This window comes from Sphaerodactylus townsendi, linkage group LG15, assembly GCF_021028975.2.
Source record: "Sphaerodactylus townsendi isolate TG3544 linkage group LG15, MPM_Stown_v2.3, whole genome shotgun sequence".
In the NCBI taxonomy this organism is placed as follows: domain Eukaryota; kingdom Metazoa; phylum Chordata; class Lepidosauria; order Squamata; family Sphaerodactylidae; genus Sphaerodactylus; species Sphaerodactylus townsendi.
The window spans coordinates 30,446,697-30,566,222 of NC_059439.1; the positions used below are offsets into that span (position 1 = coordinate 30,446,697).

General features: G+C 47.8%; 8 protein-coding genes across 12 annotated transcripts; 4 read left to right on the forward strand and 4 right to left on the reverse strand.

The window, feature by feature from the left end:
* Positions 1–8,745: 8,745 nt before the first annotated feature.
* Positions 8,746–29,385, forward strand: LOC125444676 (lysophospholipase D GDPD3-like). The gene is made up of 9 exons (XM_048517242.1): positions 8,746–10,822; positions 11,962–12,004; positions 12,103–12,238; positions 13,096–13,141; positions 13,673–13,767; positions 19,214–19,237; positions 22,154–22,287; positions 26,267–26,318; positions 29,096–29,385. The coding sequence occupies exons 1-9, from the start codon at positions 10,687–10,689 to the stop codon at positions 29,228–29,230; spliced, it is 801 nt and encodes a 266-aa protein (XP_048373199.1). The 5' UTR covers positions 8,746–10,686; the 3' UTR covers positions 29,231–29,385.
* Positions 29,386–34,348: 4,963 nt separating this feature from the next.
* YPEL3 (yippee like 3) lies at positions 34,349–42,996 on the forward strand. The gene is made up of 5 exons (XM_048517254.1): positions 34,349–34,565; positions 39,502–39,703; positions 41,341–41,384; positions 42,238–42,346; positions 42,464–42,996. The coding sequence occupies exons 2-5, from the start codon at positions 39,587–39,589 to the stop codon at positions 42,551–42,553; spliced, it is 360 nt and encodes a 119-aa protein (XP_048373211.1). The 5' UTR covers positions 34,349–34,565; positions 39,502–39,586; the 3' UTR covers positions 42,554–42,996.
* A 6,607-nt stretch (positions 42,997–49,603) lies between these two features.
* On the forward strand, positions 49,604–63,137 carry TBX6 (T-box transcription factor 6). Its single transcript, XM_048517232.1, has 8 exons — positions 49,604–50,023; positions 50,945–51,173; positions 53,349–53,616; positions 56,241–56,384; positions 60,006–60,076; positions 60,548–60,615; positions 61,576–61,774; positions 62,738–63,137. The coding sequence occupies exons 1-8, from the start codon at positions 49,900–49,902 to the stop codon at positions 62,985–62,987; spliced, it is 1,353 nt and encodes a 450-aa protein (XP_048373189.1). The 5' UTR covers positions 49,604–49,899; the 3' UTR covers positions 62,988–63,137.
* A 2,355-nt stretch (positions 63,138–65,492) lies between these two features.
* On the reverse strand, positions 65,493–71,895 carry PPP4C (protein phosphatase 4 catalytic subunit). The gene is made up of 9 exons (XM_048517241.1): positions 71,740–71,895; positions 69,593–69,698; positions 69,429–69,480; positions 69,219–69,269; positions 69,026–69,127; positions 68,201–68,374; positions 67,453–67,579; positions 65,899–66,088; positions 65,493–65,690 (listed from the first exon to the last, which is right to left on the reverse strand). Exons 2-9 carry the CDS (start codon positions 69,688–69,690, stop codon positions 65,561–65,563), a joined length of 924 nt encoding a protein of 307 aa, XP_048373198.1. The 5' UTR covers positions 69,691–69,698; positions 71,740–71,895; the 3' UTR covers positions 65,493–65,560.
* A 3,687-nt stretch (positions 71,896–75,582) lies between these two features.
* ALDOA (aldolase, fructose-bisphosphate A) lies at positions 75,583–92,552 on the reverse strand. The gene is given in 10 exon segments (XM_048517235.1): positions 75,583–76,062; positions 77,199–77,398; positions 79,627–79,801; positions 80,088–80,171; positions 82,521–82,616; positions 82,618–82,703; positions 82,846–82,900; positions 84,074–84,285; positions 84,564–84,689; positions 92,423–92,552. Coding segments are annotated over 9 exon segments (1,116 nt in total). The 5' UTR covers positions 84,676–84,689; positions 92,423–92,552; the 3' UTR covers positions 75,583–75,966.
* A 2,747-nt stretch (positions 92,553–95,299) lies between these two features.
* LOC125444678 (crk-like protein) lies at positions 95,300–99,220 on the reverse strand. Its single transcript, XM_048517244.1, has 3 exons — positions 97,578–99,220; positions 96,737–97,192; positions 95,300–96,007 (listed from the first exon to the last, which is right to left on the reverse strand). The coding sequence occupies exons 1-3, from the start codon at positions 97,749–97,751 to the stop codon at positions 95,882–95,884; spliced, it is 756 nt and encodes a 251-aa protein (XP_048373201.1). The 5' UTR covers positions 97,752–99,220; the 3' UTR covers positions 95,300–95,881.
* A 1,513-nt stretch (positions 99,221–100,733) lies between these two features.
* LOC125444680 (guanine nucleotide-binding protein subunit gamma 4) lies at positions 100,734–105,942 on the reverse strand. 5 transcript variants are annotated; one of them, XM_048517252.1, is made up of 5 exons: positions 105,913–105,942; positions 104,817–104,893; positions 104,250–104,387; positions 102,621–102,767; positions 100,734–101,068 (listed from the first exon to the last, which is right to left on the reverse strand). In XM_048517252.1, the coding sequence occupies exons 2-5, from the start codon at positions 104,820–104,822 to the stop codon at positions 100,943–100,945; spliced, it is 417 nt and encodes a 138-aa protein (XP_048373209.1). In that variant the 5' UTR covers positions 104,823–104,893; positions 105,913–105,942; the 3' UTR covers positions 100,734–100,942. The 5 variants fall into 5 exon arrangements, with proteins under 5 accessions (XP_048373209.1, XP_048373207.1, XP_048373206.1 ...); XM_048517250.1 differs by lacking the exon at positions 105,913–105,942 and adding an exon at positions 105,860–105,912; XM_048517249.1 differs by lacking the exon at positions 105,913–105,942 and adding an exon at positions 105,335–105,825.
* A 3,475-nt stretch (positions 105,943–109,417) lies between these two features.
* TLCD3B (TLC domain containing 3B) lies at positions 109,418–117,046 on the forward strand. Its single transcript, XM_048517243.1, has 5 exons — positions 109,418–110,347; positions 111,426–111,509; positions 114,620–114,851; positions 114,968–115,063; positions 115,652–117,046. Exons 1-5 carry the CDS (start codon positions 110,223–110,225, stop codon positions 115,967–115,969), a joined length of 855 nt encoding a protein of 284 aa, XP_048373200.1. The 5' UTR covers positions 109,418–110,222; the 3' UTR covers positions 115,970–117,046.
* Positions 117,047–119,526: the final 2,480 nt, after the last annotated feature.

Genomic DNA, 119,526 nt, shown 5'->3' on the forward strand with positions numbered 1-119,526 from the left:
TTCTTTACACAACACGTGATTGGTGTTTGGAATATGCTATCACAGAAAGTAGTGATGGCCACTAACCTGGATGGCTTTAAAAGGGGCTTGGACAGATTTGTGGAGGAGAAGTCGATCTGTGGCTACCAATCTTGATCCTCCTTGATCTCAGATTGCAAATGCCTTAGCAGACCAGGTGCTGGGGAGAAGCAGCAGCAGAAGGCCATTCTTTTCACATCCTGCGTGTGAGCTCCCAAAGGCATCTGGTGGGCCACTGCAAGTAGCAGAGTGCTGGACTAGATGGACTCTGGTCTGATCTAGCAGGCTCTTTCTTATGTTCCTATGTTCTGTCCCTGCTGAGGCAGGAAAAATACTAAGGCACAAGATGGATGCCCAAGCCTTCGACAGGAAGTTGAAAGCTTTAGTTCCTGCCTCCCTGATAAAGGGTTGGGAAATCACCCATCCAGGATGCCCTCGGTCAGCTCCAGGAGAAGACTGCATCCTCTGGGTTTCCTTGCCAACTATCCTCGCATTCTCCCTCCCTCAGACTTTGCAATAGATCCACGACAGGCTGCTGAGAAGCATCATCAGAGAAATACAAGGAGGCAGAAAGAGTATGAGGAAGTGGTCCTAGCTGGGAGAGGAGATCGAAGGCGCACATGTAAGATGGAGGGGGTAAGGAGCACAGAGGGGCATGTCAGCAGATGGAGGGATAGGAAAGAACTGCTGAAGATCTGTTCAGAATGCTCCGCAGGAAAAGGTGGCCCGGGAAAAGGAATTGTTCTTTCTGAACAGGCAGAGCCTGGAACATGAGCTGCTGAAGGTGTGATGGTTTCTAATTGACGTTGCCAGCTTAGGACAGGTATGAAAATTGCCTCTGTTAACATCAATGGATTAAACACTGACTCAAAGAGATGCAAACTTGCCAGGTTTATTAAGAAGGAAAAGATTGATGTTTTATGTATTCAAGAAACGCACACAAAAATCTCGGATGGTAAAGTATTAATTAAGGTGCCAGGGTGGAAAATTATTGGAGAATCTAGCTCAAAAGTGGAGGAAGGAAAATGGAGTGGCTATACTAGTGAGAGAGGGCTTGGATTTTCTAGCAGAAGAAGTTTTGCAAGACCAGGAGGGAAGATGGACAATAATGAATCTATACGCTCCTAGTAAAAAGCAGAAAAGCTTTGCAGAAAAACAGTTTAGGAGACTTCAAGGAATATTTTCAAGCGAGACTTTAATTATGGGGGATTGTAATATGGATTTAAGAGAGAATGATCTGTTGAAGAAATGGAATATTACTAATATGTATAATAACTTGAATATGCCTCAATAGCCAACTTATTTTTCTAATAATTAAAAAATTAACATTTATTGATTATATCGTGATAAAAAATCTTCATAGCCTTTCTATAGAAACTTATAAAGAATGGATTTCCAATCATACTCCACTAGTGGCCAAGTTCAGGGTAGCAGGTAAAAAAAACCCGTATAAATGGAGGTTTAATAATATGATTGGGAGGAAGGAGAAAGAAAGAAAAGATTTACAAAATAAGATAAAACTTTATTTGTCAGAAAACAAGGGAACGATATCAGAAGAAATTCTTTGGGATGCATCTAAAGCGGTAGTAGTGAAAATAGGAAGGGGTATAAAGCAAGGTTGCCCATTTTCACCACCTCTATTTGTAATGGCAATGGAATTTTTAGCAGATAGGATTAGAAATAATGGCAGGATACAAGGATATAAAGTGAATCAGGAAGAGATATTTGCTGATGACATTTTAGTAATAACGGTTAACCCTATTGAAACAATGAAAGAGTTAAAAATAATTTTGGAAGGTTTTCAGAAATATTCAGGGTTGAAAGTCAATATAGAAAAAACAGAAATAATGGGTGTGAATATAGAAAGAAAGGAGTTAGAACCGAACTTACTTAAAAAGAAAAAATATTTGGGTATCACATTAACACAGAGAATGGAGAAGATGTTCAAATATAATTATGAGGAGAGGTGGAAAAGCATAATAAAACAAATAAAAACTTGGGAAAAGAAGACCTTATCAATAACAGGGAAAATCTAAGAATTAAAAATCTGTATAATGCCAAAAATGTTTTATTTATTTAGAACACTTCCTCTGGAAATTAAAAAGAAACAATTTGAGGAATGGGATAGAAAGTTAAAAGCATGGGTCTTTAATCAAAAAAATTCAAGAGTGATGAATAAAGTTTTACATATGACCAAGAAATACCTAGGCTGGGGAATTCCAAAAACACAAGAATATTATGAGGTTACGTTCAGCAAAGGATAAGAGGGATCCTCTAGCTGCTGCAGGAGTCTACCGCATACCATGCAGCTGTGGACAAGTCTACATAGGAACCACCAAACACAGCGCACAGACACGTATCAAAGAACACGAAAGGCACTGCAGACTATTTCAGCCAGAAAAATCAGCAATAGCAGAACACATGATAAACCAACCTGGACATAGAATATTATTTGAAAAAAACAGAAATTCTGGACCACTCTGAAAGCCACTACGTCAGACTACACAGAGAAGCCATTGAAATCCATAAGCACATGGACAATTTTAACAGGAAGGAAGAAACTATGAAAATGAACAGAACTTGGCTGCCAGTGTTGAAAAATACTAGAGTCAAGACAGTGTCTAACCAGCTCCACACAAACACAGGATGACCATAGACAAAGGAAACAAAGGCCAGGATACTTCTATTCAGATGCTCCCACCAGTGACCTTGCTATCTCCATTGTTACTCCCATGCTATAGACTTCATTGTTACTCATACTTCTATTCAGATGCCCTCAACTATTGACCTGGTTGCCTTCTTTGTTACTCACAGACAATGTTTCTTCACCCACCCTAGACACTCCAACAGATATATATACTCCACTTGCTTTCCCAACATCAGATCCTCTGAAGATGCCAGCCACAGATGCAGGCGAAACGTCAGGAGAGAATGCTGCTAAAACACGGCCATACAGCCCGGAAACCACACAGCACCCAAATATTATGAGGCATTCCAAATAAAGAGTCTTATGGCAATAAAAGAGGATAACTATGAGAAATGGGTAAGAATGGAAAACGAAATTAATGGAGGCATTGGTAGATATGGGATATTTACTAACAAAACGAAGAAAGATATTAACTTATTGAGAGGTCCAAGAAAGGTGGTAATGGATATATAGGGAAAGTGGAAGGGAAAATGGATGCCGGGCATTCTGGATGCGGCGCCAGTGGCAAGAGTGGTCGGTAAAGAAGGGACACAAGTAATACAAATATTGAAAAGAAAAGGAATTCAAAATGTGGCAAATGATTACAGAAAGAGGGGAAATGATATCATTACGGTTCCGGTTCCGGCAGGCGAAGTGGATGCACGCTTCCAGCTCCTCCACAAGTTTTTCTTTAACATCTTATCTATATTAGCCCTCCCACTACGCCATTAAGAAAATTTTAAGCTGTTGTAACTGTTGTAACTACCCTGCAAAAGCTCTGAATTCCTGAAAGGTAAGGGGCTTTGAATACGCGGTGTTAACGGCTAATGAGCTGCTCTCAGTTGTAAATCGCCGTTGTAAATCTCCGCTGTAACGGTAGAGCTTGAAAACGGCATGGGGAATAGGAAACGTCGGCTTTCTTCTCCCAACGCAATTGGGCAGAGTAAGAAAAAACAAAGCAAAATAGCCAACTATTTGCAAGAAAGACCTATAATCGAAACGGATCATGGAAATAGGTTTGCTGTTTTAGAGGAATTGCAACAGCATAGAGAAGACAATGGTTTAAATGAGTCATTCACTTCCCTGTTCCATGGAGCAGAGTCAAACACTACCAAGCCAGACGCTTTACTGTCTGATCTTATCTCCAGCCAAGCTATTTTAATTTCCAAAACCCTGGAACTCCTTTTAGATAACTCTAACAAGATAGGAGCTAAATTGGAGTTCTTGGACAAGCTCAATCAAACAATGGAGCAATTTAGTATGCAACTTCTGTCAATAGGAGGTAAACTCAACACCTATTTTAAGGACCAGAAATCAAGCTGCCCTTTTTGGCACAACTCACAGTCCTTAGTACTGCAAAGGGAGCAAATAGCCTTGTATATTGGAGACTCCAGTCTGAATGCAAACCGTTGGGGCAGTCATTATTCAATCAGACAGTCACTAAGCTCTCTGTTGCAATGTAAACCTGGAGGCTTACATCTTTCTAAATCTGAGTCACTCCCAAAAATGGGTCATTACAGAAGGCTGGCTCTCCCGCGTTCATAAAGCAAGACTCCTAATAGACTGCTCCAAATTAAAGAGCACTTGCAGAAAAAATATAGTAATATCCTTGTGGTAAGAATGTTTAAAGACTCAGTGACGAACAAGCTGATTGGAAGGGAATCTAAGAATATAGTACCAAAGCTTAGTCTCCCAATTCAAGGTTTAGTGAAAGACTGGAATCAATTAGTATCACAACTTTCTCTGATTAACAGCTCACTATCCCAAACAGGAACAGAGGAGCGAATGGGAGATAACCAACTTATCACCACAGGGATATTAAATAGACAACAAAGAAAAGAAAGTCCAAAGAAGACACTACAGGACAGGGGTGGCCTGATTCTAGGTGAGAGCGAATTGACCATTGACACCCCAGTTCTAGCGACATTAACTCCAGTGAGCATTAGCCCATTGAAGCTCCCTTGAGTGAAACTCTAAATCAAAAGCAACAACAACTTTCAAAGCCCCTCTCAAAAAATGTGGCGTATGAGTGGGATGTGGACCCAAAACCCATGGAGGCTTTATATCCTTCATGGACTCAAAGTAACAGCCGCAAATCATGGGCACACGAACTACTTGAACTCAGTTGGACCGACTCCCTACAAACTGCACAGCAGGTGAGAGTGCCACCACCATCATCTACAAGTACAACCAAGTGCCCCAGGAAACCCCGGCCTATAACTGAAGCAATCATCGAATTTGGAAGTTCTGAGGCATCCAAGATGGACAAGGAGCTACCTGAGGTTCACGAGGCATTCAACAAAGACAAAGATTTACCTTTAACTCAAAAGCAGCATCCAATATTCCACCACACAATGACGTTGCTATGGACTCAAACACAGAGGACACTTGCGGTCTGTATGGGGCTAGCATGGGAAATATAACTCCCCAGACCCTCTCTCTTCCAGCGAGAACATCTTTAAACAACAGCAACAGAAACGGATGTGTGGTACACCATCTCGATGAAGAAATTGGGAAGCTGAACTCTACAGACTGACTACTACCCCCAAATGCCCCGCCAACAGGCCTTGAGACCATCTCCTGGAACATTGCTGGGTGGGCAAATAAGACACTGAACTCCGAATTTACCCACTACCTCACCCAATTCCATATCATTCTGTTACAGGAGACATGGATAACCTCCCCAATTAACATTCATGGTTACAAATCATTTACACTTCATGCTTCAACCTTAAAGAAGAGAGGCAGACCATCAGGAGGCTTAGCAACATTTATATCTCAAGGAATTGCCTCAACTGAACTTGATGTGTGTGAACCAATTGCACAGGCGATCAAAATACTGTACAATAACAAAAGCTTTATCCTAGTGAATGTCTACCTCCCCCCAAGAAATGGGTCAGTAGCTAATGACAGTGATTGGAGAAGACTGTCAAATTTTATAGGTGACTTAGAAGCCAAGCATCCCCAGTCAGAGTTAGTAGTGGCGAGGATTTTTTAGCATCCAGGGTGGAAAGCTTGATCCCATCCAATTATGTTTTAAGAAGATATAGATCAAGAACTCCTTCAGCTACACTTTACACCATATGCAAGGAGATCTAAGGATCTAAATTCCAACTCGAAATGGGCTCCATTTAGCCAAATTGGCCTCCTACACAGCACTAAAATTCTGGCTGAATGGACTGATTAAAGTTTCCAAATGCAAAGTGAATTTAACTTTCATCTCTTCCCATGGGTGCAGCGTAATAGATTATATACTTGAAATTATACACTTGTCAGCCAATCTCAAGCCTTTTGGGATAGGGGGGATTCTATGATTACCGATCACCTTCCACTCATCCTCTCCCTCATGAGACCTCTACTACCACAGTTTCAAACCATAAGGCAATTAACACAACCCCTTAATAAGATGGTCAACCCAAACATGTAATAAAACCAAGGCACTAAGCAGCACCACCTGCAGAGTTTCTAGGCTCCTCAGTAGTTATTGCAGATAATGTTAGCAGTAGTATAGGAAACTTCTGAAAAACTTGTTTCATATTTGGTGTCCCTTTTGGGAACAAAGAGGGAAGGAAATCTCAAAGAGCAGAGACTGGTTGGGCTGAGTGCAAATATTTGAATCAACAGATCGGATCATATACAATAGATTTAGGGCCTCCAAGGCCAAATTCCGCCTCCTGAATTGTTTAGTCTCAAACAGACTCATAGCCACATCAAAATAAAAGCGTAAAGAGTCAATAAAGCAGCTGGGAACGCTACTACATGCCACCCTATCCAATAATACAAAACAATTCTGGCAATTAACAAATAGGGGCATGTGTCAAAATCTCCCAATAGCTGCCGACATCCTCCCTTCATTATGGCAGAAACACTACTCTGGAATTTTTTATTCCGACCAAAGAGATTGGCAGCTCTAGCATGAGCCCAGCCGAGGATTTGCCTGAATGGGCCCCAGTTAACAGGCAAGAGGTTATTGAACTAATTCACCAACTAAAGTCTGGGAAAGCAACTGGCCCTGATATCATTGTAGCAGAGATGTTAAAAGCTGATCCAGACTGGTGGGCTCCAGTGCTTGCCTCATTATTTACATGTATCAACAAATCTTTAATGATTCCCAAGGACTGGTTAAAGGCGATCATTGTACCTCTATAAAAAAAGGAGACCCCAAGTGTCCCTCTAATTATAGGCGATCAGCCTTTTATCTACTCATTAGGCAAATTGTATGCTAACTATCTACTGAAAAAAAATTAAAGAGCTGTGACAGACAAACATCAGCTACTTTCAGAGCAAATCGGGTTTAGGGCAGGTAATTCTATTCCTAGATCACTGTCTAATTCTCCAACATCTTTTGCAAGCAAATACATAGGCACAAAAAAAGCAAGCTTTATGCTGCTTTTCTGGATTTGAAGGAGTGCCTTTGACTCGGTAGATAGGGAACTTTTATGGCATAAATTAAAAACCCTAAATATGGAACAGAGACTTTTAGCTCTAATTAAAGAGTTCCACGAATACAACTTGCCAAATAAGAACTTCAAGAGATGGCACGTTAACAGAATCAATTATGGTTAACAAGGGGTTAAACAAGGTTGCCCCCTGGCACCCAGTCTGTTTTGCCTATTTCTCCATGACTTCCCTGCAACCTTAACTAAAATTGATGGCCATCCATGCCCGTTTAGGTTAAGCTACATATATCTACCCTGCTTTTATGCAGGCGGCTGTTCTCTTGTCATGTATGCTCCCAAGTGACCCAAAGCCTGCCTAAACTGCAGTGCAGAATACTGTCATGAAAATAAGCTGGCCCGGCAACTACGACAAGTCCAAAGTCATGATCTTTGCAAAATCTAGGTGTAAATGTAGCTGGAAAGTGAACAACCATGTCCTAGAGCAAGTAAGTCAGTTTAGATATCTAGGGCTCCTATTCAGTTACAACCTATCTTGGGTCCCTCACAGCAAACAAGCAGAGAACAAAGCTAAGGTGAATGCTGCAGCGATTCTCTGATTTTTCTACTCTAAAGGACACCAATTTGTCCCCGCTGCACTGAAAATCTTCAATGCAAAGATAATCCCTCAGCTATTATATGGATCCCCAAATTAAATCACCTTCTGAGTCAGTACAGGATACTTTTGAAGAAATTTAGGGTCACCAAGGTGTGTCCCCATGACACCCTCATGAAACTGGACAAAATAGTATGGAACTGATGGCATGGACAAAGAGTATTTAAGTACTGGACCCAAATTCATTTTGAGCCCAGACCCAATAGTTTTATACATCAACTCTTATCCAGAATCTACATCATGTGAAATGGTTGGCTGACATAGATAAGAAACTTAACAACATGGGCTTAACAGCTGACCAGTTCCAAACTGTATCTGCCATCAGAATTCATAATGAAATTAAATCTGTTTTGGTTGAGCGAGAGAAAACTGAGAATGTTGCAGGAGGGAAAAGCTGCTCCCCACAGGCCTTGGGAATTGTCCGATCAGATTACTGTGCCAACTATCTGTACATTCTGTGCAATCCCAAACAGCATGAAAATTAATACACTTTGGCTACGTTTTAATGCTCTACCTAGCGCTATGACTCTTGGCAGGTATAATAACCTCCCACAGGAACAGGTTATGTCAATGTAACATGGCTGTTGCTGAGACGGTTCAAACGTGTACTATTGGAATGTCCAATATCACAGTCGTTGCAGCTCCATGTACATCTGTCCATTGGTAGAGAGGCTCGCTGTCAGGTTACCATCTGTGATGAACTTTCTACTCAGCAGCGGGTCCTGTGATCTTGTATGTGAGAATGTTGCAAAGCTTTTTTGAGGCACTATTTGGTCAGGCAATCATTGCCTACATAGTAGTAATGGTTAAATTAATTTATATGTGCGGTTTACAAGGCGTGGTTGTGAATGTTCAACATTGTTTTAATGTATTTAATGTTTTAATGTATTTTAATGTTTTAATATCTCAGTTAGTAGATAAATGCCCCTTTTCTACTAACTCTGTAATTTATAATGCCAATAAAGGCTTTGGAATTGGAATTGGATATCATTACAAAAATTTATAGAGATAGGAGGACAAGAAAATTGGTTGGTATTGAGAGATATATGGGAAAAGATAAAGGATTCAAGGAGAAAAGGAGAATGCATGATGAAGAATTGCTTGGAAATAAATGTAAAAAGCAAAGAGAAAACTTTGGGATTTTTATATAAAATATGATAGAAGACAAGGAATTCATGAAGAGAATGTTGAAACAAAAATGGGAGAAGGAGGGCCCTCTGGATAGTGAAAAAACTGAAAAATTACTGGAAAGCATGCATACCATAAAAATGGAAAAATATAAGGAGTTGGAAAGAAAAGTGATATTAAAATGGTGTAGAACTCCAAAACAATTAGCATACATGATACGGGGACTAGGTCCAAAATGTTGGCACTGTGGGGGAAAGGATGCATACAATAGCCATATGTGGATTGAATGTAAAGAGGTAAAAAGATTTTGGGAAAGGATATTGACATAGAGAGAGAAAATGGTAAAGGTTAAAATAGATATAAACAATGAATTACTGTTTACCGGAGTAATAGAGGATGGAAGGGTGGATAAAAAATATAAACAAATGTATAAAAAATGGTTAGAGCGGTACACGCAGTAATAGCATATGGGTGGAAAGATAAGGAAAAAATGGCCAATCCAGAAATAGCTAGATTACATTTGGGAGCAAGAAATATTCGACATACTATCATGGAACAATCTGTGGCAAGAAAAACAAAGAGAAAATATGAAGATATGGACATTATATGTAGAATGGATGAGAGAAGCCGGAGTCAAAGAAGAAAGATGGGATAAGAGGCAACAAAGAGTGAACTTACTGCTGTTTGGTTGAAAAGCTGTTAAGTTATATATTTCAGGGGGAGGGAGAAAAGGGGGAAATGTATGGCTTGGAAAAATGTAAAAGTATAATAAAATGTATTGTGGTTCCAAATTATACAATTAAAAAATTATTTCAAAAAAAAGAATCACACTCCACAAATCTCCAGTTCACAGATGCAGAAATTCTCCCCATTTTTTTTGGTTTTTAGACAATGTAAGAAGCAAACTGGGGAGAAGTCACGAGGGAGGTATGTCGCCTTGCTAGAATCAGCATTGGAAGGCACCACAGAGGCCATCTACTCCATCTGTGTAGAAATACACAGTTGCAAGCACTGTATAAGACAAGATATTGGACTCGCAATGCTGATCCTATCTTCCACAGGTTGTAGTAATTCCAACCATAAGTTCTCCAAATCATGACTCTTTCCCAGTCAGATGGTTGCCGATGAAAATGATCTTATTGTATAATTTCTGATCCCAGTCATCTAATATTGTTTACTTCCCATTTAGAAAGGTTTGTAAAAGAAGGTGAGCCAAGACACTGGAAACATACCTGAGTTAGCAATTGGAGAAAGAGTGAAATCTGGTGGTTTAGGGCAAGGACAGCCCAGAATTGGATTGTGGCCGCCAAGAAAGCTGCTCTTTACCCTCTGAAAGTCAACACAGTAAAGTGCAAATTTGCATTTTAAAAAAGAAGGGAAGGGACTTCAAGGGAGTATGACATTCAGGAGAATGAACAGGTGGATGAAGGAAGGTCCTGCCAGTCAAGGAGGTGGGGCAAGTGTCTGTCCTCCCTACCACACCCACCCCGTATTTCTTTCTACCCACTGTGTCTCAAATTCGTATGATCTTGCTTGGCCAGTCACACCTGCAGAGGATGTCTTGTCAGCTTTCCCCGGCCATCGCTCGTTGCAACTAAGAACTAGGAGCGTAAGACTTCCAGATTATCAGATTCAACCAGTCAGGTTCCACGCTTCTCCCACAGAACCTCATCTTTTTCCACCACTTTTTTTCTCATAACCAGCTAGCAAAGCTCACCGTCCAAAAACCCCTGGTATCCTGTCGCCTGCCTTCTCTATCTTGCTTTAACCCCATTCCAAGCCCAGGAGTCCTGTCTTCCACTATGTGTTATCACTTGCTCCTCTTTGGCCTGCCTGTCTTGGGGATCTATGCCCTGGCCTCCAACTACCTCACGAAAGAGGCGCTGCAAACGCTTCATAAGTTTCCTGTTCGATGCCGGCACGTATCCCACCGGGGAGGTAAGTTCAGCTGGGGTGTGAGAGTGGGCCGTTGACTGGGGGGGGGTGGGCCCATCTCTCCATCTTAGGCTCCTTCCGCACATGCAGAATAATGCACTTTCAAACTGCTTTCAGTGCTCTTTCAAGCTGCGCGGAATAGCAAAATCCACTTGCCACCAGTTGTGAAAGTGGTTTGAAAACTCATTATTTTGCGAGTGCAGAAGGGGCCTTGGCGAGACCGGTGAGGGTGCTCCAATCATAAAATACAGCCTGTGATCAGAGCGACCACCGAAGAAAAAAGCAGGCCTAGATTCCAAAAGCCACTCTGCCCTCAATTCCTTGTGCCAAGCACATTTCATATATTTTTACGCCCCACTTTCCTAGACTTGTATTACTACATTCCTAGATCCAAAAGCTGGGGCCCTCAAGGAGCAGCAGTGGCGTAGTGGCTAAGAGCAGTGGCTAAGAGCAGGTGTACTCTGATCTGGAGGAACCGGGTTTGATTCCCAGCTCTGCCGCTTGAGTTGTGGAGGCTTATCTGAGGAATTCAGATTAGCCTATACACTCCCACACACGCCAGCTGGGTGACTGGCCAGACTGTACAGCTTCTCGGGAGAACTCTCTCCAGCCCACCCTCACAGGGGTGTTTGTTGTTTGTGAGGGCAAGGAGATTGTCAGCCCCTTTGAGTCTCCTGCAGGAGAGAAAGGGGGGATATAAATCCAAACTCTTCTTCTTCTCTTCTTCTTCCTCATGTCCTGCGCCCGAGGTGGGGGTCCCTGCCGGGACCCCAGTGGCCAACCCACCTTCCCCTGCCCGGCTGTTGGAATCACCGGCCTCACTCCCGTTCTCGGGGGAGTGGACTAGCTGAGACAGCCGTCTCAGCCACAGGATGCCCCTGCCACCCAAGGTGAGCCCAGGGTCCATGAGAACGTCAGGCCAGACAAGCAGGGAAGCCTCCCTGCCAGCCCCTCTCCTGGCTGCCTCTCCCTTGCCGCTGGGGAGTCGTCCACCGCCCGCGGATCCGGGCACAAGGCCGGGGAGGGGGTCACGGCTCCCCCCGCTCCCGGACACCTCAGAAGTCTTAAAGAGGGGGAATGGGTGTGTTTAATAAGAGCAGAGAGATGCAATGCTGTTTCCCACATTCTGATTTCCTTCCCAGGCAGTGGAGAGCGGATTGAGCACACTTTGGAAGCCTTCAGCCAGTGAGTGACGACCGCCCCCCGCGCGCCCAGCTCAGCACCAGGTTCCCTTTCATGACTGTGATTATCCCTTTGCCTGACCCTTTTCTTCACCTTCCTAGTGCTCAGAGCCAAGGAACGGATATGTTCGAACTGGACTGCTTCCTGACAAGAGACAGGGTTGTGGTTTTGTCCCATGACGACGATCTCGAACTCCTGACAGGACACAGAGTCAAGATCAGCGAGACAGACTACAAGGTGAGCACCCAACAGTGCTGGCTGTCCCCTTTGCCCCCCCACAAAGCCAGTCAGAGGACTCAAACATCCTCCTATCGGAACACGTCGCCCTATTCCAGTGGTGGCGAACCTTTGGCACTCCAGGCAACTGATCAAGCTTGCGCAGCGTTAAGACAGCCCTGAAGCAAAAGGGGATAGAATAGGGCCGTGGTGGCGAACCTTTGGCACTCCAGATGTTATAGACTACAATTCCCATCAGCTCCTGCCAGCATGGCCAATTGGCCATGCTGGCGGGCTAATGAGATGTGTCTAACGTTATGGAGTCCGCCCTGCATTATTCTATCCCCTTCAAGGGCTATCTCTTTGCTTCATAACTATTTCAGTACCCTGAGGCTCTATCTTGACCCCATGCTAATCTATGTATGTTGTGACCACTGGTGGGATTCAGCAGTTTTGCATCACTTCAGTAGAACCCGGTTGTTAAAATGCCTCTTGTAAACAACTGCTTGTTAAATATATTTAAATCCCACCGCCGGAACCGGTGGTTAAATTATTTGAATCCCACCACTGGTTGTGACTTGCTGTCAGTCAATCAATAATACTACGCTATGTTAAACTATAAACATGTTATTGGAAAATGCACATTTAGCCTGTGTTTTACTAAGATAATGAACAGTATTAATGTTGATTTTATAAGTGGACATTAGCGTTCGCCTCTGATTTAGTATCGTGGGTCGCTTCTGCAACCACACGTGCACGTATGGGTATATATTTCATGCACTGCGCAGGGACCTATAATACTGTTAAGACAGCCCTGTTCTACCCTGACATCCAAGAGTCCTGGCTCCATAATCTTCATTCTAATTGTATTCCCATAGGATCTGCCTCCCTACAAGGATCGTCTGGAGGTGACCTTCTCACCAGGTGAGCAAGGCTTAGAGATTATTTGGAGGGGGACACTGCAGAGGAAAGTGTGGTCTTTTGGCAGTTATTGGCCAAGCATTCTTTTGTTAGATTGATCGTGGGTTAGGTTGCTGCTGGAACAGGCAATGGTCTCCTAAAAGCTGGGAATTGGTCTCCAGAGCAACTGGTAATTTGGAAGACACTGAAACACAGAGGAAAAGGGAACAGTCTAATAGCAGGGGCTGCTGGGAATTGTAGTCCAGGAACATCTCGAGGGCCAAAGCTGGACACCCCTAGTTTAATGGTACTTAATTTTATTATATGTCTACCCTGCTCCTCCCAGCCAAAGGCAAAGCTCAGGGCAGCAGAGACATTAGAGAGGCTAAATCTCCAGTGCTCTCTTTTATGCAAAGAAACACATCTGATGTTGCCCCTAGAATTTCTCAACAGTTCAGGAAAGACAGAAACAACAAATACACACTTTTGGTGGGATTTCAGTCCAGCAAAGGAAGCACCACTCCTCCTGCAACTACCCTGTTCTCCCCCACCCAGGCCGTTTTTCCCACGGCTCAGATCACCGTATTGCACGCTTGGAGGAGGTTTTTCAGAAATTCCCCGCGATGCCTGTCAACATCGAAATTAAGGATGTAGTCGACCCACGTGGTCAGCGTAAGAACGAGACGAGACGCGGAGATAACATCTGGTGGAAGTGCCAGCGGGCGGGAGACGGAGGAGTCCGTGTTCCCTAGCGAGTCTCCAGCGTGCTGGTTCCTGGCACTACTTATTGTTATTCTATGGTGTAGGAGGGAGGACGGGGAGTTCGGGCGGGGGCGGAGGTGAGGAGATCATCATGTGATGCATGATCTCACCTGGCTACGTGCGGAGATCCGATAACGAGGCACACAATTAAACCAATGCAGAGCTGTACAATAGCACTCAACCATCCTCCCGGCAGCCAGCTCCAGAGGGCTGACCGCAATAAGAGGCAAAACATCGTACTGCAGATTAGATACAACTTCTTTCAGCGCACGTACTTTCATATGAAGCAATTGGGAATTATCAGAAAGGTGAAACAACACATATTATGGCATTCTCTGGCGCCGGGTGATGTAATAACGGCAGGAGACGGCGGCAGGGTTTACCTGCTGCTTTCGAGGCCAGGGCATCCAGGCCGGTGGAGTAAGTTGATGGACTTACGCAAGGGCACAGGCCAGCCGTAGTCTTAGCATTGTAAAATTTGAGTCGAGGACTCCCACTACCGAAGTTCTTGAGGCGGGCGCTCGGCGGAGAAGGCGACAGCGTCATCCGACAGGAAGAGTCGAAAACCAAGCGGAAGCGGCAGCGTCAGACTCGAGGGTAGAGCCTGGGGTAGAAACGATGGTGAGAGGCGACTGAGGCAACAAGAGTTCCGGCAGCGGGAATTCGGGCTGAGAATGTAATTAAGCGTTCTCTCCGCCCAGGTCAGAACCAGCCCCTGGGAGCAGGATGTTTCGAACACGGGGAATGTCCTCCATGTGTGCTGCAGTTCAATTGGCCGAGCCCGGCGAATGGGCCGAATTACGGTTCCCCACGTTTAACTTTCGCCCGGTGATCGCGAGCGCAGGTGTTAGATGATAGTTAGCGACAGTCTTGGTGACAAAGGGAAATGGCGAAGGTTTGGACGGCGGGTCCCCAGTCGGTGCTCATAGAGTACCTGATGTTGATGAGAGCATTCATGAAGGGGCTTAGCCCGAAGACTCCGCTAGGAAGTCTCGAGGCTTTGCAGGCGGGGAGCAGGCAGGGCTTAGCAGGCTTCCGACTCCTAGGTACTGGCCCAGAGCAGAAAGGCGAAGTTGGCAGCGGCAGCAAAACTGCTCCCAGATGTTGGTCTGGTGAAAGCTCATCAGGGGTGGCCGGTCGCCATCGGCAGGAGGCAGCAGAGCAGGCAAAGGATGGTATGGCCGCCCGAGTTGGCGGTGATATTGATGTAAAGAAGCGGCACAGAGGTTCGGGTGTCACCGGGGGGTGGTCTTGCGCACAGCGCCAGCGACTCTAGAGGCAGCTGAGTGATGAGTACCGTAGCAAGCGTCTCCCAAGGTCATTCGGTCTTTTGAAGGCGTTAAGCGGCGAAGCGTTCCCTGTTGAGACCGCTGGGCGGGATCCTTTGAAGATGTATTTCCAGGCATCTCCGGGATGGGGTTGGTTTCCTCCTGGCGCCATTCCATGGGTTGGCCTGTCATGGCGGAATCAGTCAAGAGGGACCTGTAGGAAGAAGGGACTGAAACACATCCCTTTCCCAGGTTGAGGCGGAGTCCCGCCAGGCTCAGTTAAGCCCGGATGGCGGGAGAATCAGGATCGAGTTTTGTTTGAGTTAAGGTCTAGAGTTTAGGCTTAATATAAGAAGGCTTGTTTTGCAGCCTGTGAAGGTTGCTTTTAATGCAATCCTCCTGGGGGGCCGCCTACTCCTCTTTCTGTAATTGTTTGATTGAGGGCGAGGTAGAAAAGGCCTGGTGAGAATAAACTTCAAAATCATCAAGAATTAAAATCAAAGTCGAACCGAGGAACAAAGGCGGGTCCTGGGGGTTGTGGGTATGCATGCTTAATCAACACAAAGGGCTTTAGGCGCCCAGCACAGGGGGATGGAGTGCATCGAGGAGAATGATGCAATCAAGGCGATTAGAAGGCAGATCCCTCGCACACACAAAGGAAAAGTTCTTTGCAAGGGTTGCACTTACGTGACCTTGGTGGCTAATGCAGGAAGGCTGGAGTGTGAATTTGGCGTCCGAATTATCTTTGGGAGATGCGCCCGCGAAACCACTCGACCAACATCTTAGAAGTGATGATAGTGCTATAATGCCGCGCATCACCACTGGAAGCAAACTGGTTTTGTAGGTGAATTTGGATGCGGCAACCTCCTTTTAAACTGGGGCCTGTCACCAGCGTTAACAGGCACCAGGGCGGGGCCCAGATTACAATCCAGGGGCCAGTCAGCCGAATTGGCCCTCCCGCCTCTACTGGTCGAAAAACAGAAGGAGAAGAGAAAGGGAGGGAAACAGTTTCCTTCACCCGGAATAGAGGGTAATTTCTGAAGTCACAGTTGGGATCAATGATCTGGTGATGGCTCTACCCATCCCAGACCAAAAGTCGTTTGACCTACGACTCATGAGGTCCCTTCCCCAGAGATTGACATGGATGTCTAAAGCGATGGGCCGGACTGTGAGCTGCGCTCAAGTCCTGGGCTGTTGACCGTGTGGCGGATGCTCCGTCTACGCGGTCTGTCACCACCCCAGATGTGCGGGCAAGCCTCGATGCGGCCACTGGTGAGGGCCACTCGGCTGCTCTGATGGCCAACATCAGCGCCCGGTGTACAGGCCTTGAACTACATCCTTCTATGGCGGCAGCTCCAGAGTATGGCGGGGAGCTCCGAGTAAGCGTCTCCACGCGCGGCAGCGACGGGTGAGTAGAGAATACGCCATGCTTATGCTGGGGCTTGTAGCCTTTATTGGAGTCGGCAGCGGGCAGCGCATGGGGCAAGAAGAATCCAACTGGCGCAGCTGGCTCGACGAGCAACTCCTGTGGGATGTTTGTCCAGACTTGGAGATGGATGGGTCCTTTGCGTGCGTGGAGTCGATCACTCGGGGCGAAGCGAACAGTCCCTGTTCAGCGGCAGGAGCCTTTGGCAGCACTCCAGCCCAATAGTCGGTAGGGATAGACCTGGGTCATACTGGGTTAGAGGCTGACAAGAACCTGCGTGGGGAACTTAAACCTGCCGAGATGGGCTGCACAGGTGCATGCGGCCCGAGATGCCCGCGAGGGAGGTGGTTTTGGCAGGGGGGCCTTGGTGTTTTGGGTCTGCTCTAGTATTCTCCTCCTTGGTCCTGGGCTGGGAGACGCTCGGTAGGAGTTTCCGGCGGGCAGTCTGTTTCTCCAGTGGAAACCTTTCTGGCATCGTGGGCACGGGTTTTAGGTGGCCTTCCTCCTGGGGAGGTAGACCTCCTCCTCCATCGGGGTTGTAGAGGAAGCCCCACGGGCTGCCTACACTCCCTTGAGAAGTGTCCGGGTCTGCACTTGATTAAGCAGTCAGTCCTGAGGCTGCCTCCCGCCGCGGTGGAAGTGCTTTCGCGGCCGGGAGGCTAACTTGGTAGGCCGGAGGGATCCGGATGTCACCGGGAAGCCTATAAGCATGTCGGTAGTTCGATTTTTTACTTAGGCCCTCGATTGCCCTGCGGCACTGCCGTGGGCGTTCTCTTTGAAGCAGGTATGATGAGGAGCTTCGTTTGGGCCTCTTCGCTAGCTACCTGCCTCTTGAGCGCTTCCTGGAGCCTGGTTCACAAGCCGGCATAGGGCTCTTAGAGGTTTTGCCGGATGGAGGGAGAAACTCTGGGTTGGCTGGCCGGCATTGGGGGACTTTGATAAATGCCTTTATAAGCGACTCCAGAAGGCGCACCGTAGGAATTGGCCTCAGGCAGGATTTAATCTGATGATCGTTAGGGTTGGCGAAAAGCATTGTCAATCGTAATGAGCTGGCTGTATAAGAAACCTTGACGCTCCACCTATGATGCATTGCTGGCGGAACGCTAAAGCTTTCCCAGATCTAGAGTGTGCAATGGGCTCAGGAGCATCACGAAGGTGGTTTTCCAGTCGTCCGAGACCATTAGGGTGATTCCTCGCGATTGCCTCCAGCATGCCTCTCAAGTAGGGGCTAGTGATTCCTAAATCTCGCATCGCCCATGACTCAGTGAGGATGTTATAGTTTAAAGAGGCGGCATTTTCGACAAAGCCAGCCCGAATGACTATACCCTCCCTTCGAGTATCTGTAGAAGTAGATGAATTTCAATGCAAGAACTCTTCGGCATCGCGTCTTCTCGTCAAGGGTTTCTTTCTTCTGCAGGTGGAAGTGGCTATCGTTCTCGAGAGTTTTGAAAACCAGCGCCATTAAATGCGGCTGGTCTGAGGTGAAGCGCGAGGAAAATGAAAGCGACGTGGAGGGGCTGACTGGTATGAGGAGAGTTTGAAAATGGAGTGAAGAGGAGCAAGGGGCAGAAGGAGGACGAAGCGTCCAATTTAGTGGATAGAGAAAAATTCGGAGGTTGAAATCTGAAGGTGAAAGATGTTCGAAGCGAGGGCTGACTCTACAGCAAGGGAGCCATGGGTCTGCAGGCTGATGGCGACAAAACATTATCTCCGCGTCAATAGCTTGGCGGACATCGTCGGCGCTACGAGGGCTCTGTGCTTAAGAAGTCGCTCGATGTTTTCCCAGTCCTTAAGATTCAATGTCCCCCTCTGGGTACCATGGACGCTGAGGCTTCAATCTCCTTCGAACCAATTCTGCGCCGAGCTCCTTCTCTTCACAGGGGACCTCTGCGCGATTTATTGCTTTCCAGTTCGTCAGCGTGCTTGTCATAAGCCCTGCTTTTGGTAAAGTCTCCCATACTCACCGGTGTTCCGTTGGGCCGAGAAAGTGTCCTAGGGCCGTGTCTCTGGATGCGCCCGATCAGAGGACGAAGCGATACCGAAACTTGATGGTCCCTGGATCGCCGATCCAGCCGGACTTCGGGTATCGCGGCCCTTCCCCGAAGCGTGATGAGCAGGTGGAGGAGGTTCGAGATTCAGGTTTTGGCACCAGCTTGTAGCCAAATGACCCATTAGTCAGCGTAGCAGAATCCAGAAGGCGAAGGCGAGATAAACATCTGAGTGGAGATCGCCATGTAGCGGAGACCGGAGAGTCCGTGTTCTAACAAGTCTCTCCACGCGTGCTGGTTTTCCTGGCACCTTTATTGTTGTTCTATCGAGCGTGTAGGAGGGAGGACCGGGGAGTTCGGGAAAGCTGGAGGCTGGAGAGTCGGGAGATAATCATGTGATGCGCATGATCTCACCTGGCTCACGCATCTTGAGAGGCGGCGTAAGCTGTCTGAGCCTAATCCCCTCACCTGGGGCCAAGACCATTGTCCCTGCGCCCGGTGATTGAGCCAGATATGGATTCATGACCCATTGACTCATAGGGGCATGAGGTAGAATTAGCAGTGCGCACTCAGAAGGTCGTGAGGGGTCCGTTAAGGCCCCAACGTTTCTACTCGGTGCTGCTGGAGTCCTTGATGCATTACTACAAAGGAGGTGAATGACGAACTCATACAAAAGGTAAGGCACACCTGCGGTCCAGCATCTCCCCTCCAGCTTCTCCACCCTAGTCACGCGCTAGAACAAGCAGCCTCCTCAGCATCCTTTTTTTGTCAGACTCCTCTCAAAGCAGAAGCATATTTGCATAATCTCTTAAAGATTATGATGGATTTTTAGTGAATTTTTTTTTTCTTACCTGTTGGGATAACAAGTTGGCTCAGAAGTTTTAATGTAATAATATTGTAATATTGTAATGGCCTATGGCTTTCAATAAAATTGATTGATTGATTAAAGTGGATTCTGTTCACCCAGTTCAAGATCAGCTTCAAGGACATCCACACCATTCCTGCCTCTCCCACTCTGTAATCCAGTAGCATTGGTGAGACAGCAAAGGCCTAGACACATTCAGGCTGCACCCCACCCCTGCCCAATTTCAATTCTGAAGCCCCCCCAGTCTTCTCATACTTGATTCACTTGGCAAAAATCAGGCTCATCACTTTGGAAAACACTATACTTGAGAGCAGCAGTGGCATAGTGGTTAAGAGCAGGTGCGCTCTAATCTGGAGAACCGGGTTTGATTCCCCGCTCTGCCGTCTGAGCTGTGGAGGCTTATCTGGGGAACCAGATTAGTTTGTGCATTCCAATACAGGCCAGCTGGGTGACCTTGGGCTAGTCACAGTTCTTCGGAGCTCTCTCAGCCCCACCCAACTCACAGGTGTTCGTTGTGGGGAGGGGGGGAAAGGAGATTGAAAGCCCCTTTGAGTCTCCTTACAGGAGAGAAAGGGGGAGGGGTATAAATCCAAACTCCTCTTCTTCTTCAATAGCAAGCAGCCACATAAGCTTCTTTAAGGATCTACTAAGATGAGAGCAGAACTAGCAAACTTCAGGGAAGGGAACAATATGGTTGCCAGCTCTGGATTGGAAAATTCCTGGAGATTTTGGGGGTGGAGCTTGAGGAGGGCGGGGTTTGCAGAGGGTGGGGAGGGACTCCAGTGGATTTTGATGCCATTTTTAAACATTCCAAAGCAGCCGTCTTCTCTAGGGGAACTGATCTTGGCCATCTGGTCAATTGTCAATTGTCAATTGTAATAGCAGCAGGTCTCCAGGCGCCGCCTGGAGATTGGCAGCCGTAGGGAACAGTGATCCAGAACCTGTGACCTGTCAGGACAAATACCAGATCTTCTGCCAAGATACATTCATCTGCTGTAATCAGGAGTCAAATGGCAAGATTCGGTTGTCTGAAGGGTTCCCCAATGTGAGATAGTTTGCATTGGAACAAACCGCACAAATTCAATGGGGGGTTGTGCGGCTTCCAGGCTCTCTGACTGTGTTCCGGTAGCATTTTCTCCTAACGTTTCACCTGCATCTGTGGCTGGTATCTTCAGAGGATCCTCACAGAGATGCAGCCACAATCTGGCTAACACAGGAGGAAATGCTACCTAGAGCTATGATCAAGAGACTAAGAGAAATCACGCCTATCTTTCCTGATGATTTTAAAATAATACACTGCACAAATTCCGAAGCAGTCACAGTGAGTGGCAGCTGCAAATATCCTTCAGCAATGCAATCCTTCAGGCAATGAAAAATGTCCCCTTTGTTCCCACCAGTTAAGCAACTTGGGTAAGTCTGCACTCCTTCTGCGAAACAGTTGTCTGTATCCTTCCACTCATGCATACCTCCTTTCCACGAATTATGAATCTCGTCCATGTCTGACCCGGCTCTCCACATCACCATCTGGGCATCCTTTGATGAAGAAGTGTTGAAGAAATGCCGCAGAGCCATATGTTATAATGGCCCTTCAGCTCTTTCATTGAGGTTGTCTCTAACCAGGAACATCTTTTAATTGGAGTAATAGAAGAGCACACAGTGTTCCAAATGTTTTACGGCACTCTCCATGCACCAGGAAATTATAGATAAAAGTACTTAACTATAATAAACTAACCAGAACTTGCCCAATGGATGCTTTTCTACTCTTTCGGCTGACTGCTTTGTCCATATTATATACTGGAACAATGGTTCTGGTCCCCCGCTTTTTTGAGTAGGATGTCCCCTTTATAACTTCAAAACATCTAATTGACTCTCTCCCCCAACAATAGTAGTTATACCATTAGTGTCTGTTGATCAAGACAATACATAAAGACAAAAAGATAAAAATGGAAAGTTTAGTGTGCGTATGGATTTGCAGATCCCATGCAATATTTCTGTGGCCCCTGGGCAGGGAACCACTTACCCAAACAAGTTTAAAACTTGTTAAAAGTTGTCCAAGAACTTGGGAAATTGCAGTCCTGTGAAAGAGCCTGGGATCCCCAACAGAGTTGTGTATCTGCATAGAACTACAATTTCTACTTTTTCGAAGGAAGATTTAATGGTAACAGGTTCACATTTGCACAGTGTATGTTACGTTTTACTGAAGAGCCTCAAGGAAAAAGGATCTGCATTGTCGAAGGCTTTTACAGCCAAAATCGTTAGGATGTTTTGGGTTTTCCGGCTTGTATGGCCGTGTTCCAGTAGCATTCTCTCCTGACTATCCCGCACCTGAGGCTGGCGTCATTCTCCAGATCCTCTGAAGATGCCAGCCACAGATACAAGTGAAACGTCAGGAGAAAATACTACTGGAACATAGCTATTCAATCTGGAAAGCCCAAAACATCCTAGAAAAAGGATCTCTTATTCTGGAAAACAGCAGGAAGTTACCTCTATAAACCATTTAGGTTGACTCTGAGAACCTGGTGGGCAACTGCGAGTAGCAGAGAGCTGGACTAGATGGACTCTGGTCTGATCCAGCTGGCTTGTTCTTATGTTCTTAACCTGTGAGCTACAGGGACTGGCATCGGTAATCAAGTCCAGGTACTTCTTCCCAATTAAGCAATCTAGAAATGGCACGCCCTTGTAGGATATTGGGAAAAACTTATTTTCTCCTCTTTTTCGAGCCTCTAGAACGAAGAGATGCCTTATGCCTTCTCCGTCCGACGTGGTGTCACCATCATACTCCTCTACTATGTGGGGCTACTGCCTTTCCTACCACTGAAAGAATCGTTCTTTTCATTCATGCTACCCACCCTCTTGAACAGGTAAAGACAGATGGTTTGGGCTGGCCTTGGCTTGGCAGAGGGGGAGGAGAAATACAATAGCTCTTGAGGACAAGCATCAGGAACTATTAGAAACCCTATGACAAAATCTGATCCTAAGGCAAGAAGGAAAATGTATGCCAGGTATTAATGATTATATTATAGCAACAGGATTTGCAGGCGGTTCACTCTGGGGGAGTAGTGGGGGACTGGCCCACCACCCTAACCTACCCTCTCCTCAAAAGCAGTCCTCCTATGAAATGAGGAGTTTATCTGAGCAGCTCTTCCGCTGGGCTTTCCCAGGAGGCCAGCTGGGTTAACAGCGGATAATATCGGCCTCCTGTGAGGGTGGGGTAGGGAGTGCTAAAGTCGCCATCGTATATCAGTTTGGGTGTTATTGTATTTTAAAGTTTTATTTATTCCTATCCGATTGATTTAATGTTGTAAGCCGCCCTGAGCCCTTCGGGAAAGAGCAGGATATAAATATAAAAATAAAATAAAAAATAAAATATTCCTAAGTATAAAAGAAAAATGTTTCTTCTTTGAAAAGTTGCCTGCCACAAAGAGGTTCTCTCCACCACATTGGTTTCTATGCAGAGCGCATTTCTTTGGTATGGTGAAAAATTCAAGCATGCACACCCATCATCCAAAGTTTGAAGTGGTACAGTCCTGACATAAATTTAACACCTTAGGTGTTAGGGAGAGTGACAGGCTTCTTTCTTTAGTGTCGCTGGGTTGTTCCGCCAACGTTTCCTCCAACTTCTCCCCACCCAAAGTGTTTATGAAGGTTTATAAAGTTGAACCTCAAAGGAAAAGAGCATACATAATTAAAAAGTGGTGATTACACAGGAAAAGGAGAAAAGCAGGTGCCGAACTCTAGAGCTGGCGGTAGTGGCGAACCTTATTTTTTCAAAACCGAGTGCTGAAACTGCAACCCAAGGCAAACTTATTTATGCATCGCGAGTGCTTATACGGCAATTTAACCCTGAATACTGAGGTTTGGATTTAGAAAAGCGGTTAAGCTCTAGGGCATGCATTCCGGGGCCAAAGCTTGGTAGTAGTCGGTGGCTTTGCTTTGAAGCAGCGGTACGACTCGCCCAGCGGGTGAGTCATGACCCAAGGAGGGTTTACTCAGAAAGGCGGCCCCATTGCCGTAGCAGAGAGCTTCCTCCCGGGTAAAGGATCGGCGCTTTAGTTCTTCACATGAAAATCAGTGGAGTTTGGCGCAGCTTAGCAGGAGTTTACCACCTACACTGCCTTCCACAGAAACTAGGTCTTGGGTTTAATGCTAATGAATTTGAGCCCAGCTGGCCCAAGGTCAGCCCTAGATGTGGGGGGGGGGGGGGGACTTGCAGCCGTGCCCACAGAAGAGGGCTCGATTAGTGCCTCTGGCACCCGTGCCATGGAGTTATACACCACTGCTTTCCTGGAAACCACGCTGAGGAAGGGGTCCAGTCATGAACAAAGTGGAAGGCAGGAACCAGCATTTTCTTATCAGTGACCCTCCCTTTTATTTTTTTTTAAACCCACAGGACAATGTTTCCAGTGAAAAGGGATACCGGCTGGGAGCACTGCTGGCTAAATTTGTTCCGCAGTAGTGATGGCATTAAATGATTGACCTGCTTTCGGATTCACAGAAACAATTCTGCCCTTTTCAAATCATAGAACTTTCCTCTCATTTCTCTGTCTCCAGAGAGCTACGCTGTTCTTAAGAACATAAGAACATAAGAACATAAGAACAAGCCAGCTGGATCAGACCAAAGTCCATCTGAATTGGCTCTACGCCTCGCCAGTGGCCACCAAGGTGCCTTTTAAGACTCACGTGGCAGGATGTGAAGACGCGAAAGTGGCCTTCTGCGGCTGTTGCTCCTGATCACCTGGTCTGTTGGAGGCATTTGCAATCTCAGATCAAGAGGGATCGAGATTGGTAGCCATCGTCGACTTCTCCTCCATAAAATCTGTCAAAGCCCCTTTTAAAGCCCCTGTCCAGGTTGAAGTGGCCATCTTACCACCTCCTGTGGCAGCATATTCCCAAACACCAATCACCGCGTTGTGTGAAGAAGTGCTGCACTTTTTATTGGTCCTATTCCTTTTAAGCATTTTCAAGTGAATGCCCCCCTGGGCCTAGTATTGTGCGAAAGAGGAAAAATTCCATGTCAATGGCATTTTCACACCCCGTACATAATTTTATGGGCTTCGATCCCCATATCCCCCTTAGCGCCCCTCCTCTCCAAGCTAAAAAAAAAGAAGTCCCAAGCAGCTGCAGCCTCTCTCGCTAGGGAGGGTGCTCCAGTCCCTCAATCATCCCTTGTTTGCCCTTCTCCTGCACTTTTTCTATCTCCACTCAATATCCTTTTTTGAGATGCGTGACCAGAACTGGACACAGTACTCCAAGTGCTGAATTGCTGCTGCTTTCTCCATGGGGCATGACCGTCTTTGCACGCGGTTTTATTATCAATTTCCTTTCCTAATGATCCCCAGCATAGAGTTTGCCTTTTTTCACAGCTGCCATGCATTGAGTTGACATTCCCATGGGACTATCAACTAAGGCGCCCTGAAATCCAGCACCGGTCTGTGACTGATAGCTTTTGCGAAAGCCCATGTAAGCGATGTATGTGAGAGTTTGGATTTTTTGCCCCTGTGTGTATGCTTTACATTTTGCTACGTTGAACTGCGATTTTGCCATTTCCTGAAGCCCACTCACCCTGAATTTATCAAAGGTCCGGCAGGTCTCGCCATGATCACTTTGTGGTTCTCCACCACTTCCTACATAATTGGTATCATCTGCAAACTTGGCCACTGCACGCTACCCGCCCTACTTCCAGGTCATTTGTGAAGATAGTTAAAGGCACGTTTAGATTACAGCGGATCCGTAGGGGACACCACTCCCGACATCTCTCCATTGTGAGAACTTCCCATTTACACCCTCTTTCTTCCCTGTTTCTCAGCCAGTTTGTTAATCCATAGGAGGACTTCCACACTCTTATTTCCTTCATTGCTGGGGTTTCTCGGCAGTCTCTGGTAGAGGGCTTTGTCAAAAGAAACCTTTTTAGAATCCAAGTAGACAGTATGTCACGGTTCACCCTGTCCACGTAACACCTGTTTACACCCTCAAAAGAACTCTAGTAAGTTTGTAGGGCAGGATTGCCTCTCTACAAAAGCCATGCTGACTCTTTCTCCAGCAGGTCTTGCTTTTTCTACATGTTTTTATAATTTTATCTTTAATGGTAGATTATACTAATTTACCAGGAACAGATGTCAAACTGACTGGCCTGCTGTTTCCCCGGTCCCCCTAGATCCTTTCTTAAAGATTGGTGTGACATTGGCCATCTTCCAGTCTTCAGGGATGGAGCCTGATTCAGGGATAAGTTGCATATTAAAGTGAGAAGATCAGCAATTTCATGCTTGAGCTCTTTAAGAACTCTTGGGTGAATGCAATCTGGGCCAGGGGATTTGGTAACATTTAGTTTATCAATGGCTGCCAGAACTTCTTCCTTGTCTACCACTATCTTCACTAGTTCCTCGGATTTGCCTCCTAAGAAGCTTGGTTCAGGTGCAGGAATGTTCCTCACCTCCTCTTGGGTGAAGACAGATGCAAAGAATTCATTCAGCTTCTCTGCAATCTCCCTGCCATCTTCTTCCTCGTTCCTGCACATTTTTTATCTTTTCAAACATTTCCATTCCATGCTTTCTCCTGGAAATTCAGGGCAGCTTACAGCATCCTTCCTACCATCCTTTTAAACTTCGGACACAGGCTAAACTGAGACAGTGAATAGAACAAAATCACCCACAGAAAGCCTTTTGGTGGGGCATGGGGTGTGTGTGTGTGTGTGAACGCAAGCCTCACCCTTCTGGGTCCAGAACCAACTATTGTGCCTCCTTGGTTCTTTCACCGGCTGGACTCCAAGGCAAAAGGTAGGGCCCGGTTTGAATCCCTCCTCTCATTAAACTCTTGTCATTCTTTCTGTTCCCCTTCACACAGGGTGAACATGAGGAAGAAGCTTCTAAAGCATCTTGAAGACAGAGGGATACAGGTAAGCGGGGACAGAGTTGGAAACTGGAGTCAGGCTGGCAGGACTCTGTAGGCTCTACCTTTGGGGAGATAAACCAAAGAAGTCTAAGGCAGCTTTATAATCCCTACGATTCCCTCAGCTGGCAATGGCTAGAGACTGTGGCAAGACACCTGTACACTGATTCTTTCCCCTGCCACACAGACTTTATCTGTATAGAACAGTGATGGCGAACCTTTTTAAGACCGAGTGCCCAAACTGCTACCCAAAATTGCGGTATTTATCGCCGAGGGTGATGCCAATCACGGCGAGGGACAACCTGAATACTGAAGTTTTAGTTTTAAGAAAAAATGGTTGGCTCAAATGCGCGTTACTCAGGAGCAAGCGAGGTGGTAGTTGGTGGCTTTGCTTTGAAGCAACCATGCAACTCTTCCAGCGAATCGCGACCTAGAAGGGTTTTACTCAGAAGCAAGCCCCGTGCCAGCAACCGGAGCTTACTCCCAGGTAAAGGATCAGCTTTAGTTCTTTGCATGAAAATCAGTGGGGTTTAATGGCGCTTAACAGGGTTACCTATACTGCTTCCCCAAACTAGTTATTAAGGTTTAATGCTAATAATCAAGCCCTCTTGACCCAGGCCAGCCCTAGATGTGTGTGTGTGGGAGGTGATTCCCACTTACATGATGAACTCTGTTTCTTGGCGTGTCACAGAGAGGGCTCTGAGTGCCACCTCTGGCACCCGTGCCATAGGTTCGCCATCACTGGTATAGAACATGTCTGCCCAGTGTTCAAAGAACGCTCTTTTAGCAACACTGCAAAAAGAGGTCAGTGTTATTATACCCACATTTATTCAGTTACAACCTATCTTGGGTCCCTCACAGCAAACAAGCAGAGAACAAAGGCTGGTGAATGCTGCTGATTCTCCGATTTTTCTACTCTAAGGACACCAATTTGTCCCGGCTGCGCACAAAATCTTCAATGCAAAGATAATCCCTCAACTATTATATGGAGCCCCAATATGGTTCCCGAAATTAAATCACCTTATGAGTCAGTACAGGGATACTTTGCGAAGAATTTGGAGGTCGCAAGAGTGTGTCTATATATGACACCTATGCAGAGAAACTGGACAAAATAGTATGGAACTGATAATGGACAAGAGTAGCAAGTACTGGACCCAAATTCATTTTGAGCCCAGACAATAGTTTTATACATCAGCTCTTATCCAGAATCTACATCTGTGAAATGGTTGGCTGACCTTAGATAAAGAAACTTAACAGCATGGGCTTAACAGCTGACCAGTTCCAAACTATGTCTGCCATCAAATTCATAATGAAATTAAATCTGTTTAGTTGAGCGAGAGAAACTGAGAATGTTGCAGGAGAAAAGCTGCCAGGCCTTGGGAATTGTCCGATCAGATTACTGTACCAACTATCACCGTGACCCAAACAGCGCCCAGAGTGTACACTTTGGCTCGTTTAATGCTCTACCTACTTTTGCTTCTATGACTCTTGGCAGGTATAATAACCTCCATATGAAGACAGGTTATGTCAATGTAACATGGCGTTGTTGAGGCAGTTCAGCGTGGCACTATTGGAGTGTCCAGCGCCCTGGGAATCTGCTCGGCTCCATGTACATCTGTCCATTGTTGCCAGAGAGCTCAGCGGCTGTCAGGTTACCATCACGGTGAACTTTCTACTTAATGGGTCCTGTGATCTTGGCATGGCGAATGGTACGTTTTTTTGAGGCACTATTTGGTCAAGCATAATCATTGTCTACATGGTAGTAACGGTTAATTATTTTATATGTGCGGTTTACGAAATTGGTTGTGAACGTTTAACATTGTTTTAATGTATTTAATGTATTTAATGTTTTAATGCATTTTAATGTTTTAATGTCTCAGTTAGTAAATAAATGCCTCTTTTCTACTTTTCTACTAACTCTGTAGTTTATAATGCCAATAAAGGCTTTGGAATTGGCTATACCCACATTGTTGATTGAGAACCGAGACAGAGATGGTGTTCCAAAGGCTTTGTGCTATCTGATCCTGCATGTGCTTACTCAAAGTCTTCGCGACGGAGTTTAAAGATGTTTCCATTAAGCATCCAAGGCACGGAAGCCTTAAGCAATTTGTGGTTCAGGTTAGATTTGAACCGGAGATTTCCAGGCTGAAAATTCAGTTTGCATACAAATAGCCACACTTCCTCTAGGAACGGGTACAAGTCTCTTCTGCTTGGAGGCAGGCTCGGCTTCTCCCTGCCCTCTCGCGCCTCTGCCGCCATATGCCTGACTTAAATCCCTGTGTGATTTCTGCCCTCCCTTTGCTTTGAGTTTAAAACTGAAACTTTTCTGAAACCAAGTGCCTTGTTTTACATAGCTCAGGCTCAGCTCATAGCTCATTTTCATTAGATCTCAGAAGTTAGGCAGGGTCAGCCCTGGTTAGTACAACCAAGAAGGTCCCACTACATACAGGCAGGCGGTGGCAAACAACCTCTGAATCTCTCTTGCTCTGAAAACGCTCCCAGGTTTCTGTAAGTCAGCTCTTAACTTGATTGTTCCTGGCCTGGTTCCCGATTTTAATATTTTGTCCAGCATTTTTGGTTTGATGTTTAAACCACTCCCATGTTATGCTTTTGTACCTTGAAGTCCTACTCTGGGCAAGAGTGAGGAAACTGGATTAACAATTTCCACAAGGGGCCAGCCAGCCAATACTATTTACTAGGATCCACTGGAAATCCAAAAGGGATATTTAGCCTGGAAAGAATTACAAGAATTGAATTTTGAGATGTATTCTCTTTTCCGTGCAGGTTATTATTTGGGTTCTGAACGAAGAAAAAGATTTTGACGAAGCCTTTAGCTACGGGATTTCCGGTGTGATGACCGATTACCCCACCTGCCTCCGAAAGTACCTGGACAGCCACCCGCCTCTTCTCAATGAATGATTTAGGTGGGAAACCGGCCTGAAGGGTGGGAGTGGAATCAAACATGTTCCTTGCTAGATAAAGTATAGGCCCTAGGGAAGAGAAGAGAAAATGTGTATTAAACCCAGAAAGATAGGGGGGAAAGTGAAAACCAGAACGCAAATAAACTTATTCTAACTAGCTATTTCTGGGCTGTGTGGCTGCACTCTGGTAGTTTTTGTTCCTAACGTTTCGCCACATCTATGGCTGGCATCTTCGGAGGCATGTCATAGTCAGGTGTCTTTCTCTCTTTTTGTAATTAACAATGTATCATGTTTCCATTGACCAAGCCACATGAAAGCAGAGGGTAGAAACTGCCTTGTCAGTCATACTGTGAAGCTTAAAACAGAATCCTTGGGAATCTTAGCTTGGACTTCACACTGCTAGTGCTCATGTTTACAAGACAACAGCAGCTCCTACAAACCACTAGGGAAAAGTCATCGGGCAGAAGTCCTCTCCGGTCAGGGAAATCATGGACCTTCATTCAGCCCAAGGAGTAACCATGGTTGAGCATTTCCCCAAACATCACTCTAGGCAACTCAGGGGCGGAGCGCTCACGGGGACATGTGGGGACACATGTCCCCGGGTGCATGCCAGCTGGTCACGGGGGGTGGGTGGGTGGAGAATCGCTCCCTAACGTGTGTGGGGGATGGCACTTGGAGCAGGTGTTGCCCTGGGTGCCACCCCCCCACACACACACCCCTCTGGCAAGCATACCAACATTTCACTCCTTGTCCTGCTTTCTTGCTTATCCAATAGGAAAACACAGATTGAAACAGAAATTCCTCAATAGCATGGGGACAGAGCCTTTCAGTACAAATTGTGCAATCAAAATAATAAAATAAACAAAGCAAGGAAAAACATATACACAAGTCCTCAGCACAGTGGCGATATTCTCATGCAGAAATTAAAGTTCATGGAGGAGAGTGAGATTTTGTCCTGTTCTTAGTGCAGGAGAGACGAGGCAGGACCTGTGGGCTTCAAGGAATAAGAACTTAGCCCTAGTAGAATCTGGCAAGCTTAGAAAGCTGCTATCTCTTGTAGGACCTCCTTTCCTGGGTTTGGTTTGCCTCTTTCTCTACGGAGGTGAGAAGGTCAACATGCTCCCCAGGGTGGGTGTGTCCCTACTGACCTCCACCCTCCACGAACACATTCCTGGCAACATCCATAAATAGCAAGTCACAAGAAAGGTTTCCAAATATGACTTTCGTTATTTTTAATGTATTTATTGGGCTTATAGACCGCCCTCCCCCGAGGGGCTCAGGGCAGTGAACAACCATAATATAAAAAACAGCTTTAAAACACAGTATAAAAACTAAATCACTCAATAAAACCAGGAACCATATAGCATTAGATGGTGTCATGTCCCTCCCCCCTCCCCACGGGAGGCCAAATGGAACGGGCGCGATGTTCTTAACCAGGCTGGTCAAATGCCTGGCGGAACAGGTCTGTCTTACAGGCCCTGCAGGAACTCTGAAAGTCCCCTGATCTCCTTACTTATACACACATATAAAACAAAGCTGGGTTGATTTCTGGTTCGCAGACTCACATTCATCAGGCTCATGTTTGTTTCAGGCCATTCTACCTGATCTATACCTACCCCATAATATTTCTGCCATAAATGCCTGGCTTTGTTGAGGGCAAAGCTTCATTTCTGGTGAAGCAGTCTACACAGGATGCCCCCATGCCCACTGCTGACACACCTACACATAAAGAACGGGGGACTTTGCACCCTGAAATAAGCCTTGGCCAATTTAATATATCCCTGGCACCTGCAGATCATCTCTATGACATGCCCTAACAACCTGTCAATTGCCAAGCTTCATTTTGACACAAGAGACTCACAGACATAATACACCAATGAAGAGGAAGAGGAGGAGGAGGAGGAGGAGAAGAAGAAGAGTTGGATTGGTATCCCCCCTTTCTCTCCTATAGGAGACTCAAAGGGGTTTACAATCTCCTTGCCCTTCCCCCCTCACAACAAACACCCTGTGAGGTAGGTGGGGCTGAGAGAGCTCAGAAGAACTGTGACCACCCCAAGGTCACCCAGTTGGCGTGTGTTGGAGTGCACAGGCTAATCTGAATTCCCCAGATGAGCCTCCACAGCTCAGGCAGCACAGCGGGGAATCAAACCTGGTTCCTCCAGATTAGAGTACACCTGCTCTTAACCACTACGCCGCTGCTGCTCCTGAGCTGAAAGTTATTCAGATATTTCAATTAGAAATTATACAAGATTGGATTAAGGCTATGACTTCATAGAGGTCAACAGGCAACCAGGAGATAAGAGGCAAAGACTGTGGGTTGCCCTGTTGGCTATAGAAAAAAAACACAGTAATGTGAAACCTGTTTATTAAGAAGAAGAAGAAGAGTTTGGATTTATATCCCCCTTTTCTCTCCTGCAGGAGACACAAAGGGGCTTGCCCTTCCCCCTCACAACAAACACCCTGTGAGGTAGGTGGGGCTGAGAGAGCTCCGAGAAGCTGTGACTAGCCCAAGGTCACCCAGCTGGCGTGTGTGGGAGTGTACAGGCTAATTTGAATTCCCCAAATAAGCCTCCACAGCTCAGGCGGCAGAGCTGGGAATCAAACCCGGTTCCTCCAGATCAGAGCGCACCTGCTCTGAGCCACTACGCCACTGCTGCTCTTATACCCTGTTTCTCTCCTGTAGGAGACTCACAGGGGCTTACAATCTCCTTTCCCTTCCCCCCCCCCCCCCCCCCAACAAACACCCTATGACAGTGATGGCGAACCTTTTTGAGACCGGGTGCCCAAATTGCAACCCAAACCCCACTTATTTATCGCAAAGTGCCAACCCAGCAATTTAACCTGAATGCTGAGGTTTTAGTTTAGAAAAAAACGGTTGGCTCCCTCTTCCTCCGCCCCACCCGGTCGAACAGGAGCCAGCCTGCTCTAGCCTCCAGCAAGTCCCGCGCACACTGCTCTCTGCCTCTCTAGCATCTCTGCCTCTTCTGCGCTCCCCCACCCCTCGGGCAGCAGCCACCTGGAGGACAGGCACCAGTCCTCCCTGCTCACCGCGGTGCACACATGTCGTGCTCAGTGGCCCAGGCCAGCCTAGATGTGTGTGTGTGTGTGAGGAGGTGATTTTCCGCCCCCCACATTACGAACTGTGTGCGCGTGCCCACAGAGAGGGCTCCAAGTGCCACCTCTGGCACCCGTGCCAGAGGTTCGCCATCACTGCCCTATGAGGCGGGTGGGGCTGAGAGAGCTCCGAAGAACTGTGACTAGCCCAAGGTCACCCAGCTGGCGTGTGTGGGAGTGCACAGGCTAATCTGAATTCCCCAAATAAGCCTCCACAGCTCAGGCGGCAGAGCTGGGAATCAAACCCGGTTCCTCCAGATTAGATGCACGAGCTCTTAACCTCCTACGCCACTGCTGCTCCAGACCAACCAAAATATCATGAAACCTTGTGCAGCCTTTTCAGTTCCTCGGAACTCTTCGTCACGCTAGATGTTCAATGCAAAAAAAGGGAGGGGATAGAATGATGTCTCGGGGCATGACGGAGAAGCCGTCAATCCTGAAGACTTAAAATGGAATACGGGATATGTAGCTGAGTTAATTGGATTACATTACGCTACTGTGCTCTCACTTCCCACTCTCTCGTGACATCTCGAGTTTCATAAATAGATGGGTAACAAAGGACTCATCACAGGTGCAGTATGAAATTAGTCATGCAAAAAAAATTGATGAGATAAATTACTATGTTAACAACGCTTGAGATTGTCAATTGAATTATCCCAGATTATTTCAACAAAATCTGTAAGGCCAGGGGTGGGAAGAACTGATGAAAATGTTTGGCCCTCGACTGAGTAACTTTGCCCAAATATAATATTGCAGTATTGCTATATTATTTTAGTTATTTATTTACCCCACTTATACCCCACCTTTCTGTCCAATAGGAGCCCAAGGCAGCTTACGTAATTCTTCTCCCCTCTATTTTATCTACTCAAGTACCCTGTGAGGCAGGTTAGGCTGGCTGTGTGTGTGTGTGGTCCAAAGTTACACAGTAAACATCCAAGGCAAAACAGAGGCACTTCCGCACATGCAGAATAATGCACTTCCAATCCACTTCCAATGCACTTTGCAGCTGGATTTTACTGTGCAAAATAGCAAAATCCACTTGCACACAATGGTGAGAGTGGATTGGATTATTCCACATGTGCGGAAGTGCCCCAGGAATCTGAACCTTGTCCTCCTGGATCTTAGTCCGATACTCTAACCACTATACCCCCTGGGCTCTCATGTATTATTGCCTCATTACTGTGTTATTATCTCTGTCTTGAGTAAAGATTCTAAACCTCTTTTGGGGGAATCAAGACACTGCTTGAAGAGAGGTCAAAGCCTCAGTGCTCAGATTCTAGTAGTCCTACCCTCCGCTGCCAACAGGAACAGCTTCCTCTAAGTTACAGCCTTTCAAATACTTAAAGAGCACAATCATGTCCCCCTCGGCCTCCTCTTTCCCAGACTAAACTACCTCTGTGCCTTCGTGGGTATCCTATCTGTATATTTGTTAATAAAAACACAAGTCTCTAGGGCTCTAATGGGAATCAACCAGGAGAAGTGCAGAACTTCTCGCCACTTAGAAAAGGGGGGCACACACAACACTTGATGGATTCTAATTCAGCCATTTCACAACCGGAGTTTTCCTTTGAAGTTCCTGGCTGGAAAACATTGGGGACAGCCTACCTCTCTGGAATTCGTAAGAGCCAGGTTGGAACTCTCTGGTTTTGGTATTGTGGGTAGAGAAATCCTCACTGAATCAGGAATAGGGACACATTGGCTTCAGAGATGCCTGAAAAGTTAAGGGTTTCCGATATGGAAGCTTGCTTCAGGAGAGAGAACTCGGCTTATGCTCAGAGGCATTCAATGTCCTGAGCTCCACCTATTCCCACGGCAGGCTGACGCACACCCCAGCACAAGCCTTTGCATCCCCATTTCTCCGCCCACCAACACTTGCACCAGCTGACGGGTTTCCCCTCCCCTTTTAAAGTTCTGCAGTCTATTTGCATACTCTCCTCTCATTGGCTGGCTGGAAAGAGGAAGGCGCAAAGGGGGAAGCCCGCAGAAAGGAGGGGGGGGAAGGGGAGGAGACACCTTTGTTTCCCAGCTTTGGTTTGTAAACAAGAGGAAGTCTAGACTTCCAGCTGGCGCTTTTCGGGGGGCCTGCTGGTCTCTCCGCAGGGTGCCTCCCCTCTGACAAAGCTGCCCCGACACTCTCTCGACCCTACGCAGGCGTGCATCGGGAGGGCGAAGAGGATTCATCCAAAGAAGGGGGTCCTTCTGCATTTCTCTCCTGCCAGGTAAGATTATGGTGGGTCGCTTGTTCTTGCTAGGCATTCAGGCAGGTGACCGCAGGGGCCGATGGCAGGCATCTCATTGTGGCGCAAAACTGTCTTCTATCTTGCTATTAAGACAAAGAAAAGATCTGGTAAACAATAAAGGACAAAATGTACATCAGGCCGGTTCGTTTTACCGCTCCAAACAAGGCTCGTTGGTTGTTACCTTTCGCCTCTCTTGTTTTCAAAATACTTGCATGTACTTTGACCCACCGTGTGAATTATTTTAAAATCAGGATCCAAGAAGGCCAATGTGCCCCCTCCATATAATATGCCACGTAAAATGCTAGGTTAAAAAAACCTTCTGTCAACTGTTTATATACATTATGTGTATTTCAGCGGCTCATATACCATCGTCGGGGTGGGAAAGCTACAGATATCTTTTTAGAGATCCTATAATTCAAGGTAATATGGCACCCGTCTTGGCTCGAGCCGCCTGCACTGTTGTTGTTCCCTAGAATACATGGCCAGCTCTGTATTGATTGGAGGCGCTGAGCCAAATCAAATGGAGTCGCCGCTACTGGACTGTTTATGAAGGGTGGGTTACCTCACCCATATCTTTATGGCCTGAAACAGCAAATACACTACCGTATTTCCCAGAATCTCACGACTGCAAGCTTCAAACTGCAGAGGGACATTTGGTTTTCCTAGCCCTAAATTTCAACAGCTGACAGGTGAGGATTTTACAGGCTTGAAACCAAACAAATTAGAATTCTGATTTTTTTTCAGTGCTAGGTAAAAAAAATAATCTTCTGCCGGTCTTTTCTATATTATATAGATTCTGAAATGTGCCTTTATAACCGATTAAACCAGTAGAAAACATTTTGTCTAAGTAGGTCCATCGGGGAAATTACAACTCTGGCATGTTCCTGTTTTGTTAGAAGGCAGTCATTTCCTTGCAACATAGAATCCAAACTAAAATTTCAACTGACAGGACCCAATTTTTGCAACTGTTTCACCTCCTGAGTCTTCATTCCCTTCTCCTGCATATTTATTATAGTTTTCTTATTTAACAGATTAGGATCAGATATTATTAAATACGTAACCGATCACTCTGATAATAATTAGCTTGGCTTACCGTCTAATGTTTGAGAGGACTTGCTTTCATGAGCTCCTCCCCTATAGTCTATTAACCCATATTTCTTAGAAGGTAGGCTATTGTATAACACGGACCATGTTTTCCCAAGTACTGGATAGCCTCAAAATCACGTGTCACCTATACTCATCCCCAGCTTCCCACAGGAAAAGGTTGATTACCGCAGAAAGCACCAACAATAGTTTACTACCAAGCCTGTATTTTGTATTCTGGCACTTAAAATGTCCTTATTTAATCACAAGCAGACATATTGGACCCAGAAATCAGAAAAGCAGGATCAAGAATGGACCCTGTGCCCTCATAGAAGATTGAATATCTATTTATAGATCTCCTGTATTAAACCACCTTAAGAAAATCCCTTGTCACACAGAACCAGTGGCATGCAATTGTCTGTATTTCCTATCATATTAAAGCAAGTCCCTAATTAGCCTGTGCACTCCAACACATGCCAGCTGGGTGACCTTAGGCTAGTCACAGTTCTTCTGAGCAATCTCAGCCCCACCTACCTCACAGGGTGTTTGGGGGAGAGGGGGGAAGGGAAAGGAGTTTGTAAGCTCCTTTGAATCTCCTATAGGAGAGAAAGGGGGGATATAAATCCAACTCTTCTTCTTTTCTTCTTCTTTGTTGATCTTAACATATCAAACAACTTATTATGGAAGTTAAGCTCAAACTCATTTCTGTCAGGCATTCCATATCCTTCTATCCTTCCACCAGGCTACAACAGACTTCGCCTTATCATTATCATGTTTGGTGCACTGTATTTCTTACAATTAATCAAATGGATATTTACTGTCTCGCTAACTAGTAAGGTTCTTCCATATTGGGTTACGATAACGGTTAATTCTATTATCCTATAATGAGGATCCAGGCTGAGTCCTAATCACCAATAAGATTGCCTGTACTTAGCATATGTCATCTAGTAATGGGACAAAATTTGTTTAGCATTCCTGTGCAGACACCTAGTATACTCCAGGACATTGTTTTATGCAAATAATTTTATTCCACTCTTCCTCTGAGGAGTTCAGGGATGCTCTCCTACATTTTATCTTCAGAAGACCCTTGTGAGATAGGTTAGGCTGGGGAAAAAAATGACTGCCAACTTAGAAAAAATGGCTAGTGGCAACGTGAATCCAGGTTTTGGTCTGACAGCCCAGCCACTAGACCACACTGATCTCTATGCCTGTGTTGCCCTTTGTTTCTTCCTTATCAACACATATCTTATCAACAGCTAGGAAAAACAGGAGACCCACACAAACATCTAAGGCAGTGATGGCGAACCTTTTCGAGGCCGAGCGCCCAAATTGCAACCCAAAACCCACTTATTTATCGCAAAGTGCCCACACGGCAATTTAACCTGAATACTGAGGATTTCGTTTAGAAAAAACGGTTAGCTCCAAGGCGCGCGTTACTCAGGAGTACGCTTGGTGGCTTTGCTTTGTAGTCAGTGGCTTTGTTTTGAAGCAACCATGCAACTCTTCCAACGGGGTGTATCACGACCCTAGGAAGGTTTACTCAGAAGCAAGCCCTATTGCCGAGCTTCCTCCCAGGTAAAGGAGTGCACTTTAGTTCTTTGCATGAAAATCAGTGGGGTTTAACAGCGCTTAACAGGGTTGCCTACACTGCTTCCCCAAAACTAGGTCTTAGGTTTAATGCTAATAATCCAGCCCAGTGGCCCAGGCCAGCCTAGATGTGTGTGGGGGGGGGGGGCTCTGTTTGCGCGTGCCCACAGAGAGGGCTCTGAGTGCCACCTCTGGCACCCGTGCCATAGATTCGCCATCACTGATCTAAGGAAATGACCAGCCCCTTCCCCCAGGTGGTGCTTTTGCTAGGGGAGGGGACCTCAGATCTAGCATCAGCAATGGCACGGAAGACAGCATTTTAAAGCGGAAGTAGAAAACCGGGGTGGGGTGGGGTGTGTGAGTGCAGGATCATCTGAAGACTGCGCCGCAGAGATCTCCCAAATCTCCCCTAGTGCCAGAGAATACAGAATCTTCTTTTTGTTTTCAGAGGCAAAAACACAGCCTGGTTCTTTCCAAGTCAGCGTTCCCTTGCCCGCAGGCTCGGTTGGTTGACTCGCTTGGCTTTCAAGGAGCCGCCTCTCTTTTCCTCCCCCTCATCGTGTTCCAGACTTTTCCCCCTCCGCCCCAGCCGACCGCCTCCCTTTGTAAAGGAAGCTTCCAGTCTCCTTGCAGAAGGTTCTTCCTTTGCCTTCTCCCCTGGCACCCCCCCCCCTCCCTCCTGTGCAGAATACACTAAAGCCACTGCATTTTCATAAGCTCTCTTTCCCCTGCACTAGTGATTGTTCCCTGACTCTCTCCTGGACTACTCCAAAGGTTTCTGCATGAGTCTGTCTTCCGCATTCATTTGGCTGTTCCAGTTTCTCTGACCATTAATTCTATAGTTGTCTGCCTCTTCCTTTACACTATTCCCTCTGCTCATCAGTTCGATCTCTTCTTTGCATTATCTTCCTGACAGTCCTTCCCTCTTGGCCTCTCCCTGTCTTTTCAAACTGCCCTTCTGCACTCATTCACGGCTTACGTTATAGGCTCTCCTTCATTCCTGCCATCTTTTTATACATACATAGTTTATTTACGGTCATTGACCAGCAAGATCCAAAAGAATTAAAATCATAAAATTTACAGATATTACAAATATACAGATTAAAACAGTTAACAAAATGCAGATAATAGACCTCAGGAACTCAGAACATCAGCTCAAGATAATGAGTGGAAGGTCAATCTAATAATAATTAATAATAAGGATTAGCTGGCAGAGCCAGTAGTGCTCTGTCGGGCCTTCCTGATTTTACTCGATATCCAGGCAAACTTGGCAACAGAATACGTTAGATTTTTATTGGTATCTGATAACAGTATTTTAACCTTTTCCTTCTTAGCCAAAGGAGTGTCTGTCTGGTCAAAGGACAGAAGCATCCAACGTATCTCATCATAGTATGAGCATTCAAATAATATATGTTCCGAGTTTTCCATCTTTTTATAACTACATGTTTTTAGCCCTATTCACCAGCTCTTTTCCTCCTCCTCCTCCTTGATACCCTTCTGCAAACTGTTTGCTTCTTCCTGTATTTATCCTTCAACAATCCCACCCTAACTGGGCACTGCATTTTACCGACACCACCCCGTCCATCCATAATTTCCCCCCTCTAAAGTGTTCCTGAACACAAAAGAGCTTTTCTTTGGAAACCTGCCTTCTTGGGAGTGGGTGGCAGGTCTCAAAATAGGGGAAGTTTGTCGTATGTTGATACAATGAAAAGTTTGTTCTACATATTTTTTTTCCTTGTCAAAGTGCCAGAACTACTGCCTCTAATGGCCGAGGGGAGAGAAATGAAGGGATTTGGAAGCCGAGGATTCCTAGGTGGTTCAAAAATAGAAAGGTGGCGCATCTAGTGGGCGTCAGAGTGCCAGCATTATAGGAAAGAGGACGGGAGGTTCTTTGCAGCGAGGCAGCATGGGTGAGCTAGGGCGCTTGTATTCTATTCTGGGTAATACTTCTCCATCACGAGATTATCTGCATTGACCTACATCTCTGGGTTTATTACAGGCTGAACCTCCTAGAAGCTGCCTTGGGAGGCAGAGCACATGGTACTGTTTTGGTTTAGATACCAGACTGGTTTGACAGTATTTCGCCAACAATGAGACCTAGGAAACCGAATCCAGTCCTCTCAACTCCTAACCTTCCTGGCTCTAACTTATTCCCCTGAGAATCCAAAAATCCTGTCCCTTCAAGCTACTCCACCTGTGTCAAGCATTCTCATGCTCTGCTGATCGCATCCCTCCTCTCTCTTAGGGCATTTCCAGCTTCCCCGCCCGGGGACTGTGCATTCTTCGCAACTCTCCAGCGGCTTCTCTCTTCATTTTGTGACCCCACCACAATGGTGAGGCTGTCCAAACCCAAAACCTTTCAAGCCTATCTGGACAACTGCCACCGACGCTACAGCTGTGTGCACTGCCGGGCACACCTGGCCAACCACGACGATCTTATCTCCAAGGTAAAAACAACAACAAAACAGAAGAGTACCAGGTTATCCCTGACAGACATCACATCTTCTCTGTCAGTTGGGTCTACAAACAAACAAACAAACCAGAAGTGGTATAGCAAAGCTAATAAAAAATTAAAAAAACCTTTATCATTAAGGAAATCTTATGCACAGCATCTTAACCCTAATGAAGGTTATTATGTGTCGTGCACTTTCAAAGAGACATTTATAATCTTGTCATCATAACAACCCTGATAGGTAGGTCATTGTTGTTCACAGTTTACAGCTAGGGAGCAAAGGCAGGGAGATAATGGATGTGGGGCTCTGGGTAGTCTGTGACAGAGGCAGGATTTGTGCTGTGATTTCTCAGCATGATTTCTTTTATCCACTGCACCCCTTCCTTATGAGGAGAGGCTGCAGCGTTTGGGACTCTTTAGTTTGGAGAGGAGACGGCTGAGGGGGGATATGATTGAAGTCTATATAATTATGCATGGGGTAGAAAATGTTGACAGAGAGAAATTTTTCTCTCTTTCTCACAATACTAGAACCAGGGGGCATTCATTGAAAATGCTGGGGGGAAGAATTAGGACTAATAAAAGAAAACACTTCTTCACGCAACGTGTGACTGGTGTTTGGAATATGCTGCCACCGGAGGTGGTGATGGCCACTAACCTGGATAGCTTTAAAAGGGGCTTGGACAGATTTATGGAGGAGAAGTCGATCTATGGCTACCAATCTTGATCCTCCTTGATCTCAGATTGCAAATGCCTTAACAGACCAGGTGATTGGGAACAACAGCCGCAGAAGGCCATTGCTTTCACATCCTGCATGTGAGCTCCCAAAGGCACCTGGTGGGCCACTGCGAGTAGCAGAGTGCTGGACTAAATGGACTCTGATCTGATCCAGCAGGCTAGTTCTTATGTTCTTATGTTCCAGTGATGCAGTTCAAACCTGCAGCACCAGGCTGCTTTGCCTGGATCTCTAGTAAGGAGTGGAGGATCTTGGAGAAGTCTCCAAGACACATTTATTTCCCCAGTAGGGGAGAACATAGACCTAGAAGTCCCTCGATGTCACGGTGAGCTATTTAGCTTCTAACAGATGAGCAAGATCAAGGAAGGACTGGAGCAATCCCCAACTGCTGGATCATACACCAGGGAAGCACAATTAAAAACAAAACTATTGTAATGTTTTTCTAGTACGTAAAGGATGGGGGAGGTCGTCGGAACTGAAGAATAAAGGCAGGCAACGGAGGGGTGGAATCTGGTACACAGTAAGGAAGCAGGATACTTGTTTTCCTGGGTTTGACAGTCCTCTCAAGGGGGCTTGTTGATTCTTGCCCATGGCATCCACACCCTCGTGGCTGAGAGTGTGCAAGGCCAACAGGTTTCAGCTGCTGGTTGATTAATGATTAAACTGAATTCAGCCCGCAGAGATGGGGTGTGCCTGAAAGTAACACAGAGAACAAACAAGGAAGTGCAGCAGAGGAGCTGGGACTTGAGCTCTGAGCACTGAATAGACAAAAGTCTGTGGGGGGGTGTCACAGGTCATGACTGTGGTGAGAATGAAGAATCTTGCGAGGGGGAGGGGGAAGCAAAGAGCCATGGAGGTATTTGCTTAAAGCTGTTCCCCCTGTCTTCTTGTCATTACAGTCTTTTCAAGGAAGCCAAGGCCGGGCATATTTATTCAACTCTGTGTGAGTATCGCAGGAAACTCTGGTCAGAGGGCAGCTACAAGCAGTCTGTGAGAAAGCATCTATGCTCGATCCCAGCCTAGCTGGGGGCTCCAGTTGTTCTGCCAACAGCCTGGTTCTCAGTGTGGAAGGCATGGTCCCCTCTGCAAGTAGGCTGGCACATCGAAGAGATAGATGCCAAACTTTACCAATCTAGTTTGAACCCCAATTTTGTCCACTGGGATATTTGTTGACATTGGAATAAGGGAGGACCTATCCCAGTAGAAGGAAAGATTTTTGCATCAGACTTGGGGGGCGGGGGGGGGGGCGCAAAAGAGGTGGTAGGCTGGATTCTCCCCCTTCTCCCAAAATGTGCAAAGCAGCAGGCTTAGGAACAGGGAGGAGTTCCTAAACAGGGAGGGAACCACTAGAGGTGAGCTTTCATGAAAGCAACCACAGCATTTAAACTGCTCTGCCATCAACCCAGCCTTGAACCCCATCTTTCATGCTCCCTGGCAAGAAGATGTCAAGTTTGAACCTGTGAGGCTACCCAAGCGAAGCTTGAGGCCTTCACTGATTTAAGGGCAAGGAAGAACTCAGACTAGGAAAGCAACAGGGATTATGGGTAAGGGATGACAGACATTGCCAGAGACACTGTGTCCCTCAACTCCATTTCTTTCTCTGTCTATCTCTCTTCTGCCCTTCTTCCAAGGGGTTCAGGGCAGTGACATCCCTGCGTGGCAGGTTAAGCTGAGAGAGAGTGACAGGTCCATTGTTACCCAGGTAGCTTCATGGCTGAGCAGAGATCGGAACCCATTTCCCAGTCCTAGTCCCACCCTTTCCTCACCAGCTGTCTCTTTTTTTCTTGGCTCTACAGAGTAAATGTTGGATGTGGCCCAGCTGAAGAACGGGTTCTTCTGACAGGTCTACACGCTGTGGCTGACATCTACTGTGAGAACTGCAAAACCACACTTGGATGGAAATATGTGAGTTTCTACCTGCCACCTTACACCTAATTTCTACCTTCCAGTCTTACATCTAGTGCACAGCTTTAAGAGAGCCTACATATCCTTCAGCGCCCTTTCCATTCTTGTGTCCTGCAGGAACAAGCCTTCGAGACCAGCCAGAAATACAAAGAAGGGAAATACATCATTGAACTCAACCACATGATCAAGGATAATGGTTGGGATTGAAACAAGAGGGGCAATGGGAACGAAGCAAGATCTTGCCCCCTTTGGCTAATGACATGTAGAAGGCGGAGCCTAAGAAATGACTATTTCCACAACACTTGCCTCTGCCTTCCCAACCAATGGGCTGCCACCCAAATCACCTCTGAATGCATCTGAGTTGTGAAGGAGGAGGCGGAGCTTCTGCTGGGTGGGAGGCCACACCCACGGCTCAGCTATGATGCCCTTGCGTGGCGAACGGAGGCAGCGCACAGAGACACCTAGGCCGGGGCAGTGTGCAAGCAGGGTTGGGGAGGGGGAGGAGTGTGGGGTTTGTTGTACAGAGTGTGTATTCAAAAATAATGACAGTCATTGTATAGTGGAAGGGGGAAGGCAAGGGCTGTACAGTATTTGTGGCTTTGTGAGTGTGTATTATATATATATAAATATAAATAAAAGAACTGAAGTGATGCTTTTTCTCCTACAGCGGGGGTGCTGTCACCAGTACAAGAGTCTGTCGGTAAGGGGATTTACTGGCTATCCCAGTCTTAGGTCTGTGTGTAAAGTGCTGTCAAGTCACAGCCAATTGATGGTGAACTAGTAGGTTTTCAAGGCAAGTTGCTAGAGCAAGAGCCATTACTGATTATTCCACTGGCCAAACGTTTGTGCAGGTTGTCTCTCTGCTCAAGAACCGAGTAGGAATGGAGCCCAAGCCAAAGCAAGTCTGAAAAATAGCTAGCCATACCTCAACCCTGAAGTCTTGTATCAGACAGCAGATTTCAGCATTGTCTAAGGTCCCCTTCTCATCAGAAGGGAGCCTTGTGGATCCTATTTGGGTGGAAAGGCAGCATATAAATGTTTTACGTAACGTAAACAAAGAGCAAATGATACATTTAGGTTTCCCCACCTTGAGGCTAGCAATTTTTCAATAGACTGAGGGACAGCAACTCCCAGGCTGGCAGGCAGGCACAGTACCACTTAGAACAGGGGTGTCCAACCTATGGCACTCCAGATGTTCATGGACCACAATTCCCACCAGGCCCTGCCAGCATGGAGCGCCATAGGCTGGACACCCCTAACTTAGAAGTTCAAGCATAATCTTTGCCCCATTGAAACATTAAAGCCTTTAAGGCAGGGGTCTTCAAACTATGGCCCTCCAGATGTTCATGAACTACAATTCCCATCAGCCCCTGCCAGCATGGCCAAGTGATAGGGCTGATGGGAATTGTAGTCTATGAACATCTGGAGGGCCATAGTTTGAAGACCCCTGCTTTAAGGCAAAGTACTTTCTACCCAACTTCACCTACCCAACTTCACTTCCTCTTTTACCAGAGAGTTCACCCCATGTACAATTTCCTCTCCTGCCATTTTGAGCTCTTCCCCATCACTAACGCCATCCAAAACTGTGGCATTCCAAATCCCAGAGGATTAAAGAGGTGCAGAGTGTATTACAGTAAGGAGTGGGAACAAGGGCTCAGCCGGCTTATGCAGTCAAAGTTTCCCTTCCTACCTCTTAAATGCTTAGCTAGAGATCCTGGTGACAGCGCCGGCCCCAGAATGCTCCCAAGTCAGAACCATCATATTTACAAGAATACACATCCTCAGAGAAGGCCTGATTTCCCTCCGCAAGAGTTATTTTGTCTGAAGCTGCAATGCTCAAGAGCCCCACCTACTGTCTGGTTGTGGGAAGTGCTTCAAGTCACAGCCAGCACATGGAGACCCAAGGAAAGAGACGTTCAGAATTGATTTGCCATTTCCTGTCTTTGTGCAGAAGCTCCAGACTTCCTTGGTGGTCTCCCATTCAAGAGCCAGCGTGGTGTAGTGGATAAGAACAAGTGCATTCTAATCTGGAGAACTGGGTTTGATTCTCCACTCTGCCACTTGAGTTGTGGAGGCTTATCTGGTGAACTAGATTAGCCTGTGTACTCCAACACGTGCCAGCCGGGCAACCTTGGGCTAGTTACAGTTCTTCACTCAATCCCACTCACCTCACAGGGTGTTGTGATGGAGGAAGGGAAAGGAGATTGTAAGCCCCTACATGAGAGAAAGAGGGGATATAAATCCAAACCTCCTTCTCCTTCCTCTTCCTTCTCTTCTTCCTCACCAGGGCCAATCGAGCTTAGCTTTCAAGATCTGATAAAACTGGCCCAGCCTGGGCCATCCTAGCCAGGGCAAATTGTGGATTAACAGCCCGTAATCAGCTATACGTTATGTCCCTACCAAGAAATCACTAGCAAAGATTATTATCACTAGCCAACATTATTGTTTGCAAAGGAACTTGAAAACACACTTTCTAATTCAGCAAACAAAAGGTTCCATTTCTTTGTCTTATGTCAATGACTGAGCGTTTGCAGAATAAGAACTGTCTTGCTGGAGTAGATCAAAAACCCACCCAGTCCACTTTTTCTATTTTCCAGCAGTGGCCAACAAGGTGTCATGCACTGTTTGTTTCCATAAAGTAGAACTTCCATATTCAGGGGTAGCGTAGCTTGGATGACTAGACTCTAGAGCAGTGGTTCTCAACCTTCCTAATGCCAGGACCCTTTAATACAGTTCCTCATGTTGTGGTGACCCTCAACCCTAATATTTATCCATTTTACAGATGGAGAACACTGATGCAGAGAGCCTTAGGCGACCCCGTGAAAGGGTCATTTGACCCCCAAAGGGGTTGCGACCCACAGGTTGAGAACCATTGCTCTAGAGACTGTTCACGTTTCTTGCAAAACTTGTGTGTCCACAAAGAAGTCCACTCACTATCCTAGTAGATGTTGCTAGGCAAGGAGATATGATACTCAGTTCACATGGTCATAGGGTACTCCGATATGATACTCAGTTCACATGGTCAGACATCCGCACTTGTTAGATTAAGATAGGATGAGCATGTGAAAGAAAGGAAGGAACATCGTGGAAGGTAATCAAATGGGAACCGGCTTTTCATCCCATCAAGAGGGAAGATATCAAGGAATCTGCCTGATTTCACTGCACTCCTGAAATCCACAAATACCATGGAAAATATATGGTACTAGCGGGGCCCGGCCACACATTGCTGTGGCAATTGTCCTTCTCATCACAGTCCGCAACCCACACAGATGTCCATCCAAGTCCAATGATCCGCAGCATAGCCTTTTGAGGTGGTCAAATGGAATCCCTCTTTCCCTTTTCAATTCACATCGTTATATGGTGGTGTCTTGTTTTTTTAGTATAAGGTAACCCTTTCCATTCCACAACGGAACTGTCCAGAGTGCGAATCCCACTGTCCATGCGGCTGGTTGACATGCACAGTCCTGGCTTGGGTAAGGCAGAGCTGGGGCAAGGAAGCTGTCCCAGTCAGGCAGCAGAGGCAGGGTGGTGAGATGCTCAGATTGAGGCCAGCTCCCTGGGTCCTTAAAGGGCCATGTGCAAAAGAAGCAGAGCCAGTAGTGTTGGTTTGCCCCCACCTTGCGGATGTTCTTAGAAGAAAAAGGCAAACCCCAGCTCGCTTTTAGTAAAAGAGAGCTGTGCCGAATATGGGTGAGGAAGTGGGTAAGTGGTGGTTGGATGTGAGGGAGAGCAGAGTGAGGGGTGTGAGGGTGAGCTGGATATGTATGAGAGTATGTGTGTTGTGTGGTAGCAGTGGGTGAGGCACAGAGAGTGAAAGTTACCTGAGTGTGAGGGGGGGAACCCCACCTGACGTCTCACACGGCAAAGTGTGTATGTGTTTCACTTCCACTCGTATTACCTAACAGTATTACCTATTAACTGTTTTCAATGCTCATCTCTGGCCATCTGAGCAAACATTCTAAGGGCATACCAACCCCTCAGGCCACACGGACATGCTGCACGAACATTCTAAGGGTGACAGTTAAGCACAACCAGCTTCATGGCCTGGTGCGCCAGGAAAAAGACGTTTTACCTAGCTCAGGTATGGACTTTTGGTGATTTGAAGGTCCGATTACCTGCCCGCAGCAGGGAGGGACGGCATGTGAAATTTGGGGGCGATCCGTCCAGCCGTTTTGCCGTTAGGGCATGACTAGCAAAGTCACTGTTAGCTTTTTACATATATAGATTTCATCAGCAGGTAGATCCAGCTGTACACCTAACAGTACAAGAGGAGCATTACAGAAATCAGAGGGGGCCGATTTCCAACATTATCATGCCACACAGTAACCAGACCAATCCTGCACTGAAGACTTCACTAAAGAAATACACCTTCCACACACAGTGCACTCTGCATTTAAGATCTCAGGGAAGAAAGCCATCCGCCACCTCCTTCCTTCCTAACTGAAATGCCCACCCCAAGGATATCTATGCCAGGGGACAGCAAGGGCAGGGAGCACTGGATGGGGCTGTATAACTTTCCTTCTTCACAAGGCTTTTCCTTAGCACAGCTCATGAGGGCGCTCAAATATCACACCCTGAGGACTTTGCAACAGGAGTCAAAGTATAGAGCCTTTGCTTGTATAGAGTATGGAGCTTTTGCTCTAGGCTGCCCTGAAGGAGGAGAGAGACGGCACACTCAAAAAACTCACACGGGTGCTACAAACACAATTTTTCCTAAAGAAACAACATTCAAGGAAAAAGCAATCTAAGGCAGATTTGTCAACGGTGTCTCTTTTAGCTGCATGGCGTTCTCCCCAACAGAACGGTGGAGTCACCAAAACAAGGAAACTCCTTTTATGAGCCTGGCTATAAGAGAAAAAAAAATACAGAATCTTCCTCCAGAATTCAGGAGCTCTAGCAAGCATTTCAAGAGCATGCTTCCCAAGAGTTCTGAATTCCAAAAAAAAAAAGGGGGGGGGGGGCTGTGGTAGCTCTCCATAGTCCTAAAAATACTACTCCTTCCTCCTATAACCTCCAACGAGCATCCATCTGCCTGCCTTCTAGCATTCAAGACACTTTAGGGCAGTGATGGCGAACCTTTTCGAGACCGAGTGCCCAAACTGCAACCCCAAACCACTTATTTATTGCAAAGTGCCAACACGGCAATTTAACCTGAATACTGAGGTTTTAGTTTTGGAAAAATGCTTGGCTCCGAGGCGTGCGTTACTCGGGAGTAAGCTTGGTGGTAGTTGTTGGCTTTGCTTTGAAGCAACCGTGCAACTCTTCCAACAGGTGAATCACGACCCTAGGAGGGTTTGCTCAGAAGAAAGCCACATTGCCAGCAACTGAGCTTACTCCCAGGTAAAGGATCGTGTTTAATTTCTTTGTATGAAAATCAGTGGGGTTTAGCAGCGCTTAACAAGGTTACCTATGCTGCGTCCCCAAAACTAGGTCTTAGGTTTAATGCTAATAATCGAGCCCAGCGGCCCAGGCCAACCTAGATTTGGGGGGCGATTCCCCCCCCCACACGATGAACTCTGTTTGTGCATGCCCACAGAGAGGGCTCTGAGTGCCACCTCTGGCACCCGTGCCATAGGTTCGCCATCACTGCTTTACGGTGTAGTGGTTAAGAGCAGGTCGATTCTAATCTGGAGAACCAGGTTTGATTCCCCACTCCTCCACCTGAGTGGCGGAGGCTTATCTGGTGAACCAGATGTGTTCCCGCACTCCTGCGTTCCTGCTGGGTGACCTTGGGCTATTCACAGTTCTCTCAAAACTCTCTCAGCCCCACCTGCCTCACAAGGTGTCTGTTGTGCGGAGAGGAAGGGAAAGGGGCGTGTAAGCCACTTTGAGTCTCCTTACAGGAGAGAAAGGTGGGGTATAAATCAAAACTCTTCTTCTCCTTGGAAGATATAACCAAAAGCAACTTCTGCGCTCAATCCAAAGTTAGAAGCAGGAGTTAAATGGAATTAATCAGAGATAAACTAACCAGGAAGGCAAACTGAAATGCAACCAATTGCAAAAGTGCACAGAAGGCTTGCCAAAAAAGAAATGGTCTGACCTCCCTATATATGATGGAGCATGATCAGGGAGGGGGAACAACATTGGTGGTATTTTTCCTTGTGGACACATGGTTGGAGGGGACCTACAGAGCACCTGATGTACCCCATCTGATGTGCAACTATTGCTGGCGTATTCTTTGTGATAACACTAGTTGTCCGGGCTGCACATTGTGTGGAGTGGTTAACAAAGCGGAGAAATTGACCAGAGAGCAGGATTTAAAACCAAAATCAAAGTTTTCGGGAGGGAGTCAGGGGTTTTTTTTTTTTTTTGTACTCCTTTGTGAAGTTACAAAAAGACTTGGAAGCATGGGCAGTCTCTCAAGAGACAAAAGGTTCTCTGATACTAAGGCTGCGAAATTCAGCTCATCACAAAACATAATCTGAGGTTACAGATTGCAGAATAAACACAACCCTGCTGGCTGTGGATATTTCTACAAGTGTTAATTCCTCAAGTGGCATACAGTGCATTCAATTTAGGCAAGTATATGGTCTAGGTGTAAAGGGCATTATATATATAATACATAGCTGTATTACGAAGCTACAAAGAACCCATCTATTAGCCATAATTCGGGTACCAGAGCAATTCATCAGACTCCTCTACTCTGAGGATCTCACAGCTGTCCAGCCCAGCTGCAAAAACATCTGGATGACAAATGACCATGGCGCCTCCCCCCTCACTCACTTGTAAACCAAGAACCCTATAGGTCAGGATCAATCAGGAAACTTTGGAGCGAGAGTGTTAATTAGGCAATTAGGAGGATTCAAGTGGTGGGCACAGAGAGAGACTGGGCCAAGATCCTTAATGAAGTCTGAGATGGAGTGGGAGAGCCGAATGGGGGGGACCACAGGAGGGGCCTTGGGCTTCAAAATTTGGGAGGGGGATTGAACAGGAATCTTTGGAGGACCACAGGCTGAAGTCAACGTCGTTCGTAGGAAGGAAATACAGGCAGGCTGAGGTGCCAGGGAAGGTGGAAGAGGGGTAAAATAGAGGGACGTTGGCAGAAATAGCTGGAGGGTGTGTAAGGAGAGGACATCCTGAGACTGAGAATACATGTCCTTGCGACTTCTGTGCTCCAGTTTCCCTGCTTCCAGCCCCAAACCCCTCCCTCCCGGAGGTGTGAATGTGCCATTTGGGGTCTCACTTCAAAGAGTCTTGGCCGGAATCATAAATACAGCCCCAGCCAGGGGCTCCTGAGGGAGAGAGAAGGATCTGGAGGTGGAGGCATCCCAGTCGTGCCGCAGGAGACAGAACCGAGGAGACCTGCCTCCCGGCCCTCAACCCCGCTGCACCCCACCAACCTCCCCTCCCCTCCCTCCTGGCTTCGGCCCCCACACCCTGCACCCCACTACCTTCCAAAGGCCTAACGCTCCCACCAGGACCCCAGAACTCACTACTAACCCACCCAAGGCAGGAGCCCTGGCTTCCAACCCCAACTGTTCTGCTTCACAAGATCCCCACTCCCTTCCCACAAAACTCTGGAGTCCTGGCACCCAGGCTTCCTTCAGCAACCCATGTATCACCCTTCAGAGATGTTCTCACAGTACGGGGGCTCCTATCCTCTGCGGCCTCCCCCGCCTCCAGGAGCTGGGTATCCCCAGAGTCAGGCACCCCAATACGAAGCCTTCAGATATCCAGGTGAGAAAGTGGGATTTGGTGGAGGAATGGGAGAGTGGGGGTGGGGTGGGGTTGGGAAGCAGAAGAGAGAAGTGCTTGAAGGAACGAGAGGGAACTAGACTTGTCGGGTACTCTCTTAGATGAATGGGATTGAGTACGTGGAAGTAGTAGTCTGGGAAATATGTTCTTCATGGAGAAAGCAGCCTGCAGCTGTTTCAGATGAGCCAAGAATATTGCAAGATTTCTCAACAGAAGGAATGACAGGAAGACAAACACTCTAGAGTAGGAACGGTTCAAAGTGTTTGAGAACAGAGAAGGAAGGAGCTACAAGTCCAGACTTTTGGTTTTCTTTCAGAGGGCAGTGACAGCTAGCAGAGGAGCAGGCTCACACCTTGGATTCACCAAGCAGGGGGGTGGGGGAGTGGATGGGAGCAAAATAAATCCAGGAAGCACAACTCCTGGAATGGCAGGAAAAGCTGGAGAGGGGATGGAAGCCCGGGCTGCTTGGTGCTGGGGTGGGGGTGGGGGGGATTTCACTGAACAAGCAAGACGATTGCTGGCAGCCAGGCAGAGGCTGGGACAAACCAAAAGGATGGACCACAGTGGTACCCGAAACAGGGAAAGCAGCTGTTGGTTTTGGACAGATCAGTGGGAGGCCAGGACTGGGATAACAGCGATGTTGAATTCACAAGAAATGCAGTGGCTTATTCTCCAGCACCCCCGCCCCAAGTCCCCAGTCAGCTGGACTTTTAGCACCTGACAAAGACCAACTGGCCAGGAGAAGAGGTTGGGGGGTGAGATGGGAGCGGAAACCAGCAGAAGGGTGACAAATTCCTGGATGCCGCTGCTCGACCCAGACTGTGCCCCCTCACTCACTTCAAGAAATGCCCCTATATCATATTAACCTTCTCCCTTGCCTTCTCTTCTCTTCTCTGTCCTTAGACATCGATGCTGCCCCCAAGCTGGATAGCTTCTTTCCCAGCTTGGAACCTTCCGGACGCCTCCTGCCCCCAGCTCCCGGCCTCCCTTACGGGTCGAGTCAGGCTCTGCCACCAGGTCCCCCGCCAAGCGCGCGTCTCCCCTCTGGAGTACGAATGAGCCTGGAGAATGGGGAGCTTTGGAAAAAGTTCAGTAGCGTCGGCACAGAGATGATCATCACCAAGGCAGGCAGGTGAGCTGTGGTGCAGGGAGAGAACTTAACCTCGAGCCAGAGCTAAACCTCAAAACCTTCCCCTTGTGCCAGACATCAGCCATGGAACATGTAAAGAGAATGGTCCTCAATGGATTCAGTCTACATTACTTGCATCATTGAGTAACCAGCAGCCAGGAACAGCCCTATTTCTCCCCCACCCCCAAGGATTCAGTTTTTAAAATTAAAGCATTACCCAGAAACTTTTAACAAAACCCAGGATGATTAGAAGAAGAAGAGTTTGGATTTATATCCCCCCTTTCTCTCCTGCAGGAGACTCAAAGGGGCTGACAATCTCCTTGCCCTTCCCCCCTCACAACAAACACCCTGTGAGGTAGGTGGGGCTGAGAGAGCTCCAAGAAGCTGTGACTAGCCCAAGGTCACCCAGCTGGCGTGTGTGGGAGCGCACAGGCTAATCTGAATTCCCCAGAGAAGCCTCCACAGCTCAGGCAGCAGAGCTGGGAATCAAACCCGGTTCCTCCAGATTCGATACATGAGCTCTTAACCTCCTACGCCACTACTGCTCCTAGGGATTACCTAGGGATCTTATAAAGAGGTCTTTCATGTTTAGGCTCAGACCTCATATTTATTTTATTTTTATTTATTTATTTATTTATTTATTTATTTATATTTTCGACTTATTGGCCACCCTCCCCCGAAGAGCTCGGGGCGGCTTACAACATAATAAAACAATAGTCCATTCCCTAGAATCATTATTATTAAAATCAGACAAAAATAATCTAAAACCAGAGTAAGATCCACAACAGCTTGGATGGCGATAAAATCCTACCCCCGCCCCAAGCTCTCCAGGGAGCCTGTTCCACCAGATGGGGGCCAGGACCGTAAAGGCCCTGGCCCTAGTGGAGGCCAGCGGACGTGTTTTGGGCCAGGGACCACTAATAGGCACTCCTCCGAAGATCGGAGGGTCCTAACGGGGCGATATTGGGAGATGCGGTCCCTCAAGTATACAGGGCCGTTTATAGCCAAGGCCGTTTATAGCCTTAAAGACTAAGACAAGCACCTTGAACATTACCCGGAACTCGATATACATTATCATCTATATATTTGTGCATCAGGGTGAGTCTGGTGCAAGGATTATGGAGCAGGGTGTGAGTCCGGAGCAAGGATTATTCCAAATGCTCCTTAACAATAAAAGTGAATGAATGACAGGGACTTACTCCTAAGAAATTAAGAAAGGGGTACCTGCTCTGTCCAGCTAGCTAGCCTAATGTTGACATTCTGCTTGTTTCCATCTTCATGCACAGCAGCTTACCCATACTTGCTGCATAGGCGAATCTTACTTTTCTTCGATGCTTTAAAAGAGATGCGAGGGCCAAACATAGTATATGTATCATGGGTATCTTTTTTTCTTCTTAAACAAGATGGATGCCAAAGTATGGAAGTGGCAGGTGCAATTTGCCCAACTGACAGTTTCATTCAACTGAAATTGTAAGCCTCAAATGGGAAGGTAGGAATTGCAGAAGGGCACAGAAAGAGAACTTGACCATGATGCTGTACCCCCTCAATCTCAACCAGTGGTGGGATCCAAAATTTTTTGTAACAGGTTCCCAGGGTGGTGGGATTCAAACAGTGGGGTAGCGCCAATGGGGCTGGGCGGGGCATGACGGGGGCGGGCATTCCAGGGGCGGGGCATTAATAATTTCTCTGTTACTGTAAAAAAAAAAGTTCCTAATTTCCAGCTGGTATCTTTCTGTCCATAATTTAAACTCATTATAGCAATTCCTATCGTCTACTGCCAACAGAAACAACGACTTCTCCTCTAATTGACTGCCTGTCAAATACTTAATACTTTCAAATACTTAATTTTGTTTCTAGAAATCAAAAGAAGGATACTTTCCTTAAACAAGGAACTTTACCCTATTTCTAAAACATGTTTTTAAAACAGCCCAACAGGGAGAATTATCCCGTTTTCTACCTTCGCTAACCAGCCGCATAGGAAACAACAGGACTTTATGGTTTTTGGACCGAATGGAATTTCTAACGGAAAAGCAGACCCAATTAGTAACCCCCTCTCGGCACACACAAATAATCAGTAACCCACTCTCGGGAACTGGTGAGAACCTGCTGGATCCCACCTCTGATCTCAACCCCTCCTTAATTAGAATTTCCTGACCCTGTTTTTAATCAACTTCTCAGGCGGATGTTTCCACAGCTCAAAGTTTCTGTCACTGGACTGGACCCCGAGGCCAAGTATTTGCTGCTGGTGGATGTCCTCCCCGTTGGCGGCTCCCGATACAAGTGGCACAGCAAGCGGTGGGAAGCCAGCGGCAAGGCGGAACTGCCTCCCCCGGACCGGGTCTACATCCACCCCGACTCGCCTGCATCCGGGGCCCACTGGATGCGCCAACCGGTATCCTTCCACCGGCTCAAGCTCACCAACAACACACTGGACCCCCATGGACACGTATGGAAAGAGGGAAAGAAGGGTTGTTGGGGAATGGCAGCCAGGAGACAAGGGGTGGGGAGAAAATGCTGGGGGGAAGAATTAGGACTAATAAAAGGAAACATTTCTTCATGCAACGAGTGATTGGTGTTTGGAATATGCTGCCACAGGAGGTGGGGATGGCCACTAACCTGGACAGCTTTAAAAGGGGCTTGGACAGATTTATGGAAGAGAAGTCGATCTATGGCTACCAATCTTGATTCTCCTTGATCTCAGATTGCAAATGCCTTAGCAGACCAGGTGCTCGGGAGCAGGAGCAGCAGCAGAAGGCCATTGCTTTCACATCCTGCATGAGAGCTCCCAAAGGCTCCTGGTGGGCCACTGCGAGTAGCAGAGTGCTGGACTAGATGGACTCTGGTCTGATCCAGCAAGGCTCTTTCTTATGTTCTTATGTTCTTAAGAAAGATGCATGCAGGGAAGGCCCCAATAGACTCTATGAGTCTATTGAGTCTATTCATATGAGAGAAACATGGTAGGAGCAGCAGTGGCATAGGAGGTTAAGAGCTCGCGTATCTAATCTGGAGGAACCGGGTTTGATTCCCTGCTCTGCCGCCTGAGCTGTGGAGGCTTATCTGGGGAATTCAGATTAGCCTGGCACTCCCACACACGCCAGCTGGGTGACCTTGGGCTAGTCACAGCTTCTCGGAGCTCTCTCAGCCCCACCTACCTCACAGGGTGTTTGTTGTCAGGGGGGAAGGGCAAGGAGATTGTCAGCCCCTTTGAGTCTCCTGCAGGAGAGAAAGGGGGGATATAAATCCAAACTCTTCTTCTTCTTCTTCTCTTTCTCCCCAATGGGGAGCTGACGGGGCTTGCATCATTCTCCTCTCCCACAACAACCTTGCGAGGTCGGTTGAGTGAAAAGTGCGTGACTAGCCCAAGGTCACACAGCACGTTTCTGGGGCAGAGTTGGGATCCTCCCAGATCCCAGCCTTGTACCCTAAGCACTACAGCATGCTGGCTTTCTGGCTGCTACTGCCCTCCCAGGCTGAGCAAAGAGGGTTGGTGAAGAGGAGGAGTAGTAGTTTGGATTTATAGCCCGCAAGTCTTTCACATCACCGACCACTTGATCCTTTCAGTTGGAGATACCCAGGATTAAATCGGGGACCTCTTAGGCTTTGCCCTGAGCCCAAGCCTTTCCAAGCCTCCCAAGCAGGAGCAGCAGTGGCGTAGAAGGTTAAGAGCTCGTGTATCTAATCTGGAGGAAGCGGGTTTGATTCCCAGCTCTGCCGCCTGAGCTGTGGAGGCTTATCTGGGGAATTCAGATTAGCCTGTACACTCCCACACACGCCAGCTGGGTGACCTTGGGCTAGTCACAGCTTCTCGGAGCTCTCTCAGCCCCACCTACCTCACAGGATGTTTGTTGTGAGGGGGGAAGGGAAAGGAGATTGTCAGCCCCTTTGAGTCTCCTGCGGGAGAGAAAGGGGGGATATAAATCCAAACTCTTCTTCTTCTTCTAGGATTGTTTAGGCTGATTACTAAGGGATTATGGGAATGGTTGCAAAATGAGTTACGGGCCATAGAGATGAACCATAGTCAGGACTGTGAGGGTTTATTATTATTATTATTATTATTATTATTATTATTATTATTATTATTATTATTATTATTATTATTATTATTATTATTATTATTATTATTTACTTACATGCCTTTCTCATCAATGGGGCCCAAAGCAGCTTACATCATTTTTCCCTCCTCCACTTTAACCTCACAACAACCCAGTAAGGTAGATTAGGCTAAGTGTGTATGACTGGTCCACCATCACCCAGCAAGTTTCCATGATAGGCTGGTCCAGTTCTGAAACTGTAACCACTACACCAAACTGGACCGGTGCTTAAAATAAATAAAATGTCAAATTCTTCCTCCAAGATACTATAACCGTTGCATGAAGAAAAGATGAATTCAACAATTATGCAAACTAAGCACACTTAGCATGGTGTAATGGTTAAGAGCAGGTGGAGTCTAATCTGGAGAACCGGGTTTGATTCTCCACTCCTCCACCTGAGTGGCAGAAGCTTATCTGGTGAACCAGATGTGTTTCTGCACTCCTGCATTCCTGCTCGGTGACCTTGGGCTAGTCACAGTTCTTGGGAACTCTCTCAGCCCCACCTACCTCACAAGGTGTCTGTTGTAGGGAGAGGAAGGGAAAGGAGCTTGTAAGACACCTTGAGTCTCCTTACAGGAGAAAAAGGTGGGGTATAAATCCAAACTCTTCTTTTTCTTCTTGTATATTGTCTTTTTATACATTTTTCACCCATTCATGAGAAAGGACAAAAAGCTTTGCAGTCACTGAAGCCCCCAAATCCTCATCAGGTCCTGAAATTTCACAAGGCATTCACCTCTGTTTTGCATCACCAAAAAGGACTAGAAACTTGTGCTCTCCACATTCCCTTCTTTGTAAAAACCCAAGTCTGGTTTTCTCAGGATGCCGAATCCTGAATTGGCCCTTGTGCAGAATCACGTTCACCCTATCTGAAAACTAAAGGATCAGTTGGGAAGGTGAATACACTTGAATTATGCCAGCCAGAACATTCTGGGCAGCTAAATGGTTATGACGACTCACCTCTGGTTCTTGTATTTCTCAGCTGATCGTCCATTCCATGCACCGTTACCAGCCACGGGTACACGTGATTGGAGCTGGAGGGCGCCGTGGGGCAGGCGGTGGCTGCGCCTCCTTCACTTTTCCCGAGACCCAGTTTCTGACAGTCACAGCCTACCAGAATCCACAGGTGAGACCAGAGTCATCTCTATCATTTAAGTCGGCCTAGAGACTCTACAAAAAAGAAGGGAGGTTAACAAACGTTGTAAATAAATGCATACAAATAAAAACAAATTCCTCTTTAAAATCCCTCCACTCCTGCTTTACTAGACACTCAGGAGCAGTGGTGGGATCCAAAAATTTTAGTAACAGGTTCCCATAGTGGTGGGATTCAAACTGTGGCGTAGCGACAATGGGGCTGGGCGGGGCACAACGGGGGCGTGGTGGGGCATTCCGGGGGTGGGGCATTGCTGGGCGGGGCTCTGGCAAGGACGCAGCCGCTGCGCCGGTCCTTGGGCGGGAAACGAACGCACGCAGGCGCAGTCTGCCACGCACGCCAGTGCACCTCCTGCTAGACTGCTTCAAGTTCTGCACGCTACTGCTGAGAGAAGGGGCATAACTAAGGCAAAAATCACTTGGCAAAATAGCCAATTAGTAACTCCCTCTTGGCACGCACAAATAATTAGTAACCTACTCTCGGGAACCTGTGAGAACCTGCTGGATCCCACCTCTGCTCTGGAGCCAGCAACCCTCATTGCCAGTTGCCACCCTCCAGGCGAGACCTGGAGATACCCCAGAATTGTAATCAATCCCTTGAGGACAGAGCTGAGACCATCTGGAGGAAATGGCTGCTTTGGAGGCTGGACATGACAGCATTTTACCCTGTTGAGCTCCTTCCCCAGGCTCCAACATCTCCTGGAATTTCCCAAACCAGAGTTGGCAACCCTAAATCCCTGATCTTCTATTATGCAGCCACTCCTCTCCTGCCCTCTACAAAGCTACAAACAATATGCCACACAGATATAGTTTACCCCAGCAAAGAATGAAGCTTTCCTTCATTATTCTACCCCCCCCCCCTCCATTTTTTCTCAGCTCCTTTACTGAGGAATGGCTCTGCAGGGCCTCTTCACCTTAAACAATATCCTTCCACCTCCACACCGGCTTTGTAACCCTGAAAACTCTTTTATGTACATCTCCTTTCTATTTATGTTCATCTGTTTCGCTATCTTCTCTCACACCAAGTATCCATGGACTATTTTTTAAAAAATCAATTGTGAATTTTTCCTCACCTTTTTACACCCTCACCTCAAATATTCTTACACCCGTAGCCTTTTGCCAGTAAACTTGAAATGGAAGCTTTTTCAACCCTACTATATCCCTTTGTCTCTGCTTAACCACCTGCTGACCCATTATATTTGCACTTTCCACAACTATTTTGAACAGATATTTTATTATAACAACCTGCAGCGTCCGCTAGATGACTGACTACTGTTAAATAGTCCCTCGTATCCTTCCACCTCTGTATAGTCCCTCAGTGGGGTAGAATTATGCATGGGGTAGAAAATGTTGACAGAGAGAAATTTTTCTCTCTTTCTCACAATACTAGAATTAGGGGGCCTACATTGAAAATGCTGGGGGGAAGAATTAGGACTAATAAAAGGAAACACTTCTTCACGCAGCGTGTGATAGGTGTTTGGAATATGCTGCCACAGGAGGTGGTGATGGCCACTCACCTGGATAGCTTTAAAAAGGGCTTGGACAGATTTATGGAGGAGAAGTCGATCTATGGCTACCAATCTTGATCCTCCTTGATCTCAGATTGCAAATGCCTTAGCAGACCAGGTGCTCGGGAGCAGCAGCAGCCGCAGAAGGCCATTGCTTTCACATCCTGCATGTGAGCTCCCAAAGGCACCTGGTGGGCCACTGCGAGTAGCAGAGAGCTGGACTAGATGGACTCTGGTCTGATCCAGCAGGCTAGTTCTTATGTTCTTATGTAGTGCCTCATCAATCGATTCCTGTTTTGTCATTTCAAGCTATCCCATACAGAAACTGTTTTAAGAGAGCTACGATAAGTTACAAAAAGGAATTATTTTGTTCTCCCCTGGGTGCACCTCAGTGGAGTTGTTGTTTGAGGAACAACTCGTTACAAGTGGTACTAAAGCTTATTGGAAGATGGCCACGGCCTATTTTTTTGTAGTCAGCTAAGGCCCGGTTCATACACACACTGAAGACTGAGGTTTTAGAAGGAACTGCAATTCTTAGAGTCCAGCTTTAAATTATTCCATTGCATTAAAAAAAAACCTTTGCAAATAGAAAACCATCTCTGCACGAAAAGTGAGAGAATGTTTATTTATTTATTCTCTCGCCAATCCCCCAAAAGGGCTCGAGGCAGCTTACAAAATAATTAAAACACAAATACAATAGTTTTTTAAAAATACAAAAATATAGAAACATTAGAACCACTTCAAACAAGATGGCTCTAGCACAGTGGTGGTGAACCTATGGCACGGGTGGCAGAGGTGGCACTCAGAGCCCTCTCTGTGGGCACGTGCAAACAGAATGCCCCCCCCCCACACATCTAGGCTGGCCTGGGCCGCTGGGCTCGATTATTAGCATTAAACCTAAGACCTAGTTTTGGGAAGCAGTGTAGGTAACCCTGTTAAGCACTGTTAAACCCCACTGATTTTCATGCGAAGAACTAAAGCGTGATCCTTTATTTGGGAATAAGTTCGGTTGCTGGCAATGGGACTTGCTTCTGAGTAAACCCTCCTAGGGTTGTGATTCACCCGTTGGAAGAGTTGCACAGTTGCTTCAAAGCAAAGCCACCGACTACCACCAAGCTTACTCCTGAGTAACGCATGCCTCGGAGCCAACTGTTTTTTCTAAACTAAAACCTCAGTATTCAAGTTAAATTGCCATGTTGGCACTTTGTGATAAATAAGTGGGTTTTGGGTTGCAGTTTGGGCACTCGTTCTCGAAAAGGTTAGCTGTCACTGCTCTAGCAGGTTTATTTGCAAGGCTATATATTCGCAAGGATACACCACCTACGGTCTGGAGTGCTGCATTATTCCATTCTACCAAAAGATATGCTCTGTGGTATATGGTAGAGACTAGGAAAAACTGAAGTTGTTGCTCCCCTAGTAGTGTCCCCAAACCTCCAGGAATTTACCAAGCCAAAATTGGCAACCACGGAGGTCTCTGTCAGGAGAACTGAGAAAGATGTGACACCACACAGGAAGTATCTCACATTTAGGAGTGGAATCTTAATACTTGTGACTGCAGTAGCTGCTATGCAGGGCAACGCTAGCATTGCCACCCCACCGATTTGTCCGAAGAAGTAGAGCACTTCCTCATTTCTGCCAGCTTCCAGCTGTCACAACATTTCAATCAATTCCTCCCTCTCTCTGCCCTTCTTTCCCTACTAGATCACTGCCTTGTATACGTACACAAGCCATTCTTTTTGCTGTCCTTAAAAACAAAAGCAAAGCATTGCTCAAAGGTAAGTTAAATAATGCAGCCAAAAACAAACAAAAAAAAAAAACTAGACAAACTGAACACATTTCAGTATATTTTCTTTCTGCAAACTATTCCCTTTCTTTTAGTTACAAAGAGAATGACTAAGGACACTTCTGGGTATCAGAACTCTGCTTTTCCAAGCTTTCTAATATTTCAGCTTTTCAAGCCTGTTGTCACAGCAATGGGAACTAGACCTTTTTCACTTCTGGGGACATTGAACGACGTCTGCATGTATGCATTTTATTTTAGATGCAGATTCCTTTCATCATCAATACTTGCCTGCTTCCTTCCTCAGATCACCCAGCTGAAGATTGAGAGCAACCCTTTTGCCAAAGGCTTCCGAGAAAATGGGATGAACAGCAAAAGGTGAGCAGGGGAAAAGGAGACAGATGCTAATTCTGGGAGGGGCCATTGTAGTCTCCGTACTTGCTAGCATCAAATACATCCCACTGCTACTCTGGCCCTGCAAACGCTCAGGCTGGCTTGAATTAGGGTCTTTAAACCCTAATTTGCACCAATCAACAGGTTAGAACAGGGGTCTGCAACCTGTGGCTCTCCAGATGTTCATGGACTACAACTCCCATCAGCCCCTGCCAGCATAGCCAATTGGCCATGTTGGCAGGGGCTGATGGGAATTGTAGTTCATGAACAGCTGGAGAGCCACAGGTTGCAGACCCCTGGGTTAGAATAACCACCAGCAGAGAAGAGGCAACGGGCTTTCTTCTTTAGACCAATTGTTCTGTAGGCCTAAAAAACCACCCAAAGCTTGAAGATAGTCTAAGTCTCTTCATAGCGCTTTTCCTCACCTTATGGTGCTTCTTCCATTCCAAAATACAGGGAGCGCGAGGCCAGAATCAAGAGGAAAATAAAGGCAAATGAATGCGAGACCGATGTGGGGGAAAGCGGTAAGAGAAACATGCCCCTTTTTCTGTCGCTTCCGTTTGTATCCTGAACTTTTCCATCGCCGCAAAGATCTCTCCAGAATTTAATTTGAGGATTTCTCCTGCAAACAACTCTGTGGACGTGGTTAACAATCCTCTGTGAAGCAACCCGACTTCCTTTATGGCATCCTATCCAAATGCTAACTGGGACCGACCCTGCTTAGCGTACGAGATCCAAAAAGAACAGGCTAAGCGGGCCGTCCCAGACCATCCTTCCACATGTCCCCTTAAGTTTTGAACCCACTGAGTTATGAGCACCTTCCTTATGAGGAGAGGCTGCAGCGTTTGGGACTCTAGTTTGGAGAGGAGACGTCTGAGGGGGGATATGATTGAAGTCTATAAAATTATGCATGGGGTAGAAAATGTTGACAGAGAAATTTTTCTCTCTTTCTCACAATACTAGAACCAGGGGGCATACATTGAAAATGCTGGGGGGAAGAATTAGAACTAATAAAAGGAAACATTTCTTCACGCAACGTGTGATTGGTGTTTGGAATATGCTGCCACAGGAGGTAGTGATGGCCACTAACCTGGATAGCTTTAAAAGGGGCTTCGACAGATTTATGGAGGAGAAGTCGATTTATGGCTACCAATCTTGATCCTCTTTGATCTGAGATTGCAAAGGCCTTAACAGTCCAGGTGCTCGGGAGCAACAGCCGCAGAAGGCCCTTGCTTTCACATCCTGCGTGTGAGCTCCCAAAGGCACCTGGTGGGCCACTGCGAGTAGCAGAGAGCTGGACTAGATGGACTCTGGTCTGATCCAGCTGGCTTGTTCTTATGTTCTTATGAGCTCTCCCTTAAGTATCATTTATGCTATGATTTTCACAATGGTCTTTTGCTTACTGTATCTCTGTGCAGCTCCCTCGTATTGTTTGTTTGGCTTCCTAAACTGCCCCTTTCCAATTATAACCTTTTTCCATATAGAGAGCAAGAAAGGCCCATGCGATTCCACCCTTACAGAGGAGATGCCTTTGGACCACCAGCAGCCACCGCCACCGCTACTTCCGCATCCTTCCTGCTCCTTCTATCCCACTGCAGGGACTAATCCCAGTGGGGCTGAGGCGTATGTGCAACACCCGGCCGCTTTCCATGGTTTGCAAGGAGCCCCATCACCCTACAGCAGGTGAGCTGTTACATCAGATTCCTCATCATTCATCAGTCCAATTATTATGGCAACCTCCCGTCTTCGTAAAATGAAGATTTTTGCAGCACTCTTGAGATTCAGATCATGTGTGATGAGATTTCATTAAGCCCTTCCCCCCTTCCCCCGCCCCATCTCTTGCCATTGGCTATTACCAGCAGTGTTGTATGGAACATTGGCGCAAGCTAAGAGCAATGTGTAAGTGTGACATGGAGGCAGAGGCGTAGCAAGGGGGGAAAGCGCCTGGTGCACGGGTGCGTCCTCTGCTCCTGCCCTGCCCCAGAATGCCCCTGTCCCACCGAGGAACACCCTCGCCACAGCCCCACAGGGGCGCACCTGGGGTGTCACGCCCCCCCCCATCCCCTTGGAGCTACGCCACTGAATAGAGATCAACAGAGAGGACTATCTGGCAATGCATGAAACACACAGGGTTGTTAGCAGATAGGGGAAAACCAGTGGTTGTTAGCAGATAGGGGAAAACCAGAGAAATAATAAAGACCATCTTCAATAAAGCGCTTTCCTTTGCACGCCTCCAGACTAATGTTATTTCAGAGTGTAGCCAAGTTGGTCTGCAAGAGAACTGCTAGATTTGAGTCCAGTAGCACCTTAGAGACCAACACGATGTTTGGAATATAGAAGAAGAAGAGTTTGGATTTATATCCCCCCTTTCTCTCCTGCAGGAGACTCAAAGGGGCTGACAATCTCTTTGCCCTTCCCCCCTCACAACAAACACCCTATGAGGTGGGTGGGGCTGAGAGAGCTCCAAAAAGCTGTGAGTGGGAGTGCGTGTGTGGGAGCGCACAAGCTAATCTGAATTCCCCAGACAAGCCTCCACAGCTCAAGCGGCAGAGCGGGGAATCAAACCTGGTTCCTCCAGATCAGAATGCACCTGCTCTTAACCACTACGCCACTGCTGCTCCTTGACTGTTTTTTTTTCCCCCACAGCCCAGGTCAAGAAATGACAGCTCCTCCACCTTCACCCACTGCCAAGTCACCTCTTGAGCCGTCAGACTTCAGGGCGATGCTCCCGACAAGTTGGAACAGCTTGGATATAATTCCATTCCTGGGGGGGCCTGAACCACCAGATGCTTCTCCCTTCCCACCTTTCAAATTCAGCTTCACGCCTTATCCCCCCACTGCTCGTGTGTATGGGCCTCCTACGAGTTACCCTGGCTCCCAGCCACCCATGCTCTAACCCCTATTTCTCCCACAATACCCAAAATCCTGGCTCCTAGCTCTTCTATGTATGTTTGGGGGTGGTTGTTTTGCTTCCCGTCTTGTTATTTCTTTGGGAAGAGGCAGTGGTAAACTTGTGTGTATCCTTCATTTTAAAATGAAATCCTAAGACTGCAACATACAGTTCACGCGTCTTCTTCCGAGGGCTTTTGTAAAGCAAAATACCCAAGTTTCATCAAGGGGTTACTCTCTCATTTGTTTTTCTATAGGGGGGAGAACTATGAGGATATAGGGGCTATAGGGGGGAGAACTATGGGGATATAGGGGCTATTCCAAGTAGTTTCTCTCTTCATTTAGCATGCCTCCTCAAGATAGAAATAGGAACTATAGGCTATAGCCATGGTGGTGAACCTTTGGCACTCCAGCTGTTATGAACTACAATTCCCATCAGCCCCTGCTAGCATGGCCAATTGGCCATGCTGGCAGGGGCTGTAGTCCATAACAGCTGGAGTGCCAAAGGTTCGCCATCACTGGGCTATAGGAACTATAGGGGGGAGAACTATGGGGATATAGGGGCTATTCCAAGTAGTTTCTCTCTTCATTTAGCATGCCTCCTCAAGATAGAAATACATCAGGGCGGGACTTCTTAGTTACAACAGCATTTGTACAGCACAACATTTTGAAACCAGCAGAATTAACAGTGATGAGACAGAAACATGCCTTTAAGCAGCAGTAGCACCAATATCTAGGAGCTTTTTTTAAAAAAACAGAGATTACACGTAAGATTCTCACATATTAGGTTATGTTCCACAGCAGACAGATTCCATCTGCTATGAAGATTTCCATGCCTCTCGCCTTTTGCTGGTTAGGAGATTACCCTGGGCAGAAACTCTTGCTTTATTATACATTATAGAGAATCCTCTCTTTGCTGTAGAACCCAAGCTGGTTAGGAGAATAACGGAAGGGTGATGCTTATTAGATATTTTTGCTCACCATCTTGCGGCTTTCAACATACTTCAAAAACTATTTGGAAAAACAAAACATGCAGAGTACACGAGGTCAATTTTTTTCTTAGTTTTATTAGAATTTTTTATCTAAAAAGTTGTAAATAGGAAAAAAACTCAAATGAAAATAAAATAAAATTAGAGCAAGAGAGATCATGGGAGATGGAAGGGAGGCCCCTCCTGGATTTAGGGAAAGGGGCAGGAATCCCCCCCCCCCCTCTTCTAACTCTAAACAGATATCTGGACAGAGAATACTCTTTCAAAGGAACAAAGGGAAGGGTGGGGAATTTTGACCCTGGGGGTAGATAGGATTTGGATACACCATCCCCACGGGGGCAGAAGATCTGGTGTATGTGTGTGGGGGGGAGAATAAAACTACACCCCATTGGTCAATTTGTTCAGCATGATGTGGTCCCAGTCTCCCCACCCAGGGAGAAGGGGGAGGCAGGAAAGGAGGGGAGACAGGATATAGATCAGTTGTTAAAAGTTTAATAAATCCATTACTAGACCTGAATGGATCCCAATAGACACTTGGAACCTCCAATGACCAGAAAGTCTACCACTGTGTGCAACTTCTAGCATAATAAACTGGGGCCAGTTTAATTTGACACTGCCCAGATAAAAGGTGTTTTTTAAGAGGTTGTAGCACCTTTAAAAAGAAGAACGAAGCCTGGCCAATCTATTCCACGTAGCTTAAACAGACACGTGCACTGAAGTGCTGAGAAACCAGTGTTCTGGGTCTTCCAGTAGTCAGACTGAGCTAGGTTTGAAGCACTTTCGGTTTGCTGCTTTAAAGATATTAGAATGGCACCCAATCCACAGAGTTCCATGGTCAACTGATCAGAAAGGCTGCTTCCTGCTTTCTCTCAAAGAGACAGGACTAGCCTAGAGACTTTCCCCTCCCAGGGGATTTTTGTGTGTTTTTTGGCCACTGGATTGGGGTCGGGGGTGCTATTTAAATTCTGCTCTTTCTTTCCCCACAAATAGTTTCCAATACTTTTAGAGCACAGGTGTCAAACTCGCGGCCCTCCAGATGTTGTGGACTACAGTTCCCATCATCCCCTGCCAGCATGATGCTGGCAGGGGATGATGGGAACTGTAGTCCACAGCATCTGGAGGGCCGTGAGTTTGATACCTATGTTTTAGAGAGTAGAGAAGCACTACATCTAGGTCAGACAGCTTGAGAAGGAAGCCAATCCACTGCTCCTCTGGAACCAGAGAACGCTGGATCTCCTGTTTTTTTTGCATTTCTAGGTTCATCCTTTTGCACAGAGTGATCTGGGTTTCTCCAGTAATCAGACATCCCAAGCAGCATTTCAGGTGGGGAATAAACATTACGGCAGCCTTGAAAAGACCACAAAAGGTAGGAGAGACTGGCGGGGATACAATAATGTGGAAAAATATACCCAATTCAGACTAAGGAGTCCAGAACTGAGGATTTATTGGGCATGGGGGGGGGGGGTTGGGGGGGGGAGAGACCAGAAAGAGGGAGACCTGAACCCTGCCAGATTTTGGGGGGGGGGGGGGGGGCTGCCCACCCCAACCACAATAGAAAACAGAAACCGCACAACAGAGACAGGTGGAGCAATCACAGGAAGTAGTCCGCAACAGGCTTCTTAGATGGGATGCCTCGAGTTTCTTGAGGGGCTGCTTCAAAGATGATAAATTCCTTCTGAAGGTGTTCGTCTAGTTCCAGTATGGCTGCCACATTCCCACAGCTATGTGTGGAAGAAATGATACGGGTCAAAATGGGGTGACTCTGAACACTAACCCCCCCCCCCCCTATGTATCTGCTAACACATCTTACGGGGCACTATTTTGCCCGGGCCCCAAGATTCCTTCTAAGCAACTCAAAGCAATATGCAGACCTAGACCTGCCCTCAACATCTCTCCAGCATTTCTACATACATCCTTCCATGCCCTCACCGGTAGCAGTAGTTGGGCGCTGACCAAACTGTGAGAACTGTCTCATTGAAGTGCCACTTATATCCCTCCATGACCAGCTGGTGCGCCCGGCAAATCATGTCAATGTCATTTGCTGCGTTGAACTGCGCAACCACATCGCTGCCAAACAAGTAGCCAGCCCCTCGAGGGCTCACCCCCCATCCTGTGGTGTCTGCAAAAGAAATAAGGCAGAATTTATGGTAGATAAAAGGCGAAGGTTATTGTATAAAATAATGATAAGAGCTGCACATGCAGTTATTGCGTTGGGACGGAAAGACAAGAAAATATGGACAACACAGAAATGGTTAGAATACGTTTGGGAACAAGTACAGCTAGAAATTTTTGAAATAATGTCTAGAAACCAACTATGGCAAGACAGACAGACTGAGATGATGAAGATATGGACTGGCTTTGCGGACTGGATGAAAGAAATCAGAGTCACAGAAGAAATCGGAGTCACAGAAAGGATGAACCTGTTGCTGCTTACTTAAGAAATGAAGAAGAAACAATGCGGGAGGGAGGGGGAAATGTATAGGTTGGATAAAATATAAAGTTTTGTATATGTATGCATGTACCCGGTCAGAATATACCAATAAAAAATAAAATAAAAAAATAATTTTAAAAGGCAGAATTTATTACCGTGAAGGAATAAAGCATCAGACAAAATCAAGAGGAAAAACCACCAAGCGTGAAAAAAAATTACAGTGGCAAAATAAACCAGGGGTTGGCAAGGATTGTCAAGGTGGTATGAGCTAGACAGGTAGCATTCTATAGAACGCCGCTCTCCCAACCCAGCCAAACCCAAAACAAAAGGACTACGCTGCACGTGTCTATTCTGCAAAGTTATCACCAGCGCAAACGGAAAAGGGGCTGAGGTCAGCAAAGAACACTGATTTTCTTCAGAAGCGTCCAGATGAACTAAAAAAAATGCTCTTTTATCAAAGTAGCAGGCTTAAGAGTGCACAGAATAAAGGTTTTTACATAAGCGGCACTTAAAATAGCTTTTCAAATGCCAACGGAGAATCTGGACTGGTGGGGAGGAGGGAATAAACAGGGCAGGCACTAGGACACAGCAGACCATTCGACTGCCCAGAAGGTCCAGGAAGTGGCTATGGATTCATTACATATTGAGGTTCTTTCTTTCTGTGAGGCCAGGTATAGCCTGACACTCTTGACACTCTCATTATCTATTAAGACACCATAACCTAGAATTCAACATCGCCTCATTAAATATAACCACCATAATTATTACCTCCTTGGCTCAGTATAGAGAACAAGTGATTCACAGGGTGAGGCCAAAATAGTTAGAAGCCTCAAACCAACAGCCATTCTTCCTTAGGGCCCCAGTACGCTTTTACACCAGCAGAAAAAAGAGATTTCGTTCTATTAACGTTTTAAAGACCCCTGAACTCCGTTCCTCTCCCTACCAGAACCTCCCTTGCTAATCGCTTTTACAAAACAAAAACCTTCCGTGTGGCTAATGCTCTTGAGAAATAAACAGAGACCCACCCACCCCCACCTCACCCACAGTTATACCTTCAGGGTCAGACCAGAGAAGGTCACACATGGGGCCATCGTGAGGAACTTCCTGTTTGCGGTCTATCGTCCTGATCTGGTCCAGCGTCTGGATGGAGGGCGAGAGACCACCGTGGACACAGAAAATCTGGAGAGTGGGAAAGAAACGTTATCCATGGCAAATAGTCAGTGCACTAGCCAGGTCGAAACATAAGGTAGTGACACTCAGTTCACAGCTTGCAGAGTCAAATTCACAGGCTCATTCCGCACATGCAGAATAATGCACTTTCAAACTGCTTTCAGTGCTCTTTGAAGCTGTGCGGAATGGCAAAAGCCACTTGCAAACAGTTGTGAAAGTGGTTATTTTGCATGTGCGGAAGGGGCCACAGTTGCATGTGCGGAAGGGGCCACAGTTACTTCCATCCCTGGTCTGAGGTCTACACCTCAGGGAGGCACAGAGCTTCCCCATTCCTCTGGCAGTGTCTGTTTCAAGGCAGAAATCATCCGCCAATCACAAGCCCCACCAGGCCAGAGCCACGCCCAGTCTCATGAAACATGGGGCATGTACCACATTAGGGAACAGTGCTCAGAAGAGTCACGTGTGGTACAGTGAAGATCCACTAACAATGGATGCCACGAGGCCCCAATTTCTCCTTCCCACCACCACACTTAACGACACTGATAAATTAGATACCGTTCCTTTTTATTCTAAAAGCTGAGCTCAGATTTGGTTCCAGGAAATCGAATGGCCCGGATTCACATCCCTCACCTTGCCATCAATGATTGCAGAGAGGCTGAGGTAGTCAAAGATCTCAGTGCAGTACCGCCATACAGTAACAGAGCCATATTTCCTCAGGCATTCGTCATAAAACCCATACACCTGGGTGATCTGTCTGCTCTCGTGGTTGCCGCGGATCAGGGTGATCCGATCAGGGTAGCGGACCTGTAGAAAGCATGGGATCGAGCCAGGTTAGAGCAGAGAAATGGGGAACAGAATAATAGAATCATAGAGTTGGAAGAGACCCCAAAGGCCAACTACACTACGCTTGCAAACACATCTGGAATTCCAAGACAGCATGGTGGGTGCAGGAATGAAATAGATGCTGCAGGAGGTTCAACCAGCCACAAAATGATTGCCACACATTAACTTCAGTAACACAGCGTAGATCCTTGTTCTGTGGTGGCAGCTGTGACTAACAAACATTTTTTTTACATCATAGAGTTGGAAGAGACCCCAAAGGCCATAGGTGTCAAACTCGCGGCCCTCCAGATGCTGTGGACTACAATTCCCATCATCCCCTGCCAGCATCATGCTGGCAGAGGGTGATGGGAACTGTAGTCCATAACATCTGGTGGGCCGTGAGTTTGACACCTGTGCCAAGGGCCATCAAGTCCACCCCCCTGCAATGCAGGAACACACAATCAAAGCACTCCCGCCAGATGGCCATCCAGCCTCTCTTTAAAAACCTCCAAAGAAGGAGACCCCGAGGCGGTGCAGTGTTAAGCTTCCAGCAGGATCCAGGACTTTATACAGGTTAAAGCAAACAAAATAGGAAGTCAGGATTTGGGGGGTTTCTTGGGGAGGTTCTCCAACCTTGAGGGCCAGCAGCAGCAAGAATGTTTCAACACTGTAGAAGCCACGGTCGACAAAGTCTCCCATGAAGAGATAGTTGGTCTCAGGCACATCACCACCCACCTGTGGAAGGAAGAGAAGCATCAGGTAAAGAGTTTGCCAACAAGGGCCTTAAAACTGCAGAAGGGTGCCCTAAAACGGAGCAGGAACTCACCCTGAAAAGTTCTTTAAGGTCATAGAATTGGCCATGGATATCTCCACAGACCTAAAAAGGAAGAAGAATCGGATATTGGGAAGGATACACCTCCTATCTCAGAATCATAGAAGTTGGAAGAGACCCCAAGGGCCACCAGGTCCAACCCCCTGCCACGCAGACCTAAACCCTCCATAAACATTGCCAAACTATTTCACAAAACTCACTCACCGTTACTGGAGAGTCTACTCTCTGGACGTTGCTTTCCTCCACCAAGATCTCTCTGTTAAGAAAGGGACAGAGACGTGTTACCTCCAGACACTCCATATCACCATCGGCTACATCTTGCACCCCTGAAATCACCATTCCCCCTGGACATACTTGCCAGCTCTCACCTGGCCTTGGCACAGAGGGCTTTGACCTCGCTCTCTTTGATGAGCTCACAGCGCCGTAGTTGTTCAATCTGGCGGTCAAGGTCGCTGATTTCGGCCATCTTGTTCCCTGCAGAAGGAGAAGTGCAGTTAATTCAGCTGGAAAAACCCCTGCTGTGTGAGTATATCACGGCATACCGTTTGAGCAGAGGGGAGCTAAAGTCACCTCAAGCAAATCTTCTCATTGTAAGCCGACAAAGTGCATGCTATTATTGCTAGACCCCTGAACCCCTGCTCACTGCTGTCATTGTTTATTAGATTCAATTCCCTGCTCTCCCCTGACAAAGTGGAGTCAAAGCAGCTCACAACATGTACGTATAATAAAGTTTCATATAAATATATACAGAAGAAGAAGAGTTTGGATATATACCCCACCTTTCTCTCCTGTAAGGAGACTCAAGGTGGTTTACAAGCTCTTTTCCCTTCCTCTCCCCACAACAGACACCTTGTGAGGTAGGTGGGGCTGAGAGAATTCCGAAGAACTGTGACTAGCCTAAGGTCACCCAGCAGTGGGAGTGTGGAAACATATCTGGTTCACCAAATAAGCCTCTGCCACTCAGGTGGAGGAGTGGAGAATCGAGCCCAGCTCTCCAGATTAGAATCCACCTACTCTTAACCACTACACCATGCTGGCTGTCTATAATCTAAAATATAAATTAAAATATATAATCTGTACAAACTGTATAAGATATGGCACTAGAGCATAACCAAGGGTGGATCAACATGCCGCTCCCCCAAATTAGTAAAGAAAGAAAAAAGGGAGGAGGAAGGTCAGCCAAGATGGTATCACCCCCATTGCTGCTCATAATTATAGGCCTGGCCGAATGGCTCTGTCTTTCAGGCCCTGTGGAACTATTTGACCTTTGACCTATGGGGAAGGAGTAAGAGGAATAGAGGCACAGTCTAGCAATCCACACAAGGAAACTTCCATGACCATCTTCGTGACTGGGAAATACTTCAAACATCCCCCACGGCAGCCAAATCAATGGCTTTCAGGTCATCAAGGTATCAAAGTTAAAGAAAACCAACCCAAGGACATTTCAACATCATTTCCACTGGACTAGCGAAAGCCTCCATGTATCTCAAAGAGGATCGGGAAGACGTCATGCCTTCTCTAGAGTCTAGATGGGTGGCATTTATTAGGATGGCACTAGAAGAGCGCTCCTGTTAAAAGATTCCAGATTATTCACCAGATTCTGCAAACTGTGCATGTTAAGGTGCCGGTGAGTGAGCAGTTCAAGATCACCCACTCTGTGAATGTCATGGTTGAGTGGGGATCTAAATTTGTATCTCCCACCGCCCTATTCCAAATTATTACATCATTCTGGCTCTCAAAATGCACCTGGTGGGGGACAATACAGTATTAGAAGCAGAAGGAGCACAGCCAAAGAACAGAATATGGCCAACTCCCTTCTCAACAGCCTGAGAATCCATCTCCTCTGCAGAAAGGCTTCCCAAGTGGTGCCCATTCTCACCGCTGAAAAATCTCACCACCCCATTTGGGGGAGGGGGCATCAAGTCACACCAAGAGACCTTCAGAAGTTGTTTGACGCTGACCACCTCTGCTTGGGTTTCCTTGGTGGCCTCCCATCCAAATACTAACCAGTGTGGATCCTGCTTATCTTCCAAGATCTGACTAGCCAGGCGAATCCAGATCAGGACCACTTGACTGTACCCCCATATAAATCAACCTGCGGAAGCTGAGCCAAATATAAGGGCCGTGGCTTGTAGGTCACCTCCATCATCAATGACAAGGGTGGCTCCCTCCCTCTGGCCCCCTCCCACCCCACCATGCTCTAGGCTGGATGTCCCTGGGGCAGAAGGAGACACCTGGAGAAGAACCCCCACCTCCTCTGAGGAGGCCCCCCCACCGCATGAGACCAGCTGGGGCCCCTTCGCCCCAAAGCGCCCCCACGGGCTCGCAACCCACCAATGGTCCTTCTTTCGTCGGATCCCAATCCCTTTCGTCGGAACCCCCCCTCTCCTCTACCTGCCCGCACTTCACTCCTGTCTCTATAGCAACCAACTTCACCGGCGCCCCCACCCGAAGGCCCGTGCGGACAAGCAGGGAAGGGGGCCCGCGCATGCGTACGGGGTCCCACGGAGTATACCTGGGGTCCCGGTGGCAGCGGCGGCGACGGTGGCGGCTGCTCCGCGGCTCCCTCCGGCTCCCGGCCCGGGCCCCTCCCCCTCTTTCTTTCCGGCTCTCCCCAAGTGTTCGGGGTTGTACGTCACTTCCGCTTCCTCCTCGAAAGACGAAAGTAGGGGTGAGGCGAGGGGAAAGGACCTATGCCTTTAAGAGGAGGGACGTTTGGATGACGCGAGTGACGTATGACTTTTTCCCCCCAAAAGGCTGTTTCAAGAAGTCAGTCAGATGCCGGAAGTAGTGGCAAAGTAAGGGCGGAAATGGAGTCAGAGAGCGTTTACTGTAAAATCTTTGAAATATGTATGTAATAGTACATTTCGTTTGGTTGGCTCATAGAGCAAATGCAATCTGATCATTCGAATGGGGAGATTATTATTTATTGCATTAAATTATTTTGTTGAATTACTATTTATTTTTATTAAATTTGAAAATGCAGTCTGATAATTCGACAGGGAAATTATTATTTATTTTTATTTTATTACATTTGGTAGTAGCCAGCTCTTCCCAGCCAAAGGCCGGGCTTAGAGCGGCTTACACACGTTATTCAAATATACAATTCAACATAACATATTGAAGCAGGGAACTCTGATGTGGATATGATGTTATACAGTGGTTGAAACAGCTACTCTTCTCGGGGTAGCCAAACAGAAACAAGCTCTAAGACGAGCATTTTCTCCTGTGCGGAATCTGCTGTGTGGAATCCACCTCTTGTGTTGCCTTCTGTTTAAATGCGGGGCCAAATTGATGGTGGTTGATTCAGCCTATTCATCTCTGGCCTCAGAGCACCCATGCAAGTCAGATTCCAGAAATGTATTCTATCATGAAACCTTGGCTGCCCTGGCGACCAAGCCACACATAGCCTTTGGTCAAGTTTCATGTACCGTGTCGCACAGAATCAGGAACTGAATTCACACATATCTGTTCACAGTCATAATTCACAGTTCACACTCTGTCCTTCATGGACAGAGTCGAAAAGGGTTGAAGTGGTGAAAAAACTGGTAATAAGACCACAGGAGAGCCAACGCAGCATGGTGGTTAAGAGGCCCAAACGCATCTGTTCTCTTGCGGTTATTGTGAATTCACGAACCATTCTGTCCTGAGGATGCAAAAAAAGATGCCTTGGGGAGAAAGTATGTTACGGCTTTTTCTCCAAGATGACCTCAGGACACCTTATTTCAGTTGGCCTTTTTTAAAAAAATGCTAAAATGAGGACCTTTTTTCCAGGAGTTGCTTTTAAGTTGTCCCCTGCTTGGCTGTGCAAGCACCAAACAGGCAGGAGCTGTCTTATTTTTCCTGCCTTTCACCCTCCATTAGAGCTCTTACTTTCATTTTCACATAAGCTTGTGCCCACCATTTTCTTCAGGCTGAGACCCCCCAGCTGCTGCCATTTGTTTCACACAGAGGTTTGCCCTGTTTGCAGCTCATCTGATTGCTATTTCCTTGTAAAATGTATACAAATAAAGTTTGTTTTCCAACACACATGGTGTTGGTTTGTGGGTGTTTTTTTTTAGATTTAGAGGGAGCCGAATTCATAGCTATGATGCCACTTTTATTTTATAGGTGGAACCAACTGTCAACCACCTGGCAAAACCTTTGCCCTCTCTCCTGAAATTCAGAGCAGTTGCTACATTGGGGAAGTGTGCTCAGAAGAGCCACGGTTGGCTCCTGAGCCGCTCAGTATCACCGCACTGTAGAGTTAATCAATTAGGGCCTAGTCATCATCCAATCTGTATTGCCCAACACACCTTTCAGAGCTTAAGAGGATTTGCATGCATTTACGTCTGATCCGCTCAAATGGCATCTTGATGGTTGCCTGCGGCATCCCTAGCTTAACAGGGCTGTAACTGATCCTAGGAAACACTTTCATAATATTGAGGCTCCTGGTGGACCTGGTTTGTCATGTTAATAACACAATACTGGCTCAAACCAGTTGTCCTCTGCACCTCCTGCTACATGGTAACACGGACCTGGTACTGGTTAAAGTAGCCATGAAGCCTTTAAATAATCCTCTTCCATCCCAGTCAAGGGGGCCCAGTGGTGGGATCCAAAAATTTTAGTAGCAGGTTCCCATAGCGGTGGGATTCAAACTGTGGTGTAGCGCCAGTGGGGCTGGGCACGACGGGGGCGTGACTGGGTATTCCTGGGCGGGGCTGTGGCAAGGACGCAGACGCTGCGCCGGTCCTTGGGCGGGAAACGAATGCACGCAGGCGCAGGGTGCCATGCATGCCGGTGCACCTCCTGCTAGACTGCTTCAAGTTCTGTGCCCTACTGCTGAGAGGAGGGGCATAACTAAGGCAAAAATCACGTGGCAAAATCACCAATTAGTAACCCCCTCTCGGCACACACAAATAATTAGTAACCTACTCTCGGGAACCTGTGAGAACCTGCTGGATCCCACCTCTGCAAGGGGCCCAAGCATGAACTGTACTATCAGATATAAACTGTACTATCAAAACTGTACTATCAAATATTAACTGTACTATCGGATACATTCCTGCAGGTAACAAGTATGTACAGCATTTGCTCTGCAAGAAAAAGGAAGAAGTCAGGTTCTCCAGGTTACTGCTGCTGTTGAACAAAACAGGCTTATACAGGCTGAACCAATATTCCTATCATGGGTGAAGAAGTCTTAAGGCCCGATGCCGGCACTAAGGGCTTGACAGTGGAGTACCCCCTCCTCCCAGCTGCCAGTTAGCTTTGCCAGCTCTGGATTAGGAAATATCTGAAGGTTTTGGGAATGGAACCTAGGGAGGGCAGAGTTGGGAGAACAGGAAGGATAACAGTGGGGAATAATGCCACAGGGTGCACTATTCAAAGCAGTCATTTTCTCCAGAGGAACTGATTTCCATCTTCTGGAGATCGACAGTCATAGCAGATCTCCAGGCCCAACCCGACCAGTGTTGGGAACCCTATCATTTTTACTTCCATTCACACTGGGCACAGGTGTCAAACTCGCGGCCCTCCAGAGGTTCAGGAACTACAATTCCCATCAGCCCTTGCCAGTATGGCCAATGCTCATGTTGGGAGGGACTGATGGGAATTGCAGTTCGTGAACATCTGGAGGGCCGTGAGTTTGAGGCCCCTGATTCACAGGATCTTTTAAAAACATTTATCATAGCACCTACCATGAGGAAGAGTCCTGGGGAGCTTGAAAACTCACCTGTGTGTCATTTGGTTGGTCCTAATAAAAACTCTTGTGTGGATTGTGTTTTAATATGACAAGGCAGAGCCTTCAGTCAATTACTCCTAGAGCTGTACTGTTGGAAGGCTTTCACGGCCGGAATTAACTGGCTGTTGCGGGTTTTCTAGGCTGTGTGGCTGTAGTATTGACGTTTCAGGAGCAGCAGTGGCGTAGGAGGTTAAGAGCTCATGTATCTAATCTGGAGGAACCGGGTTTGATTCCCAGCTCGGCCGCCTGAGCTGTGGAGGCTTATCTGGTGAATTCAGATTAGCCTGTACACTCCCACACACGCCAGCTGGGTGACCTTGGGCTAGTCACAGCTTCTCGGAGCTCTCTCAGCCCCACCTACCTCACAGGGTGTTTGTTGTGAGGGGGGAAGGGAAAGGAGATTGTAAGCCCCTTTGAGTCTCCTACAGGAGAGAAAGGGGGGATATAAATCCAAACTCTTTTTCTTAGGAGCTAGAACTACACCACCACAAAACGTTAGAAGCTAGAACTACCACACTACAGCCACACCGCCCAGAAAACCTACCACAGCAGGACTCCTAGAGGACCCCGGAAAGCATAACGAAACAGACATGATACCCAATACACTTCTTTGGCAGAACAAACCACAGTAGCTCTTGCAACGTTTAAATAGATTCTCTTTTATTTCTAGCGGTCCGGGAGTCAGGTTTCCCAGCTCCGGAGACAATCAGATTTTATTTTGGCCACGGACCAGGAGTGTCGTCGGTCACCAGAGGGAAAAGCTAGAAGTCACAAACAGATGTACAGAGATGGGGAGCGGGGAAGAGAAGGGGAATGAGCCGAGACTTTGCGTGCTCTTCCAAGACCAAGGGTCAGAAGATTTCCAGCGTTCTCACATAGAAAATCCGGCAGGAAAGGAACGGGGTGGGGGTGGGGGAGAGGTGAAGAACCAAGAGGGACACACACACACACACACACCACGGTAGCTCAGGCACGATGCAGCAAACAGAAGTGAGAGTAGACAAAGCAATCAGGCCTCAGATTTTAATAAGCGTGGTTGGAAACAAAGAGGGACTCGCTGGCTGCAGCCCCAGCTTGGCCAGATGAAACATATTTGCCCTGGGCAGCAAGGCTGTTGGCCTGTGAGGAGAGGGGAAGAGGGGGAAAAAGGAGAGAACGTGGGTCAGAATAGCCCAGAAAGAACAGGAACATATCCCATTTGCTACCCCTCCCAAGTTTACCAGTTATGGATGAGGATCCTAGACCAGTCACAATAGGAACTTGTACTTCCATTGCCCCACTCCCCTTCCCCAACCCTCTAAAACCCCCACACTCTCTACCAGGTGTCTTTGAGCTAGTGTGGTATAATGGTCAAGAGCAGGGGGATTCTAATCTGGAGAACCAGGTTTGATTCCCCACTCCTCCACCTGAGCGGCAGAGGCTTATCTGGTGAACCTGATGTGTTTCCGCACTCCTACATTCCTGCTGCGTGACCTCGGGCTAGTCACAGTTCTCTCCGAACTCTCTCAGTCCCATCTACCTCACACGGTGTGAGTTGTGGGGAGGGGAAGGAGCTTGTCAGCCACCTTGAGTCGCTTTACAGGAGAGAAAGGTGGGGTATAAATCCAAACTCTTCTTTTTCTCTTTGCTCCCATGAGAGAGTGCTGATCGCTAAGTTTGTTGTTCCTAGAGTGGCACACAGAACTCCTAGCTGCCAATGCCTAATCCTGTTCTTTCTCAAAGGGCACTGGGGAAAGAATTCCAGACATCTCTGGTTTCCCATCCTGGCTTCAAATAAGCAATCATGGCAGCAGTCAAGGGAGGGGCAGGATGCCTCTCCCTCCAGTTTTTAAAATCACTGCAGTCACTGCTGAAAGACCTTTGACGGTAGCCAAGGAAAAGACAAACATTCCCGTTTTCCTCTTCACATTAACAGACGTCCGTCTGGTGGAAGACTCAAGTCCAGAAGCACGTTAAAGTCCAGTAAGATTTGCCAGGGATGAAGGCAGCGCTTTGACTCTCAAAAGCTTATATCCTGGAAATCTTGTTGGTCTTTACCTTCAGGTGCCTCTGGATTCGAATCTTGCTCTTCTACTAAAGGCCAACATGGCTACCCACGTGAAATAAAAATCCTACTAAAGTAGAGAGCTTCCTTAAGAGAACGCAATATTTTGAGGAGCTAAACCAACATTATCAACAACCCATAAGACACCCAGCCCCCTGGCTATAGTCTACTTTTCTTCCCCCAAAGGTTTGGGAGTCTGGACAAGGCCTACCAAAGCACGCTTGATGTACTCCTCTTGGGCATTTTTGGTGTTCTCTTTCTTTCCACTCCAGGCCTTGAGGGCAGAAGCCTGCAGGGCACGGCCGTAAGAGAAGGTCAAGGCCCATGGCTTGTGTAGGGGGCACTTGTTGATGGCGTTCAGGTTGATGGAGGCCTCCTCCTCGCTCTGGCCACCAGACAGGAAAGTGATGCCTGCAAGCACAGAACAGAACATTAGCCACCTGCAGGGAAAGGAGGGACCCTTCTTGCAAATTGCAAATGTCTTAACAGTCCAGGTGCTCGGGAGCAACAGCCGCAGAAGGCCATTGCTCTCACATCCTGCAGGTGAGCTCCCAAAGGCACCTGGTGGGCCACTGCGAGTAGCAGAGAGCTGGACTAGATGGACTCTGGTCTGATCCAGCAGGCTTGTTCTTATGTTCTTATGACCACCTTGGGTTTTAAGTCTACTGCAAGGCCAGTTTCAAGAGAAAGAAGCGTTTCTACTAAGAAGCTTAACAGTGGAGAACTTTAGGATCCAGGGAAAGGATATCTTTGTTCTCTCTCTGTTTCCTGAGCTCCTCCTGAGTTCATTTTCAGAATAATGGAACTCAGTGTATAAAGCAGAAGATATGTTGATGTCCCAAACGTGGGAAGTTCTCCCCAAAGCAGAGTGGAATTAAAAAGAAACGGGATTGGGCAACACATCCTTGGACCCAGTGGTGGGATCCAAAAATTTTAGTAACAGGTTCCCATGGTGGAGGGATTCAAACAGTGGCGTAGCTCCAATGGGGCTGGGCGGGGCACGACAGGGGTGTGGCCGGGCATTCCGGGGGCGGGGAATTAATAATTTCTCTGTTACTGTAAAAAACTCTTACTGTAAATAAAAAAGTTCCTAATTTCCAGCTGGTATCTTTCGGTCCATAATTTAAACTCATTATAGCAAGTCCTATCGTCTACTGCCAACAGAAACAACTACTTCTCTAATTGACTGCCTGTCAAATACTTAATACTTTCAGATACTTAATGTTGTTTCTAGAAATTAAAAGAAGGATACTGTCCTTAAACAAGGAACTTTACCATATTACTAAAACATGTTTTTAAAGCAGCCCAACAGGGAGAATTATCCCGTTTTCTACCTTCACTAACCAGCCACATAGGAAACAACAGGACTTCATGATTTTTGGACCTAATGGAATTTCTAACGGAAAAGCAGACCCAATTAGTAACCCCCTCTCGGCACACCCAAATAATTAGTAACCCACTCTCGGGAACTGGTGAGAACCTGCTGGATCCCACCTCTGCTTGGACCTTATTCATACATTAGCATGGTGTAGTGGTTTGAGAATCATACACTAGGGAGAACCAAGTTTCCGTGGCAGCTTGCAGGGTAACCTTGAGCTAGTCCAGGGGTAGGGAACCTGCGGCTCTCCAGATGTTCAGGAACTACAATTCCCATCAGCCTCTGTCAGCATGGTCAATTGGCCATGCTGGTAGGGGCTGATGGGAATTGTAGTTCCTGAACATCTGGAGAGCCGCAGGTTCCCTACCCCTGAGCTAGTCAAACTCTCTAACCTCAGTGTTGTTATGAGAATAAAACAGAGGAAGGGAAAAAGGCATCAATCTGGGATCCCACTGGGAAGAAAAGGAGGGTACTGTATTGCTACTTAAATAGGGAGCGTCCAAAAAAACCCACTTCTTAGTAAAATACAAAAGCAGAAAAATAGGTCAGCCAGATGGCTAGGATAGTTTCTATGTACTGTGGTGGATGTGGACACAACTTTCTTTCCAAGGAATGACATGGCCACCATGGAATAGTTTTGTCCTAATACAGTGATGGCGAACCTTTTCGAGACCGAGTGCCCAAATTGCAACCCAAAACCCACTTATTTATCGCAAAGTGCCAACAAGGCAATTTAACCTGAATAGTGAGGCTTTAGTTTAGAAAAAATGGTTGGCTCCGAGGCATGCATTACTCAGGAGTAAGCTTGGTGGTAGTCAGTGGCTTTGCTTTGAAGCAACTGTGGAAGGAACTCTTTCTTGAATTGAATCGCACCCTAGGAGGGTTTACTCAGAAGCAAGCCCCATTGCCAGCAACCGAGCTTACTCCCAGGTAAAGGATCGCGCTTTAGTTCTTCGCATGAAAATCAGTGGGGTTTACCAGCATTTAAGAGGGTTACTTCCCCAAAACTAGGTCTTAGGTTTAATGCTAATAATCGAGCCCAGCGGCCCAGGCCAGCCTAGATGTGTGTGTGTGGGGTACTCTGTTTGCATGTGCCCACAGAGAGGGCTCTGAGTGCCACCTCTGGCACCCGTGCCATAGGTTCGCCACCACTGTCCTAATAGTTTTGTCCTGGAAGCTACCACACTGACACAATATGTGAACCTTGGAGACTTCAGTATTGATCACGTGTGGGGAATGCTCTCAGGTCCTTCTTTCTTACCAGTCACAGCTGGTGGGACAGTGCGGCGCAGAGCAGTCACAGTTGCCATGGCGATCTCCTCAGCGGAGTATTTCTTGGTGCAAGCATGACCCGCTGTCACCATGTTTGGCTTGAGCAGAGTTCCCTCCAGGTAAACATGGTGGTCACTCAGGGCCTTGTACACAGCAGCCAGAACCTGTGCAGGGCAGAAGGAACAGAAAGTTGCCATTTGGACGTGTTTGTACATAAGCCACCTAGTTTTAAAAATCTGTGCAGTCAATCAATCAAATCTCTGATAAATTAGAAGCTTTGCTGGGCAAAACCCGTGCCTGGCACCAACCACTTCTTAAAAATGCCTGACAGATGCCAGAAAAGGCGTCGGCAGCCGCCATGATGCCCACGGGCACCCTTTTGAGGACCTCCGATTTAAACGATTAAGCTCCTCCCCCTTGCCAGTAGACTCCACCCACTTCATTCCTCACCTTCTCTGTCACATACTGGCAGCGTTTGAGATCATGGTCACCGTCAGGTAGGATTTCCGGCTCCACAATAGGAACAATCCCGTTCTGGAGGGTAAAAGAAAGATTTAAATTTAATAAATAACATTTAAATTTAATAAATTAAATTTAAAAAAACAGACAGCAAGGAGGAGGGATTAAATAATGTAGCAAATAAAGACATGTGCAAAGTTTCCAGATTGTAAGGAGAGGAATCCATTCCAACTGTACACCAAAAACATTAACTCAGCTCAAGAAAGGACATGTTTTAGCCTGCTGTGAGGGATTCCTACCATTGTCAAGATTAAGAACGAAAAAACAGTTGTAACTATTTTAAGAACTACAGTAATAAGAGAAAAAGCAGAATTTGTTATATGTGATGGATTTATGTAACAGACTTTATGGTATCAGGAGCTTTTTTAATCCTCGTTATTTCTTCTCTTTTCCCCTCTTAGCTCTTTCCTTCAAATTTGCTTTTTTTTTATTTCTTTCTTTCTTTCTTTCTTTCTTTCTTTCTTTATTTTCTTAAACTTTTATACCGCCCCATCCCCGGGGGGCTCTGGGCGGTGTACAACATAGGGGAAACAATATAAAATAAACATCTAAAAACAGCGATAACCATCAAAACTATTTCTAAACAATATATAGTAAATTTCAATAAACTAAATAGCGTACAACAGTCTGTATATAAGTTTCCATCCCCTCCCCTAAAAGGGAGGAGTGGCGTCCAGTATTCTAGCTTTAAAATTCCCTCCCCTTTTGGAAGGGGAGGGGAAAACGTTGTGAAAAACGTTGTAAGAAGGGATGATATTGTATACATTTTAATCTTTCAATAAACTTTAATTAAAAAAAAAACAGTTGTGACCCGCTGTGGCTCTCTGGTGGCTGGTAGAAAAAAAATATTGTGGCTTTTAGTCCACCGCTCAAATTCCCTACTGCCCTCTTGTAGCAACATATGGGTATTGCAGTTGCCAAAGACTGCCTCCACCCATTGGCAAGACACAAGGACACTCTTATGTCCTTGAGAAATATTCCAGAGCAGCTGCCGCTTCCATACCACCACCACCATCTTGCAACACACGGTTTCCTGTGACGGAGCTGCCTGGATCTGCCCACATCAAAACCAAAGCGACACCGCGGAACGAATTATGAGATCTGCTCTACTTGCGTGATCATCACCCCTCCCTCGCCTCCGACTGGCAGCTCCTCTCTTCCCCCATGCAGGTCTCTGGCCGAAACCTCTCCCAGCCCTGCTACCGGAGACCTTGTTCAAGCAGGGATACCAGAGACAGATTTTACAGTGTTCTCCAAGCTCCAACACTGAACTATGGCTTGATTGTGTGCTCTAATGGGTCCCTTGGGTCAGAGTCAGAGACTTTCCCAGATGACATCTTGTAACTGGAGATGGCAAAATGCAGCCTCTCCTGGCAAAGAGCCAGCGTGATGTAGTGGTTAAGAGCAGGTGGATTCTAATCAGGAGAACCAGGTTTGATTCCCCACTCCTCCACCTAAGTGGCAGAGGCTTATCTGGTGAACCAGATGTATTTCCACACTCCTACATTCCTGCTGGGTGATCTTAGGCTAGTCACAGTTCTCTCAGACCTCTCTCAGCCCCAGCTGCCTCACAAGGGGGCTTTCCCCACTACAGAAGGGAGCTAAGGTCGACTCAGTTTCCTTCAGTGGAGAACGATTCCAGGCTGTCCCCACAGCAACTGAGTTGGCCCCCTGGAGACCGAAAGCTAAATTAGGCGGGATCATCTTGGTGCCTGTTTCTACTCCCTCGATCGTGATTGGCGCTTGTGTTACAGCAGGAAACGGGAGCGTTCTTTTTTTTTACAGTTTTTACAGTTTACAGTTACATGCGCTTTCTGTCCGCCACAACTCTCCTGTTCTGCTCATGCCACAAAACCGGCTTGTGATTGGTTGAATGGATGAGGTGTCGTTCCGATGCTTCCCCACTTAGGCTTCTCAAGCTTCGGGAAATACTGGAGCCTTGTTCCAGCAGAAAAGTGGTTCATAATCTGCATGACAAGGATATTAAGCGGTTGGAGACTGAGACACAAAATGTTGAGCTTCGGTTCCCGGCAGTGAAGAGTTCGCATGGGGGCGTAACCTAGGTGGGTAGAAAGTCCAGTCTCAACTCTCTGTCAGTGGGGAAAGCCCCAAGGTGTCCGCGGTGGGGAGAGGAAGGGAAAGGAATTCGTAAGCCACCTTGAGTCTCCTTATAGGAGAGCACGGTAGGGTATAAATCCAAACCCTTCTTCAATGTATGTGACATTATCTAGTGAGGAATTCCCCAAATACAGGACTTCAGTAGAACTATGGACCAGCACCACAGGACAGTGTGGATGTGGAGGAAAATGGCCGCTCTCCAGGTTAAGAAGTTCTCCCCTGCTCAAAGCGCTCCTTGGCACCCACCTGCTGGCAGATGCTGGCATAGCGAGCAAGGACATTGGCGTTCTCCATGATGGCCAGACGGGACGGGGTGGTCGGGGTGATTTTCAAGACGATCGCCTAGGCCGCCTTGGGCAAAGCTCAGGCCTGGCCGTCGCTTCATTCTGTACCTGGAAGCGCATGGCTGTTCAGACAAACCATCCAGGCCTGCAGGGGGTGAGAGAGAGGCATACTAAGGACAAACTTCCACTGAACCCCATGACTGACAGACTCATCAGTGCTAACACAAGATTAGCAAGTTTCCCTCCAGTGGTTCTCAAAATTGGCCCCAGGCACAGCCTAAACTCACCCTGGGTAGTGGTCTCTCCATTAGTTCCAGCAAGGGGCACAACACCTTTGTCAACCTGGAAGAAAGGAGGAAAAGTCAGTCAAATCCCAAACCAGCCATTTGCTTCCTGGTATGCTTCTCTCAACTGAAGCGATGTGTTTGAAGAGAGCCAGTGTAGTGGATGAGAGCAAATGCACTCTAATCTGGAGAACCGGGTTTGATTCCCCACTGTGCCATTTGAGCTGTGGAGGCTTATCTGGAGAACTAGATTAGCTTGTGCACTCCAACACATGCCAGCTGGGTGACCTTGGGCTAGTCACAGCTCTTTGGAGCTCTCTCAGCCCTTTGTTGTGGGGGGGAAGGGAAAGGAGATTGTAAGCCCCTTTGAGTCTCCTACAGGAGAGAAAGCGGGGAAATAAATCCAAACTCTTCTCTTCTAGTCACTGAGAAAACCCTTTTAAGAAGACTGGTTCCCTACCCTCTTTTTAAAAAACCACTAGCATAACTCACTCGGTCGCTCCAGGTCCAGAAATCAAGTGGTATGAGACTAAGATTGACTCATTCTATCCTTAAAACTGCTGAGCTAGATTCAAATACTGTAGCTCCCCCGACCAGGAACACCTTTTTACAAGGTTGAACAGCCTCCCTAAACGCAATTTTTTGGTATTCCAATCTCTCCTGAGTGCTGCACAAAGCTCCTGTTCCCCTCTATACTTTGGGATCGCGGAATCTAGCCCTGCTGTATATTTACAACAGCTTGTTAATTATAAGTGCAGATGGTCATGACCAGAGCAAGGTGCAACTCATTCCCCTCTGTCTATCTTCAAGGCCGTTTCCTTAACATCCCACAAAGTGAGCGTTGTTGTCGGTACTGTCCCAACGCTATGGACTCGATCCCTCATATCCTGCTTTACTGTTCGAGGTATAATGATATTAGAACCGATCTGGGAGCTTTACTACCTCTAGAATTTTTGTTTCTCTCAGACAAACAAAAAATGTCTAAGCTATTGAACAGCCCTAATGTAGAAGTTTCTGAACCAGTTGCTACATTTTTAATCCATGTTCTACATGATATGTAACAATGATCCTGTTTTTGTATTTGGAATGTCTGGTACTTCTGGTTTATGCCTAATAAAGGTTTTTGGATTGGATTGGATTGGTATTCAGGAGAAGTCCCAGCTTCCAGGGAATGAGATTGCAGGGAAGGGGCTAAAGATGTTACATTCACCACAGCATCCACGCTGCTTACCTTGATGCCAACCACGGCGCCCTTGTCCTTAATGACCTTGGTGAACTGGCGGCCGTCGTCGGCCTTCTGGTACATGGTCTCGTGGAAGAGGATAACACCGCCGATGCATGGGTTGACGCGGTCGTCGGCCGTGAAGAGCAGCTGCCGGTAGTAGCGGCGGTTCTCTTCGGTGTTCTCCGTGCCGATGGAGCTCAGGCGCTTGGCGATGCTGCCTAGGAGGCAGACGGACGAGACGGGGGGTCATCAAGCCCCACAGTCCCTCCAGGGCAGGGGTGTCAAACTCGCGGCCCTCCAGATGTTCATGAACTACAATTCCCATCAGTCCCTCCGAACATGAGCATTGGCTATACTGGCAAGGGCTGATGGGAATTGTAGTTCATGAACATCTGGAGGGCCGCGAGTTTGACACCTGTGCTCCAGGGGGGTCTGAATCCACAGGCTTCTTGCTCTCCCCTCCCCTCCAGCCCCACACCCTCCAAGGGGCACCTACCGGTGGATTCATCTGCAGCAAGGATGCCTTTGCCAGCTGCCACGATGCGATGGGCATTGTCCGACAGCTCCTTCTTCTGCTCGGGGGTCAGGGCTGGGTATTCGTGAGGCATCTTGAGTGGCTAAACTAGAGAAGGGAGGCAAAGCGTGAACAGGATGCCCGATAACACCCCCTGGCGGATCCGAGAGGCCTCCTTATGAGCTTGGTCACATCTACCCACTCGTGCCAGACTAATGTCCTTGACGGCCCTGCAGGCGCTGAGAAAACGGCGGCAGCGGGAGGGGGGGACGACAACACTGCCCCTCCCTGTTGCTGCAGAGGTCATCACTCAACGGAGGAGAGCGATTCCCAGCTTGGGCAGGAAAGACTGCTTCTTTTAATGAACTCTTCAGATGTTAACAGAACTCAGGCCAAGGACGTTTCAAGGACACACAGTCCTCCCCCCATCCCCTGTATCCCAAAGGCCTCTTACGCCAGGTGTGGAGGCAGGTGAAGTAGACAAGATCAGGCTGGGGGGAGGATTTCTGGGATGGGGGGATTTTCTGGGTGGCCGTGGTCCGGTCCTTCGAGCTTCTCAAGTTTCACCCACGTTTAAGGCTGGCATCTCCAGAAGGATGTCAGGAGCCAATGTGAGATCAACCTCGGGAACAAACGCGACCAGACCACGGCCACGCGGCCCGGAAAGCCCCCAACAGCCGGCTGATCCCACCCCGGCCGGGAAAGCCTTCAAAAAGGCATTAAATGAAATTTGCTATGACGCACCAAGCCTCCCCCACCCCCCTTTCCCCAGCCTCGGGGTCCCTTGGAGAGCAGCGGAAACCCGCAAAGCGCAGCGCGTAAAGGCGCAAAAGGGATGAAGGGGGGGGGGGGGTTGCACGACGGGGAAACCTTAATGGCTCTTCCTTCTTGGTCGATCCTCTTGGGCCCTTGCAAGAAAGGCACGCTGCACTTCCCCACGTGACGGGCTTTCCCCCCCCACCTCATCCGGCGTGGCTTCCTCCGCCCATCCCCCATTGCACCGTCTCCATTTTACTCCCAGCCCCGGATCCTGCAGTTTCCAAACTAGGGGAAAGAAACAGTCGCAGCGACCTATCAAGAGATCCCCTTGATCTTTCCTGGGAATCCACCCCCTTTCCTCCAGAGCCAGAGCGACTGCTCAGATTTCTCACCTGCGTCAAATGCGGGGGGCGTTTTTTGGAGGGGGGGGGGTCCGACCCTGCTGGCAACAGCGACCGAGTGCGGGGATGCGCGCCAGGCGAATGGAAGGAGGAGGAGAGAAAGGAGGCTCAGGAGGGCGGCCTCCCAAAGTCTAACGTCATGTAGCTCCGCCAGGCGGAAAAGGGTGTGAAATTGACTCATAGGAGGAGGAGGAGGAGGAGGAGGAGGAGGAAGAAGTAGAAGAATTTAAAGAACACCGGTCTCCTTCCCCCCCCCCCCCCCCCCCACATAGCGGGAGGTATTTATCTAAATATCAGGAAGTGGATTCAAGGGAGAGATTAATATCACCTTAACATTAATAATATAATATTAATATTACAGCCCGGAAAACACACAACACTCCAGTATTACCTTTATGATCACGGCGATTTGACCCTCCCTGTTCTTTTTAATGGCTCGGATGACATTTTAATGAATTTTTTTTTTAATTGGAAGACAAAAAGTTCCTAATATGACATATCAAGGGGCTAAATTTCTTTCTATCCACCCGAGATTACGACCACCCAAAGTTTCGTGTTTTAACACTGCTGAGATGTTTTGCTCTTTCGAATCAATGTGAGCTTGTTTCCTTGTGATGGAATTTTTTGGAAGTTCATCTGCTCGTTTGGATACGTTTCTCTTTTGTTTGTGGGTCAATGACCGAATAAACGCGATGGTGATGAATATAAGGAAGTGAAGGAATTCTTTCCCAATTCCTTGAGTCACACAATATGGAATGTGTGAGTGTGCAATGCCCTTAAGTGTGTTCCCATTCAGGGCCTCCAAAATGTCCTGTCCTTACAGCTTTGCTTAGATCTTGCAAACTCAAGAGTCATGGGTTCCTTTAGGGGGCCAATCGATCTCACGCAGGGCCTTCCTCTTTCCCAACTGCTTTCCACTTTTCCTAGCATTATTCTCTTTTCCGGTGAGTCTTGTCTTCTGAGCATGTGACCAAAGTACGACACCTTGGGGAAAGGAAGGGAAAGGAGCTTGTAAGCCCCTTTGAGTCTCCGTACAGGAGAGAAAGGTGGGGTGTATATCCAAACTCTTCTTCTTCAAACCACCACCAAAGCTCTCTTACTTTGAAAACCCTACTGGGTCAGCTGTGATTTCACAGCATTAAAAAAACAGAGGGGAAATGTTGGAATGACAAGGAAAATAACATTGCTTGATGTAGCCATGATATAAAGGCTGGCTTAGAATAATAATTAGGTCCCTAGATCTCTGCCAAAAAGAGAACAGCACCGACACACTTGAGGCTGTGATTTTCGCAGGGACTCCCTTGCTGTACAGAAAAATAGGACCTTGTAAACTAGCCAACCTCAAAATGACCCGCTCTGCTAAAACAGGCCCGAGGAGGCCTGCGTGTGATCCAGGAGGCAGAGACTGCTGAGAGTCAATTGCCAGCCATAGGAAATCTGCCCTCCGCCCCTTCAAAGTATATAGAATCATGGCGGGCCTGGCCAAATGGGGAAAGCCCCACCCCCGCGACTGCCATTTGTCATACACCTTCCCTCACATGGGTATTATTATTCATATGTGTACCCCAGGAGCTAGCCCACAATTTCACGCCCGCACAAGATCGCCCCACAACATTTTGATTCCTTCAATGCAGTCATGAATATGGGTTTGGATCTCTGTCGGAATACAGGCACGCAATTAAAAACCATCCTTTTACAACTCTATAAACACCTCCCCACCTGTGTTAATACCAGATGAACAATTAAACAGAGAGAGAGAGAGGAGAGTCCTGTGTTAAGCAACATGGGGTAGGAGCCACATAAAATCTTTAGGGGTTTTTCTACGACCCAGCACCCTACCTACAATTCTCTTCCCCCACTCCCAATGCGACTCTAAGGAATGAAATGCTCTCTAAATGTATGCCTTGGAGAAAGAAGGGAATGAGCCAAATTTGCGGCTCCAAGGGTCTTTCCCCCTTGCACCCTCTCCAGTTTCAGAATTGACCTTTCAAGGAGATACCCGATCCCCCCTTCTCTAGCTCCTCTGCCCTTTTTTGAAGGACACCGAGCTATTTCTGGATCCCCCATTCCAGGAGGGTTGGGCTTCGTGGCACAGAGAGCCAGGCTCGCAGGGAGAGGATTGTGTAAAAGAAATAAGTGATGTGGCATTGCTCGAGCGATAAGGCAGAGTGAGCGAGATGGAGGAAAGGGCAAATTAATTTTCAGAGAGGGTGGAGAGAAGCATTGGAAATGGGGCGCCTTCCTGAGATATCGGGAAGGAGGGTGAACCCTGCAACATGGGAACAGAGTCCAGTAAAATCAGCGCATTTCATCCTCCAGCTAGAGTCCTTACGAGAGCAGAGCGCTAGCTGATAAGAGGGCCAGCTGAGGCACAGCTGACATGGTGCCTTATCTAGCCAAGGAGATGTCTGGCGGGATTCATTGCATAGCTGGTTGGGAGCAGGAGGGTGTTTTAACAGGCCCTGTTCACTGCAACCCCTAAGCTATTCTTGCACCTGTAACGCAGTGATGACTTAGGGGTGAACAGGTCACAGATAGCTGGGAGATAACGATGAGACTCGCACGCAGAGCCTGGCCATAACACAGTCTCCAAACCCGGCTGTCTAACCCATAGCTCAGTCATATCACCAGAGCCATTCTGGATTCAACCCAGTTTCAGCCAGGGCTTTCCCCCAGAACTGGTTTCCACTGAGCTCTGCAGACATAAGAACATAAGAACAAGCCAGCTGGATCAGACCAGAGTCCATCTAGTCCAGCTCTCTGCTACTCGCAGTGGCCAACCAGGTGCCTTTGGGAGCTCACGTGCAGGATGTGAAAGCAATGGCCTTCTGCGGCTGTTGCTCCCGAGCACCTGGTCTGCTAAGGCATTTGCAATCTCAGATCAAAGAGGATCAACATTGGTAGCCATAAATCGACTTCTCCATAAAGACATAACCAACAGTGCGCCTGAGCATGAACTGAATGCCTTTGCTAGCTTCTGAAGAACCAGATGTATCTCTACCCATCTGGGGGTTTTTTTGGGTGGGGGGTGGTAGATTGGAGTCAGAAGACACAACCTATGTGAGCCCGGACCTTCCCACGGAAGAAATTAAGTGTTAACTCTATCAGTATCGGCCTTTGTATGGAACTGGCCGTTCTAGACTTAAAGAGCACTAAGAAACCACTTAAGGCAGACATGTTGCAACCCGCCCAGAGCCCTTCGGGGATAGGGCAGGATATAAATCCCCCCCAAAATTTAAAATAAATATATTTTCTTTTAAGTATCCTGTTGTATTTTGCAATCAAGGAGGCGAAAGAGTGGCAACTCCCCACCCGCAACTTCCTAAATGCATATTTATAGCAAAGTGCGGACTGTCATCGGCGTTAGCAACTGTAAACTGAAAACCAGGGAAGATAAATGTTGTGAGTGGGGAGGTGTAACCATGGAGGGACCTCTCTACGGAGGGGGTGGGGAAGGTGTCCGGGGAGGGTGACAACAGCAAATGGAAGAGTGAACAGAAGCTGGACTCCCCACCCTGGCAGAAAAGCAAGCCGGGTTGTATAACACCCCGGGGAGTGAGAGGCCAGTCACGACTTGATTGATGACAGGAGAGAAAGGCCAGCCACCTGTGGCGGCAGGAGGGCATCGGATTCCAAACCCACCCGCTCCCATCTTGACCTGGTCCCCCAAATCAGAGCCTTTCCTAGCCCCAAATCCAAGCCGGGCTTCTCTTGGATTGATTACGGTAACAGCTGAGTCATGGGCTGGTGTGCAAGGAAGCACGTAGCATGCCTGCAGGGGGCCGCCAGGGAAAGCCCTCTGTTTTCCCCACTGCTGCCCCCCCCCCCCCGAACGAGCAGGTCAAGCTATTTGGGGGCCGCTGGGCCAGAACCACCCATAGTGACAGGTTAGAAAGGTCACCCTCCTTCTTTATTCACTGGAAACCACCAACCCCTTCCCTCCACCAAGGAGGCCCCGTCTGGATCGTTATCTTGGCTCTGCATAACACAGGTTGCCCATTCTGGCTTTTGGAAATTCCTGGAGGTTTGGGGGCGGGGCCCTGGAGAGGGTGGGGTTTGGAGAGGAGCAGGTATAATAATGCCCAAGAGCCCGCCCTCCAAAGCAGCCATTTTTCTCCACTGATCCCAGTTGCCAGGAGATTGTAATTCCAGAGGATCTCCAGGGCTGACCTGGAGGTTGGCAAGCCCACGCAACCTGTCCTACTGTTTTGCACTGACAGTCCCTAGCACAGATCAGAGTCCCGCTGCGATTGGCAAGATCCTCTCTTTCCCCATCTCGCTTCAAACAGATCCACCCTCTCCTCGCCCGGCTTTGCTGGCTGGAATGGCAACCTGTCATGCAGTTATCAAGCTGTTCCCATCACATTGCTGGGGTGGGGGGAGGGATCGCCGCTTGCTGGATTTCTGCATATCCATCTGTTCAAGGAAGCGGGGGGGGGGGGGGTCAGCCCTTAGCAAAACAGCCACGTCCTGCAGGTTCTTTAAACCCATTGCTCTTCTGAACGTCCCCATTTCTGGTAATACCGCACCCTCCTCTCCCATGCGGCCCTGCGGAAAAAAATCCCGTAAAACTCACACTGCTTTGAGCAAGCCTTAAAATATCAAACGCTCCTCCTCAATAAAAATGACCAGCCCCGCCGTTTAACAAGGCAGGCGAGGAAAGGGTCCAGATTGCCAGTTTGTTTTCCCTGTAAGGGTTCTTAAAAACTGCCTGTCAGACAGCAACTCATGATAGGAAGGTTGCTTCATCGCTTCATTTCCAAACTAGGAAAAGCTTTGGGGCAGTTTCAACATGGTGGGCCCTTGTTAAAGGCACGAAATCACCTTCCCCCAAACCAGCCATTCTCAACCAGGGTTCCCTGGTACCCTGGGGTGCCGTGAGCATGTCCCAGGGGTACCGCGGCAACACTACCGCCCCCCCCCCTCATTTTTGTGGTGTCTCCCACCGGCGCCAGCAAGGACATGGAGCTGGCCCATGGGGCAGGGCCTGCCACAAGGTCAGCAGCCACCACCACCCCCAGTGCTGGGGTGGGAAAGGTGGGGGGTATGGCAAGCAGGGGCAATGGGAGGAGAAGGTGGAGGGGGGCGGCAGGGGTACCCTAAGATATGAAGAGTGAGGTCAAGGGTACCCTGACCTCGAAAAGGTTGGGAAACACCACCCCAAACCAACTAGCAGCCTCAACTGTAGCGCTGCAGGAAAGCAGCCAAAGCAAGGAGCCAGCGTACCCCGATGTCATGCGCCGAACTACCACAGCACAGTGAAATGTGCAGAATTAAAGCAGACCCGCTCCAAAAGCAACTGCAGTCCATAAATGAGCTGTTGCTTAGTTTACAGAAAAGGATACACCCCCTTGCCATAGAGGATCTCGCAGCCCTATCACAGAAGTGTGCGCTAGGGATGCTTTAAAACAATTATTTTGGAAGGTTTGAAAATGTCTATTGCAGAACACAAAGCAGGAAGCAAATTTTTTTTAAAAAAACCCATTCTGTTTAAAAGCAACTAATATTCCAGTTAAACATGTGGTGCTTTAGTCAGCTGTAGCCCTTCCCAATTTAGGAAAAATGCCTTGGGCACAGAAGACAAAAGGGGTATGGGGGGGGGGTGTTATGGAGGAGATTTGCCTGAAGGAGCAGCAAAGATCCAGTGAAGGCCAGGTGACCCTTTTGACAAGCCCCATTTAGGGGGCCCAAAATGGGAAGGAGTGGCCCACGGACACAGACACTGAAACTTAGTAAAGGCAGATTGGGCAAGTGAGAGAGGAAGGATTGAGACAGCAACCACTTTTTTGCTCCTCTGCCCGGATACCAGGGGATCAGAGAACAGCATTTCCTCCAACCACCAGCGACCGCGCAAGACATCTGCAAGTCATGACAAGGGGTTAGAGGAAGCATCCGTGACGAAGGAAGCGGAAAGTTCAGCGGCTCCCGTCTTCTCCTGACCCTACGGGGCAGCCAGAACTTTTGGGAGGCAAACAGGAGCAGCATTTTAGGCCTCGCCAAACACAAAGGGAACAAACAGGGAGGGAGGGAGGAGGGGAAGAAGAAGAGTTTCGATTTGACTCCACCTTTCTCTCCTGTAAGGAGACTCAAGGTGGCTCACAAGCTCCTTTCCTTTCCTCCCCCCACAACTGACACCTCGTGAGGCAGGTGGGGCTGAGAGAGTTCAGAGAGAACTGTGACTAGCCCAAGGTCACCCAGGACTGCAGGAGTGTGGAAACCCGTCTGGTTCACCAGATAAGCCTCCGCCACTCAGGTGGAGGAGTGGGGATTCAAACCCGGTTCTCCAGATTAGAACCCACCTGCTCTTACCCACGCTTATTTTTTTAAAAAAAGCCTTTAAAACTGTCAGAAGGGGAACACAAAGACAGGCTTTGAAAGCAAAGTCCATTTTGGGCTCCAGCAGCAATTCAGACAGCAAGCACAGAGAACTGTTTTTAAATAACCTTGCAAAAAATAAAATCTGCCAATAGCGGTCCCCCTTTCAGAGACCCTACCAGAAAGGGTAATTCTCCTGCTTCCACACCCCATTTCTTTCAAGACAGCCCCCCCCCCTCAAGATTTGCCTTCTCTGCAGACGACCTTTCACTAGTTTCTGATGCTCTCATGCCCTTAAAAACCAGACAGCCCACCCTGTAAAGAGGATTCACAAAACTACCCCGGCTCCCTCTGCACCTCCAGTACCGTGGATAGCGGGGGGCTCTGGCAGACACGGCGGCTCCGGAGGGCTGCTGGGTGACTGGCAGAGGCAAAAGCTGCACCCTGGCTATAAAAACTGGCCGGTGGGGTGGGAGGGGGCAGAGCTAACCTTCTCTCCGACCCCTGGCCTTTTGCACAGCGGGCTAAATTTAGGCCTGGGGGTCTGGGAATGTGAAACACGAGGCTCTTGACATTCCCCACAGAGCAAGGAACAGCTATGGTCACGGGGCGAGGGGCTGAGAACGCTGTGGGATGCCCCGATCCGAAACGTGGCTCAGCCCCAACCGTGCACCCTTTCCCTGCTGGCTGCCTCCTCAGTTTGGGACAGCTCAGCCTGTGGGTCAGCCCCCATTGTCTGCCAGCATTAAGCCTCTTTGCCTCGTCGTTTCCCACCCGATAGGAAGCCCGGGTGAGGTGATTTTACCCCCAGCCCTCCATCTTGAAACCCCTCTGAGCAGCCTTAAAGTTCTCTCTTGAAAAGGAGCCCCGTTACAATTTCTGCCCCATATTCTTAAGTCCACCAGTGCCACCTGCTGTTCCCCAGCAGGAACTGCAGCTCCAAAACACTTTGTGGGGTAGGTCAACCGGCAATTTGGAAAAAAATACAAATAAAATAAAACTTCACTTCATATAGCAAGTATTCTTAACATTTAGGGCCTGGCGAGAACTGGGGGCAGGCTGAGAGACTACCCCACCACAAGGAAATTCATTAATATGTTTCAGACTCTCACCCAGACCACAATAATAGGGTAGGTTAGAACTTTGAATCACATACGACATGCTCCCTAGGGGTTGGGGAGGGGAGAGGTGGGGATAATTGCACCAATAAGAATCTAGAATGGATTGTTGAAAGACTCGGATCCCAGCTGTTTTTTGCACAAACAGGCCTGCACGAAGCAGGGACCACCTCCCAACATTCTTCTGATAAAAAGGGTTTCTCGTTTTACATTATGTAAACGTGGTGCCCCGGGGTGAAGAACAAGCACGCAAGAATGCTTTCTTGGATGTGGGTGAGTCAGACACTGCAGCATTCTGAAGAAGCCAGCATTCCACTGTCATCCGAAGCATAATTTGTTTTGATATCTACAAAGGATTGATAGGAGGAATAAATATTTGGTACTTCCCCACTACTGGAAATCGTCCCTTTAAAGATGCAATAAATTGCTTAGAAATTTGAATAGGCCACTTTCTCTATCCCTCTTTTTTTCCTTCACCCCCAACTATTAGGCTGATTCCGCATGGGCCAAAAACAGCAGTGTGAAAATGGTGTAAAAGGGTTTAAAAAAGGGGTTTATAATTGTTTTCACAATCGCTTTCAATAATCGCTGTTTTTGGCCCATGCGGAATCAGCCTTATTGACATTCCATATCTTTAGAGCACAGGTGTCAAATGATATGTTATGGACTACAGTTCCCATCATCCCCTGCCAGCATGCTGGCAGGGGATGATGGGAACTGTAGTCCATAACATCTGGAGGGCTGCGAGTTTGACACCTATGCTTTAGAGCATATTCCATTTTCATCAGGTCATGGAGGTGTGTTTTCTTTTAAATTTGCAGAGGAATTTTCTGTAAACCCAAGGACCGTCTCCCCCAAATATGCAGACACCCCCATCTGTGGGTGACTTTATTCCATTGTCCTGATAGCACAGCACAAGGAAGTCAACACCATGTGGATGTTAAATATCATCGCCATTTGCTGAAGCAGCCTTGTAATTGTATATATAAAATACACATTAATATGTTTCAGGCTCTCATCCAGACCACAGTAATAGCGTAGGTTAGACCTCTGAATCACATACGTGCTCCCTAAGGGTTGGGGAGGGGTGGGGATAATTGTCATTTTACATTATGTAAACGCAGTGCCTCGGGGTGAAGAACAAACACGCAAGGCACACAGTGCCTTTCTCATATTTATAACACGCTTGCATTCAAAGAAAACCTGACTAAATTTACTGTGCCGTGCAAGCCTGTCCTTCAAATAGCATGATATTGGAAACTCCGAAATTCTGAGCATATTAGCAGATAATCTATCAAGATAAGAATGGAGATTAGCACACTCAGTCATGTGTCCCACTAGGGTTGCCGTCCTCCAGGTAAAGGATAGGTCTGGAATTCTCCCAGAATTGCAACTGATCACTGGAGGGCAGAGATCCCTGGAGAAAAGGCTGCTTTGAAAAGAGGCCTCAACAGAAGGAGGAGAGTTGGATTTATATCCCCCTTTTCTCTCCTGGAAGGAGACTCAAAAGGGCTTACAATCTTCTTTCCCTTCACCCCCCACCCACAACAACAGCCCCACCCACCTGTGAGGTGGGTGGGGCTGAGAGAGCTCTGAAGAACTGTGACTCGGCCAAGGTCACCCAGCTGGCATGTGCTGGAGTACACAAGCTAACCCGGTTCCTCAGATAAGCCTCCACAGCTCAAGTGGCAGAGCGGGGGATCAAACCCGGTTCTCCGGATTACAGTGCACCTGCTCTTAACCACGTCGCCACGCTAACTCTCATTATACCCTGCTGAGCTCCCTCCCTAGGCATTGCCTTCCCCCCGAACATTTCCAGCACTCTCTCTACCTAGAGCTGGCAACTCTATGCCATACCTATTCCACAGGTGCCGCTGATGTCATATGGAAAACAAAATGAAGAAACACCATTGAGTCCCCAGGTAGAAACCAAGGATCCCAAAAGAAGCCTCGGTACTAATAGCATCAAGACTCCCTGCTGCCTGTAGCAACAGGCTTGGATCCAGTTTACCATGGCAATGTTGTAGGCCCGGATTGTGATGCCGGTTACCGTAGCAACACGGCTACTCTTCTCCCACATTCCCCCTTTGCCCCTTTCCCCCAATGAATAAATATCGGCACAGAATAGCTTAGCAGGAAACTTTTAATTGACAAGGCGGTTTGGAACAAACAAATGGGGTGGGATTCCCGTTCTCCACCGAAGCCAAGCACTCTCTGCCCCACCGAGCAAAGTCAACATTGACGGCAAAAAAAAAAAAAAATTACACAAAGGTGGGGTCAATAACGAAAGGCCCAAAGGGTCAGCAGTAAGGGCTCAGAGCTTATGGGGGCGGGTCACGGGGGTTTTGAACTGCGAGATTCAAGGGCACATAACCGGGTTTCAAATCACAAGGCCGAAGGGTCAGAGTTCCTAGCGAAACAACTATGATGGAATCCATACAAAGTTCAATGTTCGGAAAGTCAATTACCACAGCATTTAAGAACAGCGAGTGAGTCCAGGAGCCATCTTTTATAAGACAAGGAGTTTGAGGCGGTAATAGCTGTCAGTATCCGAGAGACATCCACCAGGGAAGGTCAAAATTCAAGACTTGTGTGTCAGGAAGTATGGGTTTGAAGATGGCCAGAAGCTCAGAGGCGGGGTCAGAGTTCAGGACTTGTGACCTCCTCGGGGGGAAATAAAAAAAAGTTCGAGGGTTACACCAAATGCTCAGCTGCTTTCCTCGGGGTCGAGGACTTTGACGTGGGTGAACGGGAAGTGCCCACGGCGCCCGTTCAGCTCCCCCTCCCATTGGCCGTTGACATTCATCTTGGTGACAGCAATGAGGTCACCCACCTGCGGAACACCAATGAGACACGAGGGTTAGAAAGGAAACAGGGTGCTTTTCCCACCCCCATCGTCAGGATGTTAGTCTTATCTTTTCCCCGTGCAATCCCTTCTTCTGTGCACAGCCTCCCCCAATCGGCTGTATCTTCTCATCCTTGCCCTTCATTGTCATTCTGAACAAGGATGAACACTTTGGGCTGTATCAGATTTGAGTCGATCCAATATCGCTACCCAGAAACGTTATCTGTTTCCTCTTATCTGATGACTAGAAGTGACAAAACCCAATTGACCCTGTGTTTGCTTTTTAAAATCCCTAGGCTTCAGGATCACAGAAAGTATGCTGTTAGCCAGCAAAGGGAGGGGGGAAACCGTTTACTGAGAGACTGCAAAGGGCTTTTGCATTCCACGTAGATTGAAGTCATTTCCCCACTTATACCCCAGCGAATGGACTATGTCTGCCTCCTTCTCCCAACCCCTCTGTCACTTCTCGGGCAATCAGATTTGCAACAATCCACCAAAACTGCTGCAAATGCAGCCATGCCACTTAAAAATATTTTCTCTGAATCAGGCCAAACTTGCAAGACCTGTTCAGGATTTTTCTTCAAGGGTGCAAAGAGCGCTGTTCCAAAGGTATTGCCCGCTGGTACTGCAGACTCAGGTCTATCCAGCAGGCCTCTCCCATGCAACTGCCCAAGCTTTCTAGATCCTGAGACAATCAGCGTAATTCTCAACACTCACCTCAAAGGCTAGGGCCGTCTTGTCGTTGGCCCCCGGCACCCTTCGTTGCACGGCTCTTGCGATTACCGGGGCGTGGCGAGGGGCTCCGTGGCTGCTGGGGTGTGCGTACGGGCAGGGTTGGACGTACGGCACAGGAATCATACCGACACGCCCGTCCGCACGCTGTGCCGTCCACCACTGCTCTTCGGGCTTGGCCAGCACCCTCAGCAGCTCCCCTTTGGAGAACGGGAGGTCCTCCTGATCGCGGCCGACAAAATCGTACAGGGCGCGCACCCACTCGCCCGCAGGAGGGGGCTGAGCGGACGCAGGGGCCACAATCCGACCCACGGGGGCTACCAGGGTGGTAGTGTCCAGGTAGTGGAGGCGGTAGAAATCGAGCAGGGCAGGGAAGCCGTCAAATTCATGCTCTCCAATCCGCAGACGCCCAGGAAGGCTGTTTATGATGTAATGAGAGACCTGGAAGAAACAGAAAGGCAGAGAAGCGTGTTGTCGTCAAGAGCAGCAGCCTCGATGTATATTTTTCACCATCAAGTTACATCTGACTTAGAGCAACCCCTAGTGGGGTTTTCAAGGCAATAGGCTTTCAGAGGTAGTTCACCATTCCCTGCCCGTGAGTCATTAGCCTGGTATTCTTTGGAGGCCTCCCACCCAAATACTTGCCATTAACCATGCTTAACTTCTGAGATCAGGGTTACGGAGGTGAGGGTCAGTCTCAGCACGCACAAGGCCAAAATCCCATTTCTCATGGGCAACCACACCCACGCCATCAAATTTGTCTACAACTCCAGCACCACGCGTCCACTCCTACAGCATCTTTTCCCCACAGAGCCTTAGAACTCACCTTAGAGTTCTCGCTGACGGAGAGGACGTAGTCTCCGGGGCACGTGGTGCTGTCCCGCACCAAGAAGGTTCCGTGGCGGTGTCCCTGCAGATATGCAGCTGCTTCCTGCCGGCTCAGAGCTCCCATATACCACTCGTGGGCATCGCCGAAAGCTGACATGGCTTGGAGGAGCATCGGGTGGGGGAAGACCCACCACCCCTTTCCACACTATTATTCTTAACAGAACTGGTAACAGCTGCCTCCGTATTTAGACGCAGTTTTTGTGAGCTAGAAAACCTGCCTGTTGAATATCTGGAGGGCAACTTCCATTTAGCAGCCACCGATTTCCTCAACTTCACTCAGCTGTTCCAATAATCCGCCCCACCACAGAATAAAGTATTTCCTTGGTGCTATATAATTCCTGAAGTCATCAGAACAGCTCCCTCCCCAATAATGACAGTATGTTTCCAAACTTGAAAGAAACCTCTCAGGAACACAAATAAAACGTCAGCAGTCTGAAATAAAATTACGGAGATGAATGGGGTGTCAGGCAGATTTATGTAGCCCCTAAACTCCCTTCCATCTCCAATATATAGCACGGCTTTCCGTCAGTGAACTACTTCATTAAAATCTAAAGAGGTACTCAAAAGTCAAATTCTGCCAAGCAACCATCAATATACAAATACAATAAAAATCACTCCGTGGAATATCCGCTAGGGAATAAGTACAGCTTTGTACGCTAGGGAATAAGTACAGCTTCCTCGGGCCTTGGAAATTCCCTACAACGTTAAGGTGGGCATCTGGCGAATTAGCTTCACACACACTCATTTAGTTAACCGGGAAATCCTGAGCAAGGTGATATGATGCCACCCCTCAGTACCATGAGAAACCAGCACTTTCACAATGGGATGGGGGCGGTATATATATTTTAGGGAAGATTGGAGGGGCAATCCCACACCCCCTAATGTTTCCTAAATGACAAGGCGCACAGACCCCCAAAATTAAACGAATGCCTTCAGCGGGATTACAAAACCCCAGAATCCCGCCCCCCCCTCAATCCAATTCATAAGAACATGCCCTATAAAAAAATCATGTTGCAACAGTGAATCCAATCCGCGAAATAATCAGAAGCGGTCAGCCTCCCGAAATTGGGATCATCCAACACATCCGGCCGCCTAACCCTTCTCACCGACTGACCAGCCCGGGACCTCTTCCACCCCAAAGCAAAACGGCACCCCCTAAAACAATGCAAGCCCTCGCCCCATTACATCTCACGCTGCACCGCCTCAGGACCCTCACAGGAGACCCCGACGCTGCATTGCAGCCCCTGCAACTCTTCTGGGCAACCTCTTTTTCCGCCCCCCCTGTAATGCCCCCGACAAATCAGCTGTGCACCCTACAAATGCTCTTCAGCGCGTCACTCCGCAACAGCGCCACAATAAAGCCGCTTCCCTCTAGTTTGCACATGTCCTTTTTGGATGCTCCCGGGGAAAGTCCGCGCGCCTGATCTCCAGCTCAGTCTGCTGCAAGCCTTCAACCCCCCACGCCCTCCCCAGAGGCCCCAGGCATGCTAGCCCCCATGGCTGCCACCTTAGCCCATCAGACCCCAAGATTTCCAGCTCCCAGCCGCCCCTCTCCTCGCTCAAATCTCTACCCGCAACCCTGGCTGCAGCTGCACAAGGACTGATGGGAAAGTGACGCACCCCCCTCCCCTTTCATCCATGGACGGGCAGCCATCTTGGGGCTTGGCAAAAGCGACTGTGAAGCCGCCGAGAAGGCAAGGCCGTCATGTTAACTGTGGGCAAGCTCGCCCTATTCCAAGATGGAGGTTTCCTTTCTTGCGCTTAGGGTTCTAATGCGGTTCAAAGCAAGGCGATTGAACATGTATCCAGTGTAGTATTTAATGGGGGTTTGTTGGATTAAACGCACAGAGAAATCCTGATTTCTCCTTTAGGATTAAAAAAAGGTTCACTTCTCATTCACAAATGCTAATTTGCTTACTCGAATCTAGAAATGTTTCTCCAGTCACTCTCAGCCTTTCCCTGCCAAATTGCCTTTTCCCTATGTCCAGCTAAAGACCAGTTTGAAAAACGTTGAGCTAATATTGCCTCTCTCTCTCTGGGTTGTTCACACTGGAGATGTAATTTCATTGTGATGAATGTTTTTCAGAGGCAGATATGGAGAAAATGGTCCCTTTTCTTTCTGGAAATTTGCTTTGATGTTCCTTGCACATTCAAGGGCTATGGCACTCCACCACCAATGTGTGCTCTGCTGGGTACAGTACAGGTACCATTGGCAGGGCCATATCCACTTTTTTTGAAGGGGGGCAAAAGTGCAAGACTCCCCCTGAATATATTTTTTCTTTGTCTCATGTGTATGTATACACACACATATATACATCCTTTAATGTAATTCACTAAGGGTTGGATGTGCGTTCATCACATTGTAAACCACCTTCAGTCTCCTTACAGGAGAGAAAGGTGGGGTATAAATCCAAACTCATGTAACGATGGCTCAGTTGAATCTCTGGCCCACCAATTACTACACTGTTTCAGATTCAAGGAAATCAGATCCAAGTATGTGAATCTTACTCCTTTACATTTACCCGATCTCCCCGATTTTAATTAGATTACACTACTTGTTGCACAATCTTGATCCTTCTCTCTGTATGATAGTGGCAGACTTTCTCCTGGAAATTACTAAACGCCAGTAGATTTCCTTCGACCTAACATTTATTTCCTGTATTGCATATGCTTTTTAATCCATTTTTTATTATTGTTGCACTGTTGTCTATGCCAATAAAGGCTTACTATGGAAAAGAAACATTGTAAACCACCTTACAGGAGAGAAAGGTGGGGTATAACTCCAAACTCTTCTTAATCTATCTATTCTCCCCTAAAGCTGTCGAGATGCTAACCCCATTCCTGCTGGGTCTTCTTCCCTTCCCTTAACCATGCGCTTTCACGTATTAGAAGAGAGTCGATTTTCTCCCCACCCCCACCAGTTGCTGGTTCTCACTGCCAACTGGCCATGGACATAGCTTCATCATGTCCTTCCGACTTGGAACACAGACCTGAGTTTGGAAAGGAGAGAAAACTTGTTTGACTAGTTTGGCTTTTCCGTAAATCCAGACACTAAATTCTATCAAACAGCTTCACTTTAGACAGACGCAGGGAATATATAAAGTGTAGCTTTTATAAAAACAATAATCACAAACAGGCATTACAAAAAGCAAAAAGCGTCAGAATAGTTTTAAAAAACAGGAAGAGGAACTCCTTGTTTGCCAGGCATGGGTAGAGCAAAGACATCAATTGCTAGAGCAAAGACCTCTCCCATGTCCCTACATCATAGGCATCATTTCCTTTAATATTCAGACTGGGAGCCCCTCATCGCAATTTGATCTCGAAGCAAATGCAATTGATGCTCTGACAGTCCGGGGGCTGGTAGGCACAAGCACAGTCACAGAGTGGACACCAGCTGGGCAGGGTGGAGCAAGACCTCATGTCCAAACCCTATGGGGCAGAAAGGGGAAAAAACATACTTTTGTTAACCTGTAAGACCACCTGCATCAAGATGCCAAACACAGAATAATGACAACAGGTGTGTGTGTGTGTGTTGTACTAAAATGTGCACTAGAAAAGAAGAAGAACTGAAATATTGTGGCTAGATCATTTATTTAAAGCATTTCTACCCTGCTTCCCCCAGTCATGTCTGAGGTGGTAAGTCATGTGCTTACCAATCTGTGACACAGCTTTTCCTGGAGAGGCTCAAAGAAAGCACTAAATAGAAAGTGCAATCCTAAACAGTGATGTATCCACTGAAGTAAATAGGTTTCGAAATGGGCAATTATGCACAGAACTGCACTAAAGCATCATCTCTCTGACCTTCCTCCTTTCTATTCTCACCAATTGCTGCATTTAGCCTCTCTGTTCCCCTCATCCAAATGACTTTGCTTGATATGCAATTTTATGTTTTAGTCAATGACAGGGATGGCTGTTCCAAAGAATCAGTTTCTTTGAAGTCATTCAAGTGGCTGGCTTTCTCAAGTAGGATTTTTTTGTCTTCTGTTTTGGAACACAGTTTTCCTGCCCATTCAGCGAAGAGAGAGACCCATAAGGAAAAAAAATCACACCCAGTTTGGCTTTCAGGAGAACTGACTGCTTCCCATTTAAAAAAGCACATTTTTCCCCCAGGTCGCCTGTGACCAGTTGCTCTTTATCTCAAACTTTCAATCTAGCCCCTCTGTCAGTCAGGACTGAACTGTCATGATATATAAAAAAGAGAGAAAAGTTCACAAAAAGGTCATCTTCTAAGTTAGCAGAGGTTTGCAAAGCCCAGAGGATGGGGCAAAAAGTAGCAAAGATTGACCTTTAACATGATTGGTGAGTTCAACAGTAACTCTATACCAATGAGAGGCTGATGCCTGGGCGGGGAAAAGTATCCCTGATGTATGTATTGTATATGCTGAGATAGAGATAGAGTCTGAGTTAAGTTCTGTATGTGCTGAACTTTGTTATTGCTGAAGAGTTCTGCATAATGATAGTCTTGTATAGAATAGACTTGTGTAACTTTGCAACTGCTAAAGTAAAAGCCTTTCTATGGAAAGAACATCTTGTGTGAAGAGTATTCTTTTCCAAGTGTACTAGAAGGTTGCAGTGTGTGCAAGAAGACTATAAATCTTCTCATCTTACTAAAGTGACTCCGCTTTAAACTCTGTTGATATGAACATGCTTTGCATTGGTGAACAACCATAGAAACGTGCAACTCCCAATTCCCTTACAGCTACTGTGTTTCCCTGAAAATAAGACAGTATCTTATATTAATTTTTGCTCCCAAAGATGTGCTATGTCTTATTTTCAGGGGATGTCTTATATTTCTGTGTTCTGTTCGTCGGGCATGCTTCCAAACAAAAACTTTGCTACGTCTTTCTTTCGGGGGATGCCTTATATTTCGCACTTCAGCAAAACCTCTACTACGTCTTATTTTCAGGGGATGTCTTATATTTGGGGAAACAGGGTATCTAGACAGACAGTTACTAGGGAGAGGGGAGATGAAAGAACTCACATTAGTGCAGCGGCAGCAGTCATCCAGACAGCGAGTTGGGGAAGGGAGGGCACAGTCACATGACTCCGCACAGGCCAAACAACATTCACACACGCTTGGCAAAGACCCCTTTTGGCACGAACAACAGTTGGCACAAAGGCCGCGGGCCTACAAAGGGAGAAGATATAGAACACACAGTTGGGTTGATGCATGCAAAGTGAGCATCTTGTTTTTATTTATTTATTGTCCATTTTTATGGCTAACGTTGTCCACTTGTGCTCTTTCATTGTCACGTTTTATTGTGCTGCTTTGTGGATTTAGGACAAAAGGCTGGGGTAAGAATATTGTATACATAAAACAACCTGTGAAGACTTAATTCCGTCCCTGTTGTCTTTGAAAAACTTGGTGCATATTGAAAGGAGTCCAGCACTTCAGGAGCGGTAACAACACACATTTACAAAATTCAACTTGAACTAAATCCAAGTCTACAATGATAAACTGAAGGCTGCATATATGTTTCCGGTCATGTGCTTTGAAAGTGGTAGAAAGTGCCATCAAGATACAGCTGACTTACGGTGACCCTGTAAGGTTTCAAGGCAAGAGACTTTGGGAGGTGGTTTTTCATTGCCTCCCTCTGCACGGGCTGAGTTCTGAGAGAACTATGACTGACTCAAGGTCACTCAGCAGACTTCATGTGGAGGAATGGGGAATCGAACCCAAGTCTCCTGATTAGAGTTCACGTTCAAGTTCAAAGACCTTTATTAGGCATTAAAACATAGCATAATCCAAATACAGTTTTACAAGATAAAACAGGTACTCCTGTTTCAAAAATGCATACATCAGAGCGAAAGAGGAGACCAGGAAATTATTTCGTAATAGTGAGCAAGAATTTGGCCACTATGTCCAGTTGCTTGGGATTCTCTGTATTCAGAAGATAGTTCAATTTAAGATTAAAAAGGCTTGGATGGACCAGTAAGGGATCCCCTAAAAACAGGTTTGGTCTAAAATCGTTAAATTTTGGACAAACTAATAAAATGTGCTCCAATGACTTCTCAGAGGTTTGACAGTATTCACAGGTACGCTTTTGCTGTGAAGTCCACCATTCTTAACCACTACACCACACTGTATTTTTGGGAGGGCCAGCTCCTGTAGGGCATAATCAGCAATACAAATCCATCCTTTTTTTTCTTGCCCTACCAAAGGACTGCTGCTCCCACAATACAGTGCTGTTTCCAGGGAAACCCCACTGCTGTGAGAAATACAGGGTGCCATCTTGTTTATTCCTTGAGAGCCAGCGGGGTGTAGTGGTTAAGAGCAGGTGCACTCTAATCTGGAGAACTGGATTTGATTCCCCACTCTGCCACTTGAGCTGTGGAGGCTTATCTGGAGAACCAGATTAGCTTGTGCACTCTGACACATGCCAGCTGGGTGACCTTGGACTAGTCACAGCTCTTCTGAGCTCTCTCAACCCCACCTACCCCACAGGGTGTTTGTGGGGAGGGGGGAGGAGATTGTAAGCCCCTTTGAGTCTCCTTACAGGAGAGAAAGGGCGGATATAAATCCAAACTCTTCTTCTTCCTCCTCCTCCTCTAAATGCACAAAAAGAGTTACGTTGCCCCTTCAGCTGCCTCTATCCCACACCCCAATTACCAGCAGGCACTGTCGCAGGATCAGGACCAGCATCAGGAGCAGAAGGTAGGAGCCAACAGCCAAGAAGACGATGGCGGGGAGGGGCAGGAACAAGGTGGCAGCAAAAGGGAGGTCTGGTGGAGGGTTCGGCGATGGAGTCTGTAGGGTAGGGAAAGCCAGAGAAGGGAAGTTTGCAGCTTGGAGTGGTGAAGAGAAGGAAAATGGAATGAAGTTATGTGGCTGAGCCCAAAAGCCCAATTTGACTGTTTGGCTGCCACCTTAAGGACACTTTCCTGTAAGCAAGCCCCACTGCATAACACCAAACAGGAACAAAATTATCGGAGAATGATTAAACATGCAATAAACAAGTAGATTCTCTGACATGGCTGGAAAATCAATAGGCTCCAACAATGATCTGTATTCCTAAAATTTAATGCGTGTGGAGCATCTAGCTTCCAAGTCTTTCTGGGGCTACTTCTCTCTTCTAATGAGAATCTTTCAATCTTCATCAGTCCTATGGAAGAAGTAGCCTGACTAGTGATACAAAATGCGGTATGACTACAAAAGCAATGTGAAGTCTCTGCTTACAGCCATTCTGAAATTGGGAGGAGGACCTCAACATTGAAGAGACTAAGGTTCAGCCCCTGGAGGCTCCATTGATGACCCTGGAAGAAGAAATAAATTGTTTTATCATATTATGCCAACCATTCTTGCCCTACTGTTACCCACCCAAGAAAAGGCCAACTTGCTATGGAGAGACCATGATTTACCCTGTATCAAAGCTAAACTTTCCTTCTTTACCAAATTGTTCAACGTATTACCTCTTGCCCAATATGGACCTCAAGGAGCCGTCTCACCCATATGATATGTCTGTGTACTTGCTCCAACAGCATAGATTAGTTTTGGCCATAAGGATGCATTAATATCTCATTGGGATCACTCATTTTTATTTCCAAAACGAAGCTGGATTTTTCCCCTCTTGCACGTCCCTTCCATAAAACACCCATCCGTCCCTTTGTCAACAAAGAACCTGCCCCCCCCCCCTTTAGTCCCCTCTTCCCACAACTATACAAAAGAGAATCCGTGGAACAGTATCGTGCCAATACCAAGAGAGCCACAAGCCCCGAGAATACAAGTCATTGACCACGCAACTGTATGGATATTGTTATCAGGGGCAGGATCCCACTTTCTTGAACATAAATCCTTCCCATTCACAGTCATACGGTCCGAGCATGTTTCGGGCGTCCCACTGTCGCCTTGGAAACCGCCGCCAAAACAGGAAATGACCCTACGGAGCCGCTTAGCGGACAAATTTCACTGAGGCGCCACTTGTTATTTCACGGAAGTACATTCAAAGCCGACCGGAGAAGAGGGATGGAGCAGCGGAAGTGCCTTTACGTCATCTCACGCGACGCCTCAGCATCGTTGACAAGGGTTCAACACTGTCACCCTGCCTAGTGCTTGCCGTTCACTTTCCGCCGGAAATGCGGCGCCTGCATGTGACATCACTAAACTGCTCGCTAATCCATAGCAATAGGAGGGGAGGGGCCAATCGGGATTGCGGGATTTTTAAACCACGCCCCCTTCTGAACCGTTATCTGCCTGCCGTTAATTTCCTCAGGGTTTTGTACCGCGCACGAATCCCTGCGTCCCTTCTAATCGTCCGCCTAAGTCGGTGGCGAACCTATGGCAGGGGCTGATGTGAATTGTAGTCCATGAACATCTGGAGTGCCATAGGTTCGCCGCCCCTCTGGAAACGATCTAGCCAGCAATGCTATTGGCTTATCGCAACCAATCAGAGCTTGGAGAGGGGAGACCTTTGCCGTCATAGCGTTGATTTTCGGTCGCGCATGCGCGTTGGGCATTCTGTGGGCACGCTCGCGTTTCACGCCACCGCGCCTGCGTGTCAGAATGAGAGTTGGCGATCGAGGATGGGCTGCAGTGTCGCACATGCGCACAGTGCTCCTTTCCCTCACTATTATATACGGAGTGCGGGAGTGCCGTTGACATGGAAACCGGGACTCTCGTTTTCTCTCCACAACGGTTGTGGAGGAAGAATGGCCGGCAGCTTATTAGCATGGCGTGCAGAATTGTTCTGTAATTAACTGCATTAACAGGCACCCCATTAATTCACGGTTTCTCTCCATGGATGGGGAGAGGGCAGAAGTCTCCGTACAAATTTATTCAAGTTGGCCGCAGGGAGAAATGCATCTCTATTTAATTAAAGCATCATCATAAATAATGGGCAAATCCTTTGGCGAATTTCACTTTTTAAGAGCACCTTTGCTTCATGCATGTCCTTGAAAGTTAAACTGCTGCTTAATTTGCCTTTTTGTCCCCTCCCAAATTAACATTAACTCTTTGTTTTCATTTGGAAAGGACTGTTGTTGTTTTTTAAAAAAGATTCCTTTGTTAGATCTTTGGCATTTCTTTCTAAGGCAATATGTGTGACTGGACCTGGCTTTTGTCTAGCTCCTTAAAAATGTACTTGTGTATAATATTTCTTTATGTATTGTACTAGGCTACTGTATGCACATGCTAACAATTGCTAGAAATGTTTTAAACAAAAGGTTTTTTAGCTGACATGATACAAGTTCCAATGTGTAAACCACTTTAGTTTAGTTCCTCACCAAGTACTTCAGATTTGCTTCATTCTCTGTTAGCAATGTATCATGACAGCTAATCGAATGCAACAAATGTTATTCTCCACACTGATAGCCAAAAAACCCGATCAGAACTTAATCAGTAATTATACCTTTTTTTTGCCATCAAGTCACATGGATTTCGGATGCCTTCTAGTAGGGTTTTCAAGGCAAGAGATGTTCACAGGTCAGGACTGCATATACCTCTTCACACAGTCTAATTCTTCATTTGCCATTCAGTAGTTTTTGTATATATATAAACTATTGAATGGCTAATGAAGAATTAGAATTAAATGAAGAATTATATACATGATATCTTGTTTAATACTTATTCACATGTTACCCAAAGAAGTACTAATCAATTATTCTTAGTGCACTTTCTTGCAAGATAAGTCTGCAGAGCCCTAAAATGTGTAGCACAGAGAAACATACCCAAGCCCTCTAGTTTCATGAATATACTGATAGATTGAAATTAAACTGTTGGTGTAAAAATGAACATGCAGTCTACTCAGCTGGTGAATTAATCCCAAGAACTGTTTATATATTAGTGTACTAGCATATCTAAATGCTCACTTATTATTTAGGCCAGGGGGATCCAACTCTGGCCCTCCAGATGTTCATGGACTACTATTCCCATCAGCCCCTGCCAGCATGGCCCAAGGCTGGTGGGAATTGCATTCCATGAACATGTGGAGAGCCAGAGTTGGACACCCTGATTTAGGCATTTAATTTTGATGTGCTGTTGAACTAATATGTTAAAAGAATACTCAAGAAAGGTACCTCCACCTGAGTCTTTTTTTGTGGAACAGCAGCCCTGTTAGACACACCCCTATACTGCTTATGTTATTTAAAAAAAATGTTCTTATATATATACATTTGTTTAATCTCATCTTTTTTCTAGGGGGGGTCAGGATGGCATAGACAGTCTCCCCCTTAAATCTTATCCTCTCAACAACCTATGAACTTGATAAGGCTGTGAAATAGCACTTGGCACAGGGGTCTCTGCAACCTGCGGCTCTCCAGATATTAATGGACTACAATTCCCATCAGCCCCTGCCAGCATGGCCAATTGGCCATGCCAGCAGGGACTGATGGGAATTGTATTCCATTAATATCTGGAGAGCCGCAGGTTGCAGACCCCACTTGGCCCAACTGAGCTGCATGGCTGAGTGCGGGTTTTGCATTCAGCCTTAAAACCTGGTCTAAGCCCAAAACGCATTCTCCATCACCAAGGGGATCGTTTCATGGCCTCAGTCGTTTCTTGTCTAATTAATTAATAATTGCAGTTTGGGGATTTGGTCATTTAGCTGTTATTAAGGCAGAATTCTGCAGATGATGAGGTTTCAATTGCATCTTAATTAGTTCCTTAGGGAAAAAGCTCAACACGACACCCCCTCCATAGAGACAGATGCACAGGACGGCCCTGATGTAACTGATCCCCTCTGCCGTACTTGTTAAGATGACTCTGGAACTGGTAGGTTGTTTGGTTGAGAGCTAATATAAGAAAATTAATTCATGGCTGATTTCAGCATCATTAAAAGGTTTTAATATTGCTCTTTTTGAAGCAAGTTAGTTTTTGGCCAACAGCGGATTGTGGGGAGGGGCACTAGGACTCAGGAAAAAACACCTCAGAATAGCGGTAGCATCCAAAACTTCTGACACAATGAGTTTAACTATTTTTGTAATCATCAGTAAACTGTATTTTAAAAATTAAGGGTTTAAAAAACACGCCCAAATCTCACCATATTATGCCAAATTCTAGCCAGGAAGTTTTCAGAGGGTTTTAAAATATAGCATGAAACTTATAGCTTGTCCCCAGTATCAGATTCTTCTTGGAACTTTCTTTCATTCACGGAGGTTCCAGTAATCTGACTGTAATAAAAGATTAAATCAATAACTAGGAAGTTGGACAGCCTTGACTGGATGTGATATGTCATGGATACTGCATTAACTTACCCTTAGAGGATGAGGCTACTGTGTTGATAGTAGGATAAAGGCTACTATAGAGGATAGTAGGGGGCTACTGTTTTGATAGAGGGCTAGTAGGACTGTGACCTGCTGAATCTCTTCATTTTTTTTTACCCCTACCCCTCTGTAGATAAACAGTTTGTTCATCCTGGGTTTAGTCAGCTATCCTTGTGCTTTCTGGACGCTACGTTTGCTTCTGCTTCACGTGGTGGAGATGGAAGAGCTCAAAGCAGTCTATGTATCTGCCAGGTGAGAGGCATCCTGGACACCTGGTTTTCCAGTGAGGACATCATCATAAATCATCTGTGACTTGACAACCTGGGCAGAGAGGCCCAATGGGTTTAAAGGAGCACTTCAACATTGGGGCAGCCAGCGCGTTGCAGTTTTTACACTACGCCACAAGGTGTCGCTGCTGCTTCAGTTTCTAGCCTCTTTCGCACCCCACCTATCAAAGGTCGCATCAGGGTCACCTGCTCAGCAGGTGGAGCTTTATTGGAGGATTAGCCCTAATACCCTGGGGATGGAAGGGGTTAACTGTCCCTCCTCTCTCTCTCTCTCCCCCCCCCCTGCCCCACACACTTGATCAGACCTCTTCCTTCCCAGCGCAACGCTGGCTTGATCCTCGCAAATGAGGCTCAGATTATGGGATTAGCCAAATCATCCGGCCGAGCAAAAGGGGGGGTTCAGATTGGGGGAAAGGATGCCCGGGCATTGAGAGAGTTAAATTCTGCTCCTGGTTAGAAGGCTGCGGACCGGGTGAGAGAGATGCCCCCCCATCTGATTCCCATTTAAACCAGGCAAAAGCCACACGTCAGAGAAACTCCCTGCAAAGGGTGGGGTTGTTGGGGGGTTTTTTTGTTGTTGTTGCAACAGCCGGGATGGCTGGATTCTGCCACTGTCCCAAAGCCTGAGCCGAGCTCCCATCCGCTCCAATTCGCCCTCCCGAAGCGAGCCCCCTTCCGACTTCCTTGCCCGCCGCCCTCCCTCCCCCTCGCCGTCTCTCCCTCCCCCACAATGCATTTCAACCCTAACCCACAGCCCCCTCGCTGTGCTGTGTCCTCGGCTTTTACTACTCTCCCAGCTGGTCCAGCCTCCTTCGCCAGTCCCTCTGCACACCACAGGCCACTGTCTCTTTAAGTTCCTCCCGCACTGTGTGCTGACAGCTGCTCCCCCGCTCCCCCCTCCCTCCCTCCCCTGGCTCTGTCTGTCTCTCTGACTGTCACAGCAGCTCTGCTTGGGACCAACCTGCCACGCCACCATCCCCCCCCTTCCCTCTCCATCCCCCCCTCCACCCCCTTGGATACCATGAGCCTTCCCCGAGGGTAGCCCCGCTGACCCTCCCCATCTACGCTGCCCTCCCCCCATCCCCGCAGCCCGAAGCGAGATGGTTCACGCCTTGGTAGCAGGGGGCATTGTCTTCCCCGGCCTCTTCTTGTTGTCCAAGAACGGTCTCAAGTGGCTGCCGTGGCTGCGATGGGAGGAGGCCGACGCGGTCATCGTCTCCGCCAGGTAACCAGGGATGCGGAGAAAAGACGCAGGCGAGGGTGGGCAGCCGGCAGGCCTCAAGTGTGGGGGGTACGGCAGGGTCCCCTCTTTGTTGTTTCGGGAAGGAAGGGGAGGAAGAAGCACGTTGCCGGGGCTTGGGAAAAGGGGGTGGCAGTCCAGACTCCTTGGAAAGGGGAGTGGTGTATGTTGCAGTCATGAGGAAGGGCTGTGAAGTCGGTTTCTCTAGTGCGGCTCAGGGGGTCCAAGAAGAGGCTGGGGACCAGGATTCCTGGGTCTGATCGGAGTGGGGTACAGCAGGCTGCAAAACTGCGCCTCCTTACTATTTGTTTGGCTTTTCAACGGGGTGCTAGCAAGTGAGGAGAGGCCGGGAACCAGGGATCTCTGGATTCTCGGGCGAGGAATACAGTCTGGTTGATCACAGCGGGGCTGCAAGCCAGAACTCCCGAGTCCTCTGGGAGAGATTGAGGCTTATTAATTGAGAGCGAAGGGTTGAGTGAGGGCTGGACTAGGATGATAAGTTGCCACTCACTCACGAGGACAACTGGCGCTAGCGATAATTGATAAATCTCCTTTTAGCCGGGATATTTGCAGCTACCAGTTGGAGTATGTGAACTTTAGGGTTAGGGTTTGGGAAGATTTGCTAGGGGTCGGGGGCAGCCACCTAGGGTAGCACTGGGATTCTCAAAGACTGGTTCCTGGGGGGCACGAGGAGGACCAATGGATGGAGGACCAGGATGCTTTGCTCCTCTCATCACTTAGAATGTTGACCCAGGCATTTCTGAGCTGACAGCCTCTGGCAGTCACATGGTAATATTGCATGGGAGGGTCAGGGGGCAGTTGGGCCTCCCTCCAGCCCTCCACAAACCCATTTGCCCATCCCCTCTAGATGCACTGTAGGTGTGGGGAGGGGAAAGGCCTATAGACTGAAAGTGATGCTTTGGAGGAGGGCGCTGGTACAGCACCCACCCAGGTCTCAGGAGCATTTGGGGCGGCCTGCACATCTGGGCCGCAAAGTTCCCACCAGGAAGATGGCCGAGTGGGAAGAACAGCCCACCATTTCCCTTTTCTCCCCGCTCTATAGGCTGGTGTCCTCCGTGCAGGCCATCATGGCTTCTACTGTCGGCTACATCGTCTCCTCGTCCTGCAAGCACATCATCGACGACCAGTAAGTCGGTGTTCGCTCGCATGCTGGGGCCACCCTGCAGTGCGGTGCCTCTGCCCCGTCTCCCTCCTTGCCAAGCTCTATCCCTCCCTCCAAACCTTGGGTTTCTGTATCCGGCCCAGCAGCAGCGTCTTGGCAAGGTCATGCTAGTGAGAAACCTGACACCCACACCAGGACGGGCACCAAATTTAGAACGGCATGACAGTGACAAGTCAAAGGCAGATGTGTAGCAGCGGAGGGTAGGTGCTGGGAAGGAGACGCTGCTTGTGCAGGGCCCTGTTTTGGCCAGCAGGCGGCGCTGTGAGGGGCAGTGCAGGGGAGGTGTAGGGGCAGGGACTTATCCTGCATGAGGAAGCCTCTTGCTGTTTGTGTCCCACATGGGGGCTATTTGGGCACGTGGGGAGGCAAATAAAGGAACGCTTTTTGTGAAGAGAGCTCCCTGCAGGGGGCGCTAGAGGGAGCAGGGCACAGAGGGCTGCAGCCAGAGAGGCATATTGACCCAGTGGTGCTGTCCATGGTGCTGAAAACACTCAGGCTGCTTTCTTCCTTGTGTCAGCACCATGGACAGCCCCCCTCCACCCAAACATCCCCAGCGCCCACACAACAGTCTCCGGAGGAGGCCAGCTAAGGTTTCCCAGAGAGTTTGCTGAAGTGAGCACAGGGAAAGAATTTGGCAGTCCCGTTGGCTTCTGGGAGAGCCGCCAGACCCAAGTCTCTGCAGAAACCGACTTGGCAGGAGGGCAGCTCTGCAGGGCAAGCAGGAATTTTGAAGTGCCAGAGGAGAGTGGGGGGGGGGGGGTGCGTGTCCGAAACCCAGGAGGATGCCTGGTGTTTCTCGCCGTCTGGGCGGCCCCTCCTGGCTTTGTCGTCAAGACTGTTTCCTTTCACTCTAAACAGTTTAGCAGGGATTATTCCCTTCCCCCAGACTCTCGATGGGCCATGTGTGTTAATTCCCTTGCAGGATGGAGCAGGGGAGGGGATTAGACCATTGCAGCAGCTGTTCCGACTGCTGGTTTGAGGTCTTTGCACCCACAATTAGCTTTATTGGGTAGCCATTGATGACGGATTCCTGTGCTTCCTGGAACTGGAGTGGGGCCGGAGTATGGGAAATCTAGACCGGAGGCTGGATTTCTGGGTTCTCTAGGGGTGAGCTCTGATTGGTCAGAGCACAGGGCTTTGTACACAGTACTGCTAGACCTCTTGTGGATTCTAGAACAAGTCTCGGTTAAGTTTTATGTATCAGTTAAGTTTTGCCCATTTTTTAAATAAAAGATATCCATATGCTCTTACTGCTGGGAATTGCAAGGTCTTGCAGGGAAGTGACGGGAGGTGTGTCCTTAAGCGACCCCCCCCCCCATACTAGGAATGACAAATTACATCATGTGCATGGCCTTTCCACAGGGACCTTCCCCACCTTTCACACACACACACACACAACATTCCCCTTGGATCCTGCCAGCTACTTTGCTCTTCCAGTTCTGGGCACCTCATAAAGTCGGTTTGGGCCCCGAGTCCTGGCTGGCACTGCAGCATCCAACCGGCTTCTCTGGCACTTGGCCTAATCACCTTGCCTGCGGAGTGGGGTCCGTTGTCAGCACAAATGCTCAGGCAAGCTGCAGCAAAGAGAACTCGGTCAGGATGTGGCAGGAAGAGTCACAGCCCCTATTTAAAGAAACAGCGCTCAGTTTGCATCTGACTCAGCCCGGCTACTTGGGGCGGGGGATGGATCCGGGCCGGAAGAAGCGCCTCTAGGAGTCCCGGAATGTTCACTCCTTGCTTGCAAAGCAAGAGAATTAAGCCTGCAATCCTTTGCTGCTAATCCTATTAACTTTTCTAGAACTCCCCACCCCCGCTCCAGCTTTGAAGAAAGGAGACCGTCCACAGCCTGTTGGCAGCTGCACTTGGCATGGTTTGGGAGGGAGGAGGACAGAGGGGAGCCCCATACTGTGGGACGCAAAGGTTGCAGTCTTTGGGGAACAGGGCAAGGCAGGAACCGCCGTTCTCATTGACCTTCCCCGAGCCGAGCACAGCAGCAAGCCATCAATATTAATTGATTGTGGCCTTCAGCCTGTTCCAAGGTGGGGGGAGGTCCCACCGGTCCCTGATGGGAGGCAAATGCCATGCTTGGGTGTAGTAGGAAAGGAACAGGAAAACAAAACAGCAAGTGTAATAATGCCCCCTGTATAGATTTGTGGTTTGACCCGTTTGAGGATATGAGATGCAGTTCTGGTCGCTGTGTCTCCCGAAAGACATCGCTGAGCTGGGGATGAAGGGGTTAAAACATCTTTCCTGTTAGGAAAGGCAGTCTCCAGTGTAGAGAAAAACATGACTGGGTGGTGGTGGTGGGAGAGACTTACCAGCCTCTGCATGAGGTTGGAGAAAGTACACAGAGAACTTTTTTTCTTTGCTTCAGAATACTGGCACTCATGGTCACCCAGTGGCTTTGGTGCACAATAGATGGTACACATACTTCTTAAATGTCAGCATTCACTGCCAGCGTCCGTAGTGATGGCCACTAGCATAGATAGCTTTAGGAAAGGACTAGACAAATACATGGAAGAGAGATCCATTGAAGACTACCAGTCATAGTGACTAAAGGGAACCTCCACATTCGGAGACAGTTAACCTGTAAACTTTGTGCCCTGTTTCTTGGCCCCTCAGGGCACCTGGTTGACTGCTGGGTGATGCAGGATACTGATCTAAGAAGAAGAGCTGAGTTTGGATTTATACCTTCTTTCCTCTCCTGTAAGGAGACTCAAGGTGGCTTACGAGCTCCTTTCCCTTCCTCTCCCCACAACAGACACCTTGTGAGGCAGGTGGGGCTGAGAGAGTTCAGAGAGAACTGTGACTAGCCCAAGGTCACCCAGCAGGAATGTAGGAGTGCGGAAACACATCTGGTTCACCAGATAAGCCTCCGCCACTCAGGTGGAGGAGTGGGGGAATCAAACCCAGTTCCCCAGAATAGAATCCACCTGCTCTTAACCACTGAACCACGCTGGACCACTGGTTTACTTTAGCTGGACTTTTACGCTGTTATGATGATTGAATACTGTGCCTTGGCTCTACTGTAATTCATCCCCACAAACATAGCCTATGGTTTCCCTCCTTTCCAGGCACTGGCTGACAGCCTCCTACACCCAGTTTGCTGTTCCCTACTTCATCTACGACATCTATGCCATGTTCATGTGCCATTGGCACAAGTACCGGGTCAAGGGTCACGAGGCGGCATCCGGGGCGGTGGGAACACGATCGCTGCGCACTGTCACCCGCACCTACTTGCACAAGGAGTTCCTCATGGTTGTCCACCACCTCTTCATGGTGCTGGTTTGCTTCCCCGTGTCCGTGGTGAGTGGGGGAATGGCTGGGCGTGGCACGGGATGTGCCCACATTTTGGGGGGGCGCTCTGTCCTTGAAAGCAGCTCCCTCGAACGGTCGCTCCTCCCCAATGTCTCCCACTGCAGCTCTGGCGTCAAGGCAAGGGCGACTTCTTCCTGGGCTGCATGCTAATGGCTGAACTCAGCACCCCTTTTGTCTGCCTTGGCAAAGTCCTCATTCTGGTGAGTCTGTGTCCTGCTTCCGTGGGTTTCCTGGGAGGAGGAATGTGATACAGTGGGGCTGGACAATTTTTTTTTCTGGGAGGAAACATGGATTCAAGGTGCAGAAAAAGGGATTCCACCTAAACATCAGGAAGAACTTCCTGACTGTCAGAGCCGTTAGACAGTGGAATTCACTGCCTTGGAGTGTAGCATAGTCTCCTTCTTTGGAGGTTTTTAAGCAGAGGCTGGATGAACGTGTGTCAGGAGTGTTTTGATTATGTGTTCCTGCATGGCAGGTGGATTGGACTTGATGGCCCTTGGGGTCTTTTCCAGCTCTATGATTCTATGAAAAGCAGCCTAGCTCCCGGCAGACGAGGGCAAGCCTTCCGGTTTGCCGAAAGGAAAAGTGACTGGCGGAGGAAAGGGGGTGATAACAAAAGGCTAAGAACATAAGAACTAGTCTGCTGGATCAGACCAGAGTCCATCTAGTCCAGCACTCTGCTACTCGCAGTGGCCCACCAGGTGCCTTTGGGAGCTCACGTGCAGGATGTGAAAGGCTTCAAGGCTGACTGATCCACCCTCTCTCGGCTCTTTTTCCCCTCCGCACAGTACAAGCAGCAACACACCCTTCTGCATAAGGTGAACGGGGTCATCATGCTGGTGACGTTCTTCTGCTGCCGGATCCTGCTCTTCCCATACATGTACTGGGTATACGGGAAGTATGTCGGGCTCCCCCTCTACCGGGTGCCCTTCTCCATTCCCGCTGAGTACAACTTGGGATCGGCCATCCTCATGGCGCCCCAGATTTACTGGTTCGGCCTCATCTGCCGTGGAGCCTTCCGTGTCTTTTCTCGCGCCCGGAGCGCCGCCAAGGAACAGGCCTTGCGGAACGGGCACCGGCCAGAAGAAGCGCAGGTGCTGGACTGATCACTTCCCCTCCCCCCCCACCCTCGGCTACAGATGGACAGACATGTTTTTTCCTCTAACTTATTTATTTATTGGGGGTGCAGGGAGGGGCTGGAGTGTTGGGGGAACGGGGGGGCTCCGAGGCCAAAGGGGATTTTGGAAGGGGGCTGGGACCGAGTCTTCAGAGGGCCACACCGACACAGACTGAAGTTTCCGTGCTTTCTTATGGGATTCTCTTGCCAAAGGCAACCCTCTTAATTGTAAGCAGTTGAGAAGTTTCTTGGGGGTGGGGTGGGGGTGGGGTCGAGGTTAAGGTCCTGAGCCAAAGGAGAATGCTTGGCATCTCTCTCGCAGGGAGACTTTCAGGCCAGGAGGGTTTTTCGAAAGGCCAAGAACAGGGTACAGTCGAAGTGTCTTTGGGGCTCTGGGGGTGTGTGGAGGGTTCTGCCAAGCCAAACAAACACAACTCCCTGCCCCCCCGCAGTGTTTATTTGGAATATTCCCAGATTTTTTTGCAGCATTACCCATAAAGCCAGCCCCCCCCCGGGTTGATCTGCGTAAAGGCAAGAAGAAATACGACTCCAGTCATTTGCTTGAGGAGATGCTAGTAATACAGTGGAGGCTGATAGACAGAAGGGGATCTTTCTCTGTGATTAACCATAGACTCACAGGATTCCCCCTCAGTATTATTATTATTATTCAAGGTGCTTAGGAATTTTCATAGGATGCCCAATAAGGAAAAAAATAAAATAAAACCCAAGTATTTTGGGTGCTGCTTAAATAGGAAGTTATCTTCAGTATTACCGGGGCGCCGCCCACTAGGAACATCCTAAACTGCATACCCTTGCAACAGGAAGGTGACCAGCAGGCTGCTTCCTCACCACCGTCGGGCCCCCAACTAGCAATAACCAAGTAGGGGAGCATCTGCCCCCTTGCCACCTTCTCCTCAGTTCAGCGCACAACCCCCCCCCCTTTACTCCTCCCTCCTAGAAATCCCCACTCCACCGGGCAGGGAATCCGGCTGTAAATAGGGGGTGGGTGAGGTGTATTTATAACCTGAAGTCTGCAAAGTATTAAAGGAGCCTTTATCTAATGCCAGCGGACGGCCACATGTGTGTGTTTTATTGGCCTCTCCCCCACTGAAGAAGAAGAAGAAGGAGAAGAAGAGTTTGGATTTATATCCCCCCTTTCTCTCCTGTAAGGGGCTGACAATCTCCTTCCCTCCTCCCCCCCACAGCAAACACCCTGTGAGGCAGGCGGGGCTGAGAGAGCTCCGAAGAACTGCAACTAGCCCCAGGTCACCCAGCTGGCGTGTGTTGGAGTGCACAAGCTAATTTAGTTCGCCAGATAAGCCTCTGCCACTCAGGCGGAGGAGTGGGGAATCAAACCAGATTAGAGTGCACCTGCTCTTCACCACGACACCACACTGAGCCTTCTGCACAACCAGGGTCGGCATCAGCACCCTCGAGGCGGGACACTTGCCACGTCCCAGGGCTTCTGGAAGGGCCTGCTGCTCTTGACTCTTTCCCTGCTCCCATGCTGGCTAGTGCCATGGTGGCGAACCTATGGCACTCCAGATGTTCATGGACTACAATTCCCATCAGCCCCTGCCAGCATAGCCAATTGGCCATGGTGGCAGGGGCTGATGGGAATTGTAGTTCATGAACATCTGGAGTGCCATAGGTTCGCCACCACTGGGCTAGTGCATCACCCTGCACCAGCTACATGCACTGCCTAGTGTCGGGCTCCAAAAGCCAGTGAGACTGGTCAGTGGGGAGAGCTCACCGGCATGGCGGGGAAGAACAGACAGGCAGGTGATTGGGGAGGTGGGCAGGAGGGAAGAAGGGCACATTTGGGGATAGGGGAGGGGGCTCTGGGGACTCTCTGCCTGGGGCTCCTCATTGCTTGCCTCCTTGTGCAAAACGCCCGGCACGCTGGTCTGGTGGCAGAAAGTTCCGTCCGTTCACAGCTGACCAGTGGGGGCCCTGCAGGTTTTCAAAGCAAAAGATGTTCAGCTGTGATCTGCCATTCCTTGCCTCCATGTGGACGGAGAGAGTTCTGAGAAGAGTAGGACTGGCTGGAGGCCACCCCAGCAGGCTTCATGTAAAGGAGTGAGGGATTGAACCTTGTTCTCCAGATTAGCGTTCGCCTCTCTTCACCGCCACGCCACGCCGGCTCTCTTTGTGGCCCTGCCCACCATTAAAACACATGAGCTTCCCCCCGACCCATCTTCCTCCATCCCAAACCTCCTGACTTTCCTCTGATCGCACGTCTCGCCAACCATATTTTATTGTACAGAAGAGATCCCGGAAGGAGGCGAAAGGTCGGCCGTGGAGCAAAGTCTTCCAAAGCCTGTTCACACAGTCCCTTTTTTGCCAACCCTAAAAGAAGATAAATCAATTGGGGAGGGATGGAAAGGAGCCGTCACCTCCAAAGGCAGGGGGGTGGGACACACGTGCAGCACAACACATACGCTTTGGTGCAGATCTGGTAGAGGAAGAACAGAAGGATGAGGAGGACGGAGCCGACCAGGACAAAACGCAACTGCTGAGGGAAGGTACCTGCAGGGGACAGTGGAGGTGCAGGGCAGGTGGGTTACGGGAGCTCCTTTTCCGTAAGATGGCTCCCCCCTGCAAAGCTCCACGTTAGGTTGGAGGAAGGCGAAGAAGAGTTTGGATTTATACCCCACCTTCCTCTCCTGTAAGGAGACTCAAGGTGGCTTACAAGCTCCCTTCCCTTCCTCTCCGCACAACAGACACCTTGTGAGGTCGGTGGGGCTGAGAGAGTCCTGAAGAACTGTGACTAGCCCAGGGGTAGGGAACCTGCGGCTCTCCAGATGTTCAGGAACTACAATTCCCATCAGCCCCTGTCAGCATGGCCAATTGGCTAGCCCAAGGTCACCCAGCAGGAATGCAGGAGTGTGGAAACACATCTGGTTCACCAGATAAGCCTCAGGTGGAGGAGTGGGGAATCAAACCCAGTTCTCCAGACTAGAATCCACCTGCTCTTAACCCCTACGCCACACTGGCTCATTAGGTGTATTTATAACCTGAAGGAGCAGGGCACTAGAGCTTAACTATGGTAGGGACAGTGTCTCACTTGGGGCAACGAACACCGGCTCTTCTCCAATAAGGTTGTAAACAGCAAGGATCTTCTCCTTATCGGAATCTGGATAATCAAACCAGAGCGACGGATGGGACGAAGAGGGCTTTATTTCCTTGACACGTCTGGGTTCTTCGAGCGCTGTAGACCCAACAAGCCAGAAATCCTTCATCAGGGAGAGTTCAGGGGTGTAAGGGATTAATTCCTTAATGAAAACATGTAATTTGTTCTTTCAAGGCAATTCCCTATTCATAGGGCTTTCCCAAGAAATGCATAGTAGGATTCTTCTCAGCAGTTATCTCTTTATGACCATTCCTAAAAGTTCTGATTTAGGTAACTTCCAACACAAACGCATTGTTCAGTCCAACTTGGATCCTACTGGGACTCTCCCCACTGCTTCCCTGCTGCCACCAGCTTTACGAATCTGTCGGGCTCTTTGAAAAATACAATTTTCAGGATACTCTGGTTGGAAGCCA

What these genes read in the sequence shown, in the direction of transcription:
- PPP4C (XM_048517241.1), bottom strand. Translation starts at nt 69,690, where the DNA reads ATGGCCGAAATCAGCGACCTTGACCGCCAGATTGAACAACTACGGCGC. An exon ending in GAGTAGACTCTCCAGTAACG is followed by an intron (nt 69,270 to 69,428) that starts GTGAGTGAGTTT and finishes CTTCCTTTTTAG; the next exon opens with GTCTGTGGAGATATCCATGG. An exon ending in GCGCCCAACTACTGCTACCG is followed by an intron (nt 65,691 to 65,898) that starts GTGAGGGCATGG and finishes TTCCACACATAG; the next exon opens with CTGTGGGAATGTGGCAGCCA.
- TBX6 (XM_048517232.1), top strand. Translation starts at nt 49,900, where the DNA reads ATGTATCACCCTTCAGAGATGTTCTCACAGTACGGGGGCTCCTATCCT. An exon ending in ATCATCACCAAGGCAGGCAG is followed by an intron (nt 51,174 to 53,348) that starts GTGAGCTGTGGT and finishes TCAACTTCTCAG; the next exon opens with GCGGATGTTTCCACAGCTCA. An exon ending in CACTGGACCCCCATGGACAC is followed by an intron (nt 53,617 to 56,240) that starts GTATGGAAAGAG and finishes TGTATTTCTCAG; the next exon opens with CTGATCGTCCATTCCATGCA.
- TLCD3B (XM_048517243.1), top strand. Translation starts at nt 110,223, where the DNA reads ATGGTTCACGCCTTGGTAGCAGGGGGCATTGTCTTCCCCGGCCTCTTC. An exon ending in TTTGCTTCCCCGTGTCCGTG is followed by an intron (nt 114,852 to 114,967) that starts GTGAGTGGGGGA and finishes CTCCCACTGCAG; the next exon opens with CTCTGGCGTCAAGGCAAGGG. An exon ending in TTGGCAAAGTCCTCATTCTG is followed by an intron (nt 115,064 to 115,651) that starts GTGAGTCTGTGT and finishes CCCTCCGCACAG; the next exon opens with TACAAGCAGCAACACACCCT.
- LOC125444680 (XM_048517252.1), bottom strand. An exon ending in TCCTGCGACAGTGCCTGCTG is followed by an intron (nt 102,768 to 104,249) that starts GTAATTGGGGTG and finishes CTCCCTTTGTAG; the next exon opens with GCCCGCGGCCTTTGTGCCAA. An exon ending in ACTGCTGCCGCTGCACTAAT is followed by an intron (nt 101,069 to 102,620) that starts GTGAGTTCTTTC and finishes TCTGCCCCATAG; the next exon opens with GGTTTGGACATGAGGTCTTG.
- LOC125444676 (XM_048517242.1), top strand. Translation starts at nt 10,687, where the DNA reads ATGTGTTATCACTTGCTCCTCTTTGGCCTGCCTGTCTTGGGGATCTAT. An exon ending in GCACGTATCCCACCGGGGAG is followed by an intron (nt 10,823 to 11,961) that starts GTAAGTTCAGCT and finishes TTTCCTTCCCAG; the next exon opens with GCAGTGGAGAGCGGATTGAG. An exon ending in GGAGGTGACCTTCTCACCAG is followed by an intron (nt 13,142 to 13,672) that starts GTGAGCAAGGCT and finishes TCCCCCACCCAG; the next exon opens with GCCGTTTTTCCCACGGCTCA.
- LOC125444678 (XM_048517244.1), bottom strand. Translation starts at nt 97,751, where the DNA reads ATGCTCCTCCAAGCCATGTCAGCTTTCGGCGATGCCCACGAGTGGTAT. An exon ending in CCGTCAGCGAGAACTCTAAG is followed by an intron (nt 97,193 to 97,577) that starts GTGAGTTCTAAG and finishes TGTTTCTTCCAG; the next exon opens with GTCTCTCATTACATCATAAA. An exon ending in AGACGGCCCTAGCCTTTGAG is followed by an intron (nt 96,008 to 96,736) that starts GTGAGTGTTGAG and finishes GGTGTTCCGCAG; the next exon opens with GTGGGTGACCTCATTGCTGT.
- YPEL3 (XM_048517254.1), top strand. Translation starts at nt 39,587, where the DNA reads ATGGTGAGGCTGTCCAAACCCAAAACCTTTCAAGCCTATCTGGACAAC. An exon ending in ACGACGATCTTATCTCCAAG is followed by an intron (nt 39,704 to 41,340) that starts GTAAAAACAACA and finishes TTGTCATTACAG; the next exon opens with TCTTTTCAAGGAAGCCAAGG. An exon ending in CCACACTTGGATGGAAATAT is followed by an intron (nt 42,347 to 42,463) that starts GTGAGTTTCTAC and finishes TGTGTCCTGCAG; the next exon opens with GAACAAGCCTTCGAGACCAG.